Here is a 144,179-nt window from a genome sequence, read left to right as displayed (position 1 = left end):
GCAGAAGCAGTAACAGTGTTGTTTTAGTTCAGGAATAAATGTGAACAAAACTACTCCTGACAGTTAACAAATATGAAATACACTTGACTTCTAGGCTATTAAACAAGAGCAGCAAAGTGTTCCCAGCAGTTGCTTAATGCAATTACTTGATTAGAGAAAGTCATTTCATTTCCTAACCGCTACAAGAATAAGCAATATAGCTGTCAATAATTTTGCAGTGAGGGCTGAGGGCTGGTGGTCAGCCTTAGACCACATCTTTGCATGGTCATTAGCGCATATCCATCAATGCACCCAGCAAAGCCTTAAGATTCTTAAGGGATTTCAGCAGTATGCGAATGACCTTTTCCTTCATCAGTTTCCAGGATGTTTTTCATTACTGAATATGCAGCACATCATAATGTTTTACATCAATCCTCCATTTAAGGCATATCATGTTATTTTGAGACATCCTACGATCTTGGCTGCCTTTTGCACCAAAGAATTGATGTGTAAATGGGGTGGTTTCCTCTCAGAAAGCACCATCAAAGGGCTGCAAGACCTTGTAGGTGGTAGTGCTTGTACAAAATATATACTCTATGAGGAGAAAGAGGCATTTCTCTTTTCTGTGACTAGTGTTGCAGCAAGCGCCTAAGGGAGAGGTGGTGCTCAGTCAGACAGCGTTGTGCTCAGCTCCTGGGGCAGCGTCGATCCATTTCCAACTTGCTTATACAGTTCTGAGGGCAAAACTGACTCCATCCCAAAAAGACAGCTTTTCATCCCCCCGTAATGCCTACTAGAGGGCAAGGGTGGGCCTTCGTTTGCATTTTAATGTGATCAGGATTGCACCTCTGAAGGGCATCTCCCAGCCATCCCCCACCACACTGTGGTGCGTCTCATGGAGGGGTCTCAGCCAGCATGATCTGGGTCCCTTTCTGCTGAAATAAACCTGAAAGGCAGGGTCCGGGGGTTTCACGTACGTGCCCTGGCCACTGAAGGGCCCAGGCTAGCCTCAAGCAAACATCTCTCAAGCACAAATAGTGCGGCTGTCAGGTCTACAGCACCAAGGGTTTCTCTCTGCAGACCTACCCGTGTTGCTCAGCACTGCTTGTACTGCTAACACAGCCAGAGCGTATGCCTCCCAAATTAAAGAGCTGCTGGAGCAGCGTATGGCGGTGGGCCACAGCACAAATGTTCCTTATTTGTCTTTCAGTCACAGCACGTGCAGCCCAATCCGGCACAAGAGCTAGGTGCTGGTAGCCCCACTCTGAGGGTCATCTCTGCCGTGAAAAGCCAAAGTCCATGTGCCTACAAAACCATGCAGACGTGAAAACAGTGACGTCCCTTTGCTTAGAACTAGGCATCATAGGCAACTATGGGGTGGCAGGGCTGAGTAGTCCATAGCCAGAAGGGGCTGTTCACATTTCTGTGCTCCCTATGGCCTGAAAGGCAGGAGCGTTTTTGTTTCCATAAAAGATGGAATAGTTTCCCTCATTCATCAGTCTTACTTGAGTCATATTTATAAATACATTCTGTCTGTGTTACTAAAGGAGACGTCTTGACCATGTGTTCAAAATTATAAGTGTGAACTCATAGTGTTCTGTTGTACATAAATATTGTCTGCCACGCTGTCATTCCTCAGTGTTATATTGACGCCTTTAAACTCATTTATGGTATAAATAATAATGCTTCCTTTTAGGGGGCTAGTTCCTGAGTTGAGTGATACACCGTGCATGGATTTATTGAGAGGATGGGACAGAATTAAAGGCAGGTTTTTCCTCATCTCCTCTCAAGCTCCAGGTCACACGATGCAGGAGGAAATAGACAGATCTGCTGTAAACTCTGCACCTTGCTGAACTCTATGATGACTGAAGTCATTCATCCAAAGCAGCTGGATGACTTATGGATTTGGGGGTTAATTTCCGTATGTAAAAAAAAAAAGAAAAAAAAAACAACAAACCCAAACCCTCACTAAAAGAAAAAACAAAAACAAAAGAAAAAAGAGAAAAAATATTGTGGAAAAATTAAAAACCTAAAAAATATCAATTAAGGTGGTGCAAAATATTTTTGTTCAACCTGAATGTAAATGTATCACCTTGGGTTTGGTTTAGCACTGTTCTATCATTTTTTATTTCTAGTTTTTAATGTAGACAAGTCTTCAAATAAACAAGCAAACAAAAATTACCAAAATGAAGAGTCAAAATGTTAATTTTAAAAATACCTTAGTGCAATTTAAAAAAAAGAAGAAATCTCATTTAGAAAATGTCAAAATGAAATTAACTGCTCCAAAACAATTTCCCCATTTTTCTGGACTGACTCTATATGCAAATTTTATTCAAATTCATGAACTGTACTGCATCTTCCTGAAATATTTCACTGGAAAAAAACATCTTCAGCTCTGCTCAGAACTTTTCCTTGATGATTTCAGAATTGGGGGTATTTCTTGCACTTCTGCATTCTGCTGCACATTGACACTGAGAAAAGCAATTTTTTTCCCTTTGCCATCTCTCACAGGTATTAAGGTTTTGAGCCAACTCCCCTTTAGATACTTTTCAAGTAGAGCTTTTCGTGGCCAAGCCAATGTACATGATACAGTTTAGCTTTTGCTAGGAATTGTGAGGTTTTCAATGTTAGGACTACTTCATGCATTTTAGAGATGTGAAATTGAGAAGGCATCTGTTCACAGATTATTAGTAATATACTTGCTAACATAGTCTGTAAGATTGTTAGCATGCAGCTGCGTGCAGGAAGCCAGCATCCATCAGCAGAGAGTTCGTGGTACTACAGCTGACTTCTCTGCCCGTGCTCTTCATTCTCCTGCCGCTCTCTTATCAGTGACTGAATTATTACAAATTGGGTTCAGACCCAGCGTGACACGAGGAAATCAGGAGCAGCTCTGTTGTGTTCAGCGTGCTGACAGAGCGGGTGCTAATGAGCCGGGGAGGGGGATTGTGCAACTGTTAGACATGGAAAGGCAAAATCCCCTCTGCTGGAACAGAAGGAAAATCCCCACTGTCGTAACTGCTCAGCCCCCAGTCAGCCTCTGGTGTGGCTCAGCACATGCACCCATTACCTTACCACACACGGGAGTTGCTTTCTAATTTTACTTCAAAAGGAATTTGAGCATATGTATTACCATAGTTGGGGAAAAACAGAATCCAGAAGTACTTTCCTTGATGTGTTATTCATTCTCCTACTAGGTGTATCGAGGGCAAAATATTCTCTCCTTTCTGATCCTGAGCATAGATCAAAAGGCAAAAAAGATCCTGTATTTGCTGTTTGCATTTTCGGGATCCAGCCTTTACACGCATATATACAACAGTAATGCTTGCAACCTGTAGCTGAGAAAAATTCTACGTGTTTGTGGTAGTTGGCAAACAAATTAACACAGCACTCATTTCTCTAGAAAAGCGGTGTTTGTAATTGCAGTTCTGGCTACAAAATGCTACTGCACTGAGCTGAGTGACCTGCTGAGACTGGATAGTAGTCTTGGCATTTGATACTCCAGAGTCAGATATTGCATTGGTAGCACAGTGTCTGGATTTTTATCCATCCAGTTCCTGGACCTGCAAGTAATTTACTTGCATGAGTAATTTCTCCAAGTTTGCTCTCATACATAGGTTTTTATAATATCAAACTCTTATGTTGCATTCATCACTGAGTGCCACGCTTCATATGAAACCAGTGGGGAGTTTAGGCTTGTGCAGTATTTTTTCCTCTTAATCTTTTTCAAAGTTCTACAGTATTGTAATAGGTTTCAGCATCTCTTTTTCTGTCTTTCTGGGTGTATGCATATCCATACATGTGCGCGTGCATGTATAAGTGCGTATATATATATATATGTAATGCATGCTTGTGTAAGTTTGTGTACACAAAACGAACTGTGCGAAATGCAATCCATTTTTCATCTGAAATGATAAAACACAACCACCACCAAGAGTCTTATATTGTGTAAGAGGAAACTATACCCTAGGAGCCTGAGTTCCACATTTCTATATCTTATGTACTTTGTCAGCCATTTTAACTGCAAATATGAAATGTGTCATGCTAGCGAATATGAGGAGAGATGCTTATTTTCCAAATCCCGTACCTAGATATTGCACATTGCAACAGCACAGTGACGGTGCGTTAGAAGCACTGGAATATAAAGCTGGCTGTAAGGTGGAAAACTATTCCTTCTGTGAACAAAAAAATGTGGTTTGTTTTTTTTTTTCAAATGGTATTTTTCTGAAGGAACAGCCCCTCAGTTTCTGAAGCTGGAGGTCTTTCAGGCAGTGCCGTTCAGCTCCGTTACGCCCTCCTGGTCCCCCGCCCGGGGCAGCGGCTGTGCGGGGAGACGTCTCTCCTCCCCAGGCAGCCCACAGTGCGATGCTTTTGAAGTGCTGCGCCTGGTGCACCCGCCCGCTTGCCCCTTTCAAGCCCAGCCCATTCCAATTTAGGCGGCTTTAATCTCTGCCTTTCAATCCGTGGGTGCATGGGGGTATCCCCAAACACGGGCCATGGGGTGCGCGCCTTCTCCAGCTGCCCACGCTGCCTTGCCCTGATGCCCGGGTGAGGGAGGCTGGCACACAGCTGACCTCAAATATTGGCATCCCCCTGCCCTTTCCTTGGCTGCCCTGTCCCCCCACATTCCCTGTAACCCCCCTGGCACCTCCTTGCCCTGCCACAGCCACCAGGCTAGGGGAGGCTGGGTGCTTGCCCCGGCTCAGGCTGCTCTACTGTATATATATATATATACATCTAGGAGGGAGATGATTGCCATTGTAGGAGGAGGAAGGAGAAAAAAAGCTATCCCCTTGGGTAACATTATTAAGTGGAGCAAGTGAGGAGAGAAGGAGTAGGGGGGAGAGGGGAGAGAAAACGAACTGGAAAGCTCACATGAGGCAATGCAATTGGATGTCAGAGCAAGGGCTTTGATGTTGGTGGAGGAGATTAAATGTCCACATAAAGGATTGGACTCGGGTGGTCTGCGCTGTTTCCTCTCACGTGCGCGGTGGTGTGACAATTGCTTTTCAAACATTAGAAAATTACCACCTTCTAAACCAGAACTTAAAAAAAGAAGGGAAAAAAAAAAAAAAAGACAAAAAAAAAGACATCAGAGAGGGAGGGCTTCTGGGTAGGGTCCGAGCGCAGCGCGGGTTCATGTGTCGCACAGCCCCGCAGCTTCCCAGCGATAGAGCGGTATGGCGCTTTTGGAGATGGAGCAGAAACATAGCTGGGGTGTCAGGCAGAAAAAAGGCTGCTGTCGAGGGCCCCGCACAGTGAAAGAAAAGGTCACCAGCAGTGAGTTATTCTTCCCAAATCCCCTGTGCTGGGCTCCCAGGCTTTCACCAGCGCACACTCCTGAAATGAGAGAGTAGCTGCTAGAAACCAGAGTGACCGGGCTGGTGGCTTCATGCATGTATATTCTCACCTGGGTTCCCCTTCGCAGGACAGCACCTTCCAGCACAACACTTAAGAGCTTTCCAGATTTTAAGCACATTCTTAAGCCATATCACTTCTGCAAAACCTTAACACGTTATTAATTTTCACATTTAAGTGCTTTGCTAAGTTTCAGCCAGAGCCCCCGCCAGTTTCTCTGCAAGTCTTGAGATATGAACCATGAACGTATGAACCACTCTCCATAAGAGAGGATCTATTAGACTATTATTATTATTATTATTATTATTACTGGGTGCAGAGAGTTAGGAAGGTTAACTTGGTAGATAGAGGCAATCAAAAGTCCTTACTGTTTAAGGTTTAACAAAATGTACAGAAATACGGGGAGCATATAGTGCTAATGTTTTGCCCCTTTGGTGTCATTCCTGTAAGCGATAGCTTAAAACACAGTCTCGTGCTTCAGTGTGCTAAATATGGCCTAAAGAAACCCACGGATGTAAACAGGAAAATTTTGATTGATGTTAATGGGCCTTGGATCAAGCCTAAAAATAAGAAAGAATGTACCACAAGTGACAAACTGCAAACTCTCCTAAGCAGGGCACGGGAGGGTGAGGCTTTTGCCAATGAAGTTGAAGTTTGAACTTGCAGTAATTTGGCTAATGTGGTTTCGTGCATTTTCTGCTGCAGTCAGCATTTTTATTCTGCTCTGATTATAGGTGCATTTGCAATTTTTAAAGACTTGGGTAGGGTTTTTATGCATTGAATAATTACAGAATAGTATTTACTGTTACTCCCTCAAACATTTTTTACTTCAGTTATTTATTCTGTTCTTTTTTCTTCTGCACAAATTTTCTGCAATCTGTAATTTTTTGTAAAGATCAGTAAACTTAACATTGACATATATTTTGATAGAGACAAAAAGAGGAAGTATTTCCGTTCGGAAAGGTAATGTAATAAAAATCTGGTTGATTCTTGATGCCAGAAAAAAAAAATCCTACAGATTAAACTGAACCATGGAATCCAGCCAAACACTCCAGGCTTTATCAGAAAAATGTATATACATTAAGCATGCCATGTGCACAGCATTTAAAATGAATACACTAAAATTGTGCCTGAAAAAAATTGCATTGATATGTATACACCTCATCTATTTCAGGTTAATAAACTCATTTGAAAATATAACTCATGTAATTTAATCCTACTGTATTTGCTGTGTAATAACAGTCCTCGTTACTAAGCTTCACTCCCTACGTAGTCCTAAGCCCCTGCTTTCAGTCTCTATTTGCTCTGCTTAGATCGTAAGTCTTCAACACTGAGGAGTTTCTCTTCACTAAAACAGAAAGCAAGCAAACAAGATAGTGAAGGTGAAGTTGCTTCATTTATGGTAAAAGCACTCTGGGCAAATGAATGGAGTGTGGTTACGGTGGTAATTAGTTCACATTTTTGTCACCCTTAGAAGGAAAGCTTGCAAATCTCTGTAACAATAATGCAAGGAGAGAATACTTGGTCATACTTGCAAGGAAAATATTTGAGTCTATTTGATGTATGAACTCTAAAGCTTTTTTCTCTCTCTCTCTCTTTCTGGTATCTCTAGAATGGATAAGATAATTGTATTGCGTGGTTCAAAATACTGAACATAAATCAAAGGATTTAGCACAGTTTTGTAGGACACAGAGACAGTCTTAGCTTACTAAGCTTAAGTTACAGCATATGTTTTTCATTAAAGAATCCAATCCTTGATCTTCATAAAAAAAAAACACCAAAAAATCATTGTCTATAACAAAACATCAAACAATAAAATTATCATTAGCTTTCTAGACCATTATGAAACGAGAATCCCTACATTAATCTTACTGTTACTTGGTTTTAGTAAAGTGACCTTCAAAAAGAGTTTGGGTGAATAAAGCAGTGGGCATTTGTAGAAAGGCAGACAGCCTGACATTTAAGAGAATTCTCCAGTTTTACTGTAATCAACATAACATCACACATGCAGAAGCAATGGTTTTTAAAGTAAGTCTGGGAGATAGAAAGGTCTGTTGCTCAGAGGAAAGACCTTGAAAACATTTAAGAAAATGTGCAGACCGTAACGGAAAACATACAGGATCATCTTAAGACAGGGAAGTCACCGAATAAAAGCACATTGGCAAAAATGATTTGCGAAGAGCATACAGGTAGAGGCATGCCAGCTTCGAGGCAGGTCTGTGAATAAAAATAATTCCTTTACAAGTCACCTGCAAGAAACCGGCTCTGAGGATTTGCACAAATGAAATGTATAAAATACAAAAAGGACCTGCTTCTGGCTGGAGATGCTGCAGGGTAGGGGAGGAGGAATCATTTAGCCAGCGGCAAAGGGGCAAAGAAGCATGCGGCCGTAAGACTGAGCCCGTGCATCAGCTCTTCTTGTCCTCACCGAGAAGCCGGCAGCAAGCCCAAAGGGGCTCAGGTGCCAAACTTGGACGGCAGCTTCTGCTGCCAGGAAAATGAGAAGTTTTAAAACGCTTCGCGGCTGCTGCGGCGGTAGCTCTTCCCTCTTGTAATCGCCTTGGTTTGGCCCCCAGGAGGACCAAGGGAGGTGGGTGGGCGGCAGGGAGGGTGCCAAGGAGGGGACAGGCGTGCCGCCCCTGTGCCCAAGGGCGAGAGCAAAGCCCACAGACCCTGAGTAGGGGGGGGCAGCCGGACCTGGTCTCCCTGAAAGGCCCCAGGCAGGGTGCACCAGAGCCTCTGAACTTAGCGCAAACAACTTCCACTGGGCTGCCCTTGGTTTTATTTCTTATTTTATTATTTGGTGCTTCTGATTATTTTTAGTTACTAATAGATATATACAATAAAATAGAGTTATTTGTGGTGTTTAGATATCTCTAATTCAGAACACGTTTAACAAGGACATTCAAGGACAGGCGAACACATAGCACATGGCAGACCACATGTTATTTTTTCCTTTCATCTGAAGGATTTGGAGCTTAAGCTAGAGTGGATCCTACTATTGTTAATTATACGCCAGATCAGTCCATTCAGCACTCCCGATTGATTGGCTTTCTCAGACATCCTTGCCAGGCACCCATGCTACCCTGGGTGCACCCAGCTGTTTGGTGTTGGGGGGATAACAATGAAAGCCGAGAGGAATCTGCTGGGGGGTACTCCCTGGACAGGAATGCTCTGCTGCCCGTTGCCTCTTGCTGGGGGGACACTGCAGAAACAGTGACGTACGTGAATGCGACTGAGAAGGTTTAGCATACGCACACCATGGCGGATAGGTGGTTTTGTTACCTGCAGCTGAGATTTCATCTATTCACATAAACCAGGCAAAGGCTGTGGTCACGGAAGAGTCCTCCGGGTTAGACATGCGGCGCGAGGTTTTGCTAGCGCTTCAACACGGATCTTGAAGAAACCATAAATTTGCAACGGGACATTGTACAGGACTCATAGGGCCCCTGCCACTGACTTCTCCCTGCAGGCTGCCGGGTAATTTATTCCTCTTCAGGTTAAAAAACTCCCGCCTTCCACCTCAGATGTGGTTGCACCTATTTGGTGCTTCCAAATGCTCTGTGATCAGAAGCGCTCAACAAAATTCTTTGGGATGAAAAGAGCTATGTAATGGAAAATTAGTATTGTGTATACTGCTAAAATAGGGGGCAAAGGATCTTTACATTTGCAAAGGCACATAGTGAGGTATTGAAAATCCCACTTTATAGTGGCCTAAGTTTTTTCTTTTGATCGCACGTTTGTAGGACATAAAACAATAACAAACTTGCATACCAATACAAAATTTGCTTATGGGAAGAAGCAAAGTTGAACAAAATATGCAAAAATTTACAGCAGTGTTTTGGAGCTGCTATAAGATGCAGTGCCAGAGAAGTACAGTTCAACACTGTCAGCTTTTTTTAATATATTCATTAATTTGGGAAAGAAGATGGACGCGCACAATTTCATTCCAGGCTGAGGAAATGAGAGCTCAGACTATGAAGGAATCACTTTTTTTTTTCCCCATTCAACAAAAATCTGCTGGATCCAAAGTGGAATATGAGTGCAAAATGGATTATTGGCTCCTGGCTTTTTTATTTTTTCCCACTCATACAGCTAAATAAGAGTAATTTTCCAAACAGAAATTTAATCTTAAATGATTTAATAACAAAATCTAATTGCTTAGATATTAGACAGAACACAAACCAAATTCAGCCTTGGTATGTACCAGCTTGCCTTGATTAATTCTACCTACTTGCTGAAAGGGCTGGGTTTGGCTGCACTTTTTTTCCCCCCATCATAATATTAAAAGCTGGTGTCGAGTGAATCTGAAAAGCTGCACTAAGCTAGTGAGAAGCAAATTCCCAATTTTTGCCTCGTTCTTCTCCAGGCTTAAAATGGGCTGAGAATGGTGCTACGCATGAGCTTTCCAAAACCATCTCCTAGACCAACAACAGCACTAGAGAGTTTCAGCTTTGCAATATGAACAAATCCTACTTCCCTCCATATACTCGAGAAGCATTTACTTTCGAAAGCGTCTCAGCTTTTTGTTTAGTTCCTACACTCTAATCCTATAAAGCACGATAAAATGCTGAACGTCTCCTGGAACACATGCGACATTTGCCATCCACAGCGGTCTCAGGGATTTCTGGGGTAACTGGAATCGTGCCTGTGGGTCTCTTTGTTGTTTCAGGCATCCAGGTAAACAAACAAAAAGATACCAGTGCATGTCATGGCACCCATGAAAACACCATGGTCACGTGAACAAGTAAACAAGTGCCTTAAATTAATCCTCCACTTAAATTCTATTCAAGAAAAGTGTCTTTGGCTTTTGGGGGTAGGGGGTGCTGGGTTTTTTGCAACCATTTAGCCAGATAGCATTAAAAGAGCATCCCAAACAAAAGAATAGGAAGGAGGAGAGGAAACCTCGCTTCAGTTTGGACTTTGCGAGCGCAGCACACCGTGCAAGCCTGGCAGAGAGAAGCGAAGCGACAGCCCCTGCAGGCAGGAGCCGGCAGGAGCCACTCAGGATGCATCTGCGCCTCATCCCCCTCGCCTGGGTCCCGCATCACGCCGCGGTAGCACAGCACGGGGCTCGGTGTACACCATGGCTCCCACGCTGGCTCACATCCCTAGGAAACTCCTGCCTCACCTCAGTGGTGGGAACTGGTTCTTGGTCTGCCCTTGGAAACTTCAGCTCTGCTTTTGGGTTTCCTGCCTTCCCTTGGTGTCCATTGCAGATGTACCATTTAAATTCAATGTATTATATCTTCTCAAGTTTGAAATAAGAAGGGGAGGGGAGACGGGAGGCGAGAGGAAACCATATGTCAAGAAGACTGAATCAAAGTGAAAGTGGTGTGTGTGCACGCATCAGAGGAGGCTAAGTTTGGCCTGATGTTTTCTATTTTGACTATTGGAAAATTTTGGTGAGACGTGGGCTTGGTGTGACATCTGTTTAACTTTGGGCAGTGTGTACATGTCCGTGTGTGTGTATGCGGTATGTGTGGCAGGGACTGATGTCTTTCTTTGGATGAAGCTGCACAGTATCATATGGTGATATAAAACATGAACAACCACTTAGAAAATTCATGCAGCGTCTGCTGGGGTATTTCATCTCCCTTTATTCTGGTGGGTTTAACTCATGGGGCACATGCACAAAAAGTCTTTTTCGCGGTCAATATAATGTCTAAGAAAGCTCTACACTGGTGATGTCTTGTGAACCAATGGTCCAAAACTGTGGGATTTTTCTAAAGCTTCTTATGATGAGTCCATCCTAACACATTCATCCAGGCTCTGAACAAATATTACAACGGGCATCGAAGGATGGTGCTCCGGTTAATGTAACTTCCTACCCCCATGTGCTACTTACCCTAAAAGCCATGATGTGCATGATTGGCAGAGGCGCTGCCATCTTACAGCTCCCTGTTTGAGTCACCCCTGGAAATCAGGCCACTGATTTTCTCTTCTCCTGATGAGAAATGAGACAACCACCCAAGGGTTTTGTTGGTGGTGGTTTTTCTATTTTCTCCATGTTGACAGCCCCAATATTTGTTTATAAAATAAGGGGGCAGGGGGCTAACAAGCCTATTTAAGCAGAATTTATAGGAAGTTCTGTACAGCTCTGCTGAAAACAGAGCCCGATACTTCAAGGATAATCAAGTGCCTGCAAACCAGCTTTTCCACCACTGCTGGCAATAATTAGCCATTCAGACTGCACTAAAAGCTCCCTGAAGGTGGAGAGACATCACTAGTTTGGAGAGTTGCTTTTAAAAAAAATTGGTCAATATTTCTTTGCCGCTGCTTTGCTTTAATTTCGTTCCATTTTCTGTGGTGTCTCTGGACAACCTGGAAATTCATGGTGCTCAAAGAGCAACACTCAGTGTTTGTCAGTGTTTCAGGCAGCAAAGCATTTGACATTACTGTAGTTTCTATTTTTGTGTAAAATCCCAAACATCTGTTCCACAGGAGATGGGTTTGCTACCAAGCACTACTGTTAGATTTCTCGCCAACAAGTTTCATTGCTTCATGTGGTTTGTGTTTTGTTCTTTAAACAGTTAATTATGTTTTATTCTTTCTTCCATAAAAGCTAAATTTAGCCAAGATCTTCTCTAATCTGAAACATTTTATGGAAATGACAGTGTTGTTAAAAAAAGCATTCTGGGTAGAGATTACAAACGTATAAAATAAGTGAGCACAGTGTCCTTTTCATTGTATCTCTGTTCACCACTCCATCTCTGACGAGTACAGGCAAAGGCTGTTATAAGTGGAGATCAAGTAGCCTACTACACATAAACGTGTGTACTAGTGCACTCACACACACACGAATGGACACACGCACACATACACACAGTGGTTTATATGCTGGTGTCAGCAACCAGCCCCTGATTCACTGACCTCAAAGAGGGGGATCACTGTCCGGCTGGTGGGATTTATAAGAAAATTTTGTAATATCTTAAAAGAGCAGGGCTGGAAGGGACCTCAAGAGGTCACTCCATCCATTCCCTGTCCCTAGGAAGATCAGCTTCATCTATATTACTGCTGAGGAGTGTTTCTGTAGCTGGCCCGTGGAGACATCCCGTACAGGAGATCGCACGGCTGATCTCTGCTGCAGCGAGGGTCTGCCGCTGCCTTGAAGCCACCCGCATGCTTTGTGTGCACCCTGGGGTGCATCGCAGTAGCTGCGGAGCAGTGCTAGCGGGATGGGAGCCACTACTCTGAGCAGGCAGAGCAATCCTGAACATATACGGCACGTCTCCGATGCCAAAGGATCACCTAAGGGAGGGAGGAGTTTTGCCATTCGAGTGGTGTCAGGATTTCAGCCAAAACATACCTGTTTACCATAGGGACATGAAATGCAGGGACAAACTTATAAACTATTGCCAAGAACACTGGCAGCCTTACTTATCTGCCCCTCAGCTTTTATCAAACCAAAAGATAAAGTCTGTTTACAAGAAACTTCTGAGAAATCAGTCTGCAGTGAGTGTGCTTAAAACAGGTCACCAGCTTTTCCAAACATTCAGCATCTGTAGCTTAAGCTGACTCCTACGTGCTTTATGTGTTTTCATTTTTCCCTCTATGTATAGCTACAACTTAATGCCCCCATCATCTCTAGGATGGTGAAACGGACAGCAACCACTTTTGGCAAATGAAATGTGGGTCCCTGTACTTCAGCTCCATCAAGGTGCCAGTTCTTCCTCCTTACGCTCCCTTTGACTGATCTGCTGCCTTGCTGGTCAGACCACAGCGCTAGGTTCAAGAAGCAGAAACTCAAGTGCTCTCAGTACGAATCTTCAAGTACTTGTCATACTGACCTCCAGCAAAACATAAACAGGGAATATTCGTAGGGAAAACTGTGGGAAGCTCACGGCTATGTATAACCTGAAAACCCTGCATGGAGGAGGAGCTGTGTTCAGCCAGCATGCATCCTCCTGCTGCCGTTCCACACCTAACAGTGGGGCGGTTGTATCTGGCTACCCAGTTTGGTAGCAATAGATTTCTGGACTGCCCTACCTCACACCGAGCATGGGGTGCTTCCCTGTAAGGAAAACCAAACAAGCCCCTTGCTAGATTTGCATGGCAGTGCAGCGGCCGTTACCTGCTGCTGCCATTCTGCAGGGCACCCCACTGCGTGCTAGCAAGGAAGGAGCTCAGAAAATTTGTGTGACATTTGCATGGACTGGCAGAGAAAGGCGTGCCTCTAGGCCACTGAGCCCGCCGAATACAGCCTGCCCTTGTTTGATGGAGAAAATAAAATCCTTATGGCGGTCACAGCAATAGCAAAATGCAGCACATGAAAAGCAGGCAGGACTCTGCTGGATCTTGGCACGGTGTTTTCCCACCCATGCTAGATTTTGCACAAATGTTCCTAGCAAGCTCGTGAGGAGAGGTAAGGGGGGGAAAAAAAGACAAGGGCTAAATTTCCTTGGAGAAAAAGAGCCAGGGGAAAGCTCATCAAAATGGCAGCTAGGGCTTTGTCACTGATCCCATGACTCGTTGTGGGATCTAGCCATGCTGGAGGCTTCCCTGGCAGGTGGCTCGCAGGTGACCCTGACTCAGGCACAGGACTCCCACTGACGTCCATGCACGCAGCCCCCAGCAGGCAGCCTGTGCAGACAGGGGAACCATGCCCAAACACGGGGCCTCTTAGTCAGGGGAGTTTTGGGTGGCTACAGCCCAGGAGGTGCATTTCTGGGGCCTGTGAAACTCTGTAAAGATCAGTGCTGCCACTGGTTCACTCTCCTGGCGATCATTTTTTTTAATACCATTATTACTCTTTTGACAAGAAAGGATAATGTGCTCTGTACACTTGTAGCCTGCACAACTTTTTTTTTTTTTTTTTACTTTTATATTTCACTGATTCTTCAGGGATTCAGCAGCTTTAACTATCTGCCTTCAGCTCTATGGCCTTCAGCCATCACTTAGACTTTGCTGAAAGACTCCAAGATTTCAGGGGCAAGGGCTTTTAGTGCAGAGAAGTCATCTTCAGTCTCCCTTAGTGGGCACTCTTTAAACATGTAGCAATACAAATTGGTGTTCTGCATGGAGCATCACCTGTATCGCAGAGTGCCAGCTGCCTAATGAATAATTACCATCAAAATGTGCACCAGCTTCTGAAGATGGGCTGCACCGCCGGCACCTAGTGGAGTAGGGAATGGAGAGGGGCTAGAGGAAGGGAAATATTTTTTTTCTGATCTGTGTATAGCTTTAGTAACACTTTGTTTTTCTGAGTGGTTATACCTGCGTAGCAGGTACCAAATAGTGACAAAGTCTGGAGGCAGAATTCAGGTCCATGGCGTACTTGACGCCAGAGCGCATCCTCCTCTGTGCTTGTGTGCGACTGTCCTCGCGTCAGGCAGCAGCACAGCCTCTGTACCGCCTCGTTCCCTTACTTGGAAAGAGATGTCACTGCAGTTCTGGGCCACTGTGGATATCATGGTGTGTTTCATGGTTAAGGAGGTCGTTACGCAATTTGAAATATGTATCTTTCGTATCCAGGGAATATGTTTTCCCTGCATCCTTTCTGCATGTGTGCAATACATATTTATGTCTGGGTTACACCTTGTACTGGGGAAATGAAAATGGGCAGAAATGCTATGGAAATACACAGCAGCACCCTGTGTTTTCTCCAGAGCTACAATATTCCTCTGTGCTTCTCCCTTTATTACTTTGCATGCATTTGCAAACTTCCAGCCTCCGTCTTCCTAGGAATTGTGTGACACATCCTTCCGAATTTTCTGTTCAGCGCTATCAAGCTTTAGCCTCAGAAATACCTGTCACTTCCTGGATCTAATTTCATTTTGGCTATAAAATAGACCACCCAATTGGAGAAGGAAATATTGTTATCTCCATGCTAATAGTTAAATGATTTTTTTCAGTACTCAGGCTCCACTGGAAAGGAGCCAGATGTGTGGTGGGATACAAACCACCAAGAACTGAACAAAGACCACTGAATACACTCTTCTACAGGCAACTCATCAGCAACACACAAAAACACAAAGCAGGCTGCCTTTCCTGCAACGTGAAACTGTTGCTGGAATTCAGCAACACAATTTGAATGGTTCTGCACCGGGTTGCTCATCTTTTGCTCAGTGCTAAGGTACCTATCATTGCCTTGCTCTAACACAGCAGATTTCCTAGTAAAATTGGCATTAATCGATCCTTCCAATGTGCTCAAAACTTCTCTTGACCATCTCTTCATGCCGCCTTTTATTGCCAGGCTCTGCCTTGCTTTTATCTGCCATCAGAACCGTGCTAAAGTCGTTGGCTTTCTGCGTTGCAGATAAGCTTGCCATTGTTTTAAACCCCTGTCCCGGCGCCTGGCTCTGCAAATCCCTTTTTACACAAAGAGGTCAGCACCATCCCTGTTTGAGGCTTTGCAGAAGGGAGCCCCAGCGCTTGGCTGGGCTGAGAAATGGCTTCCCAGGGGGACCTCCCCGGCACGGGCAGGGGTCTTGGCCGCAGGAGCCAGTGCCTCCTCACCTTCACTTCGCCAGCCACAGCGTGCTGCCATCCCGCATCCCTGTTTTCTTCCCACCGTTGCTGGCAAACAAACTCACCAAATTTGTGGACCCCTCTTCACCAAGCCGGCAGTGCTGAAATGCTCCTAGTATAGCACACATATGTCCTTGTATAATTTTCTGCTTCGCACTCTTTGGGTGGAAGGAAAGTGGTAATCAGTCCTCATGGGAATTGGCAGCACAAGCAAAGGGATGCTATTCCTCGCCGCTCTCACCTAATCTAATTCAGGGCAAATTACGACAGTGGTTTGCACCACCTAACGCCAGGAACCATTTTAATACGATTCTGAAGGCAGTCAAGATGTTTAGGGCACAGCTGGGTGAAAAGATCTTCCTCCCCACACACATGCATAGGCACACAGTTCCCACTGAAACAAAATTCCCAGTGAATATTTCATAAGACAAAAATAAATATAAAATGCCACTCATACTTACGTACTGTGTTTAATCTTAAACCACAGAAAATACCATCACAAACTTAATTTCAAAATATTTCAAACCAGAAAGTGTTCTTTTCCCTTGAGAAATAAGCAAACACAATGTCAACTGTTAAAACAAAATTTCAGACTATTTTCAAAATATTTTCAAGGAACATTGTCTGAAGCAGGTCCTTTTTGTCATTAAAAGATCAAACTTGATAAATCAGCATGTGCAAAAAATATTGCATTGAAAAATTGACATCTGACTCCAGCATGGATCATCATTTCCACTGTATCCACTAAAAGTTAGTTACTGAATCATGAAATGGAAGATCACAGAGATTACAATAATTTTTTTTAACAGAAGCCACAAATGAAACTGGAGTCATTCAAATACAAATGTGTCAACTCCAGAATGCTTTATGTTGCCTTAAATCCGACATTGTTCAGCAAATTTCCAGTGTTTCCGTGATCTCTTCACCTTCTGCTTTGCAGCATAATATATTCAAAAATCTGTGAAGGATAGATTTCTACTTTTCCTTCTTGCTGCTCCAGGCTCCAAGGGCTGACACGGGGGCTTATCACCCCAGCTGTCCAGCAGAAAATATATTTCATTTTCCCGCTTTGGGCAAGTGATTTGTGAGTAGGGAGAGGGCAGCAATCACATAAAGGCTAAAGGTGGCTTGCTCTTCTCATGAGTCTACAATCAATTCTAGAAAGGAATGTGCCTTTTTTTCTCCAATAAAAAGTTAGATAATAGAAAAGCACCCAGGCCTTTGCTACCTACACCGGTCTGGAGTAATAACATTTCTGTGTGTCCTTCTGTGAGTTTGGGATTTGAAATACTGAACTGAGGTAGAGGCTTGAAAGATGCTCAGTTTTCTGACTTTTGGTCAGGCTAGTGAGGAAGCCCTTCAATTTATGCTGGTTTTTCCACATCCACATTTATAATTTAAGAGGAGAGAAGAAAGTGGCACTTGGAAAGGATGAGACCAGTGGTGTCCAACATCCCCATTCTGGCTGACAGGAACAGTCAGAGAGACATACAAAATCAGGTATTTCAGAAAGGTGAATTGTTTCTAGATGGAATGACTGTGGCTGTTCTGTCAGCGCTAGCTGTGTAAAAAAAAAAAAATATTATTGTAGAAAACCTCAGAAAATACTCTATTTTGAGTTGGCTCAAAGCAAATCATTAAGAATTTTGGAAAATTACTTTTAAAATTAATCTAGAACCAAGAAAAACCCTTAAGAGTAGTGGTTTCAGCTGCCAAGACTTTTAGAACAATTTCAAAATAAAATTAAATGCAAAGTATTATTTCCAGTAAAAATATAGGATTAAGAAATTCATTCTGAAAACAGTTTTAAAATATTTCATTTTTATATTTTTCACTCCTCCTTGAGCAAAACAAGTTAAAAAATTAGCATAAATTCATGAAATGTCATATTAGCCTAAATCTGCATCACTTCAGTGGGCAGAAAAATATTTTGGTCGTAACATTTTATCCAGCTCTATAAAGCAGGATCTCTTTAGTCTGTTTTCTTTTACTCATCCATCCACCCTACAGTTTGTTGCCTACTTTTCCCACTCTTTCTTCCCCATAAGTATTACTGTGGGCTATATAATACAACATAATCAATGGCGCATGAGCAGTGCTGGTAAGTGAGAGGTGGAATCCCATTTACCAATGGATCGTATATCTGACACTACCATCCAAGTGGCTGCTTTCACGTCTTTTCAATTGTTGTGTCAGAAAATCAATCCATGACTTCAGCAAAATCTTGACACTTTCTCCCATCTACAGAGGGGACCGTTAATAATTCATGACCTCTCTTCTTTTTAAAAACTCATTTATTCTGAAGCTAAACACCCCACAAAATGCTCATTGCTGAATCTGCCACCGTTCTTCTGTCGCTCTTCTTCTGAAATTAAAGTAAGTCATAACAGGGTTGCAGGTATTTTTAATGGTCAAATCTCAGGAGAGGATTGGTGATAAATAATTCTGAGGGTGGAGATTGTTTCGCAGTGTGGGACTCTGTTCTGTGCCGTGTACGCAGAGTCAAGTCAGCTAATACTGTAATTGCATAAACAGGATGGTCTTGGTGAAGTTAATTTCCTGTAGTGGCTTCTAGATTTTGTGACAAGGCTGAGTGTGTATAAGAAATGTTTTCATATTCTTGACACACAAAAGATAAAAGTGGCAGGCTTTCTTGAGGTAAATATGGATATAAATAGCTGAAGAAGGGTTTGTGCACCAGAAAGCTGCTCATTTTTTCCCTGTTTTTTACACCTGATACAATAAAAGTACTTACTTCTCCCCACAAACACTTTAACATAAAATATCCATAAAATATCTACTAAAAGAACACTTTTAGAGGAGAACTGGTCTGTTCCTCAACTTATGCTTCTGTGGTATTTCGTAGCAAGGGAAGGAAGGAGAAAAAAGACTCTTTGAGAACAGAAGCAAAAGAGTGTTCAACATGTAAAGAATTCTGGAACACATAAAAGTTAGGGATTTGACCTTCTAAGTTATCCATGATGGGATTACCTATATCAAAGCAGAGATCACAAGCAAGTAAGCTCATATCCTCTATAATGAATGAAAATATTTCCAGTAGTGTCCCCCATGCACTATCTATCCAGGTCAGAGTTTTCAAGCCTAAGTAATTAAACAGTAGATTTCGGAATATGTGATTGTGGAGCATAATAAATGCTCAAAAGTTCCTCAGATAATTTCATTAAAGCCAGAAAAAGCTGGTCTTCTTTTATTTAATTATCTAACAGAGTATGGCTGGTTTGGACATTTTGACCACAGTGATTTATTTAACCTGCTGTTGCCACCCAGCCCTGGAGTTTATTAGAACTGCTGACTTACTGTAAAGATAAAAAGCTGTATAAACCACCGTTAATCTCCAGAAACAGGTTCTGTCTTTTTGTCTTCCTACTTCAAACTCATCCATATATACGTCTGTACTGGTTCTGGATTTCAAACAGGGTGGGCAACTTAGTACGGAGAAAGGAGATGCTCCAGTGACCTCTCCCAGTTCAGCTATATATATGCACATAAAGCCCTTCTGCAGACTCCCTTCTTTCTGCAGTTCAACATGTGCTATTGTCTCCAGCTGACAGAAATTGCATTTTCATACCTACCGGATGTTCTAAATTTAAATACTATTGGTCTACTGTAAATAACAATGAAATACTTTACTCTGACAGCATTGGAGGCAGCATATGGACTCAAGTTTTAGACAACACTACATGTAAAATGCCTTTCCTTTTATAGCAGAATATATTTAGAGTCTTTTAAGCTCAGCTCCTGAACCGAGTATGATGCATCCAGTCATCCAGCCTGATCAACAGCAGAATCACAACTTCATGTCAGTGCAATACATTGTTAACTGATATGTCAGAAAATCAATTAATTACTTTTAAGTAGCAGTTAAGAGTATCCACACAATACTGCCATGTGAATTATTAAAGAAAGCAAGGTTGAGTTTTCTCCACAATTGAAACCCTGTCTTAGAAGAAAGTGCAAAATGCTGCTTCTGCCCTGAAGCCTAATCAACGTTATTGGGCAGGCAACAGGAACCAAAAGAGGGTGTGGGGGGAGGTACAAAATGGGAAGGATGCTGCCTCCCAAAGCAAAGGCACCAGCAATCTGTAATGGCTACAGCTGTTAAGAAGCCTGAACAATAAACCTTCCCTTCTTCAGAGGTACAACAGCCTCCAAATGGGAATAATGGCAGACACGGCTCTGAAAGACTAGCAAGCAGAGCAGCGTGAGAAGGGCAGAAAGGACCTTCTGTATCCTTCTATAGCTTCACCAAGGGACCTGTTTAGACTTTGTGCACCCCCTGTCACTGTCTGTTATAGATTTTTGCCTGGGACTCTCCCCTGGCATGCTGAAGGGAAACATAGCCTTAGTGGGACATCATCATCGTGAAGCTTTCTGCTTTCTTCATGCTTTGGTCTGTTGGAGATGCTACATGGGTGAATAAATCGGTGAAGGTGGAGAGGTGACTGTGAGGTGGGATTTGGCTTGGGCTTCTGATTTTCTCTCTTATGGTACGAAAGCTTCACAGAGTAGGGTCTGGAGGGCTCAAGTAGGTCTTGTTAGAGTGAGTGTGTCTGGAAGGTTACCCCATCAGTACCACCACCAGTGAGGCTGGGCAGGTTATGTCGTGGTCCCTGCTCTGCAGGGTGGGAGCGTAGCCTGGGGTAATGGAAAGCTGACAGTATTTGTTGTGGCATTCTTTTCACATCTGGAAAAAGCGTGATTCAGCTTGGCCACAAGCAAATGCGTCCCATCCAAGTCTGTGAAAGATGGCCCTCGCTCTTCTCCCTCCCACCCTTCTCCTCTTCTTCCTTCTGCCAGGATCTGTGGGAAGGATTGGAGTGGGAGCAAAAAGCAACCCCATGCTCAGCCTGGGTTTTCTGGGGTTTGTCCTCTCCGTTGCCATAGCCAGGGAGCTCCTGTTGGGTGGCATGCTGGAAGGGAGGATACAGCAATGCATCTGTAGCACTGGGATGCTACCCCTGCCCAAATACTTCAGCATACCGTGGGTTCAGGCTCCACATCATTGCAGCAGCAGCTACACAGACACCGTGGTTTGCTTCCTGGGGGTTTCAGTCCTGCCTTTAAACTACTCACCAAATCTCCAACAGCTCTTGAGGCCTGACAGATTGCTAAATGGAGATCTGGGAAAGACTTTTCTCCAAAAGGTAATGAGTCATTGTGTATCTGTGGTGCCTGATTTTCCTTGTCTGTCTGGTCTGTAGGAATTCTGGCTTTGCAGGGTTAGGATACAGAGGTCCCAGGTTTGGTGCTTTCCAGGCAGCTGCCTGGTACTGGAGAAGTCTAATAAATGACTCAAATTCATGACCCATACTCGTGAGGGCCCTCTCTGATGGTGCTTCTTTGGCTCCTCAGATCATATCTGTCCTTCTGGTTAAGATAAGAAATGGTATGTAATTTTATACACACACACAATTTTTTTTGTCAGAAAATGTCAGTTCATCAAAACTAAAGCTTTTCACAAAAACATATGTACTGGTTTTGACCAGAAAAACGTCCTTCAGCTTCTGGAGTGTGATGTTGGGTCAAACTAGAGACTGCCTCTGCAGCCCTGCCTGGATGTGGGAGGCCCCAGTCCTGTCCCTGCTCCAGGTGTACTCAGCTCTTCTTGCAGACAGGACCTGCTCCAAGAGGAGAAGCTGGGAGAGCCAGCCACTCGGTGGCTAGTGCTGTGCAACCTTCACCTCCTAGGTGTGGCTCATCCTGGCCACCCGGGCAAGCCTCCTACCCACTGGGAAGGTTTGAAGCCCTACACAGAAGGAAAACTTTCTGAAGTATCACATTCAGACAGGACATGAGCTCCCAGCTAGCTCTGTGTCAGGTCTCTTGGCAAACCTCAAGCAACCAAGAGGTGCAAGGTCTTCAAGATGGTGACAAAGATGTCAGTGACTTGTTGAAATCTGCATGGGAACAGCTCTGCCAGCCTTCTAGGTGTGGTTTCATTTGGCATTTTTGCATTTTAGCTGTACTGTGCACACGTGCCTGATGTTGTTTCCAGTCCCATATTTCAAACGAGGTTAGTCTACACCAGTCTGAGTCCATGGGCTAGCTTCTGTGTTGGTACAAGGCCAGGAAGAGGAGGGAAGCTGAGCTGACAGAAAATGTGTTGGTTCTGCAGTGAGTCCAGCTGAGTCTGGCTGAGCAAGTCTCACGTAATGAACTTAAGTTTTGTCTAAAGCACATGGGTGGGTGGCTCAGGGTGGGGGAGGTAATGGGCACTCTTACCTCTTCCCTGTGGCCATGTAATCACAGCCTGGGGCAGTTCTCAGCAGAGGAGAGAGAGATGAAGACTGCTTATGAGCGCAGATACAGCTGCTGCAGACGTAGCAGGGCAGGGACCCTGGCACTCGGGGTGGACAGGGAGTTGGCATTTGGCTATGGCACAGGCTGGCTGGGTTGGCGTCGTTGCTTGGCCAGGTCATTGCAAAGCTCCCTCTCCTGGCCAGCACCAAGCTGAGACCTTCTGCTTCCCTGAGCCTGCAAACCCGCAGCAGAGCTCAGAACAGGAATGGCCATGCAACACAGAAAAACCCCAAGCATTGTGTGGAGTGTGCGCTGCTACCACCTCTGAGACTGCCACCGAGTGATGCAGCAGTCGATGCTGGCAGGGGGAGGCAGCTGCCCGGCAGCCGTGCCCCCAGAGCGGCAAGTCAGCAAACATATTCCCAGCTTGCAAGGCTCCATCTTTTTCTAAAAGTAACCATTTCACAACTCTTTGACAGTGATGGAAGGACAGCTCGTGTGAGAAAAAAAAAAAATAGAAATGGATAAACATGGGTTTGATCACTTTCAAATGTCTGGTAGGCAGCTCCAAAACAAATGAAATTTTAGCTGTTGTTCCAAATGTCTCACAGAGTTCAGTTTCACTGGAGAACGCATCCAGCTTCAGCATGGTGAAAGTGCACAGAAATATTATCCCTATCCAAAAAAGCCCTGGCATTTTCATTTTCCCAGTAGCCATGTGTATTTTTCAGTGAAATCCAACCTCATCCACAAGTTTGGCAGACCCCTCAGAGATGCGGGCAAATGCCTGTGACATCCCGCTTCCAGAAAAACAACCTGCTTCAGAAGGGGGTTACTAAATGCTCTGCAAAGAGGATGTAGTGCTTCAAAGCTAGTTATAGATGGTGTTGCATGTCGAAAACAGGACGTGTGTTCCATCCTGTTTCATTCTTACTTGCCTCTGGTTTTTTTTGGTCTGCGTTATGCTTTTTTAAAATATGTCAGTCATTTAGCTCAGTTCAGAGAACCCTAAAAATACTTCTGTTCATAAAGTGAAACTCTCTGTGCTTTATTGGGTAATCTCTCCACACAGTCTTAAAAAAAAGATTGACAGAGGCTGGATGTTAAGACAGGAAAAGAACATCAGATCATGCTCCTTTCCTTGCATGTTTTTTTGTATAGCACAGGCCACGGAAGCCCGTCGTTTCTATAGAGAGCCCAGATCCTTGTGTTTGAGAAACATAAGTTTATCAAAGCATTGCAAGGTACATAAAGGGATGTATGTGGGAACTTGGTCATTTCACAGTGTTCCTGTCTTGCACATTCAGTGAAGTAAAGGTTTTATTTTTAACAGGAATCTGGTTTGGACAGGTGTCCTGCAGTATGTGTGGGAATGTTAAAAGCAATATATAAGAAGACAAGATGCTGCATAGCTTCAGGAAACTTGCTTTTGTTAACAGGGCTATTTTTGCAGTTTTGGAAAGCTGTATGGCTAACTCCCTTCAGCCTGAGAACAGAAGCCATTAATCCACTTTCACTTTTCATATTACCTACTAATGGGACACCACCAAATGGCATGGTGTTCCCAGCTACTTCCATTTTATTTCAGACTGACGTTTACTTTTGCTTTACAAAACAGATTATAAAGCTCCCCAAGGACTAATCTCAAAAATTGTGCAATGCTTTAGATTACCGAGAGTAAAAAGTTACCACAGTCCTGACTTCCAGATGATCTGAACACCAAGAGCTTCACTGAAAGTCCATGAGAGCTGCAGGTCTTTAGCACCTCCAGAAAAACAGATTTCCATTTTTTCAGCTAATGCCTTGCCAAAATGTATGTCTTCCGTAAATAAGTATTGGGTCAGAATTTACTGCTGGAGCAACACTTGCAGCATATATGTACAAATTAAGAATACCTCTTTTCTTAGCTCATAGCCTCCTCTCTGCCCCCTACCACCTCCAGGCTAACACTGTAGCATACGGCTGAAAAGTGGCCAGTGGAACAGTCAGTGCTGTTGATGCAGTAAAAATGTAGCCAGGGTTTCACTTGCATGTTCATTTGACCGTCTTTGCACTGTTGAACACACACACTGTGAGTAAAAAGCATTTATCTGAAAGGACTGATAGCTTTTTCCTAGAATCCCAAAATAACCAAACCAAAATAAGTGGTAAAGGAAGTCTTTTACAATCTTTTCAATTCTCTGTCACTAAGGTATTATATTAGGGAAGAAAAGTATGAAACCCAAATCCATCCCAGGTCTGTAGTTTAGTTTTCCCCAGAGATCCATCCTCTCTGATGTCAACATACATGTATCTTGCATAGCCCCATCATTCCTTATCTTTATGTAAATGTCCACAATGTGTTCACACTCTGATAGATGGGCAACAAGCAATAGGAAAAGGAAGGTGAAAACTGATAATAAAAAGAACACGAGAGAGACGAGGACTAAAGGTCTGTACATTTCAAAAGCTCAAACCTAACACTATATGGAGGGATGGAAAGAAGGAACTTTTCTGTAGAGTTAGCATCTGAAGATAGCAGCTAGCAGGGGGTGCTTTATCTGCCCTGTAACAGAGGGACTATTGCATCTCCGCCGAACCACTGTCGCCAAAGCCCAGGAAACATCTTGCTGTGCAGTTGATGAAACATTTGCCTGAGGTCTCTCGCAGTCCTCCTGTGGCAGTTGAATAATGTCATAACCCAGGATTGTGTAAGAGTTGCTAGAGCGGTAGAGATTGTGCTGTTTCATTTCATGTCACTGGGCTTTCTGTTGGGTTTTCCTTTTTTTCCCTCTTTCCATTCTTTTCCTCGGGAAAAGGAGCATGTTTCTTGTGCAGGTCTCTCCTTTACTCAGGCAGTGTTAAGACAAAGTTCAAAAGAAAGGAAAACAACGTACCAGTTCTTGGTTTCCTGTTCAGTACAAGAACAACAGCCAAACAGCCCCAAACAGTTTCTGGATTAACCTTTCCCAGAAGTACATTTTATTTCATTGTCCCTTTTATACCAGCTGTGGTGCAAGAGTTACTACGATTCCATGGGAATTGGAACCTGCTCTCATGGACTGACAGCTTCAGCCATTCCTGGAATAGCTTAAGCACACACACGATTTTCCTCATAGGCAACATTGCATGTGTTGAAGTGTTTGTAGGGCCTATAGGTTTGTGGCCATATGCTGACAAGTGAGATTTTAGTATTTTTATAGAATATAATATTTAAAATGTTAACAGTGGTCTCTGCTTGAAATGTGAAATTTAGCCAGCAGCAAATCCCTGGTAAATCTCACAGCCTTTTGTTTCCACATGCATTCCCTGATTTCATTAGAAACATCCCCTCCTGGAATCTTGAAAACACAAACCAAAAAAAACAGACAAAAAAAAATCCCTATCAGCTATGCATTTGGCAACATTTCTTTTTGTCTGCCCAGATACAAATGCTGCTACTGGATTTTGTTTCTTTTTATCACTGTCTATGGCCATCTCTCCATTTTCTAGGAGGAGAAATGGATTACAGAAGATGAGGTGAAAAAGTACAGGGAATACGTTTGGTATCCTAGTCAACACTCCCCTCCTTATATTAAAAAAAAAAGAGAGGGAAGGGATCGCAATGTGGGCCACTAAGTGCGCAGGGTACAAGAGATGCTCTGTAAATCTCCATTGCAAGCTAGGTTCTGGTTGTCCTCCAACTGCCTTTTGCACTCTTTCAGTGAAGGCCACATTTGGGCATGCTTTGCAAAACAGCTGGACTAAACTTTGGAATCCAGTTTAACACTTTTGAAAATCTCTCTATCTGTCTATCCATCCTCTCTTCCATTCATTCATATAGCTATTCATCTATGAATTCCTATTAAATTGCTGAATTTCACACTTGGTGACAAATGTGACAGTCTCTTTTATATATATAGCACTTGTACACTTCTCATGTGTACAGTTGTACACTCATATTTACAGATTTATCAGAACACAGTGGCCAAATTCTGTTACCATTTCTCGTACAAAATTCCCATCCCAGGGATGTCACTGGAATTATTCCCATGAACAGGGGGAAAGAGGTTGGGCTTAAACTGTCCTGTGTATCTACTGGGGAAAAAAAAAAAAAAAATCATCTCCTCTTCATAGTCAGAGGCATTCTCATGATACCACTGTCTGGTGCTAGTGACTATAAAATACTCCGAGCAGGGGAAGTCTGCAGAAAGAATCATTACCCATATCACTACTGTATTTACTGGTAGTAGCTCCTTGCATGTCTGAAACAGCGCATCAGCCGACACAACAGGAACAATCCTAACCTGGTTTCTAACAGCAAAACTCTGAACTTAAATCTACGTCCACTTCCACTCTAATTGGGCAGAGAAAAATCATCTGAGAAGCTAAATGAAAATTACTAGCCTATAAATGCCTGAGGCAAAAAAGAGAGAGAGAGAGAGGGAGGGAGGGAGGGAGAGGGGAGAAAGATGGGAAGTCTCATGTGAGTTTGGTTAGTGGAAGGGAAAAAAACACGTACTAAGTATGGCTGCATGTCATTTTTCAATTTGCTCATGTTAAATAATGATCTCTAGGGCAGAGAAAGAGTGGAGTGAAAAGGAAGAGCTCTCCCCTCATCTTGTTTAGTTTCTGCTGGTCTTTTGCAGTGTCTGGCCACTGCCTGGCTATCATATAAACCTAAACATGAACCACGGGCAGTTTGGTATGTCTTCTCCTCTATCCTGGACCATGTACCTGATGAGGAAAAACAGAGCAGCCACTGGCTTTTTTGGTAAAGATTTCTTTATCTTCCTTTTAAAAAGTTATTCTTTGCATTGTCATGAAATAGAAATCTTGGTGATAAAGTAATAGAAAGTATTGGGTGAAAAAACTCTTTCAAGTAATGAAATTTCTGTTGGAGCAAAATAAGGAAACCTCTCACTGTGTGCATGTGTGTGCATTAACTTCCATGAGACAGTTGAATACGTATGGGGGCTTTCGCTAGTCTGTTAAGCGTGTTGCAAGCCTTTTTAACTGAATCCATTTCTTCAGAGGAAATACTTCAAAATAGTTTTTATTTCAAATGTTTGGGATAGGGGTGCCGCTGAAGCGGGAGGGAATTGTGCTGCTAAGCATGGCAGTGGAAGGTGCTGTCCATCTGATGGCACTTAATGTTCAATGGTTTGCAACTTTGCAATAGCAAAGTGAACACGGAGGACCAGGTAGTGCAAATGGTCGTTGTCAATTGATTTAAGTCCCAGGGTTATGATCACTAGTGAAGCTCTTTTATACAAACTAAAGGCTCAGCCTATGTGCTTGATGAGTTTTTAATCCCTCAAAAATTACTATGGAGGACAAATTTTCCCATCAGAGCATCAAAGATAACTTTTTATCACAAGGACATTTTAGATAAAATAATAGGAATTTTAACAAAACATTAACAAATTATATAGACCCTGCCATGGTCCATTTTGCTGTGTTTCTGTAGAGAATAAGACTGCCTTTTCCAGCATCACTGGTACCTCTTGCACAAAGAGTGTGCCAAAGAGAAAGACAACATACTTTTTTTTAACATCTGGCATACTGCGAAATTTGTTTCTTTTCTATAATCCTGGGGCTAGCTTTGTTCTTAGTGACTCTATTTCTGCTAAATATTTACTGAACTAAATGAGTCAATATCTGTGTGCAAAAGGGTCTTATACCAAGGTCTTAAACATTTTTATGGTTTTGATTTTAAAAGATCCAATGAAGATGAAAGAATGAAAGTTGGGAATGAAGAAGGAAGATCTATTCTTTTTCATTCCTGGCTGAAGATTCCTTCACTTTTCCTCTCCCATCCTGTGTTTTAGCAAGTCTATATGGCACCTTCTTCAGGGGGGGCTGCTGTTAACATTAAGTGCAGCAAAGTTTCCATTTGAGTTAGACGAGAGGACAAATTTTCTTCTGATTTATAGTCCATGAATCCCTTGAAGTCTGAATTCCGCTCGTCCTAAATCAGTGCTGAACTGGGAGGATCACCGTTTGTTTCTGTTGCAGAGCACTTGGGAATATGGCATTGAATCATTTTGCAATATACCTAAGTGCTAGATAAAGCCTGACACAGGACTTACCATGCCAGCGCGAAGAGGTGATGCACGGACTATGACCGCCAGAGGAGCAGCCGTGTGCCATGCCCCTGGGACAAGCCTGGCCTTTTGCTGGTTTGCTTCCGCAGAGCTTTACACACAGTGCAAGCTCTGAAAAAGCCTGCCACACAGCTGGGTGATTTGTTAGGCTGTTCAAAAGCCGGTAAACCAGTGAGACGTTATTTTTCTGACCTGTCCAGGGTATTATGACCCCTGTCTAGAATAAATCTTGGTGTTTGTGGGATGCTTTCTGCTTTGCAAGGTATGGGGATTCTTGGTGGTTACCTTTGCATAGCATCTGAGAAATTAGCCTTTTAATTTCATGCTCGCTTAAGAACATGGACTAAGGAGCAATTTACAGAAGGATCACAGAATCCCAAAAGAGCTGAGGTTGGAAGGGACCTCTGGAGGGCATTTGGTCCAGCCCTTTTGCTCCAGAAGGGACACCTAGCCCTGGTTGCCCAGAACAAATGTGAGTGTCAAGTTAGAAACATTTGTTGTATTTTAGATTCTGTTTTTGACAGATGCATGTAATTCTTGCTCTGCAAGACACTGAAGATACTGTAGATAAATAGAATGTTAAGTGGCTGTCACAAGAGATGGTTTGTGTAGTACATAAACCAAACAAGCAACTATCTTTGTTTAATATTATCCTATGTAGGTTTGATTTAGTGGTGATAATTAACACCTAAAAATCACGCAAGAATGCTTTGTGTTGGCTGAGAAAGGCTAAAACATATTGCTACATATGTCTGTTGCCTAACAAAGCTAAAACTAAGGCATTTACAGTCCCTAACTTCATAATTATGCAAAAGAGCTGAGGAAAAACAGATTAAAATATCCTGTTGTCTTTTAATATGAACTTGCCAATTTATAGACAGCACATTGTGCCACTGGGTATCATGTGCAACATCTGTAACTGGAAAGCAGTAGACGAATATGATCTTGAGCTAATCTTGCTAAGCTTTGTTCACTCTACAGCAAATTTCCTTTTAAAAGAGTTGTGTATTGTAGTTGGTATTCAGGGAGCCATTTATTATGACTTGCTGCCAAGAATATTTCATGGTCTTGAATATTCTATAAGGTTAGGGTATATTTCAGGGCAGATTTGTAGCAAGACTGAAGTTAAAGGCCTGGAATTACAGCTTTTCTTCTCACCTATCCTGACACAAATCAGGGCTTCGCAGCTAGAATTGAGTAAGCAGAGAACCAGGCTGATGGAGGACTTTGTAGCTCAGGGGAGATGGGAGGCATTGGGTTTTGTTAAACCCTGCTAGATCATCATCCTACTGCAAGGCTCTTCCAAGCCACGGGAGGACAGCCCTAAGGTGAAGCATTGGAACAGGCTCCCCAGAGAGGTGGTGGAGTCACCATCCCTGGAAGTGTTCAAAAAATGGGTAGATGTGGCACTTTGGGACATGGTTTAGTGGGCATGGTGGTGTTAGGTTGATGGTTGGACTGATAATCTTAGAGGTCCTTTTCAACCTTAATGATTCCTGGTTTTACTTTCATTAAAAAATAATCCAGCCACCAAGCCAGGAAACATGAAATTAATTATTACTCTACCTTTAATTGGTTTAGTGCTGGACTTGGTAGTGTTAGGTTAATGGTTGGACTTGATGATCTTAAAGGTCTCTTCCAACCTAAACAATTCTACGATTCTATGATTCTATGATCCAAGCCCAGCATCACCAGCTAGGGAAAAGGAGGCATCAGAGAGGAAGAGGCAAGGGACAGCAGGCTGCCTCAGCATCCCCACTCGGGACGTGCGGGGGGACCTGACCCACCTCGTCTGCTCCCTCCCTCTCCCTGGACCACACTCGGTTCCCTCGCTGGCGCACAGATCTCATCTTGGACAAATAGGAGCGGAGGCTTTGATACGAGGTTGCACCTCATTATGACCCGGGGGAGATCTGTGGTTGAGATCAAAGCCACTAGATGACATACCTGGTAAATTAAAAACGCTTAAGAGAAAAACCACCCAAGAGGAGTAGGGATGATTTCCATTAAAACAAAGTAACACTTTTTGTAGCAATTATTTACACCTGTTTTAAGTCCAGTTACTGGTGGTGAGGAGTGCTAGACTGACAGCCCTGGAAATGCTACCTTCTGCCTGGGTGGGAGCAGCAGCCTGCTCCGGGACCGCCCGCAAGTCCTGCAGCAGGGCAGCCCTGGGAGGTCCAGCTTTGCCCAACCTGATGCTGGTGGCAGACCTGCTTCCTGGGTCACGCAGGCGGTTGGGCCTGTCAAAGGGCCCCGCAGACCTCCCACCGTGCACTCGCTGGTTTTCTTCCAAGGGAAGGCAAAGCGTGGGAAGGGAGGCTGTTCATGCCCTGTCACACCCCTGTCACACCTGCAGTGCTTGCTGGTCACACGGTTCTGGGGGGGCCTCTGACATGCCCTCTGTTTTAGTGACTGCCAGAGGGAAGATGTCCATGATTAATGAACAGAGGCCACTCCTCCATGCCCAGTGGAGCCCAGGTACCTTATACCATCCACGCAAGAGATCAGTGCAGCCACCTCCTAGGACTTGCAGGGAGGGAGCCCCATGACTTCTCCAGGAAGCCTCACCAGTGGAGAGGTGATCTTTTTTCCTCTACAAGTTAAGCAGTCATTTTGCCCCATCCCTCCAAACGCCGTGAACTTCCTGTGTCCCACAAAAGGTGCCCGTGCAGAGTGGAGTCTTGGCATAGCATTGATCGACACTGGACATGGACTGGGGTTTGCCCAGTGTGAACTGGTGTGGGCCCACCGGTCTGAGCAGAGGCATACTGTCATACCTTGCTTGCAGGCTACTTTTTAAAGCAGAAGTTTACGCTAGGGTTAAATGAGGATTCAGGCCACAGAGAGCTGAAGAAACTGCCGCAGCGTAAATGAGACAATGCTGAAAAGGCAGGTTAGTCTTCAATCTCAATGAGAGTAACACTGAGTCACAGAATGACACCAAGAGTGATGCTGAGACTAAAGAATGAGCTCTCTTTCCTAAAAATTAAAAGCTAGCCCATCTAGGGTATCCAGACCTGTTTTCAGTTATCCTTTGAGGATAGGTCCAGTGCCACCAGAAAATCATCAGATCAGCCTGTGACAGGGCAAAACTTAAGAGAGCTCAGAATAGCCTGTCATGGACATGAATGTCTTGGAAAGTCCTCATTTAACCGACTGACACAGATGGTTTCTGCAAACATTTGCATCAGCTTAGGAGTCCCCTAAAATAATCAAATTGTGGAAGTCCCCTAAAATAATCAAGTTGTAAAACAGTTTTACGGGTTAAACTGTAGTACCAAAAGAAAGTAACACTGAAAAAAAAAGATATAAAAAGGAATGAAACAATTTGGAAAATATACTTGTCCTTAAACTATCAAAAATAAAACCCAGGGGTAAGCAACATGCCATGGAGGGTATCACAAAGAATAAACCTACTGAGTAATTTTGGTGCCTTTTGGCTCTGGGGAGGGCACATTTTGAAAGGAGTGCAGAATCTGCTCTGCAGACCTCCAGCTTCCCCTGCTTGTGCCACTGCGGGATTAGTTATGTAAGATTTTAGTGAAGGACAGTCTATCTAGCTGTACCTGTCATTTACAAACCCCAGGGCACCCCAGATAACACATAGATGGAAAGATCCCAAGACAGAGTTTCATCTGTTGTTATACAGAGGCATCGCTGTCAGTTGGTCGGCACAGGCATTGCTTTGCCAGTGAGACCAGCTGAGCATCAGGTCCTTTCACTACAGAATCACTAAAAGTAAGTAACATTCAGCATCTACATACAGTCCTGAGCAGCTGATACTGAAGCATCATTAACATGGAGAGGTCTTACAACACTGGATGTGTGCATCCTACATAAAGCATGTCACACACACACACTATTACTAGATTTTTCTAGTGAATTCTTATTATCAAACCAAAAGAAGAATTATAACCTTACACAGAGATAAGAATAGTCCTAGTACATCCTGCTTATTCCTAAGCCTTGTCCCATAAGCACATGTTCAGCCTAAAACTGCAGAAGCGTCTTACTGGGTGAAGTTCAGCAGAAGATTGTATGTGCCTATGTGCCAAATGCTGGTTCTACCTTAGAATTAAGTGGCTTTTTAGCTGGAATTTTTATTATTAGTCAGGACCAAAATTATCCAAATATTTTTCTCTTCATATTACTGCCATTAATGTCTATATCTAGAGAGTTTGACAACATGCCTTCCTGAAACTCTTTGAATTGCTAGCCCACACATCCCACAGCTGATGAGCTGGCCTCTACAGGGAGGTTGTGCCCCACTGGGCACCGGGCAGCTGGCACAGGGCTGACACCGGCATACCGGGCTCAGACCTGCTAAGCACAGGCAGAGTCAGGCGCAGGTGAGATGTTAAGTGGAGAAGAAACAATTTAGGAGATTAACTTGTGGCTTCATCTGTGGCTGTGAGAATGCATTAGTGGTGCGGAGTGTGGTTAATAGCGCCTTTGCATCTCAGTCGGGCTTTTCTTCCTCCAGCCCTGGTTCAATGAAGGGATGTTGCGGTGAAAGTCCCAAGCATGATCCCTCTAGCAGCTCGGAAGAAAAATCCTTTTCTGCATGAAGTCATTGCTGTGCTGAGGAGGGTTAAATATAAAGTGTGCTGGCCAAAGGAGAGCAGGCAGATGTGGAAACAGGCTCAGTTGCTGGCTGAAGGCACTCGCAGAGCCTCGTGCAGCTGAGACCAGCCCTGTCATCTGAGACAGATGCTGGGAGAAGCCTAGTTCAGGGTGAGGAACAGCTTCTAGCCAAATCTCTGTCTGTGCCTCCTACAGAAACGAGGTATCTGGGATTTACTACTCCTAACGACACTGAGTTTCACGCCAGGAGAGGTTTCTTAGCTGTGGGTAAGGGGGCTCTCTGGGTCAAGACAGCAGCATCTGTCCTCCAGAGAATCCCTGCCTAACCACGGCAACTCCTGCTGAGGCTCACACGGCAAGGGTACTGCCTTCCTTTCCTGGAGGGCTGCAAAAATATCCAAGTAAACTAGTTCTATTTCACATCATGTGCTATATTTGAAGTAGCAAACTGGATTCAAGACTGAAAGGCAGTTTCTGTCTCATCCAGTCAAATTAAACCTGAAGCTCGAGCTGCAACAGCCTCTTGCTGCGTGCCCTCTGCAACCTCCCTGGGAAAGAGACCCCAGTTGTTCCTCTGCTGCCAGTTTGTTGGGCAGCTACTGGAAATGCTCTGCAAACTCACTGCGTGGAGCACTCCCACATGGGCAATGAACGAGCTACCAGTGTTTACACCATCACCCTTGAATGGGTGATGGAACAAGGGGAAATGGAGAGAGAGAAATAAAACCCATCCTGACCCTTAAAAACAGGAGATGAAGAGCAGGAAGGGACAGGAGGAGCAGAGAACCCTTCACTGAGTGCCTTTCCTGATAGTATCACCTGCTGATACAAGTATCGCAATGTCATACTGGGAATAACATCATCATGCACTTAGCATCCTTACTTCTCGCAGCTGTTAACTCCAGTCCAAAGTGTTGCAAGACCACAACTTTCCTTCTGGCAAGCCTGGGAGGGAGGGAGCTTCCTCTGGAAACCATCTTTCCTCCTTTCTGTTATGCTGTCAGGAGCATCCTTCCTTAGGATCCAAGCATCTCTGCATCATTTTGACTTGAACAACAAATCCCTTATGTAGAGGGATAATGGAAGAACATTTTGGGATTTAGAAATCTTTCTGTCTTAATTTCACTGTCTCAAATTTGGGCCAAAGTTAGTAGTGATTCGGGCTTCTGTACGAAGTTTTTATATCTCTTATTTATTTACTGAAAAACAATGTTTATGTTATAAAACTCCCCTGTAATTGAGCATGTTTTTACTGGCAGACTGAGAGCCTCCCAGTCAAGAGGCCATGGATGATCTCCCAGAACTTCCCAGGTCAGCAGTAAAGTCCAGTGGGGGTGCCTAGGGAAGGAGCCTTTTCCCAAGAATACACTGAGGCTTTCGATCTCCTGCTTATGACTCTGTAGGAACTTTTGCAGTCATTTGTAATTCATACTTAATTTTGACTGAAAGCCAAGCAAACTGACCCTGAGAAAGGCAAACCCATACCAAGTAATTTGCGTCAGATGCAGTGTGAATGCTACCATTACATTTTGCCTATTAGCACCACGGCTATAGTGAATTATTTTTCCTAGACTAGAATACATTCAGTGACCTGAATCTCTGTCTGGTCAGTCACTGCTAACTACAGAAGGAAAGTCTGGGTCACAGGAGGGAAATCTACCTGCACAGCTCCTAGCGTAAGTCAAAATATCACCAGGTCTTCTCCAATATGAACTGAGTTGTCCGGAGCACTCAGGGCCGACTGACAGCTGAGCTGCAGTTCCTTCTCTGCTGGCATGGCCTTGCCCTCAGAGGGCCTGGAAGGGGGAATAAAGTAGTTATATTAATTCTGTGCCATCTGCAGAATCCTCCTTATGCCAGAGTTGTTCCCTGCTGTCCAGGTGGGTCAGATTTACTGCTCCTTTTAAATGTCCCGGAACCAAAGAAACCAGATTTTTTTTTTTTTTTCCCCTCCATTTTCTGGTACAAGGCATCTGTAGTGTTCCTTCCAGAGCAGAAGATCAAAAGCCCAAATGTTACAATTAGTGCTGGAGGTTGTTACGATGTGAACCTGAGTACATAAAATGCCACAGAAAATACTAGGTGTGGGTGATGTTATCTGCATTAATCTAGACATGTAATGAGCATAGTATAATGGCACACAATGTGTATTTTTTAAGTCTCCAAACCAGCAAGTACTTATACCAGGTGGCAGATTTTCAACAATTTCCATTCCCTTCTCCACCCCATACTCCCAAGTATTTCAAGTAATTGGCTTCTTCTCTAGGGATTAGCCACAGCAGAATCATATTAAATGACTAATTTTCCTCACTTAGCCTTTCCCCCTCTGCTCCCTCCTTTTGATTTTGAACTGTGTGGAGAAAGAAATCATCCAAAAGCTCTGAGTGTTTGCGTGTGTTTGTTTTCCACAGCCCTCTAGAACGGTCTCAAAATCATCTGGGCTTCTAGGTCACGCAGTACATCCCGGCACTTTTTGGCTTCGCTTCTAGTATTTCTTAAACTTTCCCCTCCGAGGTGCTTGTCAAGCTCTGACTTGAAAATTTCAAGTGATGTTGAATCTGCAGCTTCCCTGGGAGCATATTCTCCTGCCTATTTGATCTTAGGATCAACGTTGCCCCTGCTCTTAAAGCTGAACTTGTTTTACTCCAGTTGGCATCTGTTATTTCTTGTCTTATCATTTTTAACTAATGAAAACAGTCCCTCCCCTTCCTCTTCATAGTTGTCTTTCATGTACTCGTAAACCACAGTCATGCTGTCCCCTTGGCTTCCCTTTTGCCCCAAATTATATGTATGTATTTAATTCCTTTAATCTTTCCTTATAGGTAGTTCCTTCCAGACCTTTAATCACTGTAGTTGCCCTTCTCTGTAATCTCTCTCATTCACTGATATATAGCCAGTAACACAGTGGCCAGGACTAAACCCGTTGTTCCCCCTGGGATTTGAGGACTGGGAAAATAAGACTGGATGCTTCCTCGGCTCTAGACGTGACCCCTCTGCTTCTGCACCTCCAGACAGCCTATCCTTCCTTATCGTGCACCAAGTACCCAAATTGCACTTTGAGGAAGGCAAAATGCATTGCATCCTAACTGCACAGTGATGTATTTTACACGTCTGGTCCACAGGTATGGGGAGCATACACAAGACAAACCGCTGAAAGGTATTTTTGCAGTGGAAACTTTAACCTGGTCTCCACTCCTAGCCACAAGTTTATCAAAAGCTGTGTTAAGACCAAGGAGAAAACTGTCTCATGGGTGATATTCTAAGGAGTATTTTTAAAGCCAAGTTGGGATGCTTCTTGTGAAGCAGAGGAGAAGAGAGGCCCCCCCTGTCCTGTGCCCGGCTCTGCGGCCCCTGGCTCTGGGCACTAGCAGCAAGCACACGCCACGCGCCTGCACGCTGACACACACCCGCAGCAGGCATGCTCAAGAAATGAGCCCAGCCTTGGCTTTGGCCCTTAACAAACCTCCCAGCAAAGCTAAGCCAGCCTGCCTAAGTGGGATATAAGGAGGGGGAGAAGGGGGCGGGGGCATCAACACAGGCTGCTGCTGCTGCTACAGTAACTTTGTGATTATTGAATGTCCCCCTTGAGGAAATGGGGAGGAAGAGTGCCGTGGAGAAACATCTCCAGGGTTGGTGGCACTGGTGAGGTGCTGCATTGGTCACGTAGTTGGGCGCACTGTGTTGGCTGGGCATTGAGATCGCGTCCATGCCGGTAGGAAGAGTCACTTGAATCGTGTTTCACCACCCATCCTTTTGGGGCTCTGCCTGGTCTGAGCTCCTCCTTTGGCTGTTGGTTTGACTCATTCCTTCAGCCAGCAAAACCCTAGGAGCACCTGCAGCCATAGGCCTGCAAAGATGGGGTTAACGCTGGATGCAAATTCACAGTTGAGCTCCTCCTGAAAATTGTCCTTCCTGAGTGTCCCCCCCGCTCCCTGCCCATTGCTGTCACCAGTTGACAGTTTGAGTGAAGAGAGACACAGCTCTCTGGCTTGCAGTTTCTGAATGATGAGGGAGGTGAAATGGTAGAAGGTAGCTCCCTTCTTGTGTAGGTCCATGCCCTTGCCACCCATGTCTCTGATACCATACTGACTATCCAGGCAAATCATTCCCCACACCCTCAAAACAGGAGTCCTGTCTACCTTCTAAAATATTTTGAGTGACAAAAGCATGGATTGGTCTGGCCTATTGGAAAAGGAAAAGGCTCACAGCTTCTGCCCAGGAAGAACGAGACAGGCTTTTGACCACCGTCATCACCTGGAGGTCCTAAAAAGAGTGTGGAGAGTCCTTGGGAACTTTTTCAGTGGTAAACTTGGGTCACAAGTAATAAGATGCCCAAGCTAAAAATATTGAACGAATATGTGTTATTTCATCTTTCCTCACAACCCCTCTGCTTTGCATAAACTGAGCTGCAGCCAGTTTCCCCGCTTCCAGAGTGAATAACCTTAACAGAGTTAACAGAGATCAAAGAGGAGATCCCTGGAGGGGTTTAGGCAGTTCCCCCTCCCTGAAACGCAGGGAAGTTAGACACCATACACCTGTGTAGTCCTGGCAACATTTCCCCTGTATCATGCTGGCCATCTCACATCTTATTCTTGGTGGCATCTTATGTGGACTTTATATGCTGGGATGGAATATGCATATTTCATAGTGTGTGAGAGATCACTGCAGGAAATAAGAAGAATCTTGTCTTTTTATTTACCAGCAGCTGCTTTTCTCTGTGCAATGTTTCATTATTCCAGTAGCCCCAAAATAATTTGATATATCACCATAGCAATTTTTTTCACGTCAGTCAGTGGAATTACCCATGATATGGGTAATATAACAACAGCTATGCAATAAACACTTGCAGGGGCGATTCAGAAGCCTGATCCTACAAATTTCATTCACAGGCATTAACCCACTGATTCATCACTAGTAGAAGCAAGGCATGCTTACACCACTATAAACTGCTTTAAGAGGGCCTTAATACATATATTAAATGATTTCAGGTGCAAGAGGTAGGAGCTGACCCACCAGGTAATGCCACGTTAAGCCCAGATGCTCCGACCAATTAAGTACACGAGTAATTGCATTCCCCAAAGAGGTTTCTACCGCATTCAGCAGAAACGCCGCTAAGAATGAGGTTGGGCATGTTTCTAAGCGTTGGCAAGATCAGGGTCTGTAGCCAGTTCTCTCAGGTTGTGCTCATATGATATGTATGCCAGCTCTGTTAAGGTCTGCAGTTATTTCTCCTTCAACAAGATGTTTTGTTGCCTGCCTTGTGCAAGTTTTCTCCCGTCCCACACAAATTCAGCCCATTGCAAACAAGTGGCCATTGCTGCCTGCTTGGCCAGGGAATACTTACCTGTGCAGTGCGAACTTGCATTGTGTTCAGGCTCTTATTCGCCCTTTGCAATTTAGGCTGTTTAAAATTCATCCCTAAATTGTTGCTCCCTCTCTCATATTTCCAAAGCTTTTGCTTGACTATATTATGTAAAAAGCTCGGTGCTTTGTGGTCAAGTAATCCTGTACGACAGAGGCAAGGCATGGTAGATAGAGATTCACTTGTGGTTTGCTTACGGCTGTAACAAATTGATGTCAAAATACAAATGTAAGCTGTGCTGAATGTGAATTGGTCAAGTTATAACACCAGTTGTGATTCCTGCTTCAAAAGGATTCCTGCACAAGAGACTGACAGTCCTAGAGCAAGTCTTAGCATTAGGGATGCTAAAAAGTTTTACCATGTGAGAAGAAACATCAGCTTTAAATACCCTGCATCGTTTCCTTACTTTGCCTTATCACTGATATTCCTGCAAGCTGCTTAACTCATTAACTACTATTTTTCTATTACCTGCACAAGATATAGCAAGGGGACAATAAATTCCTATGAGATGTGCTCTCTTTGTCATGCAAAAATAAAATTATAAGGAAGACAAGAAATTGAATTAGCTAAACAAACTGAAAAAAAAAAACCAAACCCAGCCACGTGTAGTTAGTGTTAATGGGCATGTAAAATATGTAGCTCGATCTGTATCAAAATATCCTCAACACGGTATTTTCCCTATCTGCCCTCTCTCACTTACCTCCTTAACTCTTAACTTACCTTGCAAAAGCTTGGCTTCTGCACAGTTAAAGAATAGTGTCACCTTTAGCATCTTTCATCTCAGCATGGATAATGCTGCTAAGTTATAGAAAACTGTAAGCATGTAGTATTTTCTGCGTCTTCTGTTGAATCATGAATTTCTGACTTTCCACGTGTGTAATAGATCAGGTTTATTTTGTATTTATAAAAAGGAGTTCAGATTAAGACTGGATGCAGAGCTGTGAGTGAAATTCAGCTCAACTTATTAATTAATTTCAATACCAAATACTCCCTACCTCTTGGCTACAACAGGGTGGTGTGGGAGGGAAGAGAGGAAAAAGACCCCAAACACTACATATGTATTTTAATATTTTAGGTGATGTATGTAGTTGTATGTACATCAGTAAAATAACTCTTCTTATCTCTGCAATGCCCGTAAAAAGTTATCAGCCACTAATATACCCCAGATGGCTTTTAAGCTGTAGTTTAGAACGGCCATTTGCCTGTGTAATTGGGTGGTTTTTTTTTCTTCAAATAGAACGAAACCTCTCCCTAATAATTTAGATTCGGGATAATTTCATACAAGAAAGAATTAACCATGTAGGAGACGGACTTTAAAAAAAAAAAAAAAAAAAGAAAGGAAGAAAAACACACACAAGCCATTGACTCTGGGCGTGAAATAGCTTCCTGCACCAAACTCGCCTGCTTAAAACGGGGACCTGTTGCAAGCGCGGCGGGAGGGCGGGGGACGACAGGCAGCAAACCGGTCCCGCGTCCTTTGGCGGAGGGGAAGGCGGCAAGGGGTCAGGTCGTGCGAAGACGAAGCCGTACCCCTCCGGCGGGGAGGGCAGGCGGGGAGGTGCCGCGGAGCAGCCCCGGGCGCGGATGGACGGGGAGCCCCGGGATGCGGAGCCCCGGGATGCGGAGCCCCGGGCCCGGCGGCGCCTCACCGGTCCCCCCGCAAAGGGACGGCGGGGCAGAGGGGGGTAGCCGGAACCTCGCACCCCCCCCCGCAGAGGGGAAGGCGCTCCTGACCCGCACTGGAGGGGTGCGAGGAAACCTACCCCTGGCGCTCGGGCCGTCAATTTGGTGGCAGGCGGCCGCGCCGCTTCCTGAATCCAGCTGCGCTGCGCGGGGCTCGGCGCAAGGAGCCCTGGCCCGCGGGGCACCCGGCGCACCCCTGCCCCCGGCAGCAGGCTCCGGGGAGGCGAAACCGATTCCTCTCCCCCCTCCCCACCCCCCCGGGCTTTCAGCTTTCAGTGCGATCGCGTGTGAAGCGGGTAGCGCAAGCGGCAGGAGCTCGCTCTCTGCTCCTGTCCCCGCAGGTAGCGGTGTGCCAAACCGCGGGCCGACAGTTATCTCCCCCAACTCCGGAGCGTCTCCAAAGCGGGTGTCGGCAAAACCGAGGATCCCCTCTGTCCTGTCCTCGCCCCGCCCTGCGCGCCCCGGGGTGGGGGAAAGCCGGCAGCGGTGGGTGGGTGGGTGCCGGGGGCTCCGCACAGCCCCCCGTGGGCTCCGGCGGGGACAGGCGGTGGTGGCCGCGGCGGGCCGAGCAGGCAGTGACCGCCCTCCCCGGGGGTCGCCCCGCGGCCCCCCCCGGCTCCCCTCCGCCGGGCCCACAGCGGGCGGCGGGCCCCCTCTGCCGGCCCCGCCGCGGCGCTGCACCCAGGGCCGCCCCCGGGGCCGCCGCCGCCGCCTTGCGCAAGGCCCGGCGGCGGGCAGCGGCCCCGGCCCGCTCCCCGCCGCCCTTTTGGAGCCCGGCTCCCCGCGGCGGGAGGCGGCGGCCCCGGTGGTGTCCCCTCCGCGGCCGCGCCCCCCCCCCCCGCACTCCCCACCCACCCACCCGGCCGCAGCTGCGGTCGCTCCCCTTCAAAGCCCGCCCGGCCCCGGGGGAGCGGGGCCGGCCGCCGCCGCGGCTGCTGAGCTGGCGGGGGCGGCGGAGGAGGCGTCCCGGGGGTGGCCGTGGGGAGGGGACGCGGCGGGCAGAGGCGACACGGGGGGAAATGTCACGGAGGGAACCCCAAGCCCGTGCCGAGAGCGCGGCGGGGACGGGCGGGGGCTCCGCCGCGACGGCGGCAGCGGGTCGGGATCGCCCCGGTGCCAGCCCAGGGAACGCCAGCCACGGGCCCCCGACATTGGCGACCAGCAGCAAAAAATAAAAGTCAAAAGGAAGAAAACCACCCCAACCTCAACCCAGCCCGAAAGGACAGCCACGCCTCCACTCAGCATCCTCGTTACCGGCTCCGCGGGCCCGGGCCGGCTGGCGGGGCAAGCGCCGGCGGCCCGGTGCTGCCCGTGCGGCGCTGCCCGCCCGCCCGCCGGGCCTCGCCCCCGGCGGTGCCGGGGCTGTGTGTGCGGGGGGTGGGGGGGGAACGTCCCCCGCCTGGGGGCCCGGCGGCCGCCGCGACATGTCGAGCGGCGATGGGCGCCCCTCGGGGCCGCGTCCTTGTCCGCGGGGGCGGGCAGCAGCGGGGCGGACGGGGGAGGGGGGGGGACGGGACGACAGCAGCCCGGCGACGGCTGCCGGTCAGGTGTCCCTCGGTACGGCTGCGACCCTTTCCGCGGGGAGGAAACGCCCCGGAGCACACGCCGCCGGGAGCTCGCCCGGGGAACGCGGGGCTGCCCGGCGGGGGGTGCGCGGCCGGCGTGTGCCGGGGCGGTGTCCGTGGCTCTGCGGGCACCTTGCGGGCACCAAGGACCAGCCGCTCCCCGGGGACGGGTGGTCCGTAAGCGAAGGGCAAGCGGGAGCTGCACCGGGGCCAAGCAGAGGCGGGGGTCGCGCCGCTCTGGCTGCCCTAACACACACACACACACACGGCTAAACCGCAGGCGCGCAGCGCCCTGCGCATGGCTGCGGCCGTCCCCGCCGCCAGCGCCTCCGCCGTGGGCTGCGCGAGCGACCGCCCGCGGCGCTCCCGCGGGTGCGTGGGTGCGCGGCTGCGGTGTCGGCGGCGTCCCGCGGCCCGGCGCTCACCCCCCGCGCCCCACGGTAGCGGCGGCGGCGGCGGCGGCGGCGGGCGCGCCAACTCCGGGAGCCCCTGGTCCGCGGCCGCGCCCTGGCTGCTCCCGGAAAGGGCTGTGATTGGCCGGCGCCCTCCCCGTATGCAAAGCAGCCGGGGGAATGACATTCCTCCGCACGCCGCCCGCCGCAGCCAACTCGCTCCCGGCCACCTCCATTCATCCCGGCGGCTGGGGCGGCGGGGCGGCGGCGCGGAGCCCGGAGCCCGGCCCGGCCCGGCCCGGCGGAGCGGAGCGGCGAGGGCCCGGCCCGGCCCCGGCCCGGCCCGGCGGAGCGGCGGGTTGCCCCGGCGGGGCGGCCGGCCGGCCGGCAGGAAGGCTGCTGTTCCCCGCGGCTCACGTGAAGACCCGAGGGCTCTCGGCTGTGGAAATGCGCTTTCTCTGAGCGGTCGTCTGGGCTGGAGGCTGTAACTTCTAACCCTGGCTGGCGACTTTGCGGGGTTTCATCTTCCCCGGTTCTTTCCGTCGCTCTCCGTGGGGGCCAGCGGCTCCCTCCACCCCCGCCCGCCGCCACCACCACCTCCTCTTTTGCGGAAGGAAAGCTTTCACTCGTTCAAAAGTAGTGGCTTGTTATATTTTTTTTTCATCTTTTTTTTTGTTTGTTTGTTTGTTTTTCAATTGTTGCTGGTTGGTTGCTTTTGGTTTTCAGTGCGTGCGTGTGCGTGGGGACTCTCCGCGCAGGCTGGCAGTATCCATCCCGCTGGCTGGAGGCGGCCGAGAGAAAAGCCATGTTTCCGAAAGCAGGCTTCCACCTGCTGCGGTTAAAATATTGTTAAGCAGCCGGTTCCTGTGGCCGAATTAGAGGAAGACTGCCTCAGATACCGAAAAAAAAAAAAAAAAAAAAAAAAAAAGAATTGGCAATGACTGCCGAAGTTGTTGCAGACTGTTGGTCTGACTGCTGAGGAGGACGTGAGTGAGAGAGAGAGAGCGCTGTTGCACACACAAAACCACAGAGAGAACCCACAATTTAACCAACATCCCCAAACCCAAGTTTTCAGCTGTGGACCTTTTAGCCTCAGAGCTTGCGATCGGCTGCGACCTTTCTTTAAATTGGTGAAAGACGTTACACCAAAGACAAGTACAAAGATAGAGATTTAAAGCTTGAATGCCACGCGCTGAGCTTTTCTTTTTTTATTTTTGCGCAAGAATGATTGAAAGGTCATGACACGAGTACTCTCAGAGCGACGCGAACCAAACTACTGAAGCTGATTTTCAAGGCTGCTTTAAAAAAAAAAAAATCTTGCCGAGAACATTAATGGATTCCTGTTGTGTTTAAATTCTCTACAGATTATATTGTAAATATTTTATGAAGTACAGTATATGTGTGTGTGCGTGCGTGTGTGTACGTGAATATCTATACAGTTGTAGCCAGCCGACCTTTGATCAGAAAGTCTAGCTCGCGTGCTGCCTTCTCTGAAGACTGACCCCGAATCTCCCTCTCTTAAAGAGCGATTTGTGCCTGCGGAAGACGCTGATGTATCTTGTTTTCTCTTGGGACTGTAGAGAAATCACCTGGAAGAAACCGATAGGCAGCTGACTCCCTGGGAAGCCCAGGCTTTGCATGCGTTTCTGACCGCGTCTTCTGTTTGACTTGCCTTAATTTTTTTTATTTTTTTTATTTTTTTTCCCACCGTGCTTGGGAGTTTGGAAGGAGCTTTCCCCCCGATAACTTTTTGCGTCACGGCTGCAGACTAGATGCACAGGCGTCGCGGCAAAGCCCCGCACGGACGACCCTTTCGCTTGTCGGATTAACGTGATCTGTTCCGCCGCGCCAGGACGCCAAGAGTTAAGTCTCGGCGTGCTCGCTATCTCAGCCGCCTTCAGCAAAAAATTAACTTCGGGGACTGGCGTAGAAACGAGTTTCCCCCGGGTCCTCAGCCTGTATCCGTTTATGTGGGTCCCCAGAGAGCAGATCGCTGAAGAGTTACGCTCGTTTCGGTGTTTTGTAAAAACTCTGTGGAGGTCTTTCACTCAAAAGGCTTGTTGTGATGCGTATCCCCGTAGATACCAGCACCAGCCGCCGCTTCACGCCGCCCTCCACCACGCTGAGCCCGGGGAAGATGACCGAGCCGCTGCCGCTGCCCGGCGCCGAGCACAGCGGCGCCTTGCCGGGGAAGCTGCGCAGCGCCGACCGCAGCATGGTGGAGGTCCTGGCCGATCACCCCGGGGAGCTGGTGCGCACCGACAGCCCCAACTTCCTCTGCTCCGTGCTGCCCACCCACTGGCGCTGCAACAAGACGCTGCCCATCGCCTTCAAGGTACGTCTGCCGGCTGCCGAAAATCGCGCTTCTGGGGGCAGGGGCGGCGGGGCGGGAGGGGAGGGCAGGGCAGGGCAGGGCAGGCGGCGCGACCGGCGGCTGGGGGGCGAGGGGCGCCCACCCCCGGGCTCGGAGCCGCTCCCGGAGCAGGAGCCAGCCGGCCGGGCGGGACGGCTCGCCGCGGCGGGGAGGCCACGTCGGGGCCGGCGGTGGGGCGCAGCCAGCCCCGCGTCTCCTTCCATCCTTCCTCCCATCCTTCCTCCCATCCTCCCGTCCGTCCTTCCTTCCTTCCTCCCGCGGTCGCAGCCACTCGCCACAGCGTGGGAAGGCGTGGGGCGAGCGGGCGCGGCGCGGCTCTCGGCCGGGCCCCGGGCAGGAGCGGGCGGCGGCGGCGGGGGCATGCGGTGGGCTGGGCAGGCTCCCTCCAGCCGCTGCCTCCCTCCCCGGCCCATTCGTAACTCCGGTGCTGAGAAGCGGCTCGGGCGGGGGAAGAACAAGAGCAACAACAACAAAAAAAAAGGCCAGACCCGAGGAGTTTGGCTGCCCTGCCGACCAGATGCCGGCGCAGCCCGTTGCAGGCGGCCCGGAACTGAGGGAGCCCCCGGCTCCCCCCGAAGCCGCCCGCAGCGGCGGCGGGTCCCGCTGCGGGCAGCCACCGGCGGGGGACACCCGCCCGCCTCCGCCGACCCGCCCGCACCGGAGCTGCCGGGCTTCCCCCCGCCAGCCTGCCAGGGGCTCTCAGGAAAAGAAACCCACCACATCTTTCTTCTTCTTTTTTTTTTTTTTTTTTTTTTGTTTGGACGATTTTTATAATAGTAAATGTCGGGGCCTACCCTGGGCAGACCCTACGGCCGCTTGGACTTCTCCTGTCCCCAGAGCCCCTCGCTAAATCTGTACGCGGGAGCCCAAGGAAAACCGCGGCAAAAGATGGAGCGGGGGAGCGTACCCCGCGGCTTCCCCCCCGCCACCGGCGGTGCGGGGCCGGGGCCGGGGCCCTGCCGAGCGGTGCCCCCCGGCCGGCTGCGGGGAAGGGCGGCGGGGGATAATTGCTGCGCTTTCCTCCCTCAGCCGGCCCGCTTTCCCGTTACCCGGGTTCAAGCAAAATTCATTCCCCCCCCTCCGCACCGCCCCGCCTTGGTCACGCTCTTTTTCGACTTGGGTCCATCGCTAACTTCTTGAGCGCTCTGGTTTTCTTGCTACTGATGTAGATACGCTTCCGAGCAGGGGAAGGAAAAGGTAATTCTTCTCGTTATCCTCTTCTCCGAGGCGGGAGCCGCAGAGACATGCAGCTCCCTAGGAGCCCCGGGGTTAGGTTTAGGATCGGGATTTGTCAAGTTCGTGCTTTCTTTTGCGGTCACTGCTAGAGTCCCACCGCCTCAGTACAGCTTTTCTGAAGGCGACCAGAGCCGAGTCTTCCCGAGAACTTTTGGGGGGAGGAGAAAGGATGGAGAAGGGAATCAGTTCAGCTCCCAGAGCACTGGCAAATCCTGCTAAGGAGGCGGCTTTAGGGAGAAGTAGTATTATGGCTGGAGAGTCGTCTTGTTTTACGCACGTATGAATCTGAGGAAAGGGAGGCACTAAGCGGCAGGGTCCGTTCCTAAACTCACACATTTAGATTAATTATTATACTGTCACCCACGCACTAGGCAACTGCTGCTAATTACTCGGGAAGCTCTCCTCCTGGAAGGCAGAGTTACCGCGTGGAACGGGCGTGAAAACCCGCTCCGCCCCGCCGGGGACGGGAGACGAGCGAAGTCCCCAAACGTGGCCGCTGGTTCTGCTGGGGGTCCCCTGCGGCCGGAGGGTCCCCGCCGTGCCACGCGTGGCGGCGCCCGGGGCGCGCCCCCCGCCCCGGCCATCTCCCGCCGGGGAAGCGGCGGGACGGGACGAGAGGCGGCTCTTCCCGCTCCTGCCCGGCCGCCCAAGCCGCCGGCGGAAAAAGCGGTGCCGCCGCCCGGCCCCGGCTCGCCGGCAGCCGCGGGGTCCGGCTGCGACCGGGGCCGCGCAGCCACCGGGGGGGCCCCGCTCCCCAGCGCCTCCCCGGGCAGGGGGGGGGGCTTCTGGCGGCTGCCCTGGTTATGTGAAAATCACCCGCGGCAAACAACCCCCCGGGGGCGGGGGGGCTGGTTTCGGGAGATACCCAACGCCGCTGTCGTTTCTCGTCCCGTCCCCCCGCCCCGCTCCAGCAGTGCAAGCCTCCGTTCTGACCGGCAAGCCCGCTCCCAACTTCTGCAAACAAGAGTACAGGTTCTCCAAGCAAGCGTTTGTGACGCTGAGGGAGTTTAACCTAGAAATACGCAAGCAAAAAACCCTCAAAAAAAAAAAAAAACAAAAACCAAAAAGGGGAGAGGGTTTCCTTATGAGCGCCTGAAATGTTGTGCTGGGAGGCACCTGCTTGCCGGGGCGCTCGGTGCTCCTTGTACGCACCCCCACCCCCCAAATGCTCCCGCCGTGGACCGCTAAGAAACGAGTCCTGAAATAGTTTGCCACTTATAAAACAGTCCCATTGGTTTTATACTAAATACTGAATATTGGCAAAGGCACTTTTTAAAAGTCGTAATTTTTAAGATCATTTGGAACAGGAACTAGAAAATTCAGTTCACATCATTCCTGTGCTGCCAATATCTTATTTGCATCCGACCAAAAAGCAGCGAGTTTCATCAAGTATTTGCTAACAACCGTTGCATCAATAAAAAGAGAGAGACGGAGGGTTTTCTCTTCACGTTTCCTTAGAAAAAGTCACTCACAACGTTTGATCTTTAGGATCAGGATATTATTTCAAACCAAAATGATCCTTTCCGTGCATTATTTTTTTTTCCTAAGATAAAGAATGATTCTGGGAAACTTAGAGAAAAATACATAACAATTCTAATAAGGTGCCATATAGATTCATTGTCCAAAGGCTGTTTCTTAGGAAAGAATCTAAATCTTAACCTAAAAGGCCAATTTTGTTTGATTGATGCGGCAGAAGTAGGTAATTTAGATACCCGGCAGCACTGCAACTCTGATACTCCTCTCGCTTCTCTGGAAATACATATTTTTAAGAGCTAAAGAGTACAACAAAGTACTAGATAACTCCAGTCAGCAAGTCCCAACTTATCTGTCTAGTGTTTTTTCTAATGTAAATGTTTGTATTTCTGTTTCTATTGTCTGTGACTTTTAACTCTAGTTTCTTTTCTGCGCTGTCTAATTTTTATACTTGTTTCTAATATTTTCTTCACGTGTCTTATCACTGAGGTTGCCTTCAGTGTAATTTGAAAATGGTGATTTAAAATATGTGTTCTGTAAGAGGCAGCTGACCCTGGATTCATGAAGGTTTTTCATCCCTCAAAATGCTAGCATGTATTTCCTTAAATGAGCATGCAAACATTCGCATCACAGGGAGGTGAGGGTAATGCCCCGATTTTCCCCTTTCCCTTTCTTGTGTCTTTAATATATGTGCATGCATTAAGGCTTTACGGTAACTTTTTAAGAACTGGGTGAGCACGTTGGGTTCGCAGTTGCTGATCTTGTGAGCCAGCGTGCCTCATGACACAATGCTGTGCAAGAAGAAAATTCACTAGCTTCAATGTTTCAGGCAGGTCTATTTTATGCCAAGATCAGGGAAATGTGAAAAGAGCAACGCTGAGCGTAGCACAGGCCACAGAAACACATTACGGCACACAGAGGAGAACAAAAAAAAAGCCTGGGCCACAGAGGAATGGGAAAGAGGAAGTTGAAATAGATACATAAAGAGGGAATTTTGACACAGTGATTTTAACTTTGCATGTGGAAGTGAAAATAAGGGTTATCGGTGACAAATGGGAGAGCACTGAAGTGAGAAACGCAGCCTCCTATAGAAGGAAAGGCTGTGAAATACCTGAGACTGGAGACTTCTCTCATATTATGGGAAATAAGCATCGGAGACCGATCAAGGAAAGGAGCAGCCGATCCTGTTGGGAAAGAACAGTGTGATTACAAACTAATAGAAATAAGATCGGGCCGTGACGAGTTTGAGCCAATTATAACTGCATGGACATAAGCTAGAAAATGCTAAGAGGAAGGAAAAATACCGAGCTGCAACTCAGAGGACATGATGCAGGACTGCTTCCTCTTAGAATGTGTAAAAGAGGAAATAAAAACTAGCTAGATTTTTCTTTTCTCTTTTTTCTTTTTTGTTTTTTTTTTTTTTTCCAGTAGTAGCCCTGAGGTCGCTACTGTAGACATAATCGGGGGATCTAAAAAAAGTATGGTAGAGGACCTAATTCAAGCTCTTACTTTGGCCAGAGGAAATTTAGAGACACACCACACATCCATTCAATTACAGCAGGGTAAAATCATTTTGAGAATTCAGTCCTGCTCAAGAAGATAAGTTAAAATTAAATTTTTCATAGTTTAACCAATGTGAACATTGTAGAGACAAGTCAGAAAATTTAAGGTTAGAAATCTGTATATCTCTCAGCGCATTGCATCAGAAATGCAGCGAATCCTGTGTTCCTAAATATTTGTTTGATAGGTGCTGGCACCAAGGAGCTCCAGCGCAAACATTTTGGGTGAGGTGAAAGCCTTTGCCTGAGCGATTGCAGATTTCATTTAGTTCAGATCACGATTTCCATCCATCAGGTTGCGGGTGAGGTCTTAAGTCAATGATTTGCTTTCATGCTTCTAAAGGAAAAAAATAAATTGTTGGTAAGTTGTGATTAAACGTTCGACTGAGACCTGCTTTTCCATGGACTTATTCTGAATTCCTGCTGGCGCAGCTCTGTTCAGAGTGGTGGGAGGAAAAGATAGGGAACTGGTGCAGCTCTGACCCTCTGCATCCATGAGACGATTGGCTTGGCTTTGTTTTCGCTTGAATTTTACATTTCCATCATTGAGCTGACTTTGCTGTAGCTTAAAAGTAATGTTACTGACATAAATCAGACTAGAATTGGTTCCTGTTACTTGAGTTTATTTATTGACAATTACAGAAGTATATTTTGGAAAGCTTATTTCATGTACTTTTTGTGTCGGAGTACACGTTATGCTCTGTATTTCAGAGGTACATCAATGTAAAAGCTTTTCTGTAGCTCTGCAGACTAGGAATGGAAGTGATTCCTGTTTTCCCCAAGCAGCTTCTTAGTCTACATAGATTTTTGGTGTTGCTGCTTTTTCCTATTTTATCATGTTAGTTGTCGATCTTCTGCGCCCCAAATTAAATGTCGCGTAAGGAAACTGAGGCTTCTGCTCCTTGATTTCGTAGGTGGTGGCTTTAGGAGACGTGCCCGATGGGACGCTGGTAACAGTGATGGCTGGAAACGATGAAAACTACTCTGCAGAACTCAGAAATGCCACAGCCGCCATGAAAAACCAAGTAGCAAGGTTCAACGACCTCCGATTCGTGGGTAGAAGCGGAAGAGGTATGTGTTTGTTCTCAACTACACTTCGGTCATGTTCACCAGTTATGTCAAGTTCTGGTTACATGGAGGGAGTTTGAAGATGGAGTCTGTGGAGTTTTCTGTGGCAGGGAATGCTGCAAGATCTGTTGTAGGGTGATTCTGAAGGCACAGAATTAGCTATATGGTTTTCTTGCTTTATCCTAGCCCATCCTCCGCGTCACTTCAATTTTTAAACCGTGACATCTCATTTGAAAAACAAAATCACATAGAAAGCAAGTCACGTTTTGACTCCAGAAGCCATCCTGTCAAATTTAGAACAGCACAATATTGCCCATATTTAAGTTTAAATAATGTATTTTCTATTTAAAATCAGAATTTTCAGGTTGTGTAAAGGCTCATGACCATCTCGGGGCTCCCAGGCACGCTCTGCAAGAGCTGGTCTCAGTAACAGAGCGAGTCAAGCTAAAATTACAAGTAATTCCCGCATAGATCTAAACATTTTCTGATGACCTGATGAAAGCACAGGGCACTTTTTCTGACCTTTCTTTCTCTGAAATAGACATAGAACAATATGCAGTAGTTCTGTTATTTAATGTGCTCCTGCAAGGTGCGTAGGATAGGATAGAACAGAACAGATGAGCTTAATATCTGACTTGCTGTTATCTCTGTGATAACCAGTAATTACTAGTACATAGTAAATAAAAAGGCCTTACGAGCATAAGGAACAAGTAAGAGTCAAAGCTGAATTAGACTAGAACTATACAAAAATGTTGTTAGGAAACTGCAAATAGTATCTGGCACGTGCGGCTGATGTCGCATGTGAATGGGCATGTGTACGACGCTTGATCCAAAAATCAACAGAAGGACCCTTCCAGCTTCACTCTTTGGCTCCGATCCATAATCTCAAACCCCATAAATTCCAAGCAATCATGTTTACTTTTCTATTACAAGATTATTTTAAGTGCCTCTCTTGCATTACGGCCCTTGTTGCTGTGAGTGGAGTCCCTTTGCACAGGTTGGGGGGGTTCAGTCAAACCCACAGAAGAGAAGCTGGTGAGCTTTCGCTCAGAAAAAGCTCAGAGAAAAGACCAGCCTCTCTCTCTTAAGGTCAAGAATGAAAACCTGTCGCATCTTCCGTGTGACTTCATATGATATTTACTTACGTATTTTTCTTCTGTTTCATTTGTATCTTTAAGTAAAATTGGAATGTAACATTATGGTGTTCCAAACACAGCAGTGTTATTTAGGGACAGTTCAGTGCTGTAACACAGATCAAAATTATAGTGTCTACTGCATAGAATCATAGAATTGTTTAGGCTGGAAAAGACCTTTAAGATCATCAAGTCCAACCAGACTTAAGTAGGTTTCTGCATACTGCCTCTTTGAACAACTTGTGTGCTGCTGTCTCTCTGAACCAGATTAAATAGTCGGGGCTCACTGACCCCTCCTCACCATTTTCCCCTCCCTCTCTCCCCATGCGAGTGCCCGAGCCATCTCTTGGTGTGTGGTTGCATCCGTGGCTCTTACGGAACGCGAATGGAGTTAGGAGCATGCTTCGGGACAGTTACAAAGGCGGCCCACTTCTGCTCGCTCGCTCTCAAAATGTTTTATTCCAAATGGGAGATGGGTCAGGCTTCAGACAGAGGAAGTTATCCCGGTTATACACAACAGCCTTTATTTGCCTTTGAAGTGAAATGCATCTGTAGATATTCTTCCGATATAAATACAGTCAGCAACTGTGGAAGACCATGGCCCTGTTGAAACATAGAAGCAAGCAGTAAATGCATGTGAAGAATAAAATACCAGCCCGATCCCTCTGTATGCTGCAGCATTTTTTAGCTGAGGATACAGAGGGAGATGTCTCTTAAATTGTGTTGTTTGGGCTGTCTTCAAAATGCACTTGGTGGAAAACACCCGCAGCTGAGAATGTAGCTTCATAATGCTAGCAAAGAATAATAATAGGGTAATGCAGAGAAAATTATATCCATTTACTGAAAACATGAGAGATGCTGTAATGTCTAAAAGTATCAGTCATTAAACATGTTCATTTGTTATATTAAAGGTTCCACCTTTTCAGTAAATGGAATTTGCATTATGATTCAGAGATGACTGTTTAGAAGATTCAAATGAATAGCTGGCAAAGTGGCAGAGAAGCTAATAAAAACAAACCTGTAGTTCAGTTCCTGGCCATGGTAGTGAAGCTAGAAATCATAACAGTGAACTGTGTGAGTTTCAAGGTCAAAATCCAGCGGCTGAGAGAGAACAGTCCCTATTCATGCAGAAAAGCGTGGCGGGGAGCGTTGCTGAGCCCCTTACCATAACCGGTTGCTAGCGGTCGGTCACTCACACACAGACATAAACGTCGTATGACGTATGATATGCAGGTGCTCAGGATACTTTAAGCGATGGAGCGATTTGGGAGTGCTGCATGCTATTAGTCAGTCTTCGAGGTTAAATCTCATCACCTCCATTGGCTGCCCATTTTGGAGCGAGTGACTAATGTATGCTTTTGTTTACTCCTCGAACAGGGGATTGTTTTCCAAAGGTGGGGATTGTTTGCATTTGGTACGGGATTTCTGAGGTGCTGTTCTGTTGAATTTGTATGAAGCTTAAAGCATAAGGTAGCTGCTTCAAAGGGCATTGCTTCCTTTGATACCTCGCTGGAGGAAAATTAACCAAAACTTTGTTTGCTGTGTAATATTTGAGTTTGAATAAGTTCACTTGCCACCAGTGATAATGCGATGCCAGGAGTATTATGTGAACAGTGATTGAAAGTTCATGTCGGTTATGGTCAGAGTGGACGCTCTTTGTGTACCCTGAGTGATTTAAAATCACTGCTGGGGAATAAGGAACAGCTTTGACTGGTGACAGTTCCCTGTGCGTCGGTTGTTGCCCCGGTGTAGCCATCCCCATTAAAAGGCTTGCCAAACCGATGGCAAGCCACCACTTTCTCCCTTGTAAGAGAGTAGGAAATTGTCATTCTTGACATTCTTAATAAATAGTTTAAATTTTCTTCCGTGGGCTTTAAATGAAATCTAGCAAGAGAGCCTGACAGCTGTTTCAAATGCAAGACTATTGTCCACGTTTTCACCTCAGTGAATAAGCGGCTCTGCGCTGACTGTGAGAGAGTTACAGCAATTACCCCCATTCGGGGGTCTGATCCTGCCTGTCTGTCAGAGCAGATGCAGCAGCCAAATACCGGCCAAAGCTTAAAGGACTGAACTGCGTTTCAGCGTTCACTGCGTATCTAATAGCAAGCGGTTGCCTCTGTTGCTCTGACTGTGCCCGTCATTCAGAATTAAAAAAAAAGCACCCACTTGATTTTCTTGACACCCGGAATGGGAGCTGAGAATATCGCAGGTCGCCCAAAACATGGAGATGTTGTATAAAAGCAATTTGGCTTGCTTTCCTGAACAAAACAGATTTACATTGGAATTGGCTGGGCTCCAGAGTTACTATTCCTCACCCTAGTTTGAGAATGCTACTGGGAAAACCTGCCTGTCTGGCTTGTAAGCCCAAGTAAGTAATTTCTGAAAGAAAAATGTCATTTAAAACTTCAGCCAATCTCAGCCCCCCTTGCCTGATTACCTGGTTAAAAAAAAACACAATCTTTTTTTTTTTTCCCTCCGTTCATAAACACTTTAAACTTCAAAATGCTACTACTGCAAAGCACCCTGTTTTCTTAATGTATAATGAACTGGTTTATGATGAAATAAATCTGATGCAAAAAGCCTGACACCACAGAAGTTCATTGGATAAAATTAAAAATAAATAGTTATTTTGGAGAGGGAAAGCTTCATGGCTCAGTAAGCATTACATATTTTCCTCATGGAATCATTAATCCCAGTAACTATCTTCTTTGTAGAACGTAACCTTAAAAAAACCCCAACAAATAAACATGTTTTCCAGATGAAAATAATTATTAATAGGTTATCATAATAGTAGCTAATGGGGAAGTGTCTTGGCTTGCTACAGAAGATCTCAATCTAAAGCTGAGATCTGGAGCTTCGTGATAGCTTTCCAGCAAGGCCTTTTCAAAAACTGCATCTTGGAAGGGACTGAAAAGTAAGCCTACGTATATATTTCCTACCAGCTATTGGGATTAGAGTCATGAATAAGTTTTGCAATAGTTTTCAATTTCCACAGAGCCAAAGTAGTACTCCTTCACGGGAGTAGCTGGTAGGAGAACGCAAGAGAGACATGTTACCAAGTGTAATGAGAAGGTTCTGCCATCAGGACTCTTCCTTCTGGATATAATTTCGGGGAAGAAAAAAATCAGAAAAAAATCAGTTTAAGCTGGAATCTCAAAAATATTTAAAACCCCCAAATTACTGGCCTGGATTCTGAGTCCAATTATTTTTATTGGTCTTCTGAAGTCAGAATTTCGCTCCTTCTGTGCAGCTTCAGCTTGCGGTTGCACTGTTTAAGCCCTTTGTTAAAATTTGTTTTCTTTTTTACTTAAACGCATTGAAAATTCTAAAAGTATGTGCAAAACAGAGGAGGACGCTATTCAACAGGATCGTAAAATCAGTATTAAGCAGCCGGCCGGGTCCCGGTCCAAGCCATTGGAATGCTTCAGGGGACACGGTATCAGATACTGGAGTAACAATGAGCCGCACTTGCCAGACAGGACAAAAATAGAAGAAATCCAACTGCAATCAAAACTGAGAAAAGAGTCAATTGATAGAGTTTAAATACAACCGCTTGTTTATACTTCGGACTGTTAAGTATGCGACGCTAGCAGGATGCTGTGGCCAGTGGGAGGGCGGTTTGGCCGTAAAGAAACGGGCAGCCCCTTTGAGCCATCCTGTAGCCCTGCCGTCGCGCCGGGCGCGGGCAAGGCGGGCACGGCCCTTGGGGTGGGAAAGCCAGGAATCGGCAACGCTGCTCGCCCGGGACTGCCGCTGCCGGTCCTGCCGCCCGCAGGCAGCGGCCAAAGGAAGGGGCTGCGCTGCTGGTCCTCGTCCCGGCTGCGTGTTAGCGGGTCGGTGTTTATCACAGGACTCTCCTCTGCCCAGTCTGGTCTGAATGGTGAATTTTTCTCTGAAAGACAGAGGCCGGAAGCAGTCATTTTATTTTTAAGCGACTGAGGGTGGCTTAGTCGTGTCATTAATTTTATCGAGACTTCCATGTAAACCAAGTAGCCGTGGACGAATTCAGTGTGCAGACTCCCCGCACTGGTACAGAGGAGCTGATGCCTATGTCAAGCCGAAATGCCCGGGTCAGCGTTAGATTGATCAGCAAACCCAGCCCTTTAAAGATAACAGCTGCCTCGGTGCTGGCCTTTGGCAGGGACGTAGTGGCAGGAGGAGGGGAGGGGAGAGGACTTTCTCATTACGCCAGTGCCGCCCGAGTCGTCTTCGGCACACACTCGCTACGTGCAGCCGGGTTCGCATGAATTGCTGATTGTGTAAGAAAGCACATGTATGATGCAGCTCCGCGCGGGGGTTTGACTCGAAAAACATCATGTGGTCCGTGAGGCTGGGCATGACTGCGGCTGGCTTTGCCAGCTCCCAAGCACTCTCTGCTGGGTTACTTAAAATTTCGTCTGGGCGAAAAAACTCTCGATCAGAAAGCGTCAACAGGAGAAAAATAATGGCAGAGCGATTTGGAGAACTTCCTGTCTCCGGGAGCATTACTGCTGTAAACAGTGACCATGCCAAGTGCTGAACCACTGCCCTCAGTCCAATAACAATAAATCTATTTTTTGGTTCTGCAGAGCTCTGCTTGTACATTTTTGAAACTCGGGCTAATGATGAGAATGAGGCAGACGCTATCCTCTCAGCATTTTCTTATTTTTTTTGCCGTGATAAAAGGAGTTGGGCTTACCAGGATCCTGCTTACGGAAAACAAAGTACCTCTCTAGATGAAGAGGTTACATAGTTCCAAGTGATCTGTTTGCCCTTCAGCTTTTGTTTTTTTCCCCTTTGTTTTTATTTTGTTTTGCCTCCTTGAGAGGCTGCTTGAGTTCTGGTAAAAAAAAAAGATATTTATTTTTGTGTGTACCTATGTACCTACATATGTATGTACCAGTATTACAACCCAAATAACAGCTGCTGTTTTGTCATTAAAATAAAATCATTCTGAGAGATGAATTAGGACCCTGGCTTCAGGGATAGCTAGTGAACTTCGGATGACTATCCTATGGCATGCAGTTCTTGTCAGCTCACTCAGGATTAGCTGAAGTGAGGATGCTGCAAATCAGTGGCTTACAATTGCTGTCAGGAGAGTCTTTTCCAGCATAGTCATGTGCATAAACCCTCATCAGTCTGAATCAGTCTCTGTTCCTTTCTAAAAAGCCTTTAGCAACAGTAAAAAAAGAGACTTTTTTTTCCTATTACCTTAATGCTGTGTGACTTTCCACCTCTTTTGCTCCCATCCTACTTCTCTCCTGTTCTCCCCATCATATTATTTCAACGTACTTTTCTCAACCTCTCCAAATCGACCTTATTCCCTTCATCTCTGTCCTGCATCAATCTCTGCCTCTTGTTCTCCTTCCTCTATTGATGCTCTTCCTGCCCATCCCCTTTAAGAGCTGCTGCCTCTCAGCACAGGTTGGGATCCCTGTGCGAGCCTTTATCGCAGGAGCAGGTTTTGGCCTCAAGGTGTGCTGCTAGGAGCTATCCTTAATTCCTTCCACCCTTTCCTACCGTTCCATCCGAGGACGGGGAGCTACCTGCCATGTGGAGTGGGGAGGGAGTGGGCAGTGCGTGGGGGAGTGGGAGGAGGTTCTGGAGGCCAAGGCGAGAGGCAAGGAGGAGGGAAGCAGCTGCTTTCAAGGCTTGATGCCAAAAGAGCTCTTCAGCAGGGCGGTGCTTGGAGCAGCGTGTATGCACATCAGTTCCCTGAAGTTTAGGGAGGAACTGAAGGAAACGCTTTGGCAAGGCCACAAAGTTTCCACAGGCTAGACTTTATGCACCACAACTCTAACAAAGCCGCATCCATATCTGAGGCCACAGAGGTTGCTCTATGTTTGAAGGTTGTCTCTGGTGGAACTTGGCAGGTTCCAAGTTCGTAATGGCAACGTTATCTCCCCCATCACTGACTGCATGGATATCCATCGAGTGACCCCAGACCTCTTCCAAGCTCTGAAATCAATGCGCATTGCATTAGTGTAATGACAGCACAGAGGAGTCCTTCTTCTAAGAAAATAAACTCAGAGTAAACAGTCCCAGTGCACGCTCCCACGTTCAGCCAGCTACTGAAGAAGTGACTTGTCAGGTTGTCTGCTGGCATTCACCTGCTTCAGGCTACTGCAGGTGGAAGTCCCTCACTTGCTAAAATGGCCCTGCTGATCATAAAAGCGCTCCTTGCCTTTCATATTCAGAGCCTGCATTGCTCTTCCAGTGAACCCACACCTTCCTTGTTCCCTGTACCTGATGCCTCTTCCTGCAGCCGTGCCAAGAGGTCATCCTCTGCCTCGCTCCGTAGGGCAAGGAGCGTGTTCCCAGCTCCAGCTCTGTGCCAGAGCACTAAGGTACGCTAGCATCTGTCTGGACAGGTAGCCAGGGTGGGGCTGGTCCCAAATGAAAGCCAGTGCTGGAAAAAGGGAGAGAGACTGAGACAAAATCCAGGTCTCACAGGGCTTTGTCTAGGTTCACAGGAAATGAAATGAAGATGCCTCAGAATGGGATCTGCCAAAAACCACAACACCCATTACACCAAGGTTTTTCCGGTCTCATGATTAGGCAAAGGATGAGAACAGGGCTTCGAGGGGTGAAGATATCGCGGCTTCAAATGCAAAAGCAGTCCTTGGAGAAGAGACTGGAACGAGGCATTCCCCTCACCCCAAACGCTGCATCCACCAGCCCCGAGAGCTAGGCATGTGCTGCCCCTCTGCCCAAAGGACCTCTCCGCCCAAAGGACCTCCAGCCAGGGAACCACCAGGCTTGAGGACTCTGCTACCCCACCACAGCTGTCTGGCCAGGGTGCGCTTCGGGGAGGTGCGAAGTGTGCATCTGAGGCACATCCTACAGAGCAGGGAGCTTCCCGGGGGAAATGCCCTAATGCTTAAAGCAGGAGAAGGGGCCAGCATGAGATGCTGAGTCAGCGGGCAAGCCCCAAGAAGAAGCTCCTGGACCAAACGGCCCCAGGAGAGGGGCAAGGGAGGGCTCAGGCTGCAGGTTGGGGCCAGGCTGACCACGCCGAGCTGCTCCTTCCCAGAGGCTGAGCTTGCAGCCTCGAGGGCACAGGGCTGTTCGGCAGGGGAAGCCCCTCAGGTATCCACTGCAGCTTCTGCTAGGCATCACCTGGATGAGGGGGTGGGAGAGGTGAGTGGTGTAATTTTGGACTTAAGCATTTAAACCTGAATCCCACTTCAGGCAGCTAAATCCTCTTGTGAATCTGGGCCTTAACCTTTTCATGTGTCTCTCATCACCTATAAAGTGTGGGTGATAATTTCTGCCTCAAAAAAGCTTATTAATGGTTTGAAATTATAGCTGGGTTAAGGACTATTATTAGGCTTAAAGATCCCAAGGCATTTTCTGTGAAAGGTGGTAGCTTTGCATTTAAGTCATTTTGTTCTGAACTGTCCTTTCCATCAGGTGTTCCTGTTGCTCTTTTTCCCTTTCTCTGAACCATTCAGCAGTGACACAGCAGTCTGCTGAATGCTCGTTTCTTCGTTCCATCCTAGAGCTGGATGCACTTTGTGGAGGCTAAGTCATTTCTGAACACTTATTCACAAACAGCCCAAGCTCCGGTATAGAGAAGCACTTCATTTAAAACTAAAATGATGCTGCACTGAGAAAAAAAATCAGAATTCCCTGATACGTAGTAGGTCACAGCTTGAAAGCAGAGGTTCAGGTTTTGGGGTAGCCCACTCACAGGAGCATCAGAGATTTCCATTAGAGTCGTCTTTGGGGAAAAAAAATAACTCCACCCTCTCAAAATCTGTGTTCAAACATTAGTGACGTGTACGTTTGTATAAATTGCACATATGCATTTCAAATCTTAAAAATATTTTAACAATAAAAATTAGATTTTAAGACTCAAACTGTCATCTCCTTATGCTGCCACTCTGCTGCAGAGGCTGAGCACCCCATAGCATCTCATTTTTCCTGTGCTGTAATTATTGTCTCCACCCAAGTTCATAAGAATTTTATAGTGGTTACTGCAGCGACTCCACTTATAGTTAGAGGCTGCTTGGCTTTTCCATTAAAAGGTCTTCCCCCCCATCCCAGTCTTTTAATGCTTTTAATCCATTTTGCAAGCTTGATCTGCAGGCTTTCAGTCTAAGAAGGCATCCCACCCCAAAAATTCAGTTAAAACAGGTCACTTGGGTTGCCTTTCAGAACAGAATGGAAAAACACTTCTTTTTTATATTGTCAAACATCGTTGTCACTCTGGTGCATGCACTCACACACACATATACATATACCACCTCCATCACAAAGCCTAAAAGCTGTTATTTACATAGGACTTAGACCTAAGGATATTAAAGTACAAATAATGTTCCCGCCAGCCAAATTCCTACCACAGCTTGAAATAGTCTCTCTTCTGAAATTAGGCAACATCACATCACAATATAGGGGGATTCCTGGTGGTCTTGCGTGTTTGTGGATTGTTGTTGTTGGCATACAAAAGTGACTCATGTCTACGTTAACTACTGGGTGTCACCCTAAGCTGACTACTGTAGGACACCCTGTCTTCAGAGACCTCCTTCTTGCTACCTCGGTCCCAAATCTCTTGGTCCTGTGCCTCTTCTCCTCAGTTAGTTCATTTATGTCCTTTCCCATAAGCTCAGAGTTATTTGCCTACCTGTCTTCCGCTGCAGCTCCCTTCCTGATAAATGGCCATGACCATTTAGTACCCACACCTGGCATCTCCTGCTACTCAACTGCCACAGGCTTTTTTGCTCTAAACAGAATAAATTGTGGTTTTGTGGCATCTCTGCTGAAGCACATTCACGGGAAAAATAATATGAAGGTAGCAGAAGTAGTAACCTGAGGGAAGGAACCCAAAGGAATCCAGTTGAGACCGATGCCTTGCATCTAACGTTTTAGATGTGAACATTTAAAATGAGTGCATTTCAAATCCAAGTTTCTTAAGCAGAGAAGGGCCATCAGGTGCCTCGCAGGCAAACAGTGGAGCAGCGGCGGCGGCTGCACTTTTACGCACCTTGTCAGGCTGTCAGGGAAGGGATTAGCACAGAGGCCCCTGCAAGGCTGGAGGAGGCAGTGGATGGTATCATCATGACAGCACAGGGGACTGGGAAGTGAAACCGCTCATCAGCGGAGAAGTGAAACTGGCTGCACACAAACTCTTGTCAAATTAAAATGTAAACATCTGGCCAAAAAAAGAAAGAAAAATTGTGGCTGTTTTAGTGAGCAGAGTCCCACCTTTGCAACACTTGAGAATGTGAGCAATCCCTGTTTGTGCAAGGGAGAATCACTCTTCTGAGGGCTTCAGATCAAATACCAAAGGTGTTAGTTGCTACAGTAATGGATAAAACACAGCATTCAAGGAAATATGTGATTTTTGACTCGACGGTGACATGTTTCTGGGATGCTAGGTGCTGGCTTTTCTTTTCATTCCAGCAGGAAGATGTTCTTTTTTTCTGAGGAAAGGGATTTGAACATTGGTACCGCTGTAGCACAGCAAAGCGGGGGGAAAAGCAACTTTAGGACCTGCTAGCTGCGTGGACATTCTCCTGTGCAAAAGGAAACGTGTAGTGTAGGGGACACTCTTGTAGCATGCGTGGTACACCCGATGACAAGGGGCATGCACAAAACATTGCTGTGCATCACCAGTATCTGTCTGCTGGAATAGCTGCTGAGGGCCCGAATCAGCTTTATTTTAGCAGCTGTAAGTTACACCAAGTATAGAACCAGCTTCTGCATCTGTTTGCTTAAATATTTCATGTCCACAGCTTGCAGACCTAGGGTTATGTTTTTGACTTATGAAATAAGAAGATTGTCAGGGACAATTTCCAGAAGAGTGTCAGGGACTATCCTTATCACCCAGATAATGGGCTTAAGGCAAAGTTCAATTTTAGTGCCTGCTTAGGTTGACAGCATCTCTATTAATGTTACTTGATTTCAGTTATGTAATTCTGGTTGCTTAATATAGTTCCTGCATTGCCTTAGGTTAAACGTACATACGCTTCACCAAAATAACGCCTTGAAACGATTCCACCCCAGACACAACCTTCTTCTAGCCTTCTAGCTCCAGGAATCCCCAGCGCTGCGGCAGGAGAGGCAGGCAGCTCTGCTGCTCTCCACCACAGCACTTGACCTGTTAGCTGGAAAAAAGCTTGGAGAATGGGCAGGGAGGAAAAGAGAGTGAAGTGCATGTCTTGGTTCAGCGCTCGGTAGTGCTGCAGGGATCTGGGAAGGAAAGGGATGGGGAGCAGGCAGCGCCAGCCACGCTCCTGCAGCGGAAAGTTGCTTTTCCACAACTTACTGCAGAGCAAGTTCAGTAGTTCTTAGCTGGGTCCAAGTTTGCAGCAGCACCACTTTTGGCCATTTGCATGACAACTTGGCCCCATATAAATCCAGAACAAAACACCTATTGATTTAATTCATTCTGGGGAAGTACATGCTATGTAAACACAGATATAAGAACTTCCTGGAGTGAGACACTAGACAGACATGTTCAAAAGTATACTTTTATGCTGACCCAGGCTGGTTTGGCAGGAGACAAGTGGGTGTATTTCCCAAATCTCCAACTTGACACACGCTTACACCCACAAAACGTCCGTATAAATACACAAACAGATCCGTTGCCCGTGCAACTGATTTGCATGGGCAGTTCTTGCATTTCTCCGGGCAATCACCTTGATTTGCTGACATCTCCCCACGTTCGCGTTTATGTGTTTGGACCGTTGGTCTGTGGCAGTCAGAATTTGTAAACCATTTACAGAGTGGTAGCGGATGAAGTGAATAACAGGTTTTTTTCTCATATTTAAATTCAGTGGTATCTGTGGTGCTGATGGTAAACAAATTATGGGGTTTTTTTGCTGCTGCTTACTTCAGCTGCAGCTTTTTTCTGATGAAATAGCCACTGGACCAAACAGGCAAAGTTATATTCTGACTGTGTGAAACTGTCACCAGGGGCATGAGAAAAGAGTCACCATCTGAGCACAGAATTTGGACTCGTGCAGGTTTTTTGCAATTGGACATGAAACTTTAACATCTACAAAATACTTCATTTGTACAATGAGCAGCAGTTAGCTAATGAAGTGTCAAATTATGTTGGCCCTTCTCGTCCCATTGATTACATTTGGAGTATTCAGCGGCTTAAGTGATAAGAATGGCAAAATTTGGCCCCAGTGTATAATAGTAGACATTTGAGAATGAATATGCAAGTGTGTGTGTATTACATCCTGCCCAGAGATACAGTCAGATATGTTATTATAATGCAGTAGACATCTTCACTTTGGCAGATACCCAGGAAGATGTTGTGAGAAATTGTAAAGATGTATAAAATTGAACATTTAGCATGGTTTAATAAAAGTAGGTACATAAGCACTAAAAAGTAGAAGCTGGATAGAAAAAAAAGTATCATAATCTTTCTTACTAGAACCTGGAAGTCTCTCACTAATATAATAGAAATGTCTGTAATATAATTTGTATTGCTTTTGTGTATTACATTTCATCTTTTTCCATCTATACCTTTTGTCCTTGTCAGCACAAGCATTCTTGGCTCCTTTCCTTTCTTTCTTCTTCTTTTTATCTAATAATTTACTGTAACAATTTTAAAAAAAAACAAAACAAAACCAAACCAACTCTAATGATACATCTGTGATCATCAGAATAAATCCCAAAAGCAAAAGATAGAAATTGTAAGCACATCATCTGTTGGCCTCCCTTTCCTTCCCCCTCCACCATGGTCAAACTTCTGAAGCTTTAACTCCATTTTTTTCTGTCCTCATTTGGATGAACCTTCATCAGTGGAATCAATGGCTCTTTTTGCCTGAGAAAGAGGTGGATTAAAATGAAGTGATAGGTTCGAGATGTGGCCTCTCTTCCCTAAAGCGTGTCTGTTCTTATTCCGCTTTGTGTCCGCCCATGCAGCCACTTATATTTTAAGTGTGCCTTCCCACCCCCAGACCCATCTGGTCATGACACTGCTCAGGGATGACTAAAGCAGCACACAGGAGCTTCATGTGACCATGCTGTCACTTGGGATTCATTTTTTTCCCCCTTGGTTCCTCTCAAACGTTCCCAGGGGCCGTGGCTTACAAGCCTATTGCTCCCTCTAGAGCCCTTCAGTGCTGTTCTGGGGGACCACTTAAATAACCTCTCATCATGCGAGATGTGAGCTCACTGCTCGTTTTGCTTCCCGCCTCTGTCAGTTGGGATGCAGCCTGAATGCAGACTTAAAGTTCCTGTATTGCAGTGTAGAGCACAGGCACAACAGCTTCAGATGCTTGGGTCTTAGAGGCTGATCTTCACCTTTTGCTGGTCCAGGAACAGTATTGCTGAGCAGGCACTGGTGGACAATATTATGCTTTGTGCTTTCTCTTAAATTCTTGCAGCTTTGCATGGTATCAGGCAATCTCACAAGAATCCTGTAAAGTCATGAGCTGGGGACAACTGGTTTAATCCTTCTGACTTTGGCTGTCAAATCAGCAGTGACTCTTGAGGGCACTTTTGATAGTAGAGTCTCTCGCAAACCCATCAACGGAGTCTCTAGGAATCATTTGAAAAGTCAGTATTGTATTTTGGCCAGAAATGCTACTGTTTCCATTATTTTTTCTAGACAGGTTCTTACCTTAATGCTCTTGCAAAAATAAACATTACCGAGCAATTTTTCCTAGTCTAGTTGTGAGGGAAGACTTGATGGAAGCAGTGAGTCTTGTGCTCTGTCCTTACGCATATGAGGGTATGCTTGATGTCTGTGGGAAGTGTTTCCAAAGGCAGAGCCCTGTCCCACATCTGGAGGATTTAATCCTTGTCCTCACGAGGTGCTATGTGCCTAACACTAGGAGCTGCCAGGGATAGTTACAGAGAGAGCAACAGTCTCTGAAGTGACTCTTGCACCCCAACAAGGCACAGCTTGACATTGACATCAGCTGTCAGCCCTTCCACCATCGGCAAAGGCTCCCACAATGACACAGTAGCGATTGGCTTCAGTATACCGAGGCATGCATCGTAGGCCTGAGCTAATTTGTGTATGATTTTCTGAAGATTTATGGGCCTGTTTAACCCAGAGGGTCTCAGACTTTGATGTTACCTAATGGAGGGCTACATGCCAGCTTGCTGTGACTGCTAGGACGTCATCAATTTGTCATTGTGACTATTGGAGGCATCCAAACCAGGTCAGTGTTTCAGAATGCCTTCTTGGGGTGTTTGGTCCCTCTTTGCAGTCGCTAGAGAGGTCAGTCCATCACTTAGGCTGTCTGACTCAGTTTTGGTGGCATCCACCCCTTTCTGAGTTGAGCAGAGACACTAAGTGCTCAGTGTAGGTCTTCTGTTGACAGGTGGTCCACTTACATAGGCTTCAGAAATCATGGCACTTAATATAGGCTCCAGTGCCAGGGAGTCTGAAAACAGCCTCCACTGACTAATTTGGTATTATTCTCACCAGTTTAATCTGTTGCATGTTGCATATATATGTGTGTACATGTGTTATGCAAGTGTATGTTGAAAAGAAAAATCTGTATCATGGCTGTATCATAATACATAAAAGTGAAGAGGAGACGTTTATAGTCCTGCTGTCATCCCAAAGCAGGTATAGCCATAAAACACACATTTCACTAACAATACCTTCAATGTAAATCTACCTTTGTCAACCAGACACATAAATGATGAATAATGCAGCAGCTATGAATAAACGTGATAAAACCACTTAATAAAGCTAAACCTAAATGAAACAGAATAACCAGAGAAAAAGCACAGCCAGAATTATTGGTAAGCGGCAATGAGTGACATGTAGGTTTATGGTTATATAGTCCTGTGGTTAACCAGTATGTGGTTAATGAATAGTCTTCTGTCAACAAGAAGTAAGCTAAGTATCTTCCTGCTTCTGCCAACTTGTGTCACAACCTTATACAGGCTCTGAGATCTAGTCTGTTGTGTAGAAAATCTTGAAAGTAACTTCACCTCCCTCTTCTTTGTTCTGGTCTTGCAGACTGATAATGTGACCACATTTTACTACATTTCACTATTGTTATAAATCTTATTCTGCTTTTCTTTTCTATCTGGAAAATCCACAAGAGCCTTCTAAAGAAATAAATTGACTGTGTATTCTAGTAGAACAGCAGGAGCACCTTATCTAACGCATCAGCAGTTGTCAAAAAAAAAAACGCAGACGGGAAGCAAGATGGAATTACTGCAGATTAGTAAAGAGAATAAAGCATATTTTCAAAGTCTCTTTCAGTCTTAGTGATCTAGGTGTTGTATATAATGATACAGGGAAACTATTTTTGGAAAGAAGGAAGATCTACAGGTGCCTCTCTGATATTTAGTAAGACGAATGTCATGGGTGGTAAAGTTTTTTGGAAGGAATTTTATTGAACTTTATTACCAATACCTGATAGAAAGATCTGTTGTGCTGGCAGAGAAAGAGTAAGAAAGCTGTAAAGCTTTATCATGTGATTTGGTATTTAAAGAATGTCAAGAACACAGCCATCCTTGGTCTGGGTAGATGTAGGACCAAGGAGTGGAGGGTCAAAGGCCCTGAGACAGGGATCTGAAATGACTTTTGCTTCTGTTGCAATTCTTCCAGTCTCAGGGACTGCTTTCTAGCGAGGATGTGGAGGTAGGAAGACGCTGGCCTGGGATTTGCGATGCTTGTGTTTCAGCTTCTGTTTTGTCAGGACTGTGATTCAGGACTAAATCGGATTTAGTTGCAGCAGCCAAAGTGGTTAGCATTGCTGGCCACAGGCTTCCTGTGAGATCATGGCCAAGACACTATCTCCCCACGGTTCCTCATCCGTAGAGTGGGGAGAATACCTCCCTAATTCACAGGGATGTGATGAGGACAGTTTCCAGTAACAGCTATGTGTGTGTGTGCTCGCCGTGATGTTGATGCAGACCATTAGCACCAAAGTAGGAACTGCATTAAGAGAAGTATTGAATTGCAAGTGAATGTTCATAGCGAGGGGGGGAATTTTGCTGCTAGAGGCAGGCATTTATATTTACATTTATATTTATTTATATAGATAAATGAAGCAAGCAATAAAAATGGGAAGTCTTAGAAGGGAAGAAAGTCAGCACTCAGGAGGGTTGGAGCCAAGTGGTAAAATGAAGCAGGCAGATCTGTATGGGAAAGCTCGCACAGCATGTGCCCAAAAGAGAACCTCAATTTTCTTACAACAGTTCCTGGTTATCTAACTTGGGGTGATGTCCCTTGATGTCTCTTACTGATAAAGAAGATTCCTGTCAGTATCTGAGTCCTCCATGATGCTGAGATAACTATGCTAAACCTGCTGACAGACAATGTTTTTACTGTTGTCCAGGACAAAGCCATAATGAACGCACACATGAGGTCTTATCAAAGATGCAGAATGTTACTTTTGTTATTTAAAAAATGCCTGAAGTAAATGCTGGCACTGGCCAAAAGCAAATCCAGGGGTAGCAGGATCTGAAGGCATTGCAGTCACGAGGGAATACAAAACCCTCCCCAGGAGCCATCAAAACGAGTACTTTTCCCAACTTAGAGCCGTGGCATGCACATAACGATTTTGAGAAGGCTTTCACAGTTTTCTTACTGAATAACAGAGAAACTAAGCATAATGCTCTGCTATGTCTTCATAAAATGTTTTAATTCTCTGTGGACAAGCTGTAGGGATTTTTTTTTTTTTTTTTCCATCCCCTTGTTTCTTGGCATTGCAGTAGCAGATTATTTTTAAAGGGTTCTGGTTCACAATATGGAATTGATCTAATGCTAGCTTCAACCACAAAGCGTGGGATTTTACGATCTGCCTAGGGGATCTGAGCACCCAGTTCTCTTTAATTTTAACAAGCGCTGTTGATCAGATTCCCATGGCAGTTTTGGAAGAGTCAGCCACAATTTCTAAGCCTCTCTGAACTAACACCCTTTAGAAAGTACAGATAACGTACCAGCAGTCATGTAGATCAGATAAACTCTAACTGTTAGGGGCAACCTCCTTTTTTTACAAACAAAGTGTAGATCATTTAAATATAAATTAATTTTTTTTCCAAAAGCTTTGAGCAGTTGCCACAGAGGGAATGCATCCAGTACCAGGCAGTTGTGAGGTTATACACCCTGCTCTCTGGGCACATATCGATCTTCAGATACGGACAGCTGAAGTGGTTTAGTGCTGTTTGGTGTGTTCCAGTGCTATCTGAAATGAGGAGTACACCTTTTCTCAACACACATGCTCAGTAACATGTTTTTCCTGTTGCAGGGAAAAGCTTCACGCTGACTATCACGGTCTTCACAAATCCGCCACAAGTAGCCACATACCACAGAGCCATCAAGATAACAGTGGACGGACCTCGCGAACCCAGAAGTAAGTGAGCTAACGACAGCATTTGCAGAAGGACACGGTGACGGTTTAGTATAGGGGTTCATCACCAGCCTCATGAAATGCAGCAATAACCAATGCATGTGGAGCAGTGGGTATGTTTTAAGCCAAGGCTCTCCCACGAATGGTTTTAATCATGCCTTCCTGAAGCCTTATTTTTCACGGGTGTTCAGCTGATCTAGAATATGACTTGCATTGCATTTCTAAATTATCTACCCAAGGACGACTTGGATCATACCCAAAAGCTGACAGAAGAGATGCTGGTAAAAGGTGGGCAGCGTATACCTTACGCATCATTTCTTGCTAGTCTTGCCTTTCAGATGTTAGGAGGATTTTAAAGCATTGGAAACCAATATGTCATTGATCTAACTTTTCAAGCTCAGCCACCCTGCAAAAATGAATAAATGCTTGAGAGGGGACACCTGGTTGCTGCCTTGTGGAGTTCACTGTACCTCATGCTGCCGTATAGCTTAGGAGCACCCATTTTCACAGACAGCCAATCTTTCCTCTTTTTTCTTTTCTTTCTCTTTTTTCCTTTCTTTTTTTAAGAATTAAGTACAAGGAGGAGATGAATGGTTTGATATCTTCAGGGGAATACCCGCACTTCTCACACAGGCAGTTGTTTTGTTCGGGTGCTGAGGGCAGGCTGTTTTGTCCGCAGGGTGAAGTGAAGTGAGGGTGGAGCAGATCTGCAGGTATAGATGCTTCTGCAGCACATGCGCCGCCTGTTACCAGAGGCAATTGTTAACCTCAGTCACTAGCCCAAATGGGGCATTTTCATTTTTTTATTGAAATGCCCTGATGTAAATTGAGGTTTGTGGTTAGTTTCTTGCACTCCTCCCGCACGCTTGGCAGAAGTTCTGGCTGTTGCTCAAGTAGAATCGTCCCGGGAGAAGAGAGCAGCAGGATTCAAACACCCACTAGAGAATGAGACTCGCAGCTCGGGATTGCTTAACTGGGGGGGGGGGGGGGGAAGAGGAGGGTGGCAAGAAAAAAAGAAAGGGTTGAAAATTCAACTAAAATAGCTTAGAAAACTCATATCTTGCCTGTGCGTTTTCTTCTCGAGCCTTCATTTGTCTGAGTTGCATCATGACGCTGCATGCATTTAGTGGAAAAATCTGACATATATTTTTTGGATTTGAGGCCAGACTTTAAAACAAGTGCTGCTGTTGGGTTAAGGCTTCTTATTTAGTTTGGTGGGGTTTTTTTGTTTTTAAATTGTGGTTGAATTGTCCCTGAAAAATATCCCTGGTGAACCAGGCAGCTGTGCACATAAAAAAGATATTTATATATGCAAGTTCCAGATTTGCATATGCAATTACCTGGGCATGTTCGTGGTTTGCAGACAGCAAATAAGCTTTAGTTTTTTAATATGAGTCTGCTAGAATGGTAAGAAACAAAATCATCCTGCAGGCATACCTACTGTTTTAAATCAATTCTTCAGTTGGTGTAATAGTTAATATTTAATAAGATTCTACATTTTAAAAAGGAAGTAGAGATATAATACATACTGAAGCAACATACGTATCTTCCTGACTCAAATGTATGTAAAAGCTTCCTTGTAAATAATTCCATTTTGTCATAGGCAAATCAGCTGCATAGTGGAGGAGGCTTTATGCATGTCAGGAGAAGAGGTCAGACTTCCCCCTTGGTAGGAACGCACGGTTCTTTTTATCACCAAGCCATTCGTGACGTAGCGTAGAAGGGATTGCGCTCCTTTCATTTGTAAGTGGGCAGCAAAGTCCTTTGGTTTGACTTCTCACCAAGGGTTTCTGAATCGCAGTGGCTGTTGCGATCAGTCTGGTATCTCCTCTCCTCTTCACACGTTTGACTGAGGTGCGGATTGACCTGAAGGAAAAAAAGAAGTGGTACCTGGGGCATTCTCCATTCTGAGACAGTTCTGGTGGGTTTGGGCTATACATTTATTTTTCTATACTCTCACTCAGTGGGTCTATCCTATTTTGCATTGGTTCAATTAGATCAGTTACATGTGTAGCCTGTACAAAAACAGATTGCAGGGCTGTTACCCACGCAAACTCACGTACAAGATTTGTGGTTAGATGTATAAAAATATGCATGTTGTGTACAGAATGGATTTAAAATGATATTTTAAATGATGACTTCTTGTATTGAGACCAGAATCAAAATAAAAACTGCTAGATTAGAGTGTTTCTAGTTTCAGTAATTGATATTTGGGAACATTCATGCTTACAGATCCATGACTCGCTTGCTTGAGCTAAAGGAATTACAGAAATACCGAGATGTATTTTCTAAGATGTCCCAATTCAAAAGAAATCCAGGGAAGACAGTAATGGGAACAAAATTAGATACTGCTGACTTACAGAGATCTAGAAAAAACATTCTGAAGTCCAAAACCAACTCCAACAACAGTTTTTGATTCATTTACTTTACGTTTATAACAGTTCTCAGACAGCCTGAATTCTAGTGAGTGCCTGCATTCTCTGTGAAAAATGCTGGAAGGTAAGGGGCTATTTCTGAGGATGGAGGGCATCTGAGACAAAAGTCAGAACTTCACCCCAGGACAATTTTTAGTGAACCTTACAGGACGTAGAAATACCTTTTTTAAAAACCTTTAAGATTGATTAACTTAAGAAAGAGCAGAAACATTTTCTTTTGTCTTCAGAGGATGTCGGATCAAGAGCAGTTTCTGAGCCAGAATTAGACGGGTTCTCAAAGTGGGTTTTTTTAATGCGAAAGGACAGCCTCTTCAACTAGACATGCTTGGGGAAAAACCTTCAAAAAGTAAGACAAAGCAGGATTTGAAGCCATTTTTGGAAAAGAGCAAAATACTCAAACCAAAGGCTCCAAAAGCACATATGCAAAGCACAGGCTTTTTTGTTCACTGGGATGTGTGGAGATGTCACGATAGGTGACAATAACATGGTGTGTATTATCACGCATGCGCACCTTCAGTCTCTGCACAAAGGCCTACAGACTTTGGGTTCTTGCACCTGCCACTGTACATTTGGTCGCGATTATTGTGATGGCCAGATCTTTGCATAGTTACCTATGTTACTACCAGATTTGCATTTGCAACTATGATAATTACTCATGTGCAGGACTTACACCATTGTCCTTTTTTTGCTGTTGAATTTCTGGCTGTGCCTATCCAGATGATACTTCCCATCACATTGTCATGACTTGTAGAGAGAGCCAAGGTACTTAAGAATCTGGCTCTTGCTCCACTGCATTCATTATGTATTTTTAAAATCTCTTTTGAACTTAGCATTTTCATTCTCCATCTTTAAATAAATGCTTATTTTCAAAATTTTTTATAAAAAGAAATAATACTGCACTGTCAGGGAGAAGGGAAAGATGACCTAACCCATCATTTCCTTCTCCAACTTCTATGATTCTATGATTCATAAAGCAATTTATGTTTTTATGAGCTAAGTCCATGGGGAAAATCATTAGCAGTAACCAGATCAAGAGTAGTGCTCCTGATGAAAATACTTTTGGTTAGGAAACTTGGTAGAAATAGTATGACTCTTAAATTAAATATTTCCCTTAGGCCATTTGACCTACTGTGTACGTCTGCTGAAAAATTAGGTTTTTCTTCTTTTGACTGCTTCTTTCTGTTTTGCTCATTGAATTGTTTTAACCTACATAGCTCTGAAAAATTCACTAATGGACTAGGTGCCTAAAAACAACGCAAAAGGAAAAGGCTACATGGGTTTAGCCCAGTGCGCCTGAGACGTCCAAGGTTAAGCTGGGCATTAAATGTGATTATCCCGTATTGGATATGTGGTTTTCCCAAATACTTTTTTGGCATCCTTATATCAAATGGCAGGATGCTAAGGAGTGTAGAGAGAGAGAGAATAATATTGCTGAGCAGGATTTGAGAAGGAGCTTAAAAAGCTACCAGCCTAAGAAACGCCTTTTTAGGGACGGAAATTTCCTTTTGCCTCCTGACAAAGCTAGCTGGGGTGGGGGGGACATCTTCAATCAACCACAGTTAAGGGCACCCTCAGACCCTGATGTGAAGTGATCCCATCTTACTTGTAAGGTTCAAGGAAATCCCATAGCTGTTCTGAAGGAAATCTTCAAATGCCCCCTTGCCCGGCCTGGGGTCTTTTTTAGGGAATCCCCAAGGGCTGGTGGTGTCAAGTGCACCTGATCTGTTTATCCTTTCCCTTGCCCCATCCAGCCTTTGCCCACAGCCCTTAGAATTCCCAGAGGAGCTTCTGGGAGGAGAGTCAGCAGAGCCCGCAAGGGGCTGCCATCCCCTGTCCCATGGCAGAAGCAAGGAAGACTGCACATGTCAGGCTGGGGAGGGATGATTCCTCTGAGGGTTTCACATCACTTCCACCTTCAGCCTTTCATGGAAGGAAAAGCTAAACTGTTCTCCAAAAACCCTTTTCATCTCAGTGAGCTGAAATAATACTAAATGCCTTCATGTCTTGCTTGCTTTCTGCTGCGAGTGCCTCCATCTGTTGGAAACTGAGACTAACATGTACCAACAAACAGTTTAGAAACCATGAAAAAATGAATCACCATGTCATTGGAATAGACCTACCATATAAATTTCAGTGATGGCTTTTCAGATACTTCCATTCACCTGGAGACCTACAGTACCTATAAATTACTTGGCAGAAAACATGTAGAGGAAAAAGTGGTGTTTACACGTTGATTGTCTATATAACAGAAATGCAACAGGGACTCTTTCTTCCTTTGCTAGCCCTAGCTGCGTGCTCCGCAGCTCATCACCCTCTCAGTATCACAACCCAGCTTTGCTCATCGCTTTTTAAAAAAATCTTGGCTAAAGTACTTGCCCCTGAGAGCTTCCAATCTAACAGACCATGTACAGACAAAAGAAAGGGATGGGCTGCAAGAAAAGCCGACGGTTGCACACTGCTGGGTCTGTGCCTGTGTGTTTGTGTCCCCACATCCTATTGTCTGGGTGACAGTGACGTGGGCAGGCTAGTGCTTAAATTATGTGTGCACTCTGGGGACATTTGTAGTTGGCTTGTGCAATGGTTATATGCAAGCGTGCGGTGACTGGGGGAAGTTACAAAACATCGCTAGCTCAAATTCACACAATGTGACTTGTTGCCTTGATGTCTCTAAATGGGTATGGGTAGGTAGGGGATCGCTGTACGTTTCCTTTCTCTGTGTGTGTGTGTGTGTGTGTGTGTGTGTGTGTCTCATCAAAGGACAGACAAAGAAGAGCAATTGAATCCATTTAAATAAAATAAAGCGGTGTATTATTGCAAGGGCAGTGCTTGCAGACCAAAGGAGCTGTTTCTGCACAGGCAGGACAGTCCTCGCAGGCCCCTGGCAGCCAGGCCAGCTCTGCGGTCCCGCAGAGCGGCAAGGGAACAACAGCGTAAAATGTACGTCCTGTGGTTGGTCACGTCCCACCCCCCGCCACCGCTGTGAAAACTGTGCATGCCACCAGCCCATTTTTCATAATGAAAGTACACAAAGAGCAAAAGAGCAGAGAGCAGTTTGTCCCTTTGTGACTTGTGTTTTCTGAAGAAAAGTGAAGAGTGAGGCGGAAATCGGCCTGTTTCCATTACGCACAGACTTTCACACCACCACCCTGAATTACTCCAGTGATATAGCACTGGGCCTTTCGGCTTAGCACAGGACCGTATAGCACAGGAGCATCACATAGTGCGGGACCACCTGACACTGGGTGTTAAAAGTTTGGCTGCAGAACGGGACCAGAGGTCGCATGTCTGGAGGCAGTCAGCTCTGCAGAGCATCCAAGGGCACCTCCACAGCTCTTGGGTCCCCCGTATCCCAGAAAGACCTCTCTGTGCCCCACATCCCCACTGCTCAGCAAGCCCCTTCTCCTCTGCGAGGGGATGGCGGAGCAGCCCCCTTGGGGCAGGGGTTGGCCCCCTCACAGCGGCTGGTGGGGCTGGCACAGCACCAGCCTGTTGTCTGCGGTCTCAGAGTCCCCTCACCTGGCCACCCTGGGGGGTGGTCACTGGAAGCAGGAACCTGAAGCAAAACTTATATACACGGGTGGAGATGGAGACACCCATGCTCTCAAGCAGTCGGTTTCAGACTGGAAATCATGCAGACATTCCCGCAGGCACGCTGCCCACCAGCTGAAAAGACCAGTAAAAGCAAAGACCAGTAGCTGCTCTAACAGGCAAGGTGCAGGCAAGACCTGCCTCGTATGGACTCTAAGTAGCTAGCGGCTATCCGCAGCTCCTAAAAACGGTGCTGGTTGTTGTCCATCAGATGTGCAAAGGACTATGAAATTTATATGAATGCTCAGCACTCCCTGGTATAACAGTGGTAGGGGGGATCCTTTTTGTCCTACTCAATAGGTAGGACTTCAATAGGTTTTTAATACCAGCACCCTTGAGGTTTCATAGTGCAGATGCTTCTTTTCCATCTGGAAAAGATGGAACAGGTTTATTTTCCCTGGCATTTATCAGTCCCACCGCTGAGGCAGTTAGAAGAGTTGATGTTGGGTGATATCAGGCAGGGAATTCATCATTTTAGTTTAATAAAATTGCCAGATACATGCAATACAAAATCTTGTGTCAAGATTGCTTTTCTGGGAGTGCAGCAGCTCATACATATTTGCTTGCCTAGCTATTTGGCTGTTTTTTTAAAGACACACAGAAGTGTTGACAAGGCAAGCTCCTTCCTCACATAAAGAAGGTAAACAGGAAACCAGAGTTGCTGTGGTGTGGGCTTGGAACAGTGGTAAGACTGGCCCAGTCCTATAGAAATTATTTAAAATCCTTTTTTGAGTCACTTAATCCCACACAACTTTTCCCCCCTCCCCCCCCTCCCCCCACTCCTTGAATTAGTGTGATTTTAAATTGAGAACAGGTAGGTAGTTATTTTTCATTTCTTTCACTTTTTTCGTCTTTGTTGACCTTTTGGTTTTTTTGCACTTCATTATTATATCATCTAGTGGTTGAATGGCTACAAAAACTGTGGTGAATATTTTCAAGTGTTCACCTATATTTGCATGGTGGCATTTTCAAAGGCTATACAGCCTTGGTCTAGCTCTGCTGAAATCAGTGGGCAAGTACTCTGTAACTGTGACAAAAGCAGAATTAGGTGAATGTATATTACTTCTGAAAATGCTTCCTAAGCATTTAGGAATGTAGGTCTGACTTTCTCCTGTCAACTGCACTTACCTACAAAGAATTTGTAGCTGTTAAGTTCGGTGAACAAGTCTTTTGAGGGGGGAGCATTTTCCATAGAAATATGAAAAAAGACTGTATAGATGCTACTTGTGTGTGTATGTAAAGCAAAAACATTAATATGCAGCACCCTGGCAAGTAGGTTGGCCATAGGGGATGTGACTATACGCTGGTCCCCACTGAAGACCCTAGTTCACTGACATGCCAAGTATCTTCAGTAAAGTTAGCTGGTGGTGCTCTAAATCAAAGCTTTCCGAGTCTGGTCCTTCATCCATCATGTTTCTTCAGCAAGGACGGACTTTTGAATGGCAGTCATTAAACATGAGTGAACGAAAGGTTTATAGCGGCTGCTGGGGTTTTGGCATGAGCTGGGGAAAGATGGGCTTGTAGCTCAAACCCCATGTTGCACCTGCCTACTGTGGTTTTAAGGGTGTCGCCTAGCCCCTACCCTTCCTAGGAGGAGGTTAGCTAGCAAAGCTGGGCTGTTGGAGGATCAGTCAGCAATCCCACTGTCCCCTCCAGGGTTCACCACCAAATACCTTCTGCGCTGCTGGCAGATGAGAACGTTTCCTGCAGGGATGGGCTGGAGGGCAGCAGGACCCAATTGCACACAACCTCCGCAGCATGCTTCCTTCACCCTACTCTCCGCAGCAGGTGGTGGAGAGGGGGCTTTCTCTTCCTCAGGCTCCTAAGGGAGCTGGGAGAAGGGGGAGGGAAACTTCCACCCTGTCTGGAGTGGTCATACACTCCTGTTCGCCAAACAAGCTTTTGGCAGTGCAGGACCTTTTCTGAAGCCTCTGGTTTTGAGGAGTTGCCTTGCTTATGGGTTTACCAAAACAACACGTGTCTAAGAGAAAGGCTGGATGAAGCGGTGTGGCACTTTGAGTGAAGAGCCCTATTTTCTTCTTGGAATATAACTGGAAGGGGTGAAAATCCACCTGTGCTGCAGTCCCTCCCAGCTTCGCCTGCCCTGGATTATCAGAAGGTGCAGCAGTTTCCTCCTTGCAGGCCCATACAAAAACACTGCAGGCTTTTGCTTCATCCTCTGTCACCCATTGTGAAGACTGTAGAAAGGACTTTTGCTCTGCATCTCCATTTGTGCCCTTGCGCTTTGCTTGTCCGCTGCAATTGGGAATTGTAATGAATAAATGCATTTCTTATTAGCGTTAATGATAAATCTTGGTCAGACTGTTCCTATGTCAGTGCTGCACAGGTCTGTGCAAAGCGTGAGGGAGAGCAATGCTTGGGAGCATCTTGACTCTTCTTCTGAATCGTAAGAGAAAGAGTTGTCTGTTGTATGAGGGCACAATGTGCTTGTTAATACCTGAAGCACATCCTAAAGAGGGGGAAGGATGGAAGCATCTTCCTTGCCTTCTTTAATCGTGGAACAGATAAGGAACAGCCTGTAAAAATGGGACGAGACACAAGAAAAAAATTTATCTAGCCATAAATGAAAAGTTGATTTTTTTTTTTTTTTTTTTTTCCGTAGCATCCAACCTTTATTCTTCCCTTGCAGAGTGTTGTAGTTTGAGTCCATTAAGCACAACATGTACCAGGCCATCTTCTCAAGGCTGACCAGTCCAGAAAAGCCAGGCTGTGTCATAACCTTAGCACATAAAGCTGCAGAAAAATTTAGGCGACAGTGTTGATTTAATTATTAAGGATTCTGTTTGTCTGAGTCTGTCTGCCTCTCCTACCTACACCCTGCATTATGGGCTGTTCTTCATTACCTGCTCTACCTATCTTCGCAATCTAGCCGCAAACAGTTTTGGTTGACCACACCACTTCCCTCTTGAAAGTTAATACTGTTTGACTCATTCTGTACTGCTAACACCAAGCCAAAGAAAACAAGCCAAAGAATAACCTGCTTGTATGCAGTTTGGAAACTTCTCAGAGGCCCTGCTTTCAAAATGCTATACAGTAGCTTACTATATCTCTCTGCAGCTGCAAAGAAAATGAGGAAAGCAAAAAATGGTTCAAGAACCTAAAATAAAGACTAGGCAGAACCACATGAAATTTATGAGCTTTCAGTGAACTGCAGTCCTGTGTTGGCACAATGGAGCATTAGTACAGAGGAGGGACTGCTTAGTAACCTACAGATTAAAATATCCAAACTCATTTCTTTGGAAAAACAGGTATTTTCAACTATTGTACAGAAACACCAGTCACTGGACTTGGTAAAAGCAAAGGTCTTTAGTTCAAGGGAGCACGTAGCTGGCTAGATACTTTTTTTTGGACAGGAGCAAAGTTTTTTGCAAGTCGTCAAAGTCAAAATGGTCAGTATCCATGGGGAGTAAATTTACTTTTGTATTGCCAAATTCCCCTGGTTTACATAAACAATGAGCCACAGGACTTGACCTCTAAGTTGCAGGTCCCTTGTTCAACTCTGTCTGAGGCTGAATGATGAAGACCTTTCACTGTCTAGCGATATTTCGGTGGGCTGATGAAATGGGTTTCTGTCTAAGCTATTTCTCTGACCTCCAATACCATGATGTTTGTGCAACCCACTTTCCCGTTCATTTGTCCTCTCGGAGGCACTGCAAAGGTGGCAAATGCTATCATCCCTCTCTTTTCCCACTCAGGCTGAGGGAGGGGGTCCAGATTCATCCCATCTAAGTTTATGCATTTGATTAAGGTGTCTGAAATAGGAGCCTGGTCCCCTGTATTCAGCAGAGAGACAGACAGCCTTCTCCCAAGGGCTGCTCAAATGGCGGCTCAGTCCTTGCTGCCTGAGCCTTGTGTTTCTGCAGCTTTTCTTTGGACAGGGCTGTCTTTTTGTGCCTGTATTTTTCTTAGTTGCTTGCTGAGCTGTTGGTTGGCTGGTTGTGCCTCATTCTGCACCTACTCTTTCATACATATCTTCAACTGTGATGTCTCAGCTCATGGCTGGAGGGTATTCTTATGGCAGTTTGTACGTGTGGGAAGATGCAAACTATAAAGAAACAAAAGAAGCTTTTGGCAATGCGATGCTTAAGTTGGGAGTCATTCAAACTTTGTCAAGGAGTCAGGATTTTTAAAGTATATATATTGACATGGGGGAAATGGAAAAGAAAGTGAAGGGTATAATTTTGCAGACTAATTTAACTTTCATGAACAACTTCTTCCCTCCAAACTCCTAATGCTCGGTTCCCTTACTTTTACTTTGCTGTGATGACCTAATTCCTGGGGTGAACCCACAGAATAATTGCACTTCCATGACAGAAGTAGAGGACACATATATGTCAGATTCATCAGAAGTTTTGGTGGATCCATGGCAAGCAAAATAATTGCGTTTTAAGTGGAAATACGTTTGTGCATTGCTATTTGCTAGTACAGCACAGGCCTCACCAGCAGAGCTGGGGGGAGAGGAAGCAGATTTCCTGCCTTGCAAAAATTGTCAAGATTGCTTTTTCTGGCTGTGGTAGCTCAGGGTAGACGTGAGGCTTTTCATATGTTTGTCAGGAGGCAGGGAGAGAGCTGGAGGGACCGAGCCCAAAGAAGCCCGTGGTCCTTTGTCAGCCCAGTCAGCATGCCAGCTGGAGCGAGGGACACCGGCAGCCTCCGCTTGTCCCTTTTTCTGGGGACATTCCCTACTGGAGATCTCCCGACGCAGCTGGATAGTGAATCCGTGACAAAAAGGGTCTCTCGGCCTGCAATTAGGGCACTCTCCTGGAAAACAGGAAAACAAAGTTTGTTTTCTAGTATAGACTATGCAAAAGGAGCTTGATCTGGACTCTCCCACCTACTCTTGTTTGTACCGGGGCAGGACTCCCTCTCATCGTAAATTTTGCTCTACCTATAGCATCTGTTTGTGGGGGTTTTTTAAAAAGCACTGATTTAAAAAAGAAGAGGTAAGAAAAAAAAATCTTGCCCAAGTATTGTTTAACTACTGTTAAAACACATAGGAAAAAAATGCACCAGCTGCTCAGGGAGCATGCTGTTGCAGAAGGGCGACTAACCCCCCAAGAGAGGTGCAAGAAGCTACCTGGGGTTTCCTCCAGGCAAAGTGGGACATTACCAGAGAGCAGGGAAACTGCCATGTAAGTCTTTGTTCACTTTGTTGGTATCACTGGACACTTGTTCAACACACAGCCAAATTGGATCACCTGGTGGAAAAATTAAATGCTCAGCAAAGGATCGTACCTGAAATGTCTCGTATGTCTGCAGTTACTCAGAGTAACAAGCAGATTTTTCCATAGAGACACAGAAAGGGTGAGGTTTGCCAGGGAGCTGACAGGAGAAGCGCATCTGGAAGGACTTCCTGGTGTCAGTCTGTCCGTGCTCGGCATTACTTGGCATTCTGCTTCTGAATGGCTGCTGGATGTCAGCCTCATCACCAAGTCGTTTAATATTCAGCCTCATTCACACATTTCCCAGCACCTCGTGCCTACGGTCAGGTCGGGTCTGGTGACCAACACTGATTCTGCTGGTAATTATAGACACGGCACAAAAATGTTTAGCATAATATCCTGTCTGCCATGATGTTCCTTCTGTCTGGAAAGAAGGCTTGCGTTGTACAGTGCTTAAGAAAAACAGAAAAAAGAAAAAATTACTGATGAGTCTGCTCAAAGCTCTGACTACCAGCACCATTATTTTTCCTCACCACAGCAATAACATTTTTAACTGAGGAAAGAGAAAATATCCTAGTGTGTCTAATTCCTTTTTTAGGAACTTTTTACATTATATTTTAACACTGTACAAGAGGTTGATGAGCTCTGACACTGTCCTGTACTGATCCTTCTAAAGCCTGAGTGTGGTATCAGTCTTTTCCAAGTGACGAAGGCTATAGAGGAAACCACTTTACAGATTGGTTTTATTTTCAAGCGTGATTTCCCAGAGCCCCATGGGCTGCTGTGTAACAATGGTTAGTGCCTTATGCTAAGCACGTGCATACATCTCTGCAGTATTAGGTCAGGTCTGTTTGAAAACACAGCAAATGGTGTCCTAGAAAAATTATTCTACCTGCTCCTTCTGTGCAGATAGAAAATCAGGGAAAAAGAGTGTGCAAAGTATTTTATATCTGGGATAGCTGGGACATAGGAAAATGTTAGTGGTTTATACACTTAAGGCACTCTTTCTGTTGTTAGGAAAAAAATGCTTTTTTGTGAGCAGGATAGCTGATTTTCAAGCATTTCCATTTCCCAGCTTGGTAGCAATATAGAAGCACTGTACTTTAATTCACTTTTGTTTACAAGAATACATCATTTTTTGCACTAAAGATAGTGTGCTCACTTCCTACAATAATGTGAAAGAATGTATTTTCTTCTCATCCTTCACTATGTGCAAAATAATTGGATTTATTTTAGCTCCATGGCACAGAACAATGTTTACCACTTTATTAACTGGACACAATGAAACATGGCTTATTTCCTACCCCACTAGAACTGGAGCCAAACCAAAGCCCTGAACACAAACAGCCCTGAAAAGAGGAGATGCTTGGATCAAGGTCCAACGTGGTTCCAAAGCAGCCAGCTTAAACCAAGGCGTCTGGTCTCATCAGTCACTCTCTCCTCCAGCAAAGTCAGACCAGATGCTGTATTTTCCCGTGTATAATCCACTTTTTGGGTGTGAAAAATTTCCATTGACACCTGGGAAAAGGGGGGGCAGAGGAGAGAGGGGGAGGTATTCTGCTCCCCTCAGGGAGAAAGTGCTCCGCTTAATTAAGCTCCCCTTATACCAGCTCCACACAAGTACAGCCTGCTGATTTGGGGCAAGAAATTTGTGGATAGTACACACGAAAACCTGTGGCATTTCTGCTTGGGTCTGCCTCTGGCTGAGATGCTCAGTAGCCATGAGCCAGTGAGTCTCCATCAGACACACCCAGTCCCCCAAGCCCAAATCTTTTGCGGGTGTTAGTACCTCCCGATGCACCAGCTCCAAATAGTCAGATTTGTGAGTGAATGAGAGCAAGCGACAGAAGAGCGTACTTGTCCTGTGACTTGATTAAACGAGAGAAAAAAAGTCCATTAATCCATTCCAGCAGTGTTTACTTGTAAAACGGTCCTGGGTACCCACAGGAATTTCAGTAGCTTCAGCTGGCAGAATGAGAGTGAATGAGAGTACCGATGGCCTCATGCCTTTCCTTAGCCTCTGTTTTACCTGCTTCTCCCCCTCTGAACCTGAAAGGCATCTAATGACACTTTTAAAAACTAGGTTAAAAGGAAAGTAATGGGACACCTGGCACGTCGGGGCAGCCTGGAGAGATGCTGTCATCTCCATGGGGCCAGCTGCAGTGTGAAACCCGGAGCAAGCAACCAGTCCCAATGAGTGCCCTATATGCACAAAAACGGGGGCTGCCAAGGCACTTTATTCTTGTTATTTCCACATCCAGAGCCCCAACCAGATGGCTGTGAGCCAAGCCGAGTGCTCCATGGTCTCTTAAAGTCTATAAAACTGCGTTTCCCTCCCATTAAGAGGGAAAGCACTTTCATGTTGCGTTGCTGTAAAAGTATCGGAAAAGCTAATGTTTTCTCTGCCCTCTTTGCTTAATATTCTGCCTAAAAAAATCTGCCTGGCCTCACTAAGACAGTATTTGAAAGGACTAAGTTCAAAAAATGTCCAAAAGCCCCCAATCCTGTGGTTTAGCCAAGCAGGCTGGATGTCGTATTTATTCCAGTGTCTCAAACACTGACCCTGCAACCCAAGGGAAAAAGGTGCTGCCCTTTTCTTTCCTCTGCTAGTACCTGCGAATTGATGCTTGACAAAAGGCATGAGGACGTGGGGAGGGAAAGAGGATAGTGGTGCCGTCTCGTGGCAAGCCGTCTCTGTGAGCTCTGGGCCAAGGTCTTCTTCATTCAACAGCTGGATGTTTGATTGACTTCCATAAAGTCCCATCTGATTTGCAAAGTGTTGTGGCAGATCCTCGTGGCCAAACTGCCAGCTCAGCAGAGCCGCACCAGTTTCCGAGCGCCTTCCTGCTGCTCTTTTTCATCCAGCATCATGCTGCTCTCCTGCGAAGGGGAAGCCTGGGCTTGTGGTCACCGCGCTGAGCTGGGAGGCGAGCATCTGCCACAGGATCACTGCCTGACCACAGGCAAGTCACCTCATTTCTCTGTCATTCAGTTTTCCACTTATAAAAGGGGGATAATAATAGTCTTGGGCTTCACGGGGGTGACGTGAGGATAACTTGCCTGCTCTTTAAGCAAGGTGTTTGGAGGGTAACTTCAAAGTAAAGCTAACAAACACAAAAATACAAGTCACCCTAGCAAAGCTCTGCCTGTGCATTTATAGTGGCTTGGGAAAACCATTTATATTTGTTACATTTTTGTGACACAGTTCTTTACATTCCTGCTGCAGACCTTCATGCAAAACAGGTTCTGTGCTGCTACCTGCAGCAGTCAGCAAGGGAGAAAAGGTGAAAGAGCACTTCTGATGGGGGGGGCAGGAAGAGCCACTTTTGGAGCTACATCATGAGGTGACAATTGCCTGACGTTTTTTCTAGATAGTTCCCACCAAAAATTACAACGTATGGACAAAAACAACAGCAGAGTTCCCCTCAGAAGGAACCTACTGGTGCTGGTATTTGTCCCCAAATACATTGACACGAGTGGGATTTCCACAAGCCCAAGGGATGAGGCGGATCTCAGGTTCGGCAGGATGATCTGCGGCAGCACAGGGCTGGGGGGGGACAGGCATCCAGGAGTTTTGCTTGGTGGATGCGCGGTGGAGACCTGCAGAGATACTCCCATCAGCTTAGAAGGAGCTGGCCTGGGAAGGGGGTGCCCCGCAGTGACCTCAGGAGGATGCTGTGCCCGGGTTAATTTGCCCTGCTTGCTGCCTGCGAGCTGGGTTGTTCACAGCAAGCTTGGGTTTGTCTCCCCTGCCCGGCGTTGTGCCAGCTCGACACGAATTTAGTACCTGAGCTAGACTGAAGGGGGAAACTTAATTCTTGCCTCACTGGCCTTAATGCAGCCCCCGTCCTGTTGGCTTCAGAGGAACCACTCACCTCCGTGTGAGGCTGCTAGCACACCGGCTTGCACTGCCGGGACGCTTGGTTTGGTGCCAGGCAGGCAAAATTCCGGATGCCGGGAGGGCAGCACTGGAGAGGTAGGAAGAGAGAGTAGGGTAGCAGGAGGTCAAACTTGGCATTGGTGCGCTCACTTAAAAGCCGAAAATGTTTGAGCAGAATTTGAAATTAGGAATAAATTACATCGGGGGGGGGTGGGGGGTGGATTTGGAAGGACATGGGCTCTTGGCCCTGCAAGCCCTGGGTTCAGCCTGCTGAAGCTTAAAATAATCCAAATGTATGAGGTATTTTACACATCTTGTATGACTCCGTGTGTTTGTATTCAAGTCCAGTGTAAGAAGCCCAAGGCTTGAGTCAGCATCCAGCTTTGCACTGCTGACAAATGAAGCATTTGCTCTTGACCAATGAGAATGTCAGATAAAAGTCTTTTTCATCTTTCTTCTCTTCTCCTCTTGGGGTTTTTTTTTTTTTTTTGGAAGCCTTAATGGGACTCTTTAATGATGAAACCACTACTATATAATATGTCTTTTTATATTTTAATTCCCGCACCCCCCCCCCCCCCCTTGGGATAATTTACAGCACAGTGTGGAATCTGAGACAGTTCAAGCTGTGCCAAAGGGCCTGGCAGCAGGAAGAAACGCTGAGCCACTGTGATTTGGAACCATAATACAAGTTATAAAATTTAATTTTAGAAATGCAGCTACTGGGAACTGCTTTTAAATGCACATTTTCCTTTTAGCACTCAAAATGGTCCTGTGTCTTGATTGAGCTGTTACGGTGGCTTGAAAGAGTGCTCTGTAGAGTAACGGGCTTACAGAGCTCTTCAGAGATCTTTTGCTGCTTATTCACTGATACTCAAAATTGGAAGCTGGGTGTTTATGAATGTTTATGTATTAAATACTATGGGGATGTGTGGAATAGGGCACGGTGGATTATTTTCAGGAGTTTCATGCCAGTCTCCTTCACTGCTGTAGCTGTGAGTTGAGAGAGGAGTCACTGCAGGAACAGCACTGGCCACCTCCTTGCGGGGAGGACAGAGTTGCAAAGCAAGCTGCAGAAGGCAACTCTTCATGACAAGAAAATGAAAATCGAGAGCAGATAGACAGCAAACTATCGTCTTCAGCAGAAACCAAGGATAATGCCACCTTCTTCAAGAGAACAAGTAGAAAAAAAGATGTTTGACCTCTGGGCTAGAGATTTGACATGCATTCCCATCAGGGTAACAGTGCCCTATAGGAAGAAAGGGGAAGGGATAAGCCACAGAGATTCACGAGGCAGCTGATTTCTTGAGACAAATGCAAAGTGTGAAAATGGGATTGGGTTTGGAGGAAACAGAGGGATGATGACATTCATTGCTCCATAAGAAGGTCCCCAAGCAGAAAGTATGAAAATTACATTTTTGGAGCTGGGGATCCTACTCCATCAACTAAATACAGGTGGGTTGAGGATATTTCTTCATGGACTCATTGCCATCAGTATCTTGCCCTCCATCTGGAGACAGAATTTTTGAAAGGACAACTTGTGTGCCAGACACAGTCTGCTTTTGGGCTTTCTGCTGAAGGGCTGTTTTCTGTGATGTTTAAGAAGAAAAAGCTTTGCTGGGGGATGGGGGGAAATTACAAAGGAAAGGTTTGCTTCCACCTGGTTGGGAATGTTGCTGAATCATCCCATTTCAGACATTTCACCAAACACAATTCTGCTAGGGAGGTTTCCATTTCAGCCCCAAAGCATAGTGTCAGCAGTCTTGCAGGATAAGATACCCCACTTTTGAAGGATACCTTGTAGGGCTGGAAACCAATGGACACAAAAGTGGTTTGCAAAGTCATGGCAAAAGGTTAACTCTTAAGAGGGTGGAAAGAGGATTTGAAATTTGTGCTTTTGTCCTGCCTGCCAGAGGAGCAAGTGCTCCAGCAGATGAGATGTCCCTCTTGTATGCTCTGCGTGCAGTCTTCACGGTTGCAGGTTGACGCACAAAGGATCCCATAGCAGAGAGCAGCCACAGACAACGGTTAGAAATGCATTACCTTAGTCCTTGTGTACCGCTCGGTGCTGCTAGCTAAGGCTTACCTTGAAACCAGTCCTGCCCATGATGAGATATGTCTCTGCCCTTCCAGCTGAATCTGGATGTGCCTCGATGCTGCGCTGGAGCTGGGCCTCTCCAGTGCCTTCCCTGTCCCTTCCCAGCCCTGCGGGGCCGCAGCTCTGGAGCTTCATGGGGACTGTGCCCCAAGGGCTGCCCTGGGGAGTGCTGGCCAAGTCCACTGCGCACTGGTCAATGCTGTAGTGTCAGCATCTACTCTCTTATAGTCGGATGTCTGGTGGGACCTCATGTTTTTGAAGCCCCTAATGCTGCTAAGAGAGACTTCATTACTCCAGTTGCAATTCTGCCAGCTTCTGGTGTTTCTTTTGTTTCTTTCCTATTTCTGTCTGTAAATTCATTGCTAAAGGATCCAAAAATGGGATTTGTTTGGCTTTGTTATTTTATAGCTCCATAATACTTCTCTAATTATGGTACTTTATGACAATCCGAGATTGAATTTTTCATGAGTTACTTCAGTGCAGGTTTAGCACAGGGGCCACTAGAAGTTCCTCCTTTTATTCACCCTTGCAGACCATCCTCCTTTTAAAAACGGCTCCTCTCCCAGTGTGAGGTGTAAGAAGGCACTGCATTTTTCAGTGGATCTGTTTTTTCAGACTAGGCCATGTCTTGGGCTGCCCCACGATATGGTTACAATGCATGACTTGCTTGTGTCTCCTGTTCTTGCAGGGAGGTGGTTTCAGTTTAATGTCAGACACCCGCTAGCTGGTTAGGTACTTTGCCAGTGGATGAGGGGTTAAAGAAAAAAGAAAAAACTTTTAAAAAAGAAAATAAATCAACAGACCTCATGTATCAGTGAGATTTTCTGATCTTTTTCCCCCCCCTCCCACAATAGGACATCGTCAGAAAATAGATGAGCAGACAAAGCCCGGGAGCTTGTCCTTTTCAGAGCGCCTGAGTGAACTGGAGCAGTTGCGTCGTACGGCCATGAGGGTCAGCCCACACCACCCAGCCCCCACACCCAACCCACGAGCCTCCTTGAACCACACCACTGCTTTTAACCCTCAGCCTCAGAGTCAGATTCAGGGTAAGTACCTGAAATCCTCCCCCGGCTCGCCCACCTCCACCCCGCCAGCCTGTGGAGCGCGGGGCTCGCAGGCACTGCCCCCTCATCCCTCCATCTCTTCTGGACTCTCCTTGGCCACCTTTAACGAGTGAGAGCCTTTAATGAGTGAAAGGAGGGGCTTCCTAACATATGTCTGTATTTCTAAAGAGTTGACAGATTTGAAGGAGTCTGTACTGTCTCATCTTCCTGGTGTCAGTACAGCTCATGGTGTTTGTTAACCTCACCTATGCTAGCACCGTAACGTCTTGGAAGTTGTTGTTTTCTTGCAAGGATGCATTATGCCAGGCCTTTTCCTATGTGTAGGTGTATTTCCTGATGGATATTTATCAATTACATGGTGTACTTGAATGAGTGAGAAATACAGTCAACGCCTTGCTTTGATGTTTCCCAGGAAGGCAATAGCAAGGAAAGCTTTGCAAAGTGCTTTGTCCCCTGAAGACCACCTCTTAGTGCTAAGACGTTAATATGGGCAGGCTGGTTCGAGCGTATTTCTGTGGCTGGTGGTTATCCAGTGGGTTTTATTTGAATGAAAACCTGCAAAATGGTGACTCAGAAGTCTGATTTCCTCTGAGGCTCAGGCTCAGATGATGCCAATGAAACCAAGTCATCTAGCTTGACATCTTATCTGCCACTGCTAGAGCTGAGTCTGTCCCTGCTAAAACCAGCTCTGTCCCTGGGATCGGCTGAACTCGGTGAGCAGTGAATCAGGTCACTAAACCATCAGCTGATATGTGTTCTGCAAAATGTGTATCAAAATTCAGATTCACAGCGAGATGCACCTAAAAGGAGGGTGCAGGACAGTATTAGTTTTAGTGAGTGCTGTTCCTAATGGAGTTTTCTTCTATTCTTCCGGCCAGAATGAAATGGCCTTAGTGTAGGTTCTCTGCTGCGGTTTGGGGAGAAATAATTACTTCAAATTGGAATAAGTTCTTTTTTCGGCATTTGTTTTTAAAACCAGGGTACTCTCTTGTTGTATGCAGAAAAGGTTATCACTTACCTAAGGTAAATGCTTGTTACATCCTTTTATTCCCAGGGCTAGGAAGGTCTTTGACTTAGTGAAATCTATTGCAAATCTGCTGTTGACTTCGCTGTGAGCAGAAGCAGGCATTTTTGAGAAGCATGGGAAATAAAACAATACATTGCCACGGGCCATACGGTAGAAAGAGGTGGGCAAAAAGACAGTTGGAAGGGCCACACAGCTCCTTCCCTCCCTGGAGCCATGCCAGGTCAACTCTGGGAAAGGGTCCAGTCCTGCACCTCTCCCAGCCCCTGGCAGTCCCCTCACGTAGTTTCCTGATTTGCAGAGCAAACCACGTTGGGTTTCTCCTGCGCGCAGCTCCGTTCCTATAAAAGAAAACGCACATATTATTATGGCTACTCGGCAGCCAGCGGCTACGTGGGTGGAGGTATCGGTTGCAGACTTGCATTCTTCAGCTTCTTGGGAACACTATATGCTTAGCAGGGTATCAGGTTTAACGTCAAGTATCCCTCTTCCCTGGTTCCCTGTGAAAGTCCCTCACTTGTACGACTTCAGAGCTATAGGCTTTTCACGGTCAGCTGGGGATTCAGCTACTCTCTCCAGAAATAGTTTTAGTACGTTGTTCTGCTTTGCAAACAAGATTTTAATGTGTTTCACCTGCAGACGTAGCTCAGAAAATGGTAGCAATCGAACTGCTAATGTTTCCTCACTGCTACCCTCCTCTTCACCTCTCAGGCTGCTGTTTCCCTTTTCCTCTGCCTCCGAAAGGTGCACATTATCCATTGAGCAACTTGTTGAGGCTTGCAGTCACTATCAGTAAAATAAGAGCCAAACCGAAGCCTCCCTCATTTGGGACTGTCTCTGCTGCAGACGCCTTTTAATTTCTAGGGCTCATCTTTTCGGGGTCACGCTATCACAGCAGGGGAAAAGGGCTAGGGCAGGAAGGAGCTCCAGCACCATCATTTTTTCCTGTGTTCAAAAGGTGATTTGTTTTCAGGCATCAGCCTTCTCTGTGACCTTTAGGGAGTCGTGGTATTTTCTTTTTTTTATTATTTTTAATAAACAGTGCTACATTTCAGAACGCAGGCCCCCAAAACAGAAATGCTTCTGACCTGCTCCATAGCACTGCTATACCTACCTGCGCATCTTTGTATGCTGAAACACTTCTATGGAAATTCTCTCACTGAAGAGAGCACAGAATGTTTTTCTATATGGGCATAAAATAGGGCATAAAAATCCCATACATTGCTAACTTCCAAGTAGTAGCATTAAACTTTGCTTTAATTCACACCAGCATGAATCACAGGCTAGTCTTCTATTCATCCAAGTCCAATTATCTTTTTTTAAAAACCAAAACTAACTCAAAATAGACATCTCAGGGTAGTTCTTGGATTTAAAGGGGCAGGTTGCCATGCCACTAAACCACTGTTTATTTGTTGAGGTTTTCATCTATAAAAGGATTGAGGTTAATTTTAACTTCCTATTTTACCAAGTCTTGAATTTGAGCATAAAGCTGCTTGTGTCATGGATACAAGTCCAAGCAAGTTAAGAGACCATAAATTGCTATAATCGAGTTTTATGCTTCTTTCATATCACAAGGAGGGAGAAAGTACACCTGTTCATTTAAAAGATCTAACCATAGCCAATTCACAGACCAAAGGGGAACAGAAGGGGAGAAAAAGCTTCCACCACGTCACACATGGTTTAAGTTGAAAGATTACTTTGTGCCAGTACCGAGCATATCATGTCAAAGGATTTGACCTACACGCACAGAGTAAGGAAATTCAGTTAAAGCTCCAAACCCGGCTAATGCTTCAACCTTAACTCACCTCTTCCTTTGTACAGAGGGGAACAGAAAATAAACAGTCATGTGAGCTGTGCCAGGGTGTTGTTTAAAAAGTTCAAGTAAAACTCTTGATGAGCATTTAAATTTATAGATATAATAACTCTAAATATATCTGTCTATATGTTATGGTTGAGTTTCTTCTAACGCCAGCCTGAACCAGATACTACATACACAATTACTGATTTTACAGTGGTTAATGTTAACCAGAGCAGGTAGATCTGTAATTCAAGAGTTTTACATAAATACAAATTTATATGGCTCCTTTACAGTATCATTTTTTTCAGGTCCAATAGAAACATTTTAAATGTGTAAGTCATCAGGCCAAGAAGGTATTGTTTTGGAGGCAGTAATGTTGTGTTAATAAATTGCATAAATAAATTTCTAACTAGTGGGGTAGGAATATCATCCAAAAATGTGCAATTAAATAACTTCAATTTTTTTTTTCCAAATTAGCCCAAACAATTTTTCCAACTGGTGATTTATTAATTACCCATAGGTTAAATAAATAAATAAAATAAAGCTATTTCTTCTGTCTAGGGAAAACAAATAATCACTGTAATCACTGTGCTTCTGGTTCTTTTTATGCTTTTATAGCCTTAAAAATATCTGAGTTTCCTCGCTTGCTTTTTTCCTTTCCCTTTTTTTTTAATTTTGTAACCTTATATGTTAAGTTTCAGCTGGGACCCGCGCTTTTATGACCAAGTCAAAAATCCCTGGAAACAAGAGTCTGTAATAAAATTGCTGACAGATCTTTAAGCGAAGCAGCAGAATTAGCACCGATAGCAAAGCAGGAGAGATCATTTAAAGATCAGCTCTTTGAGTTAGTATGAAACATAACGACTGAGAGATTATTTTGTTACAAGCCAGCCTTTTGTCTTCCTCCAGGTGCAATATGCTTTGTTTAAGAGACATTTCAAGGTCCTTGCTATCGTAATCTCATTCCACCAAAAACAGCCCAAGTTTATCAGGGTTCCCATGAACCAGTGAAACACAGGAGTGGAGTCAAGGGCGGCATTTAAGCCCGAGGATTTAAAATGGCTTTGTTCCTACTACGGCTGTATCCTGCCCCGATTTTTAATATTTCCACTTTTAAATCAGCTTAATAGGCCGTAGGTTAATAGAGTTAGAACCATTCACAGGGCAGCGTTGAAGAGCGGGCTTCGATGGGGCTGTCGTTCTGCCTCCACATTTTGCTGCTACAAAATGCAGTTTTCAGGCGCTTTTGAGAATCCAGATTGACGTGCTTGTAGCTCCCTGCCAAAACAGATAAACAGGCTCTCAAGATTAGGGGCTTGCCAACTCTTTCTGTTGTGCAGTATGCTAAATGCTGGTATTTTTATGTTCTCTTTGGACACGTCTGCGTCTCCCCACCTTTCCTTAACTCGGTGCGCTTGCAGAGCAAGTACATGGCACTTTAACGGCGTATCATCCCGTTTCCACTTCATTAACCACCTGACCTCTCCATCCCAAAATACACTCCCCGGCATGTTGAGCGAGTGCTGCCTGAGCTTGGCACCCTTCCTATCGGCACGGCTCCTGCCTCCCCCAGGCCGGCGGAGTAGGAGGGGGCGAGTCGCGCCAGCGCACCGGCGGGCAGCGCGGGCAGCGCAGGCAAGAGCTGGCAGCGGGCATGTCATCTCCAGTCAGCACGGCTAGGGCTGCCAAGCTCCCCGGCTCCGGCGCTTCTCCTGGATGTGCGGGCGGCCTCCTCCCCAGCCCCAGAGCACAGTTTCCCCACCATGAGCCAGGTCGCCTACATTTTGCTAGCGGTCGGGGGAGAACCCCTTTGATGGAGCTCCCCTCCATCGCCCGTCTCCTGGGGCGGGCAGCCAACGTACTGAATGCGTGCCGGGAGCCCGCTTTGGGCAAGGGGGAGAGATGCTCTTTCTGTTTTCCCCTCCTTTCAATGCCAGTAGCCACCAAATAGCTCCTGTGTGGGGAAAAGGCAGGAGGTGAAGCCACCCCGGTGGTGTGGACCCAGAAGCTGAGTGCCACAGCCACTGGGAGGTCGCAGGAAGTTTGTTGAAATAGTGATGTTTTCCCAAATATTTTGCAAACCAAATCTGTTTAGCTGGAAGGTTTCCAGCTGGCTCTACCAAAAAGGAAATTTTATAGAGAGAAAATATCTTTTTACTGAAAGTACAATATGTTTCTTTGATTCACAGTTCTTGCTCAGCACATAATACTTTTATATAATGCCATGAGTAACCTCAGCAGTTTTTCTTTTTAAGGGGCACAGTGTCATTAGCAGGAGACTCACGCTGCTATCTATTTATCATGTCATAAACTAGCTTGCATCCGAAGAGATGAGCACACGAGCATGTGAACTGGATTAGCATAGGCAAAACAATTCTTCTTTCATTCTGTCTAATAGAAGTCCACTCTGGGGAAAAAATCCCTCCTTTTGCAAACCCCCTACTAACAAATATATATAAACCTCCTGTTTAAAGGTGTCTGAATCCATCCCATAGCTCTGCAAGCACAGGTGCTCCCATTTTTGTCCAGAGTTACTTGTGTCCACCAAACTGGAACACATCTTAGGAAGTTTGCTCTAAAGCATAAACTAAAAGGGAGCAGCAGAAATGTGACTCTTGCCATCTGCAGAAGCACAAAAGGAAGTTGCATAGCACTTCTGGCCTAGTGAGACTTCTCATTTTGCTGTGAGACTAACACCTTCCGTATCTGTATCCTGGAGAATGTGAGGTTATAGTATATACAGAATATATTGTATAGAGCAGAAAATATCAGTCTGGTGAAGATATACACAAGATGTGAATAATATAACTAAATAACCTGCAGCTTCGTAGTGGCCATTTTTTCTTGGCTCCAGCTCTCAACATAGTTTTTTACTCAGTCATTTCATCCCGTGTAGAAATAGACTCCTTACAGCAAGAGGCATGTCTTCCATTCGATTTGTAAAGTCCGTAACGCCGTTTGGATCCTCTCCAAATAGTAAGTTTGACAGGGATAAATTTTTGTTACCGTGACACGTTATCTCTGCCAAGACTTTGCTTATCTGCAGGGCTGGTTGTGCTGTGACACACGAGAGGGGTGGTGATACCCAGCAGTAGCCCAGGAATGAGAGCAGTCCCAAGGAATTCCCTCCGTCTGGCGTTAGAAATCTCCTCTCTTCCCTCCTTCCCTGCCAGAAGCAGGCCACCAGTTTTGCCATTTTGAGATACCGTAGGTGGGATATTCTATTAATAGCAGTATAGAAAGTTTTAGAAAAATCTTCTCTGAGGTCCAGATGAAGTAATGATTATCCAGTGTTCAAGAAAAATTAATTCAGGTGGCAGCGGGTGCAAAGGAGGGCTGTTAGTATGACAAGAGGAATACAGAACTTACTTTAAAGAAGAGATTAGCATAGCTGGGTTTATTCAGCATGCCGAAACAGAGGCTGAGAGGGAAGATAATTACAGTCAATAAACACAGCAGAGAGGTTCAACATCAGGGAGGGAGGAGAACCATTTGCACCGAAGGACAGTGTTGGCTCAAGAACAAGTGGTTATTCTGTAAACTGACCGTCAATGAATTTAGGCTGGAAATTAGAAGATGGGTCCTAGGTATCAGAGCAGCCCTGGCAGCCTTCCAGGGGGCTATTAGAGACAGAAAGATGTAATTTAAGATGGATCTTGCTCTGTTATGTAAGTGCGGAACACAAGATGTGGCTGGGCTGCAGGGCCCAGGAGATGCTCTCCGGGCGCATATTTTCTTCCGTTCAATCAAATCTCCGCACCTGTTGCTTCACCGAGGCAAAACAAGGGACATTTCATTCTCCGGGACAGGCAGGAGGAGGCTCAGGGATCTTCTCAACTCTTTACCCTGTCGGATCTCAGTGACAAGATAAAACCTGTGCCTGCACACTCCCAGTGCACTCCTTCCTCCCGCCTGGACCACCAGGTCTTCAGCCGTTCTCTGAACAAATCCCACCCGGGATGCGGGCTCAGCCAGCTCTCCAGCACCGGCACCGGAGACCTCCTGCTTCGCCTGCTAAGGGGAAGGCTTTTCCCATTTGAGGGTGGCAGGAATCCGTCCTGCTGCCCCCTCTGTGCACCTGAAGGATTCATCCCCTTCAGCCACAGATTTGTGCCTCTGCCGACTGTTCCCACTCGGGGCAGAGCGAGGTGAGGAAGCCAGTTCCTCAACACCTGCCCGCGTTGCAGGCAGCACGCCCAGCTCCGGGGCATACGCCTTGCTCAAGAGCCTCCCCTGCCTCCTCACAAAAAAGGGCTTGAAATTGTTTAGCTTTTTCATCAACTTAAGGCACTAATGGAAAGAGTTATGTAATGGTGTTTAATCCAGAAGATTTCCAAGTGTCGATATATTTAAAAGATACCAATCTTCATATTCCAATTGCCTGGCACTTCCTGGGATTAAAAAAGCAGTAGATAAGGCAACAAATATGTTCTCAGTCCCTGAGCAACATCTCCACTTACACAAATTTTCCTTCTGGGGTTTTTTTTTCCCCCTTTTGTCCTCAGCACGAAGCATCCTAAAGGATGACTTTAAAGAAAAGGAAATCTTGGTTTTAAAGCAGAAATTGAGGTGTTTAGAGATCTGTATTTTGTTCTAAGACTTGTCAAAGTCATTCTGCATACCTTTTGGCAAGCTATTTAGAGCTTGATTTTATATGAAGTATTTGGAAAAACTTAGCACACCAGAAGGGTCCCTTAGCAAGCTTTTGATAGTGCCCAAGCACCTAAGCCCCAAAGAAATCAGTGACAGCTACGGAGATGCCTTTGGAAGTCTTTCTAGCTGTCTAGCTGAATCTTTAGGCACCTATAAAATTTGGCAGCTTGTGCCCAGACACAGTTTTATTTTTCATTAATCAGTCCATGTCTTTTACCACATGAGAACAACATCGAGTTGATGGATACTGCTAAGAGAAACATAGCTTGCAGGTAGGGACAGGTATCCCTGGTTCAGTTTTTAACTTGCACAGCCAAAGTATGCCAAAGCACAGCACTTGTATGCCAAAGTCCCTTCTCCGTTATGTCATTGCAAAAGTGGAGCTGCTCTCTGACCCAATGCAGGAATCTTGTGCCTGCACTGGTGTTACCAGCCTAGTGTCAGTGCTCTCAGTGGTCACTGTGATCGCCGGAGAAAAGAGTGAATTGCTCAGGCTCACTTCTTGCTCCTTTAGCTCTCTGCTGGTACAGCAGTGCTGGAGTCACCCCTCCAAGGTGTAGCCTCTGCCTGCTCTTCTCTCCTCCTCATTTCTGGAGCAACTGAGAAGGCTCAACATCTTTCAGGATGGCAGCTTAAATGTCCCTCAGGGGACATTTCTGTTTGCTGTTGAGATTAGCTGGGTCACTGTGCACTCTTACTTTTCCATGGAAACACCTTCGTCTGGCTTACTGCTTCTCTTGCCCAGCGCTAAATCTCACCTATGGCATCGGCATGCTGGAGATGTCTAAAGCAAATATCCCTGCCTGCCCCAGAGGCAGGTGCTTCCACCGTCCTGAACTTTGGATGGCAACACATGGCTATGTGTTCGATAGCATTTCAGCATTTGAGGCAGCTGCTCCTTGGGTTTTGGGTTATTCCTCACTGGCCCTTGAAGCGTATTCTTGGCCTTTGAATGGCCCAGTTGTGAGGAAGATTAAAAGCGCTGATTGCAAAACTCCAGTAAATAAAATCTGTCTCAGTTCTTTACTGACAAACCCAGTTTCTTTCCATAGCATTCTCCTCTTTAATCCCCTCTTGGCAGAACATAACATGTTTTGATACCAGAGCTCAAATTACCTTCCATGGTAAATAAAACAAACAAAAAATAAATAACAGCTCCTTACCCTAAAAACAAACACCCACTGAAACCAGCTTATTATTCAGCTGATGCTGCCCATGTGCCAGAAGATACCACTTTGATTTTGTAATTGAATGTATTCTTCTCCCTCAAGTACTGAATTGAGCCTCTCCAAACTTGAAATGCTGAGGAATTAGAGAAGAGTGACCACAGGCACCCTTACTGTTTGCCATCTAGAAAATGAAAAAGGAGAAAATGAGGAGACTAGCACATAAGTTAGCGTCCAAATGTTTGTTTCTGAGGTGAAAACCCCACCTCAGTGTGCAGAGCCTGCATGGTCTGGGTTGGTGCAGATGGCTAGATTTGGATGGAGTGGAATCAACCCCTCTAGCTCCTCAGGAGGCTGCAGCGGCTACCGGTGGTCATAGCAGCCAAGAGGCTTTGCATTCAGGAGGACTGGCATGGTGTCCGCTTTCATTATCAGTGAGATTTATCCATGGGGTAGGGGGCTCCTTTCGAAGCATCAAGTACAGACATGTCCTCGCCTCTTCTGCTGCCATGCCTTTAACAAGATGTTGCATCAAGCAGATCTTCTCTAATGATCTCACGTGGTTAGAAGGTTCACAGGGCTCTTTTTACATGACTGAGTACACAGTACACCCTTAGCAAACTTATTTATAAGTTTTCCCTGTGTATTCAGTACATTATGACCCCTATAAATGGAGATTGTTCACATGCAAAGAACAATGGGCTTGGATGTGCTCGGTAAAACAATCAATTATGTGGGGAAGTGCACATTATATAGTCAAATAGACGGTCGTCTCCATCTGACCATTTTCATTCTATTTATACAACTCTTCTCTTAAAAGCACTGAAAAACAAAAGCATAGGAAATAGATCCATTAAAAAGTTGTGGGTTTGCTGTCAGGGTGAGCTTGATTTCCAACAGTAATGCCTAGGTCTGTTTCAGATGTTTACTTGGTTTATCTGTGTTGGGCAAGATACTCAGTTCAACATCAGTGGTTCTGAGAGCTTCCAGGTTTTGGTGTTCAACTCCAGGCACTTTCAAGGAACCTGGATATTTGCAAAAGAGATGCTCTGAATGTCTTTGATTAGGTACCCAAAAATGGAACTGGATCACTAGACACACTTTAGAATATAAACCATTGTAGTTTGCATCCTCTGCATTTTTAAACAATTGAAATTATCAGATTTTTTGGATATCACTTGGCCAGTTTAGATTCCCTTATCTTCTTGCAGATGAAATTCAGGTGATCATTGCCAACAAAAACCAATGAAACCAAAAATCCTTTGCATAGCAACAAGTGAGATATTCACTGCTTTATTCATCACTAATTTTCCAGTATTCAGAGAAGTTGCTGTAACCTGCTACGTCCTTTGGACTGTAGGAAAGACAACATTTTGTCAGAAGCGATGCTTTGTTTTATTAGTCTAATGATGATTTAGAGCTAGCTGAGCAAATATAGCATTTATGATGATTTCAGTTCTCATTGCATAAGGTTACTGAAGTATATTTAATTTTAAAAATCCCAAGTCCAAATGATGATTCTCATTCTGCAGTAAAGCACGTGAATAACTGCTCAAAAGAATAGTCTCTTTGATATCCTTGAGACCTATATATAAATGAGCAATTTTACATGCAAAACAATTTGCAAATTCAAACGCAGTATTAATTAGTTCATGGGGGAAAGTATCCACCAGAAGACAGTTCTGCTCTGCCACACATTATGAAAGTGAACACTTGTGTTAACTTGAAAAGGAACCACACAAAAGGGAGGGAGACATTTCAAGTAGCGTAAGCCAAGATTTGCCAACTAATGCTCCCCTAAATACAACAGATCACTAGGGTATTGTCATTTTTACCCCTCCTCTGCAAATACTTTTTTGAAAAGGTCTCTTTCAGCTTCCTTCAGCTTCTAAGCACGTATCTGGTGTTTGTGCCAGGCCCTTGTGCTGATGGCGCTCCCCAGCCTCCACCCTTGCAAGCCCTCTCCCATTGCCCGGCCAGCAGGTAAGCCCTGCAGACGGATGCGGTAGGGGACCAGCCTGGGACCTGCAGGAGCCAGCGCTGGCCCAGGGAAGCCTTTCGGTCCCCCTTTCGCTCAGTAAAGTACAGTGAGCGCTGTCTGTCTCTGTTATGAAATGCAAGAGCCCCATGTGCTCCCCGAGGATGGAGGAGCTGGAGAAGGGAGAAGGGCTTGCAGCTGGTGTCAAGGGCAGCTAAAAGTGACCTGCCAGGGCATAGGGAGAAATCCGGCAGAGCAGGGCTCGCCAGATGCCTTGGGCACAGTGGAGGGCCTGGCCGTCATCGGTGTGTCCGAGGATCACCCATGGGTGACCAAGCCCGGGGTGGCAGCATGCCTTGTAGGATCTCTCCCCGCACATGCCGAAGCCTGGGGAAGGAGCGGGAGGCCACCGGCACTGCCTGCTCTTGCCCTCACCAGGGTGACTAACGCGGCCAGAGGTAGAGCAGGGACTAGGTTGAAGCAGGTGGGAGAAGTAAAGGCAGAGAGGAGAGAGTGTGAAAACAGGTTTTCCTGGAAAAGTGAAGGAAATAGATCCATGGGAAAAAAAAAAAGAAACGAAAGAAAGAAAAACAGCTGTGTTAATTCTTGTGCTTGTTTGATCATGTTCAGAGCCTCCTAAACTCCCATGGAAAGGAACGGTTTTGTTTCACGAGGGTGGTGCATAGCGAGTATGTGTCCATGTGATTTTTGTATTTGTACATTAAACATTTCCCCAAGATGTAGTTCCTTCCCTCCTGCACTTGGAATAAAGTGACTTTACAAGAAGGACTGCCTCCAAACGGCAAGCAAAGGAGGGCTGTTGGGGCAAGATAGGGCAAATGTAAATGTGTCTGAGCTAGCTGCTCCACCCAGCCTCTCATCTTTATATGAAAAAAAAAAAAAATGTTTCCAATAACTGAAACAGGCAAGGTCTGATCTGCACAGACGGTCTGCAGGCATCTGCCCAAGAAGCTGACGGTTGGCTGGTACATCCTCATCTGATTTATGTTGTGTGTGTTAAGCCTTAAATTGTTGAGTCTCTGGCTGGCTGCAGTGGTATTACTGGATGGTTGGTGTATGTTTTCAGCTCACAGAGCTGGCTCTGATACTGGGGTTGTTGGCACTGAATCAATTCCAATCTCACACCTGTCTGAGACAATGAAGGCCTTGTTGCACACATCTCCACCAAAGGCTGTCATACAACTTATTTTTCACATTTGAAGAAGAAGGAAAAAAAAATAAAGGGAGGACTGAGGAAATGCTGTCTCCTTACAAGACACGCTCCCCATGCCTTGATGTAGCATGCCCCGCTTTTCTTTATGGGAAAACATATTTACAAAACAAAGCCAGTGGAGTGCTTATGGAAAGTATAGCTTAATCCTGGCAGTTAAATGTGACTAAGATCTGGTCTCCAGGGTCTTCCTTTGTAGGACCATGCGCAGTGGATTAAGCATGGGAGATAAGCACCTAGTTTGTCGCACCCTTACTGGAAAGTTTACCTGCAGCTGGGTTAGCAGTATTAATAGCTTCTTATCAGTGTGCCTAGCACCTGTGCCATTTACCTAGCATTTTGGGGCCATTTCTTAAGATCTCAGAGATTGTGAAAGGTGTTGGGCTCAGATGCCAGTGCGGCTGAGATCCTCTGCTTCTTGGCACTGAAGCAGCTCAGCCTGGATGGAGAATCAGCCTGGCCCCAGACACCATTCACTCCCGAGTTGAAGGCAGGAGTCTGATCTTTGTCTTGGTTGTCCATCATTGCCCTTGAGGTCTCCCGTCATCCACTCTTCCTCCTCCAGTTCTGTTGTGCAGATGTCTTAGAAGTGCATCCTCTGGAAACTGTAATGTTGGCTATTTCTTTCAAAGTGTTGTGTCAAAACGAAGTCAACTCTATTGGAGTTGTTTTGTAGTTCTTTTTTGGTCAGATAGTACTTCTGGTCCTAAATTAGAGCCTTTTCCTGCCCTTTCTGTTGTGCCCTTCTTTCCACTGAGAGTGGGTGGCAGAGGGAGGCAGGGGCTGCAGACCTGCAGGAAAAAAAACATGCAGGTTTTTTTCCCATTTACTATGTTAATGGCAATTATTCACCAGCTCAGACAGGAGGCACGTGGCTGAGCATTTCCTTCGAGCGGGAGTTTGCTCCCTACTGTTGAAACAGCCTGAAAATGCAGAGTAGCCTTCCAGGCTCTCCCCACATATCTGTTTGCCCTGTATCAGCAAAGGGTAACTGAGCCTCCTGAGTCAGCAGAACTGCTGCGGTGCTGTTAGTGACTGGGTCCACCCATCCAGCTGAAAGACTGGTTGTGCAGTTCAGCAGCTTTCCCGTGTCCTTTTTCCTTGCTTTCTAGCCTGTTCTCCTCCATTTTTGCCAGTGCCATCACTGGTTGCACCGATGCAGATGGGAGTGGGCAGATGGCAGGCTGAGCGGGAGGAGCAGCGTGAAATGCAACACAGAGTTGTGTTCTCGTTCCTCCTCATCTTGACTCTTACTGCAGTCTCCATTCTTTGCCCCAAAACATCTTTCGAGGAGGAAAGCAGGAAGCAAAAAAGGAGAGCGTGAGGCGCTGCAACCTTGCTCATATCCAGTGAGTTTTGAAAGGTGCAGAATTCGACCACAAGACAGCTCTTCAGCCAATGTAAGTTGGCCTTGCTCTACTACCTAGGCCAGCCGAGGACCTGCCCTTGTACCTTGTCGGGGTGGTCTTCAGCATAAAAATAAATGATTAACTATGTAATGAGTGAATATAAAGACAGATGGTAAAGTATACTTCTGTTGGGACTTGCATGCCTTTGTTTAAGAATACAGAAAAAGGCCCTGCGGTGATGAAATGCAGACGGGAGCGTGATGTTATCTTGCACCTATAAACCTTGCTCTGAGTCCACTGGTGGCCACTATCCAGAACTGCTGAGTTCAGACACACTGGCTTGTACTAAGTAGAAATGGTGCTTTCAGTCTTCAGTAAACAGTATTTTTGCCGCAGGGCCCAAATCCTTCAAACATTTGCCTAGGTAATTGTCTGTTTTTGCCTTCTAGTGTCTCATCATCAGCTTATCTGTAAGTTCAGACTGGCTAAATGAGTGTGTGAGGATGGGGGAAGAGCTGCTGGAGGACGGGGGAATAAACCATTTCATATTTAATTCACTGGGAGGAGAGACTAATGTGAGTGCAGCTAAGCAATCATTTTAGGATCACGTTGGGGAAAAAATGAGTAATACAGCATATTAATTTAAACAGATTAAAGACCTGCACAAATAAATGAAAGGCTTTTTTGTTTTGTTTCTCTGGCAGTCCCAAAATATCAACAACTGCAAAACAACACCACCATATATATAATTTCTGGTTGAATTTAAATGAATTGTTTCAAAATGTTGCCAATTTTTAACATTGTGAAAATGTAGACATTAAAAATACTTCAATTAGGGCAATTTCTGAAGTTTTTTTTGTCCCTGACCAAGCCAACAATCTATAACCTAGAATAACCTTGTTTCTTGCCATTGCATTGGTTTTTTACATTAAATGTAAATGCCTTTGTTTGGTCTTACTCTTACCTAAATAATTATTTAATATTTGCTTACATATCATGATTATGTTTAGCTTTGAGATAGTTTCTTAAATGGGAAAAGGTTCCTTTTGCTTGTAATGATGACTTGTGATCTTACTCTCCATGCCACAGTTGTCCAAAACTGCTCAGTTCAGCACATTCAGTGGAGTTTACCTGTGTTTAAGTTTCTAAGAAGTTTTTGATGTGTGTTTTGTGGGTTCGTAACTGCTAACAGAGAACAATAATTTTAGATGATATTTCTGAGCAGATAGGCTAGTCACAGGGTGTAATTTGAAAAGATGTTATAGCAAGATAGATTTTTCAAGCCGTTCAGAAGTGTTTAGTATATTAAAGGTTAATTTGTAAGATGTTTAATACAGAAAGTGAAACAAAACTGTTATTTGTATAAAACATCACACATTTCCTATTCAAAAAAGAAATCTTCCTCAGTCTGGCAGCACAACAGCTGTTGTTGGCTAATACTGGGAATTACTTTATTTCTTCCACACTAGGACATTTTGCAACATTTGACATGTGTTGACACTTCTTTTCTATACTGGCTTACAATTTTCCTTCAACACTGTTATTCCTTACTCCACCCATGCTGGTAGCACCCACCTGCACACAAACCAGAAATTATGATCAGGACATAGATACACAAAATTTGGGGCTGCAGTGCATGTCTCCAAGCAGCCTGGTTGCCCTGGGTCCTCTGCAGGAAGAGCTCCAGGAGAAGGGGTAGGGAGGTGTATGGGAGTTGGGGCATCGGCAGGCTCCCCCCTGGGTCTTCTCCAGGCATCGCTGCCCTGATGGGTGGCACAGGCGTATCCTCCCTGTTCGGGGCAGACCCCTCCCCAACCACCCTGATGGAGAGTGTGTGTCCGGGGCGTTGCTGGCTGAGCCCTGCGTGTTCAAAGCCCCACGCCTACTTATTCAGGGGTCTCATTTTCGGCGCCTTGCTTCAGAAGGACTACCGAGGGGTTTCAGCCCTGCAGCAGCTTCTCTGTGCGTTGATTTGCTGAGCTTCTGCTTGGAATCTTCAGTAGCACTAAAGAGAGAAGCAATTCTAACTTTAAAGGTTGTGCTGCCTGTATCTTTTGCCCTTCAAATTTAGATCTAGCCTGCTCTGAAATCAATCAGTATAACATTTAAATATGGCCAGCAGAGCGAACGTGCAAGCTGAGCTGGACCTAGTGCGTGTCTTGAGCAGTCCTGCTCCCACAACTGTGGAGAAGGGTTGAACAAGGAGATGAGTCTTTACCTTCCTTTTAATCCTTCTTCCTCTGGCTGTACTCCTCCGGCCTCTCTGATTCAGGGTGGAGTCAGGGGAGACGTCCTGCTGCCACCCGTCCGTACCATAGGTTGGGTGGAATTGGTGATGGCCACAGCACGGCAGGATGCTGCATTCCTCGGCTACACAGCAAGTGCCAAGGGATTTCGTAAAGGAAGCAAAGCATTTCTTAAACGGTGTTTTAAATGTATTTCTGGACTGAATGCCCCTGACAACCCAGTGAGTTGGGGCTTTCAGCACATACTTCTGGGCTTGACTCATTTTCTATTTTGTTTTTGCAGATCTCCTCAAAACCAGCTTGACAGTTTAGAGGAGCAGATCATTTAATAGAGTTTTCAACAAGTCCATTTTGGTTTAGTACCATAATGAGCAACAGTTTCTTAGTTACCTCCTTTTTAAAAAAATCCATGCATCATTCCAAGTCAAACTGACTTTACAAATATATGTTCACATGAAGAAGACCTTACTTCACATTGTAAATCAAAGCTGCACTCTGGAGAGAGGTTTCATACCACTGGGCTCAGTATCATTTTTCTCAAGGTGACCTCAGTTGTTAAAGTATGAAGGTTGCATTTGATATGTCACTTACTTTCTCTAAGTCAATAAAATGAACCAGTGTGTCTTTAGATCATCAGAGATCTGCTTATTACCAAAAGTTGTTTTAATCCTGATTTGTGTTGGAATTTAAAAGAATCCAAGCAGATTTCATTTGCCACCCTGAATAAGAGTTTGGAGGGTGATACTCCGCTGTGTGTGCAGAGTGCCCCTGGATGAATTCCACTCTATTGGTTTATAGGCTTTCTTCTGAGCACTTGGGATGAGATCATGAAAGTGTAAATGGCTGTTATCTTCAAAGGCCTCTTTTATACTGACAAAACTCCACCTTACCGACTTGTATTAATAATCTATTGCAATCCTAATTAGTCCATATCAAGGTCAGCGTTTTGTGGTGGATAAAATGACTGTAAGCTCCAGAGAGTAAGTTTTTTCTTCCACTTCTTTCATGTTGAAAAAGAGGAGGGAGAACTGAAAGTGTAAAAGGAGAGATTGATGAGGACTTTTTGTTTATGTGTAGGCTAAAGAACTTTAATATGGAGTAATTAGTTCACATGACCATGAGCAACCTGTAAGATACCTGAGGCCACATTGTAGTCATTCCTTTATCATCGTGTCTCCCAGTAGACTGCAGAGACCTCCTCATTCAGCTCTGCTCCTTTTTTCATGGCATTGGTTTTCCAGTGGGAATAATCCATCCAAGGAGCTTTCAGCCTCATATTTAATTGTCTTGAAATGTAGACAGAAAGCTAGGAAATGTTTCACCGTGACATGAGCTCATGACTGCCTTTTTGAACGCCCGAAGGCAGAGTCCTGCTCGGGCAATGGCTCCGGGGCTGGGCACCAGGGTATCAGCAATCCCCTCCCAGGACCAGCAGGGTCAGGTCCAGCCCACAGGCGTGGAGGGTATTGCCCTGGAGAGGAAGGTGCAGGTAATCCTATGTCTGCAAATAGTGACCTAAGGTGACTTCCAGGTCCTGGCCCAGGAGATACCTCTCCACTTCCTTCGGTCTTGCTCCACCCCATGGAAGAGAAACTTCGGAGGTATAACACCAGGCTGGGATTCATTTCACCTAACTTTAGAAATCCATGTTTTGTGTGTCTCCGTCTGACACAGTCATCTGGTATCTTTTCGATCGGGGAGAGAAACAGCTGTTCATTGGGTGTGATTCACCTGCCTGGCTTGGCTTAGATGTCTCCCTCAGGTTGAAATGACTTGCACCCCACGAGTGTCTGTTTTACCCTGTTGGCAATAAAGTCTAGAGTCTAGACAAGTAGCTCAGAGGTAGACACCTACATTGCAGATCTCTCAGGTGGGATAAATCCTCCCCCAAGAGCCAGGACACCAGGAGACAGCATTACACTTTGTACACAATTAGCACCCAAGTTCCACATCTGCATTTCCAGGGCATGATATACCTGCCCAAGGCAGGCTGAAAGCAGCTGCTCTCACCAGCAGCGAGGTAGTGAGATGGGCTAATTGACCTGCTTCTCAGTGAACATTGTACCCCACCTGAGCCCTACACTTTGGGTAGACTGCTTTCAAGGTGTGAGCTAACTAGGACAAAGTGGATACATCTCCCCCAAGCTGTTTTTACAGGTGAACTTTCCCTGCTGGGGTGACATCAGGTAATTCACATGTGCTCTGACTCAGCCAAGTGCTGAGCTCTGTGCGCCGAGTGCTCGGCTGAATTGGAGCCTTGCTTTCTGCGTTCATCTGTTCTCCGTCTGCTAAAATGAGGATTGCAATAACACCCTTCCTCAGGGGGCAGTGTGAGGAGCGAGGAATTAATTAGCTGGGAGGCGACCACGTACTAGTGTGGTTCAGGGAAAGGCGACGAGGAGAGCAGTAGCTGGGACCTGGAGCAGCAGAGGGGAGAAGCTGGAGAGGGGACAGGTGGGACAGGAACAGAGGTGCTCCGTGGTCTGGCAGGGTTTGTCTCTGACCTGCTGCCACAGTCCCCATGCGATTCCCATCCAGACTTGGAGAGATGTGATTTCTAGGTGTGGATTTCCCAAGATGGATAAGGGAGCAGTAACTCCCCCAGTAGGTCCCACCCCCTCGTCCCTGTGCATGTCACCACAGATCATACACCCTCCCAGCAGCAGCAGCACAACCTGGTCTCTCCCTAGCGCCTCTGAAGCTAGAGGAAACTGCAGCGTCATGCAGGAAGGACACAAGTGTGTGTGTGTGTGCATGTATGTATGCGCACATACACACGTGTACGTGTTTGGAGTGGCTCCCTCCCGCCTGTGCCATGGGGCTCGCTGCGTCGCGCCACCTCCCAGGCTGGGCACAACGGGACGAAGGGTGAAGCCTGCTCGCCGCCGACATCCGCGTGGTATCTGTCCCTGATTTCCTCACTGTTTCAGTTTGTGCTTTAGCAGTACGCTTAGAGATAGGAGAGAACACTGCAGCGGCATCAAGTCTGGCGGCATGTCTCCTCCAGGGGAGCCAAAAGCGTGGAAGGTCAAGGTTGAATTTTTTTACTTCATTCCTTGTTGATGCGGGGAGGGAGGGAAGAGGAGGACGGGTGGTGGAATGGAGTCTCCCTCTTGAACAAATAACCACAGCTCTCCAGGGTGACTCATACCTCCGAAGACAAAGAACAATGCATCTTTAATTTGCAAAACTCAGCTTTCCAACTTCTGCGTGTCACTGGCACCCAGAGACTTTGCAGTTTGCCTATAATGCCATCATGTTCTTCAAAGGAGCAGTGACGCCAGCCCAGAAGGAGTGTGCTTACTCAGGAGAAGAGATGGTTTATATTTCATTTGAGCAGCTTATGTACTAACCTGCTAGGGCAGCACATATGTTGATTGCGAAATCAGAGTTTTCACAGTTCAGTATTCGGAATTGTCTGCACTTCCTGATTCTGGCACCAAGTTAGCGATGAGACCTGAGAGGTTTTTGAGGGGACCCCAACCCCACAGCCAGTTGCCATTACGAAAACGCTACTTGTTTCTTTACGGCGTGTGGTGCATATACGGTTCTGCTAGTCTAGGCAGCTCATTCAGGCAGCTTTAAACTTGAAGGAATACACACTTCTCCTCCTTCTATCCCCAGAATATACACAGCTAGAACAGGTGCTTTCTCCTGCTGCCTTTGGTATCATCTCCAGGTATCTTACTATCATTGGAACACTGACTTTCTTGACATGGACATGAAGAGAGTGAAGGAAATTCAAAAAAACCATTAGGATGCACTCGTTTGTTTCTCTCCCTTCCCTCTCACCTATTTCTAAAAAAAAGCTAGCAAAAAATCTTCATATAAGACTTCCAGTCTTTCACTACATTCAGCACTGGAGGACTGATATCCTCAAAGCCGCTGGCAGATTTGCATCATTTTTGTCCTCAAGAGCCTTTCTAGTGCAGCGTTGAAAAGAAACGAGCTAACACAGAAGATGAGTTGGGGGTAGATGATGCACAGAAACTGAATGCAAAGTACCGAATGAACAGTAGAAACACCGCTCTTTGTCTGTGGTTTTCCACGCTCTTCTTTACTACATGCTAGATCCTTCTCAGTGGCTGGTACCCTCCTGTATGTCCGTGCAGCACCTAGCATGCTTTGGGAAGTTCTGCATCAACGCTGGGCACCACAGCTAGAACAAGCAGCCTCAGCAACTGTTTTTTGAAAGGTTTCTGCTTGAGGCTGATATTTTTCTTCTTTATTCTCCAGAGTGTGATGCCTCAGTGTGGAGAAACTCCCTCATTCTCCTATCCCACAGGAGGCTTTTTAGAGGCTCAAATGCCTCTAGAACTTCTCTAGCCTTTGCAATACTCCACAAAACCACAGTAATATTGAAACGAAATGAAAGCAAACACTGAGGCAGGAGGTTGCTGCCAAAGATCTCTCTTCCAGAGAATAGCTAGGGATTTGGGTGGCTCTTCCACCCCACCCCCCCAACTTAAAAATTTCCAGACATGCGACATATGTGTCACTGTCGTTCTCAACCAGAATAAGTCCTGTCACCTGTTAGCAATCTAAAAGGGGCTTTTCAAGGCCACGGAGAGGAGTGAATGCTCATCTCCTATAAATTTCCAGTGGAAATTAGAAGGCTTTGAAAAACTTTTCCTGGGGGCAAATCAGAGCTCGCACCCACCTCTGTGAAACCTGCAGGTCTCCCAGCTGTTGCGCTGGGAGGTGGCCCTGTGGTGTGACAGTGGTTTCCACAGCCTGGCACACGGAGGGAAACCACCCTGCAGGGTAAAGTAGCTGCTGGTGGAATTTTACAGTTTGCTCTGTAATTTTCCAGCTCCTCATGTTCCAGCCCTGAGAGGTATGAGAATACCAGCCTTGTGCGGCTGCTGCCACTGCTGCTGTCGCTGCCAGTGATGAACTTGTCCTTTGGAAAGTCCCCCTTATTTAAGCTACTGACTAATTCTTTCAGCTGCCGGGAGATGACACACCTTTTCACAGTGCTGCATTAGGCTAAGGATTTGCTGGGTCCCGAGTGAGGGAGGGAGATTGAGTCATTTCGGATGCCTTGCTTCAGAGAGAGAATAAGGTCAGACTCATGCAGGACCGTATCACCGTCTCTTGTGCTTCTCACACCTTCAGCTGAAGCTCCTGGGGCTAGGGGGGAATGAGAGAAAGCAAGCGGGAAGAAGAGGCAGAGACGGGCACGTAAGAGACGTTGGCAAAGGGAGCAAGGAGGAAAGACTGACTTGAAGTTTTTAGGCACGCTGCATCTTTCTCCTGAGCACAAAACTACGTGGAGTATTTCAGTGCTCATTGTCCATTTCCTCTATTAAGCAAGACACCTCTTTGAATGAACAAGTCTAATCAAGACCATTCCTGCCTTACACTCAAAGGAGGGGAAAGTCACACTATAAAGACTGTTTCCCTTTGGAAAGATTAGCAAATCAGACCGGGGCGGGGGGGAGGGGGCAGACAAATCCCAGACTCAGAAAAGCCTTTCAAAGCAGTTAAGTATCCAACTCTCTCCTTGCCTGCCTCCGAGTTTGACACCAGTAAACTAATCCCAGCTTTCATTCACCCTACGTCTTCTGCCAGTTGCTGCCTTTAAAGTGCCTGCCAGGGTGGTGGAGGAATTGCAAAGCTCGATGCTATGCAACTTTCGGGGTTTGTTGCGTATGACTGACAGAAATTTTTGCAACTTGAGAAAAAACGTCTGGCAACAGCAGCAGCTATTTCGCAATTCATCCTGATCTCGCTGTGCTGAGGATGGGGGGATTTTCACTGACACAGATAGTGGCTAACTAGCTGCTCGGTACTCGGGGCTGACTCTTGTGTCTCGCCTGACCCTGGCTTGTGAAAATCACTCGTAGCTTGTCCAGGTAATTATATTTTCAAGCAGGCAGGTGTCACTTCTGAGGCGGAAGGGCGAGGGAGGAGAGAGGGTGCGGAGGCAGCCCATGTGCAAGTGCAGCCCGGCAGGAAGGCGAAGGGGGAAAGGCAGGCAGCCTGGCTGAGTCAAAGGCATACCTGCTCCCTCCCGGGCCGCTGCCGGCTCCGCCGCCATCCCGCCTCACGCCGCGGCCTACTGACTCACATCCTGCTGCTCCTTTCTGAAGCTTCCAGGAACGTGCTGTATCATACCGAGATTTGGCTACGTAGTGCCTCTTGGCTAGGAGCAGGCAGCAATGTCTGACCTGCAATGACACACAGAGAACCGTCTCTCTCTGTGCTCCAAGGGCGTAAAACAGATTCAGAGGTGCACGGGGTCCAGCCCAGCGCCAGCCATGTGCATCCACATAAGCATATTTCCTTTTGGCTCATAGGTGCAGTGGGACCTGTTATCTGACTTGAATTTGAAGCTTAAAGCTTTTAATATGGCTGAAAAGAATTATTTTTGGATCAGAATATAAAATCTTGTGGGGGCTTTCTTTTAGGCAGCCTAGTATGGATTGTTATATTTGTTACATAGAAATGATGAAATGCCAGACGTTTTTGCTATCATCTCAAGCAACACCCTGAGCTGGTACTATGAATCACCGCAGCCCCACTGAGACTTGCTGGTTTATACCTTCTGAGTGCCTGCCAGCATCACAGCTTTTTTTTTTTGGAGGGAGAGGGGGGTGTTGTTTTACATTTTAAAGTGTGTGTCCCCTCTGAGAAAGAATCACATGGAAATAGCATCCTGGGACTTGATGTTTATTACGTCCCGGTGATTTCTGTGTCCTGTATGCTCAGGATCAGTTTTACAGACAAAAGGATGTTCTGTGCGAGCTCAGGAGGTACGCTGCAGTTTTGACTGAGGTCTTGACCCATTCGCCCTGTGCTCTGAGCACGTAGGGAGTTCTTCTCTTTTTGTACTTGACTATCACTAACAACTCTGGAAGCCCAAATATGCCCTGTGTCACACTAGGACAGCGCCATTGCCTGGCAGGTGTTTGTTTGCCTTGCTTGGCCACGTCAGTTCTGCTGAACAAGGGTATCTTTGGGTCAGGGCGTATTCAACATCTCTCCTGTGCACCCATGCTCTTGGATACCCACTGGGCCCAGAGCTGCTTCTATGATTCTGTAAGCGCGTGTAGCATTTAGTGCTCAGTTAACGGTTGGACTTGATGATCTTAAAGGTCTTTTCCAACCTAAACGGTTGTGTGATTCTATAAGTGCATGATTCTATAAGCGCATGTAGCACTTAGTGCCAAGTTGGACTTGATGATCTTAAAGGTCTTTTTCAACCTGAACAGTTCGATGATTCTATAAGCATGCGTAGCTTTTAGCACTAAGTGAATGGTTGGACTGGCCGATGGTAAAAGGTCTTTTCCAACCTCAACGGTTCCGTGATTCTGTAAGCTACTTCTGCGCAGCGACGGCGCAGGGCAAGGCTGCCGCTCGCCAGCACTGGCGGCGCCCCGGCTGGGAATGACTAATGGGTGTTGCAAAGGTCGTACGAAGGGCTGCGGCGGCTGCGGGAAAACTCACGCTCAAGCCGCTCCTTTGACAGCGGCCCTCGAAGGCAGCCGGGCTGCGGCAGCCCGGGGGCGGCCGCCGGCCCCGGGGCGCTGGGGGAGGCGGAGCGGGGGGGCGCGGGGCGGCCGCCGCCTCCGCCCGGTCTCCACCGCCACCTGCTGATGCGCCGGGGCCGGGGCACGGCGGACCGACAGCCGTCCGTCCGTCCGTCCCCCCACCGCCGCCGTCGAGCTCTCGGCTCTTGATTTTCCGCGGGGAAACCGGCTGGAAATGATGCTAAATACCCGGAGCGGGAGGGAGCGTCATGAAAGGGGGAGAGCGGCTCTTTTCGCCCGGTCGCTAACCAAAGCTCGTTTCATTAAGCTATTAAACATTATGCAACATTTTGTACGGCTTAATTACAACTTTTTAAAGCAAGCCGAACGCAACCTTTTCGTGGCAATAAAACATGACCAGGCATGAAAGGCGGTTCAATACTTTCTGCTTAATAGCTTGTTAGGCATGAGGCTAGAGGCCGAGAGCTCGTGACTACACAGCAAGGTGTGAATTATTGCACCATAATTCTCGCCCCGGAGTGTTTTATTGCAATTAATAACAGTTTTCATGTTTTAAATACATTTTCTCACACCATAAAAAGCAGAAATGGAAAGTACTTGCTAATGGGAGAAATACCGGGAGGATTGGGTGCAGATCACCAACTGGAGCAACTTCCTTGGGTTTTGTGCTATTTTGATCTGCTTTTAAATGATTTTGGAATCCTGTTTGGCTTTAAAACTGCGTGGGCCCAAAGCCCTGTTATTTCCCTTTGTTGAAGTAGCTCTCCCTGCAGATCTCTTCACAGATACTTCTGCGTTGGGAAGCAACTCCCATTTATTTGCAACATATTTTCACCAAATTAACTTCAGCCACTCAAAGCCACACATTCAGTTCCCCACGCCAAGCTCCTAACTTCTGAGATGCACACCTCTTTATTTTGAAAGTAGAAATGAGACAGATTCGGAAAGAGGTTGTTGCCTTTTTGTGTAGGCTAGTCCTGTGGCAAATTTGAACCCACGCCAGTTTAATTTCGGGTAACCTGAAAGCTGAAGAAAAGCAGATATCACAAAAATAAAATGCTGTTTGAGGGCCCTGATCCAGATCCTACTGACGCTGCTGAAATGCAAACCTTGCCTTTACTGGGAGCTGAGTCTGCCTCCTGATACTGAAATGGTGCCATAAAAATGCTATTGTGGTGATACTTTTCTCCAGTTGTTATTAAAAAGCTGTGAAGGTGATGCCCGGGGTTAGTCAGCGCAACCTGCTTAATATGTGTACACAATACAATATGCTATATTAACATCACTGAATAGATTGCAACTTGTTAACCGGCCTGATGTCAAAAAGCCAGTCTTTAAGAGCAAATACAGGGATTGGGAATACAGGTACCAAGATGGAAAATTGATTGGTAGTTTGAACTTTCACTTAAGAAAGACTTAATGGGATGAGGAGATTAATAATGGGGGTCTCTCGGGCTGTCTGTCACTGTTTCAAGTACCCCAGAGGTTGGTAATAACTGCAAATGGATGAGGCAGGTCAGATACCTTGGTAGTCTCTTTCTGCATGTTACTAGACACGTACTCGGTCCGTTATCCGGTTTGTAGTCAGGACACAGCACAAAGCTCATTCTAGTAGCACTAAAAGAAAGAAACCGTATTTCAATTTAGTCTTGTCAGTGTTTAGTAAATCCTTGACAAGGTCTTGCTTCCTCTTTTGCCACTGCGGCAGCTGCTGCGGCTTTTTCTGCGTCTTCTTTCTGTTGTTCGTGTGTTCATTGCACTTGGGGCTATTTCATGGACCAGGATCCCATGCATGCCGGGCAAGGTACAAGACAAAACCATGTCTCTTGTCCTGAAGAGCCAGCAATGTAAGAAACAGGAGAAAAGTGCCAGAGCGAGCTGCCCCACCACGCAGTGACAGTTTGTAACAGGAGAAAACAGACAGTACGGTCCCTCCTTTCAGCCTGAAAAACAAGGACGGGTGGCAGCACCCTCTTCACACATAGCCAGATCGCTCTCAAGACAGGCTGTTCCCCTCTCCTCTGCAGTGCTAAGATCTAAGGGCGCAGCACCTGAAAGCAGGTATAGAACATTTCCAGCGAAAGGGGTTCAGTGGCTTCTGCAGTGACAGCGTCGAACAGAGCCCTTGAGAGAGAGGTGGCGGAGGGGGGGCTCTGGCACCTGTGGCGTCAGCCTTGGCAGAGCACATCGAGGGCTCCCCAGGCAGGAGGGCTAGCCAAGGGAGTTTCCGTCCCTGGGCTGGGATCCCTCCAGCACACGTATCATGATTCTAGTACTCGACCACATTGCTGAACTGAACTCAATGGGATTTTGTGCTGAAATAAGGGAGTAATGACTGACTTAACCCCATTTCAGAACCGAAACACGCAGTGTCGTACCATTACAACGCTTGCTCCGCTGATGCTTTGTGGTATTTATCCTAATGCTACCCCTAGAGACTGAATTCCCTCATCTGTTTCCCTGTCATCTTTAATAAACACTGACCATACATTAACAATGAGATGATGTTGTAATTCAGAGTAAGACAGGCTTTGTGCCTATGTCTTTTTGTTTGTTTCTACTGAAGTCCATTTAATCCAATCGGATGTTGCTTTTAAAACAGCATGAGTCAACTGAATTTATTTTTAAGGAAGTCTGCCCCAAAAAAAAAAAAAATCAATATATCTGAATTTGAATATGTTACTCAGCAGAAAAATCTTTACAAGACTTTAGTTCATTCTGCAAGTGACTTCACTAGTTATTTTTTTAAAGGCTTGGAGCTTTGTATAAATCTTCCCTTCTAAACAGATGAAACAAACAAAATGTAAAACCCATCTCCATAAAGCACAACAAAATAATAATTTCCAGATGGGCTTTCTGATGGAAGATCAAAGTCCTTCATCTCAGACTTGGGAAATTTCCCTTCCATGCTGGTATCAGTTTTATCTGAATCCAGTTCATCCAACATATGCTGTTTTCAAAAAGGCAATTAGCTAGACGAAGCAGCAGGAGAATGCTCTTAAAGCTGAAGAAAATAGAAAAGATTTTACTAAAAATAGTAAAAAAAATTTCTGGATAGGTAAGCGGGGGAGGAATCTTTCTCACTTTGATTTCTACAAAAATTAGACATTTCCAAACACTGAAAAATGCCAGCTCCATATGCAAAGATGAAATAAGCAGAAAAGAGTTGTTTCTGTATTGGTGCAACTGGTTTGGACAAACTCCCTGCTGTGCGTCTCTGATTTCAAACGTCAGCCAAACTAGTCGTGTGGCTAGAAAATAATAGGTTAGTGTTTTTCCATAAATGTTTTACGCATCTGTGCATTTTGAGATTTTCCTCCCAAGAAGCAGCAGTTTCTACAGAAAGCCTGTACTCATCGGGTGTCTGCATTTTCAGCTTAGCAGTGCCATAGAGTTTGTGTAAGGCTTTCTGCTTCTGAAGTTCAACCACGGCTAGCAGATGTACCCATCACTCTTGAATTGTATTTCTGTATTTTAGCATATACAAAATAGATGTGCAAAATACCTGCTCATTTCATTAAGCCTGGGATTTTCAAAAGATCGAGGAAGTCAAATTCCCCGGTCCTATTCATCCACTTAGGAGTCTGCCTTCTGGAGGACACTAGTTTCACTCTCCATCTCTCTCTCTCATTTTCATCTTGTTTTTCTCTCTCTACTTACACGCTTGCACAGAAACACTCACAGTTCAGTATTTTTGTCTCCTTGGTGCCATGCAAGACATGCCTTTTTGGCTAAATGGGCTGCAAACACACAGTCCAAAATACTAATGCATCTCAGCAATGAGTAGTCTTTCACCTTAGAAAGCTTAATCTGCTTTTCCCTGACCGCTTTTCCCTGCCCACCGTCAATGTGAAATATCAAAAAGCTTCACAAGAAAAAAATCAACCGATCAAAACTCACAGATGCACAAATAATATTTTAGAAAGCAATTCATCTGAAGGTCTTTTGACAAAGGGGATTATGGAACTAAAATGTAATTATCTTGGCATTTAAGTTTCTATTTCCACCATGTGGTTTGGTTCACATATTTGATTGCAAAGTTTTATCATTCAAAACAGCCTATAGGTCTCTTTTTCATTGCAGACACAAGGCAAGTACAGCCGTCTCCACCATGGTCCTACGACCAGTCCTACCAGTACTTGGGCTCCATTGCCACCCCCTCCGTGCACCCCGCCACGCCAATATCACCTGGCAGGGCTAGCGGCATGACATCCCTCACCGCAGAGCTTTCAAGCCGGCTGTCAAGTAAGTACCTAAAAGGTAGTCCCCCTGCACCGGCCCTCACCAAAGCCTCGAGGCTGACTCCAATGCAAACCAGTTGCAATGTCCTAGGGTGCTCCTGCAGCTTTTCTCCAGTTGCAGTGAAGCCTATTGCGGGCTTTCTGCAGCAAGCGTTCTCCAACGCTTTGCTGGGATTTGTGCAAAAAGTAAAGAAATACGGTTTGGGGCCCAACATATCATTGTCAAAAAAGAAAAAAAAAAAAAAAGGAGAAAGCAGCACTTTGAAGATGTATGGAACTATAAAAATAGTTTGGAGTGCTGAAGAGCTATCATATCTGCCAAGAAATGAATGCCACAGATAGTTCAGTTCTGTTTCCTTCCCTTGCTCTAAATTCAGACCAGAGCACAGCAGGTTATGGGTGGACACACTGACTGCAGGATGGTGGGGTTTGACATGTTAAGTGTTGCACTGGATTGTCTTGTTACATCTTCGTCAAATTGTACTGCAGAGCTTTACAAGCCAACATAAAAATATAGCATGGAAGTGAAAGCTACCCCCCTGGTTTCCACCATACTCAACTGACCATCTGCTCACTCTAACCCACACATATTGAACCAATATGTGTGTGTTCAATAGCAGGAATTTTCTTAAAATGAATGAGAGCCATATAATTCAAATTTGCACACGGCCTTTTCAAAAATATCTTCTTTGGCCGCACATATTGCTCTCATTTGAATACTCAGGGCTTCTTCTAAGATCAGAGAGAATCACTTGAATGTGCTCCAGCCTGTCCTATTGTTGTCATATAGAGCCTGCTTTGAAAGAGTCACAGGGATGATGCCCACCAAAAGTAAATTATTTGTTATGTCTGGGTGCTAATTACATCTTAGAATCATAGAATCGTTTAGGTTGGAAAAGACCTTTAAGATCATCCAGTCCAACCATTAACCTAACATTACCAAGTCCACCACTAAACCAATTAAGGGGAGAGTAGCAACCCCACGCCTCCTGGCTTGGTGGCTGGATCATTTATAATGAAAGTAAAAACTAGGAATCATTAAGGTTGGAAAGGATCTCTAAGATCATCATTCCAATCATCAACCCAACACCACCATGCCCGCTAAACCATGTCACAAAGGGCCACGTCTACCCATTTTTTGAACTCTTCCAGGGATGGTGACTCCACCACCTATCTTAGAGATAGCTGAAAATACAGGAAACCTTTCAGAAGGAAAAGAAAAAAAAAGAAATTTCTTGTTTTAAAAAAAGTCTATAAAAATTCTCATTCTTTATTGAAACACTCTTCTTTTAAAATGAAATGACTCCTTTTTACTTTCTCCCCTGTTTCCCTCCCTTTGCACTCCTTTCCACTGGCAAAATGCAGAAATGGAGAGAACGGAGAAGGATGAAAAAAGATTATCTTCATAGCAACAAGAAAATTTCAAGTAAAACAAACTATTTCATCAAGTTTTTTTACTCAGAAAAGTAATTTTTCTTTACAGAATTGTTTGAAATCAATATTTACCAGCTATTTTGATTTTCAAACCCTATACAGGGGTGGCCTGATACATGTATACTTGTAGGTGTGGATACATGAATCAGACTGAATGGAGATGTTAATCACATTTTACCTTTACCAGTGTGGCAACTGAGGTGGCACTCAAATGAGTGAATGTACTCAGTATTGAAATGCGCTCGCTATATTTTGCATTGCTGTAGTGCCCAAATCTCGTCATTGCGTACCAGGGCCCTTATTGTGCTGTGCGCGGTCTGAGCACCAAAGGCTTCCATGGTGGCTGCTCCCAAGAGTGCACGGTCTAACAGAAGATAGCCATGTATGTGTGGAGTAGCTGCACGCTTTGTTTCTTTTGTGGCACATGGTGAGCATGGAGGTAGAGTACCAGCGCTAGGGCTTGTGGGTGCTTTTTGTGCCCGTGGTCAAAGTGTTTTACCTTGGGGCAGGCATAGTTTCTCCATGACTTGTGAAGGAACCTAGAAGAGCTTTGTTCACTTGTCAGCATTCTTTCTTTCCTGTCTTAATTCTGTATGTGGGGGCTCATCTCTACACATCTTAAGTGTTTTTTAGAATGCTTCTGAAATGTTACTTCTATATTAAATGTCATTCAGCACTCCCAGAAAAATCTTTCACAATATTTTCTCCCCAGTCCCATTGCTGTCTATCTAAGAAATTTCTCTTTGTCAGAACAAAGAGCAAATTTGAGGGGTTTTTTAGGCCCTACCATCTAAAGACAGGGTGCCTCAAAAGAAAAAGCAAAGATATGGGACATACTTGACATTAAGTCTCTGACATATGGGACACCTTGACATTAAGTCTCATTATTCTGCTTTTTGCCAAACTGAGCAGAAGAAACCCTCATCTGAGAAGTGATGTGTCCAGGCAGTTTCAAGAAGTTGTATTTCTTTCTGAGGTGTGGAAGCACCATTTAAAACCTGCAGGTTGTCAGATGCCACCTTCAACTGTAGCTGCTCTGAAGCTCCTGCCATTCCACACCATAGTGTATCTTCCCATGTTAGATCTAAAGGTGCTGGGGTCTGGGGGAAGGAAATATGTTCAGGGGCCTATTAATCTTCCAGAAAAAAATGGAAGGCAAACTCAAAAAGGAAGCATACAGCATGCGTCAGAGCTTTTCTAAGAAATTTATAGAAATTCATCAAAGTGTGCTGGCTGTGTCACTGACGAGCTTTCAGAACTTGGCGCTGGAGTGTGTCTGCTCTAGCTTTAAATCCGGTCAGAGCCAAGAGCTTTGTTTTCTCTCTGCTGCTTCTCATGAGTATTTCCTTCAGCACATGGCTCCTCTTCTGCAGACTCCACGTCTTGTCTGACAGAAGAAGTTGTCTTCTGGAAAGATTTTTTCTTAATTATTATTGTTGTTATTTTAATCATGCACAGCTGCCAACTCTAGGGACTGACACCTTCCATTAATCTGAGTCATGATGAAGATCCTTCCTAAACAGGCCATTATCTGCTCTGTTTAATCCTTGCACACCAGGGAAGGAGACGATGGGACCGGGCATACTTCCATGGGTGTCAGACAAACCAGAGCAGAATTTGACTGTCCTATAAAACATTTCGCTTAGCAGGATGAGAAAGGCTTCTAGCACACATGAAAGGAAGAAAAAAGGGCAACCCCCAAATATATCATTCTGCTTTAAGAAGGCAGTAATATTATTGTCCTTTTTTACATACTCATTAGAGCCAAGATTTTCAGAAGTTAGTAACAATCATGTAGATGTTCTATGAGGACCCAGATACAAAGACCTTAAGTGAACCTGATGTACCTTGACTTTGGTAGTGTTGAGAGTCAATGGGGAACTGTGCTCCTAAGTGTTGACAGCTGGGCTGAGCCTGTGTGTGTAAATCCCACCTGTGCAGGTTCATGCACCCGAAGGACAATCTCTGCACCGTGGAGCTTCTCTTTTGAGCTGGCAAGTAAAACTGGGTGCAAGGAGGGACTGTGCAGAAGCTGAACAATTTATATTTAGGCCCCATCAGTGTCCCCGGTGAGTCAAGTGATGCTGTGCAAGAAGGCTGAGATCTGTGTCCCTGTGCCCCACTCACCCACCTGCTGAGGAGACGAGGGCACTCTGGAAGTGTAAATAATGCATGTGCTGCAAGGTCTCTAAGAGCGAACACATACACTGCAAAACAGGGCAAGAGCTTGGCAATCCTCCTTATTGCTGCTTTACTGAGATTAATCCAAAACATCCAGATCCATGAGCACTACAATGACTGTGTCGGAGAGCAGGTGAGGGATAGCTCTGTTCCGGCAGTACCCGCACCGCTTCGGTTGGCCATAGACCAGAGTTTGGATGTTGGTTATCGCCTCGAAAAGGTGAACCTCCCTTCTGCCAGTTCAACAGTTCTCTGTCTCCCTTCCCCACCACCCAGGTGCTTCTGACTTGACTGCGTTCAGTGACCCCCGGGTGGGAATCGACCGCTCCTTCTCTGCGCTCCCCTCCATCTCCGACCCTCGGATGCACTACCCGGGAGCGTTCACCTACACGCCGACGCCCGTCAGTTCAGCGATAGGAATCGGTATGTCTGCCATGTCCACAGCCACAAGATACCACACTTACCTCCCGCCTCCCTACCCCGGCTCGTCGCAGGCCCAAGGCAGCCCGTTCCAGACCAGCTCGCCCTCCTACCACCTCTACTACGGAACCTCCGCCGGCTCCTATCAGTTCTCCATGATCTCGGGGGGAGACCGGTCCCCCCCACGCATCCACCCCCCCTGCACCAACGCCTCCACGGGATCGACGCTCCTCAACCCCAACCTCCCCAACCAAAGCGATGTGGTCGAGGCAGAAGGGAGCCACAGCAACTCCCCCACTAACATGGCAACCACAGCGAGGCTAGAGGAAGCGGTGTGGCGACCATACTGAATAAATTTTAAGTAGTTATGGGCCAGGACTAACGTGCTTTCCATTTCCCGGTGCCCGTAGGTATCCCATAAACATCCGCCTTGCTTATGGGCCCTGCCATGTTCATACATCACTTTGAGAAGGAAACCCTCCAGAAGCCAGCGCTCCCAGGAGCGGTGGCACGTATTAGCCAGCCCCTGGCGAAGCGACGTCGCTCCAGCAAAGCATCCCTCCCAGGGGGCTGCGCTTCTGAAAGGAGGACACCCGAGTTGGTGGTCCGGAGGTAGCGAGGGTGGGTAGAAAAGCACCCAGTCTGTTTCCAGGCCTGTGGCTTTCCAGCGTGCCTGGGCTTGAAGGTCTCCACAGCCCTAAAGAGAGTTTCGGTTCACATCTATTTTTAAGACTTAAAACCTAAAAAAAATCTTAGTGAGTTTACTGCATCTTATGGACATACTAACTGTAAGGAAGTATAGGAAGATTCCCAGAGGGAAACTGTGAACGCTTCTGTTTTAGCAATGCTGTGAATGAGAGGTTTTATATGTTGAACTTCATTCTTTCTTTTTTTTTTTTTTTTTTTAACCCGTGTTGTATATTCCAAAGAATATGGAAATTTTTTATTGCTGGGGTTTTTTTGTTTTGTTTTGGGTTTGTTGTTTTGGGTTTTGTTTTTTTTTTAAGATGCAGCTCATCCTGCTTTGCATCTAATTTGTTTTATTTCTCTTGGCACCTTATAAATTGCAAAAAAAAAGATTTTACTCTTTTTTTTGTTTTAATCATGCTTGCTTCTTTCTTGCTTTGTCAACTGAAAGAATCAGCCCCTTTTTCAATGAGTTAATTTAACTTCTTTCTCTCGGACTTTTTTTTTTTAATACAACGGCTACAGCCTTGGGTCATTTTCAACTACTGTACTACTTTGATGAGTTCATTGATATTTATGCTTGATATTTAGACTTTTCTTATTTGTTGATACTATTATTATTTAAATATGCCTATATTAAAAAAGATCAGCAATTGCCTTTTTTGGTAGCAGCCAAAGTCAAATTTATCACATTGAAAAAAGCTGGAATAACGATGGGTAAAGTGACCTCCTAATTACCTAGAAATATTGTTTACAATTATCTCACTCTCATTTTACTCAGCTGACTGGGCTCAGATCCTCAAAGGCATTTAGGTGCCCAACTCCCACTGAAATGATTTAGGCACCAAAATCCCTGTGAATTTCTGTGCCTTCCCACGCAGTGGAGTCATCTCTTTCTACTCCTTCCTTGCTTTTCCTTCATCACCAGTGGTGACCCTCAGGATCAGTAACCAGGATGTACATATTTCATAAGGCAGACTCAATAGTCCTTAACTAAATACATCCCCATATGGCCCCATTCTGCTCCCGAGCTTGCCTGGGCTTCCTAAGAGCGCCAGTGTAGGCCTCCTAGTCTTTCAAAAGTGAAAGCCAACAACACGCAGCTAGCATGGCAAGGGTGAAGCCCTGGCTCCGATGGAATCGGTGTGAGATTTGCTCCCGGCTCAGCAGAGCCAAGATTTCTGCGCCGTACAAAAGCCACGTTCCAGTGCGCTGGAAAATAGATCAGTTCATGCATCACAAAATAACTCGGAACTGAACAGGGTTGTCAAGCTCATCTGGAAAGCAGGCTAGCAAAGAAGGGGCCTTAACGGTTCCTCTGTCACCATCTTCTGAGGGAAGAGGAAGGGTATTTAAAACTGGTGGACACGATATTCTGTCCTGTAGCAATCATGCAAGGTTTATACTAACAGCATGTTAATAGAGAGTTGTCATCGTTGCCCATCGTTACAGCACAAACATATCAGATGTCACTGTAAAGTTTATGGCACTATTTTATTTGAGGGTTTGGTCTGAATGCAGTTGTTGTACTACTCATTAATTACAAACTGCTGATGTTGACACGTGTGCGTTCCAAATTAGCTGATTATTATTTAATGTACCTCTTAAATGAGTGAAACAATTGCAGGTCAACTCAAGAGAGTATTTGAAAGCAGGACTTCAGATCAGTGTTTGATGTTTAAAAAAAATTAAAAGGATTCAAATTAAAAAGATCCTTGGCTGCAGGCAGCAAAACAGCTGGACTTATTTAAAACCATTTGTTTTTCAAGTTTTCTTTTTTTAATATGATTTTGCTTCTTTGTTTAAGTCAGATGCAGTAGCACTTTGGTATTGAAAAGTTACAAATTGAAGAATTTACATTGTCAATAAGGTCATTTTTGTGCAGAAAATAGGGAGTGTTTCAAGAGATCTCAGCAAAAGTTCAAAATGGTTCTGTTAAAATACATGCATGGCCTTGTGCTTTTCATTTAGCATAATGTTCTTTATCATTTTCTAGAGTTTGCTCTGAACAAAACATCAAAATTATATCAGAAGAGTTAAAAATATATTTTGGAAGTATGGAGACCTTGCTGAATACCAAAATACAGAGACCCTACCTGTTGTGACATTTACATAGCTGGAATCTCACCTCTTCAGTAGCCTAAAAAAAAGTCCTTCATCACTAAACAGTAGCTCTGTTGCAGAATCCATCTTACACATTCTCTGTCGCTGTGCGATTAAAATCACCGTTTACTGCAGCTCTCACATCTGCCTTGTGACTGGACCACCCAAGTGCATGGATAGTACTGTGAGCGCGAACCCAGAAGTGAGGGAGCGGAGGGGACCCCAGAGGAGCCAGGTGCCTCACCGCGGAGGGCCGGGCTGCCGTGGCCGGCTGACTTCAGCCCAGTGGCAGACGCAAGGCTGATGTGGCTAGTAGGCTCCCAGGCCTGTCTGTCGCCACAGACTGCTTTCTGCTACAGCCCTTGGCCCCTTTTAGCCCGTAGTTTGTACTGCGTGCTTCTGAAGCGAAAAGATCCGGGGTTCACAGGAACGGGGAGTTGGCATCTCTTAGCCTGGAGATTAGACCTAACGTTGAACATTTCTTATGTCTACAAATCTACTTTCTTTACACTTGTCCTAAAGGTCGAGGTTAATTTTACGCTCCCCGGTGTGAACAGGATGAGAAACTGCAGAACTGGTCACCATACTTACCCTGTGTCTTTACGGACACGTAACAAAACCCTGGGCTTTCCCAGTGTCTCACACGTGATAATTGCCAGCAACTAAACTTCGGAGTCTAACCTCTCTGTGTGTGTCAAGCACAGCACAAAGCAGCACCCTCTTTACAGAGGAAAAGCTAAGTTCATTATCCTGTGCAATTAGTCTGTTTAATCACTGTGGGTTTCAGCGTATTCACGCAAGTGCTTATGAGAAACCACAGTTTACTCAAATCTATATTTTTGTAGCCATCCCCTGTCCCACTAAGGACAGCAAAGATCTTCAAGGCTGTAAAAACGTTCTCATGTCATATCTTAAGAGCACTTAGCAGGCAGAAAGAGGACATTTGGATAAAACATTTCCCCCATTCTCACACATCTCCAAATTATATTATGTAAGTATATATTTTTTTATATATATATAATATATATATTTATATAGTTTTATCATCCTGGTAGCTGAATGGAATCAAAAAAGAACTATTGTGCTTCTGTTCGCGAGTTACAGTCAGCAGAGTGCCTTAGATACCTTCCGCTACGGAAATAGAGTTAATGGCAGTACTTACTATCAGCTTGTGTGTTCCTTTCACAAGACACAACTCGTTGTCCAGATGCAGCCATATCAAACAATTTTGAAGTAAATATAGGGCCCAGCTCTCATTTGCTCTGAGGCCTCAAACTGCTCTCAAACAACATTTATGCTCACTTCAAGAGTTCCTGCTAAACTTCCAGGGCAATGTACAGGAGCTTTAGTGCAAGGGGGAGGCGGATGCAGAGTGCATCCCTGCTACAAAGGATTTGATTTGTAGAATTATGGCAGATCATCTGCTGGAAAGGAGAAAAACCCTTTCCTCCAAATGGCCCACAGTCTTTGTCAGAGTGTTCCGAATTGCCTGCACTCTTGAAACATTCATTACTGCTTTCTGGGTGACCTTTTCCATTGGTGTATTTGAAGAATCAGAAGTGGATTATTTTTCTATTTGAGCAAAACACTTGCTTGTTTTCCTGCATCGTAACATTTTCGTATTTTATTTTTGTTAACCTTGCTTGGTCAGTACCGATCACTTGGCATTTTTCTCCTTGTCCTAAAAGGGTTGCATCAACAGAGTTACTTGTATTTATGTATGTAAATAGTTTTCAAAAGCTTCATAGCAAAATATTTAGTGCTTGTAATTACTCTGCATTTTTTTCATTTTTCTGTGTTTTTAATGAACTTACCTTTGTGTTTGCTTAAATACTGTAGTGAGACTTATTTCTTTCCGAATTAGTTATTTTAGGCTTCAAGATTAACTACATTTTATTCACTTTTGTAAACAGTTATAGCATGGTCTCTATTCAACACTCTTCACTTTTTTGTGGTAGGGGAGAAATTGAATGTGCAAAAATCTGTGGGTTATTTGTGGTATTCTGGGTTTGACAGTTACATCTTTCTTGAAAACAAAAACTAAACTTTCAGTCTGAAGTGGCTGTATGGTATGTTTGAGGGGAGGACACAGCGGGAGATGCACTCCTATCAGAATGGCATCAAAGTGTATTCGTTCAGCATTTACAGGCCACATTTACAAAACAGATGCTGCAGCATCCTGCAACAGTTATATTTTCCCTTGACACCGTCATGCTGAACATTTCCAGAAGGGGAAACTACCAGGTTCTGGAAGTTTGCTTTTTTGTTTTTGATTGCAGGGGATTTTTCTTTGGGGGGGTGAGGGGAGGGGTGGCAGGAGAGGACGGGAGGCTGCTGTTTTTTGGAACCAGATAGGAAAAGAGAATAGAGTAGATTTTTTCCCCACTACAGGAAGTCTCTAGATACCACGTCAGAGTAGACTTTTGCTGTACATAAGGATGGCTGTGTCCAGCGCCACGGAAGAATTCATTACAACTAGCACGCAGAGCAGCTGGACTGCTGCGTTAGTTCTAATGAAGACTTTCTTTCTTTCTTTCTTTGTACCACAGTTTCCTCTGTAAATTCAGTATCATAATTAGTGTGAACGACAAATAAAAAGTTTGACAAGTATGCACATTGGCCTGGTGCGTTCTTTCATCAGGGAGAAAACAACTAACTCTCTCAGAGAAAAAGTAACCATCAGAAAAAGGATACTGAGCATATCACTCACATCATCAAAAATTTGTTTCCATCTTTTTTTTTTTTTTCAATCTTTTATTGCTTGCTTTCTTTTTTAACACAAAATGGCATTTTCTTGCTATGGAGTGACCTGGCGCCAGGCCTGCTATCCAACAGGGCTATCAAAATAGGACTGAAAGGAGACTTTGCAGGTACAGAAGCCTAGTAATTGCATTATATCTCTGGCTTCTTGATTAAATTTCAATATTTCAAGGTCATCTACAGCTCTTATTTTTCTCCCTTAATCTTTTGCCTCTTAGGTTGGCTCCTTTTTGATATTGATGAGTTGAACCTTACTTCAGGAGCACCAAAACAGATGGTTTGAGGTCATGTTACTTATGAAATACATTGGTTGTTTTTAAATAAATAATGAAACAACAGTGTTAATGAAACATTAATATGGGGGAACCAAGCTTTCAAAATGAGAAAAAAAACCAGAGTCGATATTGAAAGTTCAATCTGAAAGCCTCAGTATCTGTGCATATACAGATATATATAAAATCTTCTAATATTGGCTCTACACAATATATTGCATTATATTAAAGAAGCTTTCAGTAGTATCCTTCTAGGCAATAACGTATATATACAAAGATTAACTTTCATCTACTCCTCTCAGTGAAGTGAAGAACAAGCTACAAAGCAAGCTATTAAAGGTACATTTTTTTGGACAACTTGTCAGGTAGCATGTCATATCTCAAATGATAATTCAGATTATCTTTTCAAAATTAGGGCCAAGACACTAAGAAAAAACAGTTACTGAATTCCAGGTACTTAAATTTCTAACCTCTTTAGAGGTTAGAAATGCTGATACATATCTCTAACGTGGTTACTGGTTAACCCTGCTCAGTATGACCATCTGACATTTCTTTCCGGCACAATCCCATGTTATCCTAACAATATTGCACTTTTATTTTTGCAAGGGTCTGCCCTACATAATCTTCTCCTTACCCTGTGAAACCCAAGAGCACTTCTTTAGAGGTGGGTGATGAAGTAGAGCACATATTTATTTTGTTTCTTACTTTAACACAACAGGAAAAGAAGCTCCAAATACACAGTCAAAACAAAAACAAAAATATTACAGCCAAGGGCATCTCAGCAGAAATAGCTGTAGCTCGATTTTGAAGACTATGTAGAGGACATAGCAGCAGAGTTCTCGTTTTGTATAGGAGGGTAAGGCAACGGACTGCCATGGCCATTTTAACCAGATGCACATACCCCACTGCTGCTGAGGCTGCCTGTCCTTGCTTGACAGCAGCAGCTCAGGCATTTGTGCAGGACAGCCGGACCGAGGCGAGTCCCTCCTAGCCCCAAGCCTGCCAGCTTTCACGGTGGTTGTGCCATGCCAGATCGGTGGCACCCGCTCTCTGCAGGGTGAAGGCAGGAAGCATGGGCAGCTGCCCGCCCCTGCTCCTCTGCCTTCCTCTCTGCCCAGGGGAGCTGGCAAAGCGGGGAGCAGAGAGCTCACGAGCAGGCAGCGGGCAGTCAGGGCAGCCCTCTGGGATCCCTGGGCACTCGAGGTGGCCCTGCCCCATGCCTGTTTTGGTAGCTGAGAAAGTCCAGCTCAATCCTCCCCCCAGCCCCTGCTCTGGCTGCTTGAGGATGGAGGAGGAAAGGGCAAAGAAGGTGATAAAGACTAAGGCTGGAGGCTGCTGTTTGTGACAGCAGGGGCTGGGAAGGGTGAACGCAAAAGGTTGTTGACTTCTTGTTGCATCTCACACCCTGACTGACAGCATTTAATGACCTTTAATTATAAAGGCCATTGTCATGGGTGTTCTCCCACACAGCTTTGTTTGACTTGCGCAATGAGGAAACAGCCGTAAGCCAGGCTCCAGAGCAAAAGCAGCTTATTAAATACTGTCAGCCTGCAAGGCACCATACAACCCAACACAGATGTCCTGGAAAGACAACACAGGTGTGCTACCTTCGGTGTACATGGCATTTTCCCTCTTTTCAGTGGCTTGTACGAGAGGCTTGGATTCATGGTGCAGTTTACTGTGCCCAGAAGTGATATCCCTTTTTCTGAGCAGGCATGGAAATGCTGTTTACTGGTGCAGCATGTGGTCACAGAACGGACAATAAACTCTGTATTATCTGCTCTGAGACAGACCTTGTTCACAGTATTCATAGCTTAGAAGCGTATCTGCAACTGCTATGATACTGGAAGACCTTGTAATGGCACTGTGGTTTCCAGACATGACTAAAATATGACGCGGTCCAGCACTGTAAATGGGCCAAAAATACAATTTATCCATGGCCCCATATCTTTTTACAGCTCTGGGCTTTTTACAGTTCTATAAGATGATTTGGGAACGTATCTTGACATTACTTTAGGCACCCCCTTCTTCTCCCTGGAAGACAACGCCTTTTTTCACTGTTTAACTATATGGAGGGCTCACATTAACTTTGCCACTGGGATGCCCCGTGGAGCAGAACTTCTAACGTAGGCAGGATCTCAGGGAAGGAATGTCCGAATTACAGCTCATCTCAACTCTTGCCTTCTGGGGGAGGGAGGCACATTGTAGATAAAAGCATGTTTAACCCTGAGGAGAAGGGAAATAAAGGCTCAGAAGCTACAGGTCTTCATTGGAATGTCTAGCTACTGAATTAGGAAGCTTGTTTTCTGGTTTTAAGTTACAGGGACACCTAGAAGTCTCCCAGACTGGATTAGTCAGCACGAGTCACTGTCTGGGAATTGTTTGGGTTTGTGAGAGGAGGATAAAACAATTTAGAAAGAAAATCTAATACACAGATTTAAAACATAGCCTGCTTTCAGAGCAGGGAGGGGGTTAGGTCTGATTTGTGGGCTTTATAAAATGCTGGTTCCTAAGGGTAGGAAGGCTGTCAAAAGAGAGAGAACCTGTTCCCTGCTGATGCAGAATTGTTTCCTGTAGCATGTAAAAAGTGCCTCCGGCTGTTTTACTTTCAAATGCCCCAAACACAGGAACATCTGTAGCTTTTCTGGGGAAGCTTAGACGGCGGTCTTCCTATGATCTGCTGCCGCACTTGACACGTCCTGTAAGCAGAGAAGAGAGCCTGGTTTCAGGGCAGCCTGCAGTTACAGTTCCTCAGGAGGTCTCTGACATCTGGGTGTGCTTCACGCGGCCACCAGGTTTATGCCTGCTGGCTGCTTAGCCCCATTTCCCGTTTTCTCACACCAGAATCCCTCAGGACCAAGACCTCCCAGTTCAGAAGGCAGCTCTATTGCTGTCCACAGGGATACCACAGGTACAAGGGTGCAGGTTTCCCAGCCCTAGCAGCTCAGCAGGTGCGTGCCTGAGGGGCACTGAACCCCATGTCACAGAGCCCAGCCTGGGTATTCCAGTGTCCTCTAATACCACCAACCACTCAACTTTTTTATACTGCCTTCTTCAAAGGAGCCCAGTGGTCAAACTGCACTATGTCTTTGCATCGGGTGAGCATCACAGGCATGGAAGTCCTTCGAAATTGGTTGAACATCAGCTGATTTTCACTAAAATAGTAAAATCCCTGCGTGAAGCCCCCATGGCAAATGTCACCCTTCCTGTCTTAAATGTCTACGATAAAGAGTTGCTCTGAAACAAGGCAGTATGGGTTATTTTACACAGGGAATGTTTCCTGTTTCACTTTTGCCATGTAAAACAGTAGCTAAATTTGCAGAGGGGGAAAGCAACTGTCCTCCTCCCTTTCTTTTTGTATTCTACTTCCTCTTCTAACATATGCAGCTCTGAGATTTCTCCAGCCTCCTTGCAGCACTGGGAGCTTGGTGATGTCAGTCCAACACATGCAACTTTGGGGATTGTATGATCACAGCTGGTCAAATGCCAGCATGTCCATCCCATGGGCATTATGACTCTGGGGCTGGATGAGAGGAAGAACAGTTGTTCTCTTTTGGAACAGAAACTCACATTTCCAAGACTTTCTGCACACAGCAAACATCTGTCCATGTGGTCCTGAAATAATGTTCAGTAGTATCCCTTTGAAAATGCTGAAACCAAAACGATCTTGGTTGCCAAAGGTTGGAGCCTGCCAGCTTAGCTGGAAATCCTGGGCCTTCCAGGCTCCTCACTCTGTGGGAAGCAGGCAATGCTGCTGATCGGCAGCAACAGTGACATGGTTGGGGTGAGTCAGCATGTTGCACCGCAGTTTATCAGAAATAATTCTGACCAGCCCCAGGTGTGAGTGGCCAAAAGCAAGCTCTTCCTACACAGGCATTCTGGCTGCTTCTCAGTGCTGTCAGGACTGTGGCTGTGATCCCATGGGCTCACCTGGGTGACCTTGCAGACCTAAGGTGTTAAAGGGACAGATATTTTGCCTTGTAGTTCTGCCTTTCCAAATGTGATCCCTTTAGTTTGACTTGATTAGTAAGATTACTTCATAATGCCCTGTATACTTCCTAACCTCCCTGGGCCTTTAAGCACATCACCTACTGGAAAATATTTGTGTACTTTCTCAGTGTCCTGTAGCCAAGCTTGACATTTTCTGCTTCCTAAAGTCTTACATGCACCTTAATTCTCCTTAAGACACAAAATTTTGGGGTTGTACGTCTCCTAGTTCTCCTGAGGGTAAAGTTATTAAATGAGGAGTGAATCCAGCAAAGCAAAGGTGCTTTTTACCCACAAGCAGAACGTAAGAGACTTTAAAGGCTGGCAGGCTACTCTGTTTCAGTGAGTAGCCTATAGCAGAACTGGTATTTGGCTTCAGCTGCTGTCTCCAGAACAAACACCTGCCAGTGTTCTTCCTCACCCTTAAAGAGGTGGCTGCTTCTCACTTACGTTTGCTTGCACTCTTTCCTCAGATAAGGTTACATCAGTCCATAGCTGGCAACCAGAGAGGACAGGAGATGGGGAAGAAATGAAAGGAAGAAAAATTATGAAAATCATGAAGCATGATTTGGAAGATAAAACTGCAAGTATCTACATAAATTTTGCAAAGCACGTTTGTTCTCCATATATGCCTCAAGCAATGGTCTTTGGGGCAATCTTTGTTGCCATGTCTCCATTGCTGCCTGTCTCACAGGAGGTGACCATTCTTTGACTCTCCGATGTCTGCTTATCAGGTTTTAAAGCCTTAAGATGCATCATTCATCCACACCTTGCCGTAGCATGCATACAATTGTGTGGTATGGTCAAGAACTTTCCAAGTGTCCATTCAGCCCGCGTGGTTCCATTAAAGATGAAAAAGGAGTCACTCATTGCTGAGTTCCCTCCTTGGGGGTGGTGAAGTTTGCTGCTTCTCAAAGCTTTTGATACAACAGCGTGCTGAGACAAGAGTGGGTGGAAGAGAGACAGCCCTTCAGTCGCTTCTGGGAGGGACATTTTTGTGCCCTGTTTGCAACAATATGTACAAGGCATACGGACGTTTGCCCCCCACAAGAAGCTTGGTGGTTTCAGTAACAGAGCTACACATGAGGGAAGAGTGAGTTGTGTTTGGTCTGTCCTGCGGGGGAGAAGAGGGGCGAGTGGGAGGTCAAATTTATTCCAAATCTTTAAATAAGCAAAACTACATTTCCTATCTGTTATCCCTCCCACCTGGATTTTGTAACTAGGAAAGAGAACAAAGTTCTAGCAGAAAAAACAAGTTCTGTTAAAGAGAATGAGGTTTTTCACTGTCTATTAAAGAGGTGCAAGAATAGTCCCCAAAGAGTGGCTTCTCCTTTCAGTGCAGGAAGCTGTAAATAGCTGAAAAAAAGGAAAACTTTTGAAGGGTTTTTTTTCTATCCTTGATAAAAACCCCATATGTTAGAACTAAACCATGCTAGGAACTAGGTTCTCCTCTGTGATGCTAATGGAGATGGATGCTGCAAGGTGGAGAATAGCCTCATCTTCTCACAGTGATTGCTCAGCACCTCTCAGAATTAAATTCCTCAAGTATCTCTTTTCTCATTTATACCACTGCTCACACACACTGTGGAGCTTTATGATCCAGAGCTCTCACCTGCTGCTAATAACGCACCATTAGAAACTAACACAGCTCCCACAAGTTGCTTATCTCCTTGCCAGTTGTTACAATGCTATATTAAATGCAGCTATTCCTGTACTTTTCCCGTCCCTCGGAACGGCGCTCTCTCCATTTGTCCAGCTCAACTGTGCTCTTCCATCACCTCTGGCTCGTATCCACCCCTGTGTGGTCTCATCAAATATGTCTCTCTTTCAGATGAGTCAATGGGCCATACAGACACCTGAGAGCACGATGAGGGGCTAAGCCCCTGCTGCTGCAGTAAGATGTGCCCCATCTCAGGTGCAGTTTGTAAATTTAGACTTCTGTTTGCTGAGTGACATATCTTAGCACAGAATGTACTCGACTAAGGATCTGCCCCTGGCTGCTTCACTTGCTGATGGCTGTAGCAAAATCCCTTTTTTCTGGTGTCTCAGTTTCCTCATCTGCAAATGGGTAGTGACACTGACCTTCTTTCAGAAGCACTTTGAGATCCATTGATGAAAAGGTCCACAGAGAGGAGGTTGTTGTTATTGTTGTCTGCAGTTTAAAAACATGCTCATAAATCATCTTTCAGGGATGGTGAAGCAGGTTTCATTGGCTCTGGAGCTGGGTGACTGAACAGAGAAGAATTTCCTTCTTTGGCATTTTCCCCTAGTTTTAATAACTTTGAACTCTTGCTTTAGATCTTGTTTACATTAGGCTGGTTTAGTAACTGTGTGTCTCCCTCCAGCAATTGTCTCCTTCTTCCCCACCTTCCTCAGGTATTTGGTTTAGGTACCAAACATCTGACTCAGGTCTTCCTGGAGAATGGCTGAGCCGGGGTGGATGGAAGGAGGACTTATTTTTCCCTGTTGGTGAGTAGAGGGACTTAACGGGGGAAGGAGGCGGAGGCCGTGACTGTCATGGACACGGGCCCTGGGAACATAAAAATCTAGGCTGTTACCACACCCATTTGGCCTCTTGATGAAATGTTAAACTGTACGGATGGCCTGTGCTAAAAATGTCCAGGGCAGAGAAGTGTAATGGGTCCTTCTAAGCTTTGGAAGCTACGAGGCTGCGATGCCCGCCTTTCGGGGCAGGGAGAGGAAGGGAAGCTTCTTTGAAAGCAGCAGGTTACGGCTAACTCTGCCTCCGGTTAGTTATATGTGTGCATTTATCACCGTGCGGCCCCCAGAACTCCATCCCCACCAGCAAGAGCAGAGCTGCTTCTTGCTCGCTTTGCTTTCGAGCGGCTCTGAGCAGCCAAGGGGTCGGTCTGAGCCGGGTCCCAGCTGCCCTGCCAGAGCAAGGCCTCTGCTCCCGAGAGGCTCAACCAACGACGCAGGCCTGAGCTGGCACCCCGGGGTTTGGGGGGCAGCCAGAGCCCCTGCCGCAAGGGGGAAGCTGCCCCCCACCCCGAGCCACGCTGGGCACCGCCGAGGGCTGGCCGCCCGGCCCCCGCCGCCGCCCTCACGCTCCCCGGGGGCCCCCGGCCGCCCCCGCCCGGCCGCGGCCCGGGGCTGAGGGAGGCCTCGCCTCAGGGCCGGGGCGGGCGCCGCTAGAGGGCCCCCGCCGGCAGCCGGGGCCGCGATGGCGCGGCGGGAGCCGCTGTGGCGGGGCCGCCCCGGGGAGCCGGGGGCAGGGGGGTCCCGTAGCGCTGCCGAGGGGCCGGGGGAGCCCCGGTGCGGCGGAGCGAGCGGCGGGCAGGCCCGGGGAGGCCCCGAACGGCGGGTCGCAGGCGGCTGAGAGCGGTGCCTCCCGGCCTGGCAGAGCGGGGCGTGCTGCGGGGAGGGGCAAGCGCGGCGGCGCCCTGACGGGGAGGGCGAGGTGAGGGCAGGGCGGTAGGCAAGGGGTGCCCCAGGGGCACCCCTGTCTGCTGTGGCCGGGGAGGGTACGCGGCAGGCGGGGCTCGGCCCCAAGCGCCGCTGCCTCAGCCCTTCCTCCCTGGCGTTCTGCATGCCTGGGAATGAGCTGCGTGGGGAAAGCAAGCTTTATACAGCCCGAGCCCTGCCGAGCCTGGCTGTTAGCACCGAGCCCCGCATCCCTTGGCGAGGTTTTCCCCAAAACCGGTAGCCCCGAACTTCCCCGGCGTGTCGGTCCCTCTCTGCACCGCCGGGAAGCGCTTTGTGATCAGCGGGGCTGGAAGGCGCTGGGGTCAGGGTTTATGATTTATTTTTGGGCTGCCCTTTCAAAGGGTTGTCGCCCTCCGCGGGGAGCTGCAGCGTGACGGCCCCTCAGAGCAACAAGAAACTGGGATTAAACGAATGTGAGTAATTGTCAGGCCTTAAATCTAACTACCCGAAGGCTGAGCCCCCCGCAACAGGGCTCTGCTATTTGCCAGGAATCCAAACGCCGTTTGATACGCTGTTAAATCAATAAAGGGAAGAGAAGAATGTTGGCAAAATTTGTTTGGTGTCTGCGAGCTTAGCAGATAGTTTCTCGGTTCACATGGTGCTGGCTTGCTGGGTTTAAATTGGAAAGGTCATTATGTGAAGTAGTAACTAGGTGCCGGGCTTGAGGGGAGCGCTGTTGGCGGGAAGGCGAAAGGCCTCAGCCATTCGCTGGGTCTCGCAGGAGAGCACAGCCCTTCAGCTCAACACGGCTGCAACCAGCCGCTACCAGGAGGAATGGATATACATTAGCAGTAGCTGTAGGAAGTATGACAACAAGCTTTTCCTCCTGACAGAAGGGAAATTTTAAAAAGCCATTGACCTTGTCTGCAAGACATTTTCGCCTACTGTGTTCATTGCTGCTGGATGTGATTTTCAAAGCCATGCCAAGGGTGTATGTAGCTATATATCTCCTGTGAAAACGAATGGAATACATCCATCTGGCGTTTCTTTCCAAGTTTCAGCCACGGATCCTTTCCTCACTTCTTTGTCAGGGAAGAAGTCTTGTCGCCTGCTCTGCCACCGCGTGGGGGACTTCAGCAGTACGGCTCAAGGGAAGGAGGGCCTGGAGCAGCCCAAAATGCGACATTGCAAGGAGTAGGGGAGGGAAGAAAAGGCATACACCTGAGATGAGATGGATTATTTTAAAGCTTCTGACAATTGCAGATCTCTAAATCTGAAGGAAAAAAAAAATCTTAACTTAGTTTTCCTCTAAGAGGCTTTTCTTAGTTAACTGTATCCAAACCTGGCAAGAAGGTAAACGGTATTGTATCTCTGGGCTTGGGCCTTGTAATTATGGCCCATTCAGAGAGAAATCCTGACCTTTCCAGACAGATGGGCTAGCTGCGAATGTGCCGATCAGACAACCAGACGGATCCGTAAATGCTTATGGGGAACAAATTTCAAGAAGTCTTGATCAAAACTGTCAGGAGCCATAAATGCATCCAGATGGGAAATAGCTCAGAAGAACTTCCCATTGCCACATCAGAGACCTGGAAGCTTGGAAAATGTTGAAAGTTGACTGCAGTATGAGGTTCAAAGCTAATAGGCTGGGTTGTCTGCAGTGTTGTGTTATGGCTGTAATCTCAGCAATGCATCAGGCACCCTGGCTGGCTGATAGGAAGACTTCAGACTCCTGAGGCACACCGATTCCAACTCCTTCAAAACATGCAGAATATTAGTACTCATCGCTTGCCTTCCATTCTTCCACATCCAGACTTTTGGAGTGCCAAATACTTTGTCATCCTGGATCTGCGAGACGGCTTGAGCCCTGTGACACCATGTTTCCAGTCATATCTGATGAGCTGCCCCTGAGATTTATGGCTTTTTTTCAGTAGAATCCAAACTGAACCAAAAATCGTAAGAAGGTACCAGATAACAAACCAGATTGTTCAGATGTGTCCCTCTGCTTTATTGATACTGTATTATCTACATGTTTGGGTTCACTTCAGGAGTAAATGAGTTACCTCTTCACTGGGACTATAGCAGGTATCAAAGAGGTTCACTGGAGTATTCCTCCTGGCAAAACCAGGACCTGTAAATGTCAGGTCATTTTTACAAACAATCTGGCAAGCAGTCGTCCTGATAAAACTTTGGCCTGGGTGTGAACATAGCCCATTCTACAAGTTCAGACACAGAGGCTGGGTTGTATCTCTAAGAAAGAGGCTAATCAAAGGGAGAGACTCAGTGACAATATTTATTTCTGATGAGCATTCCCAAAAGAACAGCAGATTATATTGCTGATCGCAATCAGAAATTCTGATTTTGATACTGTCAGCCACCAACAGGCTTGAGTGTCCCTGCCCAGCCTCCCCTGGGCCTGCCCCCACCCTTGCCCATGGTCCGGGAACCCCATTTCTGTGCTGGCCTGGGCTCCCAGTCCTGCCTCAGCTGTGCCTGTAGGTGGGCTCGTCTCCAGCCCTGCTGCTGGCCGTGCGTTGATCGTGGCCCTGGCTTGCTCCCTCATGGTGTCGGAGGCTGCCATTGGACCTTGCTACCAGCCCCTGGCTCTGCCCGCTGCCTTCAGACCCTGCAGGACCGTGCGTGTCAGTGAGGGCACTGCCTGCACTGGCATCACACTCTTCTCCTGGCTCCCCGTTCCTTGGGGATCATCTGGCCCTTGCTGCTCCGTGACAGGTACCCTGAATGACAAAAATCACAACTAATAATTTTAAAAGTCCAGCAAAAAACGTCAACAAGAGGCATTTGCATCCCCGACCAGTTATCTTTCTTTGTAGGGATATGTGTGTTTTCACTGAAAATGCACTGCAATTCACACTAATGAGCTCTGCTGTGTGACAGCTTCTGCAGAGACGTGGATCCTCACCAGATGTGGAAGTTAAACTGTTCATAACTTGGGCCAGCCCTTCTGAGGCAGAGTAACAGTACTGAGTGAGGGAAGCTGCTACTGCTGTTGACCAGGTTCTTCTCAGGGATCCAGAGTCATCAAGCATGTCCTCTCCCAAGGGTTAAAATTCAATTTAAAATAAGATGTATGAAATCCTGAAGAATCTAATAGAGCTACACAGTGAGAATCATAACATTGTAATGAAAGAAAGTTCTGATCTTAATGCAACATGGTTTTGGCAGGTGAGAGTTGGAAATGTAGGTATACTCAAGTATCCCAAATGATGTGTTAATATTTATGTAGCGTGGAGGAAAGACCCATGAGGTTAGCCTGTGGTACGCAGAGGAACATAAGTAAAACAAGCCCTCTGAGATCTTCCCACCCAATTTCCTAAGATCCTTGCCTTTGCCTTTTGGTTTGAAGGCATATGCCCAGAGCTAGCCATCAGTGTTGTTTCTGACAAACATTGTGCTAAGGAAAGGCAGGACCTACTACTTCTGTTCTTGGGTGACCTGGCAGGGTGTCTACAGAAGAAATTTAAAAAACCTGTGGGGTTTCTTACTGAACCCCTTATGCCCCTTGTCTGAAACCCTGGTACAGACCTAATCCTCCAAAGCAGTGTGCCGGTACCCTGCCAGCCAGTGCCATAAGGTAAACTGCATTTCTTCTGGTAGCATTGAGCTGGGAAAGCTGTGTTTCATTGCCATGCTTAACTTTTAACACTAACCAGTTCCAAACGTAGATGTAGTTTGACCAATTGTGGGTGCATGAAAGAACATGTGTGTGTTCTTCGGCTTGGTCAAGGCCTTGAAAAAGAAGCTGTACAGTAAAGTATAAAACAAGTGCATTTTCTCAATTGCACATGTTTTCACAGGAGAATATTTTTTTTTAATGGTAGAAGAAAAATTAACAGGAAAGATTTACATACCTACTGCATACTGAAATCCCTTCTCTCTTTCACTTAGATATGCCTGTCTTCAACATATAGCAAACTAGGTTTCTCAGAATCATTAATGCATTTATTTTCATTGCTGTCCTGGGAGTAAGATATGCATGAACCATGATTTTAAGCGCTGTGAGTTCAGAGAGCTGCATAATAACTAGGAGCAACTCTTACTACTGGCCAGAGCCATACCAGATGCAGGCCTGGACAGCTTCTTGTTCAGGAGGTTCCAAAAGTGCTGAGGTTTCTACACGGAAATGCTGCTGACCTGAGCTATCCGCCCAGAAGTGAAAATGGCCCCTGGCTGTGCAGTCCTATTTGCAAATGTGTTGTCAGGAGATTTTTTTTTTTCCCCCTTTGACAATAGTCAGCCTTGCTTTAACAAGCAGCCTAAAAGAGAGAGCAGTGGTCTCACCATCCCAAGGAAATGCAAAAAAGTAAGGAGTAAAACGTTGTAGAGAAGAGGGGAGACAAATGAAAGGAACCGATGGGCAGGCCTGAGACATGTTTACTTTGCACATATTACTTTATTATGTTTGGGAGGCATTTCTGGTAAAAAGAGGAGCATAATTAAGCAGAGGAATGTTTGTAATTGTAACCAGGGATAGAAGTCTGGGCCAAGCAGCTACACTTCAGTGTCCCTGGGGTGAGTTCGTCACCCTCACCAGGGCAATAGCATCCAGAATTGGAATGCAAAAGTTATAGCCTCAAAAAAATAAAACAACAAACCAAAACCAAAATGGCAGAGAGGCAAAAGAAAAAGGCTTTGATTAAAAGTTTTCTTTAAAGGGTAAAATGGGGCAGAATCTGTTCAGAAGTGTTCTCCAAAGTCTGAGACAAGAATGGGGTGAAGGGTTTCCTGAGTGCACCAGGATGGGAGTAATCTGAGATCATAGAATCATAGAATCACAGAATTGCTTAGGTTGGAAAAGACCTTTAAGATCATCCAGTCATTGCATGCAGTCTTGCTGAAGAGCTGGAAGAACAGAAGCTGTCTCCAGCGCTGGCTTGGAGAGTGAGGACTGGCGAGAGGGACTGGTAAGGGAGCCCACAGCCTGAATCAGACCTTGCTGCTCAGCAAGATTTGACCAACCCAAGCTGGAAGTGGGATGTTGCTGCAGGAGGTAGGGTAGCAACAGAGAGCTGAGCTACCCAGCTTCCCCAAAACAGACAGCTGTCAAATAGTAATACACCAGGAGTTAAATATTGTCTGCTATGCTGTTTATCTACCTCTTTTTCTTCCATTAATAAAACATTGTTTGTTAAGTCAACTGAGTCATGTTTACAAATGAAGAAAATTAGCTTGCTGAGAACCAGAAAGTTTAGCTTTAATTTTCCCAAGCTTCTGGATGGGCATCTGGGTTTAGAAGTGACCCCTAGGATTTGAACTCAGCCCCTGTTGCCAGTCAAGTCCCAAAAAAAGGGTTATACAAGTAAATGAAGTTTATCCGGCCCTTCCCTGCCCAAGGCCTCAAGCAGCAGCTTCAGCTTCTTTTTTACATCTGGGCTATGTGGGATGCTGTCAAAACTATTCGCTAGTCTCTTTCTTGTGGTTTCCTTAGCCAAAAGCACAGCAAAAATCTGTCTGTACTCAGCTCTGACCACTCACCCAAGCTTTAGTTTCAAGAAACCAACAAACAGGAGGCAGTGTCACGATGAAACATCAGCTCACCTGAGACCGGCCACAAGTGACCAACAGAAGGCTGACAAAATAGCCACAGGAACCATTTGGAGAAGCACAGGGCCAGACAGGGTGCTATTTACTCAGGATGAATGAATTTTGGGTGAGGAGGTGTTGGGCTAGGGGAATTCTTCAGAATGAAGCTACCAGGTGTCCTCCTCAGGGAGCATTAGGTCAAGTGCATCCTTTCAGGATGGCGTAGTATTTTCTCTTTCAGTAAAAAGACCAATCCTCTCCCACACTTTAGATGTGCTGAGGGAAAAACCAAACCAAACCAAACCAAACCAAAACAAAACAAACAATTTTGTGGTGAAGGTACAGGAGAAGAGAGCTCCTTGTTCCCAGGACTGCTCTCAGCCCTCTCACTGTGTTTGGGGAACCTCGCTTGGATTCCAGGCTTCTTTCCCAGAGCCTCAGCAACGCTTTCCCTGCAGGAAAGCTGTGGTTTGTGAAGCAGAGAGGGCCCATTAGTCAGTAGGGGAACGCGGTAAGAGTGCATATGGCATCAGCTACATCCCACGTTGTGGTGGGCAGTGCAGCCCTGTGCCAGGACCGAAAGACAGCCTTTTGCTCAGTCAAATGGCAGTGCTTGCTCCAAGCTGCTTCGCTGTCCCCAGTATGGTTCTGGGACTCTTTTCCCCCATGTTACACTGCCTGGATGTTGGGGAAGTACAGCCCAGGGTGTACTGTGAAGTTCAGCTACCATTCTGCTACTGAGAATGCCCCTTGTAGCCTTTCCTCCAGCGCCAAATGCCTCTGACACACAGAAGGAAAGCTCTTGGCTATCCCTCCCTGCAAGCTGAGGCAAGCTCTTGAACCAGTGGTATATCACTCCCACTCCACCTTTGGCTGCCAGCAGTCGAGTGATTTAGCCCTGCATCTGACAGATTCATCCAGGCTGGTTTCACCCCCACCTCACATTTTTATTTAGTCCCCAGGAGCACATGACGAAGTTTGGAGGCTTTGCTATTTATTCAGTTCCTCACTGTTTGCTGTGCTGACAGCTGGCGTCACTGCCATGTTTGAAATCTTGGCTCCTGAAGTAGTAGCCCCGTTTCTTCTCTGCGCCTTGACGATGTGAATCCAGGAGATCGCCTCTGTGCTGCTGTTAGCAGTGACTGCACTCAATCCCAAAGTTTGCATTCTTTCGAGATTCTCCTGTTCAAGCAGTGATAGCACTCAGTTAATGTGTTTGCTTGGGCAGAGAAAAGGCTTCTGGCATTGGTGACTGTATTATTAGAATGGCACAAAGCAAACCACAGAAAACAGAAAAAGACGCATCGCCAAATGTCAAAATGCAGATCGCTAAAGTGATATTGGATGTGGAATTTGTTCTGTGGGTAATGAAGGAAGGCCAAGGATTTATAAGGCAGGAGATGGGATAGTTCGTTCAACCAGAGAGAAATTGTGCATGAAAGAGTTTTGACAAGCTTTGGAGATAGAGGCTTCGGCACCCAGAAGATCCTGTTTGACCACAATGGCAACCAACGTGTTGGCTAATATTCTTATCACTGCAGTTATTTCAAATGGTTTTCTAGCAGCTGATTCTCAAGTTGTGCCTGCAAAACCACAGCATCCAACAGGTAAGGTCTGCTTTAGTGCAGGATCACGGTGCTGTCCTGTGGTATGTCTCAGTACAATACCAGTCTCCTGCCATGGGTGTAATTGTTAAGTGGACTGGTTGGAACATGAGTTGACAGATGTAAGTAAAAAGAATGAAGAGAAGCTTTTTGTATTATGGTAGGGATTACTAAGATACAAAGCAAGATATTCTCAGGTGCAGTAACTCTCATAGCCCAACTGAAGAAACTGGCTTGCCAAAGATGTTGCATTCCTTTTAATAAATCCTTTTTATTATTTAATATTTTTATTGTAAGTTAAATAATTTAACTACTTATTATATTTTAATATTATAATTGTATACTTATATTTATTTTTAATTCTTATTTAATAATAAATTACTATTTTGTTTATTAAAGCTGTGTACTTCACAGCAAACTCTATCATTGAGCTGAACTGTACTAGAGATCTGCATTTTCAGTAAGTGCAAAGCTACTTTCTTGAGGTAAACATATGTAAGAAGAAAAATTAAGTGTGAATCCAGCCAAACTGTAGATACAGTTTTACACATGACATTGAAGAAGATTGTAACTCCTTTTTTTTTTCCCCAACCAAGCTCAGAGGCAGATGTCATTGGAGATCCCTATAGCAGATCAACAAGAAAGGATCCTGAAATTTTTGTCATTGTTTGATGAAGCACAAAAAAGTGCCATTCCCATAGCAGACCCTAAAATCAGTGGAATCAAAGGTAACTGCCAAAAAGTAATTGGTCTGGAAATTTGCAAATCTCCTACTTTTTTGCAGAGACGAGGTGTTGTATATAGCTGATCCTGTGTATGCCTTTTTCTATAACGTATGCAAGAGTTGGGTAACAATAAGTGCCAGGTACCTTTTTGAATTGGGTAAGGTTCTTCCTTATTTCCTTGACTGTTGTTTTTAAACGTGTTTTTCTAAGGAAGGGGTAACTTGTATGTTTGTCTGTGTGTTACGTGAAGCTATTTTGGGAAGGAGAGGTGAAACAAGAAAATTGTCTCCACTAAAAGGTCTTATAGGCATGCAAGTTTTCAGAGCAAGCTGTGAAAAACCTTACTGCAAGCAGTATGTCATTGCAGATGTTTTTTGAGTATTTTAAGGGCACCTCATTTGTTAATGTTGGTTCTGTATGTTTTACTTGTAGTACAACTTGCCGCATCATTCAGCACTAGTGACAAAGCATGAGTCAAATATTGAAGAGATAATGATCGTATCTGCAGGGCAGAGGTCATATTTCAGTATAACCAGAAGCAAAAACACACCCAGGGAGGTGGAGGGATTTAAACAAGAAACAAACCCACAAGCCACAGAATTTCCATTGACTTCTGTTTGGACCAGTGATCTTTTGCTTTTAAATCTTAGAAGAGGCTAAATAATTTCTTTCACTAACACTTGTAGGTCATGTTCCAGCTTCAGAAGGTGAATGCTATGTAGCCTGATTGCTGTACACCATAGTATCATGCTATAAATGAGAGTTTCCTCACTATATGGTAGTGTCTCAGATCTACCATCTGCCTGGTTAAACAAGGATCTCACCTCAGTCATTAACTTAGTGTAGGTTCAATATTTGTCCATAGTCCTCTCGTAAAACTTTTGCACAAAGTAACAGGGAATCCGTTTTAACTTAATGAGAGCTGAAAGTGTGCAAATGGAAACAACAGGATTTATGTGCGCAGTTGACGTTAAACTTGGTATTTACTAGACATGTTTAAATGAAGAACGTAAGCCTGTGAGCACTGAACGCTGCTCCAAGTCATGGCATGAACATCTTGCTATGAGAACCAGCATTAAACTTTAGTAGTCCGTAAACAATAAAAATTCTGCACAATGAAACCACCCAGTTAAACCTAAACCAAAAAAAGAAGAGATTTACAGCTTTCTCAGGTCAAATTTGGTAGATATCTCAGCACAAGAAAATTTTGTCTGAATTTTATGCCTTGTCTGTAGGCATCTAGAAAGCCTGTCTGCTCTGCAGTCAGACGAATTAAACTGTGGTGATCCTTGTCACTGCCAGAGCTGCCACAGTGCCCAGTACAGTTTTCAAACAGAGGTGTTTATCGTGAGTGGGCAGTTCAGTCTGAATCGATCGGCGTTTATGCTTGTGTGACCCAGGTCCTCTGACCTAGGTATTTCTGTACCAGGACAATTTCAGAGATCCCATCAGAGCACAGAACTGCTTTCCTGGAGACTCAAGACCACCATGTGTATCTTCAAAGGCAGCTTTTGCCTAAGTGCAAAAAATGGGTGAAGTTTTACGGTAGCAAAGCAACTGATTCAGCATGGAAGAACACAGTTACCCCCCGCCCTGCCCACAACTCTGCTTTCAGTTAATTGCCCTCTGATTTAGTATTTGCTTTGGAGCATACTGTGGGCAGTTTTCTGTCAGGTGCATCTACGTTGTTTCAAAAGCTGCATTATAAGCAATATTGTTTGTGGAATCAGACAATCATGTGCTCACTGCACAGACTGTTTACACCCACATGATGTACTGGTGAGCAAACAGTGGGTACACTCCACTGTCTAGTGAATTTGAAAAGTGGTTATATACTATTATATTATTTGCTTCCTGTTCCCAGCTTTGGTTCCCCTTCAGTTATCTTCAGGAAAAGGGAAGGTTGTAACTGTTTTCTAAAGTGGAATTTTCATCCCCTCAAGGATTCCTTGAGGATTCAGCTAAAATGTTCTCATTAAACTAAGTTCGGGGTAGAAACCAAGCATCTTGTTTGGAATTGTGCAGTTTCTGTAAAGCATGGAGCATGCTGAAACAGGGAGCACCACCTGAAACTGTTGTGTGACAGTAACTCAGCAGGTGCTGTGTTGTACTGAGGCTGAACATTCTTCTCTCTCAGTACCTTTGGAATTTGAAATCTCAAACATATCAAGCGTGTGTTGGAGCTGGGAATCTCCTCAACACTCTCCTAGGCACATATGTCTAGCATGGACCACTGAGGATTCCAAGTATGAGCTTTCTCCACCCAGACAGCAACCGGTAGATACACTCTGGGACTGTTTACACTGGCCTTGCTAGACATTTATTCTAGCAGACACTATTTTTACCCTCTGTCTGTCATTTAAAGGCATTGTCTTTTGCGCCTTTGTGCATAACGTGTCTAGGTTATTGTGACATCTCTTAAGAAGGGGTTTAAGGCTCTAAACATAAATTTGCCTCTGTATGTCTGTTTTGGTTTTCTTCAGTCTTTTGTGGTCTGCTGCTTATCTTGCTGGTTCTGGCTGAAAGTAGCAAGGCAGTGTTGATCCACTCCACTGGCTAACCTAGACTTGGGTGGCCGTGCTTCTCTTTGCAGAGCCGGAGTAGGGATGCATTCACCCAGAGCACACCCAATATTGCTCTTCTCAGGTCCACTGTCCACAAGCAGAGGCATCGACTGAGCACCTCAAATGTATGTATGCACTTCGGTGCCTTTCTCCTGGCTACCCTGTTGCCTACTGCTCCTGAGTTAGGGCTCAAACTCTTTCTAATGCCTGCAAAAAGTTATGTGCTTGGAAACTTACCTGAGCAGGGACCTGCCTACATAAGCAATAAGTGCAATACAGAGCAAGTGCCTCAGACTGAAAATAAGCCCTCTGTGCTGGTGTCTCAGGCCAATGAGAGCCCCAGTTTCAAGCTGTAACACCCTATCTGTAGTTAGGCACTTACAGACCTAGTGCTCTTCCTGTTTAAAAAACGCAGGGACTTGTACTGCTTGTGTGTAGCAGTAGCTAGTGGTTTGAGCACTTGTTCAAGAAGAGGGTTTTCAGGGTCAAATCTATCTCCTATCTGAGCCACAACAGTATTGTGAATCTCCAAAAAGCATCCAATTGCGAAGATCTCTGTCAGTCTTAACTGTCATACAAGTAGTAAAATGTTCATTGTACTGTCAAGAAGTCAAAGCAGCCTCCTATCCACTTCAGAAAGTCTCAACAACTGTTGTTCGAACCCTAATCAGGGATAGAAGTGATGCTGGAGGTGAAGCTAACCTTTGAGGGACACATGGTAATGCTACATTTATGGAAAGCCAAGCCGTGGGAAGAGCCAGCTCTGCTAATTTTCCTCAGGGATGCATCTTGTTAAATGACGGATTGTGCTGAAGTGTGCAGGAAGCAGAATCATCATTTTCCAGAACAGCTTCTAACTGTGTTCCCTTTTTGCATTTCAGCTTACACCAAGATGTATGGAAAGAAAGTCGAAATGGTGAGAATAGGCAGCTCTGTTTTCTCTTATTTGTTACTCTAGTTGTTGTCTGATACCCATGCAGCTCCCTTCATTATTCATTACAGTAAGCAATGCTGTGCTTTGTGTTTCCTGGATTGCCGGTGTTTTCAGTTTCTAGAGGCTGCCTTACTCACATTGTCCTGCATTTGTACTGTTTTGGACAGGAAGGTGTAAGTGAAGGTCCATCTGATCCTCCATCTGAACTGAGCAAGGACCTCCTGGAAATAAGACCTTTACATGGGAAGAACTTCTGGAAGCCTTCACTGCCAACGTCCTGGAAAATTAAGAGAGGTGGGACTTAAAGAATGATGCTGTACCTCATCTAGCTAGTTAGTGAGTCACTTTAGTACCATGGCTAGTGTTGTAGAAGGTGCTAGAAGTGCCTGACTAAAAAATGTCTAGCGTAAACCTCAGCTTTCTCGCTGAAACACTTTCCCCTAACATATATCCACAGGTGAGACATTAGTTCAGTCTCTAGTGCTATCCAAACTCTGGATTCATGCTAATCATGCCAAGTGTTGATGAGGCCCACAACAAAGAGGAATCTATCTGGACCGCGAAAACCATTGAACAGTAACCAGAGAGCAGATGTTTTAGCCATTATCAAGCTGAATCAGATCTGATCTTATATTGCCAAAGAGAACAGATGCACAACTCCCCACATACTTATAACAAAGTCTCTCTCAGGGAAGCTCTCAGGTGGTTGGAGTTGGAGTGTGAGAGACCTCACTTCACCACAGTGCCTCATGTCTCTGGACCAGAAACATTTTCTTTGTGCCTCCTTCAGTTCTGTGGGTATGAAATGAGAGCAACAGCTTTCCTTTTGTGACAAGGGTGTTGTGGGTGTCGGTATACTTCTGAGACATTCAAATGCTACAGCAATAGGGGTGAATAGCAATAGGAAGCTGGCTAGAAATTGTTTCAACATTTTTTTGGCATGAAGTCTTTTGGGATTATTTTTTAAAAGACATCTCTTTTTAACTGGCTTTCAAACCTTTTAAAATGTCAACTTTACAAATGAGATGTTGTTTTTAATCCAGATGAATGATTTTGACTGATCTCCCATTAGATTTTATAATATAATTTAATGGCTTTAATGGCAAGTTCTTAAATTCAGGGGAGAAGAAGGGTGTTCCATTTACAACTTCTCCCACTTCTATTTAGGTCATGTAATTTCTTACAAAGTAAAGTATTGTTCCTGAACACTTATAGGCATATTCTTCAGACAGACAGATGGATAGATGGAGTCTGCATTCTGACTGAGCGAAGGAGCGCAAAACCTTAAAGGCGTTCTCTGTGTGTGTATATAAAACATTGTTTATACCAGGTACATGCAGTACAAACACTGCGTATTACTCAGAAAGAACATCTTCCTTCCCTTGTCTCAGTTTACCTCTTTTTAGATTTTTTGTTCTTTCATCTTCTCCTTTTTCTACTTCTGTCTTTTCCTCTTGTCCCTTCTAGTTCCTGTGCTTTGGATTTATATTCCTGGTAGATCTATAAATCAGTAATGTAGTACCTAACTAGCATTTCATAGCCCTGAGTGGGAGTGAGAATCCCAAGTCACATTTTTCTTTTTTATGGTATGTAATTAATTATGAGCCTTCTGCTAGTACAGAAAAGCAGGCAAAACAGAAGAGGGAACACTTACTTCTTTGGCCTGTCAGACTTTTTAAGTCAGCTCATTCTTCCAAAGGTCTAATTCATGATTTTTGCAGCTGAGAAGATTGATAGGGGTAGATGTACTTCACTTCAACAGCACTTCAACAATGTATAACACGTTTGATGTACTGGAAGATTTAAAAAGCCAAGCAGCAAGCAAAAAACAATTGTATAAATTAAAGCAGGCAGAGTAATGTTTTGGAGCTTGTTATATCTTCATGCCTCTTTCTGCACACTGAGCACCCCTCAGTCCTGCCCAAAGCTGCCCTTGGGCAGGATCTCCTGATTCGTGCCCCTCTTACAGTGGGGTTCAAGCACAACATGAGCCATTCACCTCACTTGCTTATTACACTGTAGGGCCAACTGAATTTGCGTCCTGTCTGGTCTGTATTTCTGTGGGCCGTGGGAGAGCTTCTAGCTCAAGGTGTGCACTCAGACCCAGCTGGCATGAGACCTGAGTGAGCAGCTCCTCTGCATGCCGTAGGTAGAGACTCTATGCTGCTTATGCCAGGGGCAAGAAACCCACTCTTTGAATAAGGAGAAAGAGGATGGAGACTAAAGCATTCCAGCGCCGTCCCACATTTATCTAGAAACAACTCTTAACTCTGTGAGAACCACCTTGCTGTGGTATTAGGGGTGTGTCTACATGATACAAACAGGCTATTGAGGGCACCCCAGCTCCACTGTGAAGCAGGGTACTCTAACCTGGACAGAGTGTCATCTTTGTGAAGAAAATCAGGGTAACTTAGGCACTCTGGACAGCTGAACAGGTTGAAGTGCTGTTGCACAAGCCTGGAGAGCCAAGGTGACTGTCTTCATGAGAATGCAGGAGCATGGTTAGCGGCTACAGCTGCTCTCACCTCTGCAGCAGCTGTGGTTCAGCAAGCTGCCTGTTTTATCAGTTTGTTGATGCGGTTATCTGGGTGTGCCTTTGCTACCACTTTTCCCAAGGCACAAGCTTTATCTAGAATGAGATGGAAGAGGGAGGGAGGAGGTGGGGAGAAGCCTCAGTTTAGCTCAAATTACATCCACAGTGATGTGAGCTCTATCAGAGGAGGGTTTGCTGATACCATCAGAGGAGCAACCTTCAGGAAGACTTGTACTGATGCAATGGTAGGACTTTCTAGCCACATCACAAAGTATTATAACAAATACTCTTACTGTATGGACACATCCTTGTCACCTTGCAGCCTGTTAGGTCAGGCATCCTTAGGCACAGCGGGGCTTGCAACACTCCACCACAGTACAGTTACCTGTGAGGCACACAGAGTCTGTACATTGTGTGAGGGGGATCCGACAGGCAGCATCCTCCTTGCAACCTGTGTACAGTCTGAACCTTGTAGCCTCTCATGTGAGTACAGTTTCATTACCTGGAGCAATTTACAACTATTTCAGTGTCCTACAATGGAGTGAGCTGGAAGATCTGTTCTGTGATTATTCCTATAGGCAAAGGAGCAGCAGAGTTTTCACCTCTTTCACCTCTAGAGACCCCTTGTCTTCACTGCAGATCACTTGAGAGGAGTGAAACTTTTAGTAGCTTGGTGGATGTTAATGTTTTCAAAATGAAGAACAAGGAGTTGAATGAAAGCAACTTTTCAACTATTTTTCAACAAAAGATATAGGTTTAGTTTAGGTCTTGTTTTACTTTTTAATCT

At 45.6% G+C, this 144,179-nt stretch overlaps 1 protein-coding gene across 3 annotated transcripts; it reads left to right on the top strand.

Moving 5' to 3' along the window:
- Positions 1-43,787: 43,787 nt before the first annotated feature.
- Positions 43,788-116,642, top strand: RUNX1 (RUNX family transcription factor 1). Of its 3 annotated transcripts, none has more exons than XM_075714800.1 (6): positions 43,788-44,057; positions 49,279-49,435; positions 66,729-66,833; positions 84,866-85,057; positions 112,100-112,261; positions 116,149-116,642. In XM_075714800.1, the coding sequence occupies exons 1-6, from the start codon at positions 43,788-43,790 to the stop codon at positions 116,640-116,642; spliced, it is 1,380 nt and encodes a 459-aa protein (XP_075570915.1). The 3 variants fall into 3 exon arrangements, with proteins under 3 accessions (XP_075570915.1, XP_075570920.1, XP_075570927.1); XM_075714805.1 differs by having other exon boundaries at positions 112,082-112,261; XM_075714812.1 differs by lacking the exon at positions 112,100-112,261.
- The last annotated feature ends 27,537 nt before the right edge of the window (positions 116,643-144,179 follow it).

This window comes from Pelecanus crispus, chromosome 1 (genome assembly GCF_030463565.1).
Source record: "Pelecanus crispus isolate bPelCri1 chromosome 1, bPelCri1.pri, whole genome shotgun sequence".
Classification (NCBI taxonomy): domain Eukaryota; kingdom Metazoa; phylum Chordata; class Aves; order Pelecaniformes; family Pelecanidae; genus Pelecanus; species Pelecanus crispus.
Note: the sequence above shows the minus strand (reverse complement) of the source record. Positions and strands in the feature narration are given on the sequence as shown.

What these genes read in the sequence shown, in the direction of transcription:
- RUNX1 (XM_075714805.1), top strand. Translation starts at nt 43,788, where the DNA reads ATGCGTATCCCCGTAGATACCAGCACCAGCCGCCGCTTCACGCCGCCC. An exon ending in GCCTCAGAGTCAGATTCAGG is followed by an intron (nt 85,058 to 112,081) that starts GTAAGTACCTGA and finishes AACAGCCTATAG; the next exon opens with GTCTCTTTTTCATTGCAGAC. An exon ending in GCTTTCAAGCCGGCTGTCAA is followed by an intron (nt 112,262 to 116,148) that starts GTAAGTACCTAA and finishes CCCACCACCCAG; the next exon opens with GTGCTTCTGACTTGACTGCG.